This window comes from Procambarus clarkii, chromosome 87, assembly GCF_040958095.1.
Source record: "Procambarus clarkii isolate CNS0578487 chromosome 87, FALCON_Pclarkii_2.0, whole genome shotgun sequence".
Taxonomy (NCBI): Eukaryota; Metazoa; Arthropoda; class Malacostraca; order Decapoda; family Cambaridae; genus Procambarus; species Procambarus clarkii.
Window position 1 is genome coordinate 3228695 of NC_091236.1, and position 144179 is coordinate 3372873.

Below are 144179 nucleotides of genomic sequence, written 5' to 3' on the forward strand. Positions count from 1 at the left end.
CAATCTATACTCTTGCTCCCTCCGTTCCTGAAGTGTCACTCCTCCAGTTGGTGACGTGGCTCGTACCACCTTGCCAGTCACTTGCCTCATTGTATCTCCACCTCGCATAGTACCGGGTGTGATGGGTGTTCCTTGAACACCTACAAGAAATCCTCTCTCCGTGGCTACGAGTGTACTCCCACGGCTCGTTACCACTGTAAGATTCAGTGCATGCAGCGCCTCCACCGCGTCGTGCACTCCGAGATAGTCTTGCATTTCCATTGCGTCCTACAGGTACTCCATGTTTCCTCCCATGATCTCCTCTTCGCCAATCTTCTCTCTTCTCGGTTCCTCTTCTCCCGTAGGTGCGTTGTCTCCTCACAGTGGCACTTGTAACCTGTACTCCATCCAGCAGCTCCCTCTCTTCCACACTAGGCTTTTGCGATGGCCCAATGCCCCTCTGGTTAGGCTGGCGCCTACCCTGGGTGTACCTATTCCCTGCTTTCTTCGTATTGCCTTTCCTATACCACTCGCTCCTTCGTTCCCGACGAACATCTTCACTCCTCCATGAGATTTTCTTCCCTGCAGACGTCTTCTTCGGTTCGTGGTTGGGCTCTTCCACCTCCCTGCGGCTCACCTCACTACGGTGGTTCGTCTTGCACCTACCACTATTCATCTGGCCGGCATAGGGTGCCTTGCGTCGTGGCTCCTCCACTCTGCCCCTCACTGCCGTTCGCTCATCCACTGAGCTTACTTTATTCACGTTTCTGTATGGAGGGAGTGCGGTCTGCAGCCTCTTCACCGCCCCAGGCGTTTGTACAGCTGCTCCTCGCCACTCCTCCACACGCATCATCAGGCTTAGTCGGAGGTCCCCGTCGGGGTTTTCCACAACCTCCGACGACCTCTCTGCACTCTCGCCCTCGTTGTCGTCGTCTCTGGCGACGTTTTCCCTGGCGAAGTCGGCTTCCTCACGACCATCTGGAACGACCGATACCTCACCTGGCAGGGTTGTACCGCTGCTTGCAACATAGGCACTCCTGGCCCAATCGGGTTGTATCCTGCCTCCTCCGAGGTCGTTACCCAGCACCATCTGTACATGCTCTAGGGGTAACTTAGGGGCTACAGCTACTATAGCTTTCTCGACTCCGCAGTCGGCAATCAGCTGTACTTCGTGAAGTGGCAACCTGTATTCCTCCCCCACACTGCGTATCCTCACCACTCCCACAGGTGAATCATTAAATTCCTTGGGGAGAATACTCCTGGTCACCATACTTATGTCAGCACCCGTATCTCGAAGCACGGCAACCTCCACTGGGTCTGACTTTCCAAACTTCACGTTGGCCCCGAAAACGAAGGGATGTTCACCCAACTTCATTTCCCAACCATTCACGTTGGATCCACCATAATATGGAGTGTGAACAAACACTCTCTCCTCTTCCAACATTAATCCTACATTCCTTTGGTGCTCCTCACACTCGCGGGCATAATGTCCTCTCACGCCACAGTTGTAGCATCGGCTGCCTCCCCTGGGCGGCCACTCGCTAGTCACTCTGGCGGTACCACTTGCAGACGTCCCCTGGGTCCTCCATGGACTCCCTGTAGTCGTATCCGGGACTGCAGCACTTGCTCCCGAGTTAGGTCCACTGCTCACAGCTTGGGGCTTCCTCCCCGCGTCTCTTGAGCTCTTGAACCACGTTACTTCATCGGGCACACTACTCTTGGGAGAGTCCCCACCCGTCCTCGCTCCTCCTGAACTCCTAAGGTCCCCTCCCGACCTGGGGTAAGGCGAGTGTCTGGGCGGCCCCTCCCTCCTGATATGTAGTGCCTCCTCCAGCATGTCGGCTCGGTCCGCTGCAGCCTTCAGGTCCTTAATACCTGCTTCTCTCACCCTTACTCGCAACTCAGGATGGAGCACCGACATGAACTTCTCCATCACTATCAGTCGTTTGATATCATCCACCGACTCCGCTTCCTCCGCCTTCAACCATCGTAGGAATTTCCGTTCCATATCCCTGGCGGTCTCGGCGTAAGTCTTTTCCGACGCTCTTGTACACTCTCTGAACCGCTTCCGGTACATCTCCGGAGTCAGCCGGAATGAGTGGAGAACCGCATTCTTAATCGCGTCATAACTAGTACACTCCTCTAGGTCCAGCATGTTATAGGCTTCCCGGGCCTCACCAGTCAACCTGCCCTGGACCAGAGCAGCCCAATCATCTTCCGGCCACTCCTTCAGAGTTGCTATCCGTTCAAAGTGTTCGAAGAACGCCTCAGCTTCTTGTGGTTCGAACGTAGGTAAGTCACGTTCCCTTACCCTGAGGTCATCCCGCCGTGCAGGTAGTGAGGGCAGACCACGTTCAACGCGACGCAATTCGACTTCTTTCTTTGCCCTTATCTCCTCCAGTCGCAGTTGTCTCTCTCCTTCTTCCCGCTGCAGCCGAGCTTCTCGCTCCTCTCGCTGCAGCTCAGCCGCACGTTCCTCTCGCTGCAGCTCAGCCGCACGTTCCTCTCGCTGCAGCTCAGCCGCACGTTCCTCTCGCTGCAGCTCAGCCGCACGTTCCTCTCGCTGCAGCTCAGCCGCACGTTCCTCTCGCTGCATTTGCGCTTCTCTCTCCTCTCGTCGCAGCTGGGCTTCCAGTTGCATCTTCATTATTTCCAGCTGCAGGCTCCTCTTACTACAGCTGGACCTTCCACTGCTCCCATGTTCACTGTGAATTCTCTCCACACTGGTAGGCGCTTGGGGAGGCCCTAGTCGGGACGGTTCACCTTGCGACGGCTCTCCTCGGGACAGCTCCTCTTGAGATGGCTCCTCTCCCGTCGCTTCCTCTCGGGCTGTGAGCTGTGCCATGATCTCTATCCTTCGCTCCGCTACCTTAGTCGTCCTCAACCTGATCCCAAAGTGGTTTGCCACTTGTTGGAGCTGGGCCTTGGTACACTCGTCCAAAATTCTCTCGTCCCTTGTGTCAATAAATTTCTTTACTTTGTCTTCCTCCATCTCTATATCATCAAGCATACACGACAGCACAGACAAGTTAGTAGGCACTAATTTCACCGTTTCAGTCCCTTAGCCGGTTGAGTAACAGTACCACCGAATTCACTGGCCACACTGTATTAGTACCCTGGCAACACTTGTCTTGCAATTCGGTCCACACTGTAGCTTGATCCACGCTTCCTGGCGAAGTTCCCAGTTCTTGGCTACTGGGGTTCGAATCCTGGCAAGGTCGCCAGTTCTCTTGTCACGTGGGGGTGGGCGGTCCGGGGCTCTGCTAACACTTAACTGCTAGGGGCTCAAAAGGCCCAAATACTCAGCCCCTCCGACTCCCGGGATTCACCGGAGTCTCCTTGGTCACACAAGATAGGACCAACAATGCCCACCTCCGCAGGTCTTTGCTTCCACCACAAAGGGGTGCCACTGATTCACCCTGGAAGCCCTTCAGTCAGACACGGGGAAACTGCTGTTAACAGTTCCGGCCTAGACCCGTGGGGGAGTGAAGGAAGACTCAGGCTTACCTATAACCATAACCTCCCTGAGTCTTGCCTGCCAGACAAAAAGGTTGCAGGAACTCCTTTCCCGCCTGTCTTCTCTATCTTCCTCTTAGCAAGGTCGCCAGCTGGGTTATTGTATCTGCATCCCAGCAATGCAGTTCAGTGGGTGTATTATATATTATTTGTAGCCAGAAATGTATGCTCATAGAGAAATATCACAAATGGAGGCACACTCAAACACAGTAATAAAATGTGTGGATTTACTGATGCAAATTACATGAACACACACACACAATCACAAGTAATACATGAATATGGAATATGGATAATGAGTCTGGAGATCGTCAGCCTCTTCTTCCACGACCATCCAACGCTCCTTCTACTGGGCAGGAAGACAGGAGTCTCACACTCTCACAGGAGGGCCTCTTCACCACGTCGGCACCTCTTCTTCACTGTCCTGCCATCCATACAAACTGTCCTCTCTGACAGTCCTGGACACAAGCTGCCTTGCAGCCTACTCTACTATTAAAGTAATAAAGTCTTGCTGCCACATACACGAGTAAATATTGTGGCCTAACTAGCCTACTCATACAAGGGGTAATGGGAGGGAAAAATGATCTACCTTACACTCCTGGCTCACGACGCCTGTCCCTCGATGGTGTGAGGTTCCCACGCTTCCTTGGGTCGATCCTCGACGATCCAGGGCGTTCCACAGGTCCTCAGGTGTCGTGAAGCCTTCGCGTCGTCGCCGTTCCAATCCCTGAGATTCAGCTGCCCCAATCCTGGTTCATCGATGGGCGCTGAGCTAATCACTATTTTTCCCCACACTCGCCTCTCCCACAGGGCGTCGCTCCTTATCCTAGGCACGGTGTCGTCCTTCCAAGATTCTCAGTGGATGTGACCCCAGTCACAGCTAGCTTGCTCGCCCACCTTCCAGACCTCAACGTCCAGCCAGCGGCGCCGCCCAGCGTCGTCGCCGACTATTTTCCAAGTTTGGGCCCTTCTCTGCTCACTGAACTTGGTTCCTCTTTTGCTTCCCAGAAGCGCAGGGTCTCCAATAACTGTGGTAGGCTGCGCAGGCCAGCTCAATCCACTGAACAAGGCTTGCAGAGCCTCCAATCTTTGAGAGCAGACCGAGGCGCGTCCTGTCGCTTCCACGGTCAGTACAACTCTGACGTTGGCGCCGCCCGGGGCACTCGGTGACGTCATGGCGGGCCCTGATTTGTCGCCCGCGACCTACGTCGGCCAATCCGCGATCGGCTTGTCTCCCTTCCAAAAGGTCATATCTGCCGTAGGGGATACTGTTTCATTTTATAACAGGGCGCCAATTTTCCTTTATTTACAACTTATAATATAACCTCCTTCCATTAAATGGCAGCCGGTCTGGTCGCCACATATATCATTAGACTCCCTGAACCTCAGAGAATCAGTAGGGAGAGCTGATATGACTCTTTAAGCCGGCAAACGAAAGAAATAGGAGAGGGCACCGTAACAATATCAATATATTTGCGTGATATATTAGAAATAAGTGCAGGATAAGTGAACCATTTTGTGATGCATGTAACACAGTGTCTACGGACAGTACGCATGTTCTACTGCCATAATATGGTGTACATGATCACCATACATCGGTTCGGCACGTAAAATGTAACAAAATGTATTTGGAACTGAGCGCAAAAAATGTGCAAAAATATATTCGCAGCAACTCGCGCGCCCAGCCCCGGGTGCCCCACCGGCCCCAGGAGCATACTGCTCTGGCGCACGAGGAATTATGACGTCACGCCCCACCTTTCGGACCCCATAGCAGCCAAAGTAAGTACAATTTCGAACTTCCGTTGCTATACCCATATACAGGGAGGGGTTTTTGACACTTTCCGAAGAAAAATAATTTTTTCCCAAGGTTTCATTTCCTGCGCACTGGGGGGATGTCATATTTATAGGCCGCGCAGTTAAAGGGTTAAGAGTAACGAGTGTCGTAAGGTGTTCTTCAATCTTATTATTATAACATATCAAAATCACTGTTACTGTGTTTCATACTTTGTAACGTAACCTGACCAACATGCTACTGCGCGTTTTACACCTCGTAACGTAACGTGACCAACGTGCTATCATCATTCTTTCCCCAAATAACTTCTTTTTAACAGTAACGAGCGCTGTAAGCCAGTCTTCAGTCTTATTCTACATATATATATTACTGCGAGTCTGTTTTAGCCCCTTGTAACATGCACAATGTATCGTAATGCACAAATCAGCATTCTGTCATCCAAATAAATATCATTTTGAAATGTAAAGTGTGTATACCTAACGTAACGTAACCAACATGCAAACATCGTTCACTCATTCTTCTACTGTGTGACTGTTTTAGACCTTGTAAGACACAATGTAATTTCACGTGACGTGGAAAATCATAGACTTGATATTATATTTTTAATTAGCTTGTTCATTATCACTGAATACAGCCCGGTTATCTCAATGCTAGCGTGTTTTTTCAACTCGTAACGTAAAGTGACCAATATGTAAACACCGACCGTTCGTTCTATCACTGTGTGTGACTGGAGTTGACTGCTAGCGGCCGTGGAGTGAGGACGTTTACCGACCCTCCGTGGCTGTTGGAGTTGTTTGCTGTTTTGGTCACCAGGTGGTGTGGGCGTCCCTGCCCTACCAGTTTTGTTGCCTGCCTGGCTGCGTTGACGTGGCAGTTCTGGCATGGGGGCCATCTTCCTCCTGTTCAGCGTGTGAACTCCGTGGGCCTGGAGTTCACTTGTAAAGCTGGTTATCCGACCATCAAGATGGTGATGTGTGACATGCTTCGTGTCCTGGTGGAAGCTGTTTACGGTGTGGAGCTAGTTACGGCCCATCGGGTTGTTATTAAGTTCGTGGGGGAGGACGAGTACCGGGACTTCCTCCGTCGGTACGGGGGGGCGTACGTTGCAGTTGCCAGACGATGCCGGCTCTGTGGCGATTTCGGACCACAGTGGTGCCCTGACTTATGTCAGTATCCATGGTGCGCCCCTGGAATTCCCTGATGACCTCCTCCGGCGTTACTTCGGGGGGTTTGGTACTGTTGTCAGTGTGCGGGTGAACACGCTCTCCTCGGGGCGGTATGCTGGGAGGCGTACAAACATTCGCACATTGGGGATGCGCCTGCGGTCGGATATACCTTCTTCTGTCCAGCTTATGGGATACTACGTCCAGGTGTATTGTGCCCGGCAGCCTTGTACCTGTTTCCGGTGTGGCCTGTTGGGGCATCAGGCTGCCGGGTGCTCTGAGGCCCCTGCTGCTCCTGTCAACTTGTTCCGCGACGAGGATTTCCCGCTGCTCCCTCTGGAGGCAGTCTCCAGTGATGTTGATGAGGTAGTGCGCGTCCCGCTTGCTGCTGCAGCTTCCCCGGCAGCGCCTGCCATTCCTCCGGTTGTTGCCGTCCCTCCTCCGGGCTCTTGAGGTACCGTCGGTTGGTCTGCCTGATCCTGTCGCTGTTCCAGCTGCTCCCGTGGGCCTTCCTGGAGCCCCCTGTGTGACGTCGCTGTCTACTCCCTCGTCTTCTGATGCTGCGCCTGGCCCTGTGTCTGTGACTCGGGTCCCGGATGTGCTTGGTGCTGGGGTGGCTGCGGACCCTCCTGCTGTGTGTGGCCCGGTTCCCCCTGTGGTAGAGGCTGCTGCCGTTCTGGCGTCGGTTCCTTCAGCTCGTGGTACCCGTGTTTCTGGGTCACTTACCGGCTCTGACGATATCCGGCCGGTGCCCAAACGTTCCCAGCGTTCGTCCTCTTCCTGGGCCGACGTTCGTGACTTCAGTGACTGCGGGGCTTCGGGTATTGACAGTGTGGATACGGATGCGTCGATGTCTCCGCGGTTCGTGGTGGCGGAGGTCCATGTGCCTGCCGGTGCTGGTGCCTGTGTCTCGGACTTGCCTTCGGTTCTTTCTCCGCCGGGGGTCTCTCCACAGTGGGGGGTGGTGGCTTCCCCGGCCAGGAATGGTGTGGACTCTGGTGCTGGGCGTGGCCTGGTGGTGACGTTACGGAAGGATGCGCGCCGTCTAGGTTCCCTGCTGTCTGGTGGTGTGCCCGGGGCCGTGGGTACCCCTGTGGTGCGGGTGCGCGTTGGGGCCCTGGGGGATTTGTTGCCGGCGTCTGTGATGCCGTTGGGTACCGTACCACAGGTACGGTCGAAGATTGCTGAGTTACTGCTGTCTGACGGACCGGAGTGCTTTCATGGTGGGCAAGTTCCCTTTCTGTGGGGGCGGGTAGCGACTTCTCGCCTCCTGAGTACTACCATCTGGGTCCCCAGTTTGCAGGTGTTTGTTGCCCCGGTTCCGGATGTTATGGCGTCCCCGGTGGATAGACGGGACCCTTTGCAATGGGTGTTCTGGGAGGCGTTTAATGTGCGGTTCCCGCGGGCCAAGTTCCCGGGCAAGTATGTGCTCCGATTTCCTGTGTATTTGCCCTATGGCATGCTGTGTGCCCTTCTGGCTGTTTGTTTGCCCTGTTCTATTATGCGCTTCTGCCTCTCCCTTTGTGCGTAGCTTTGCCATGTGGCACATTAGTTTCTAGTGCTTGGCGTCTCTCGTTTCGCGTTTTGGCTTGGCATTTCGCCTTTCCTGGGTTTGCGATTCACCCTTCACGGGTATGCCGGGGCGCATCCGATCCCACGATCGTCGTCGCCCCTAACTCAACAACAACAACAACTGTGTGTGACTGTTTTAGACCTTGTAAGTCACAGTGTAATGATGTAACGTAACATGAAAAATCATAGACTTGATATTATATTTTAAAATTGGCTTGTTCATTATCTCTAAGTTCAAGCCATTTATCGGGTTTTATTTCAAGGCTCGCTCTAACATCCAACATAGTTGAAGCAGGTATTTACACCCCTTGTTTTCATATCTGCCAACCCAGCTGATGCATTAGTGAAATAGACGGTTTCAATTTTGCTAGAATAAACACGTCAAGTCCGTATATGTTCTCTCTTCGACAGTCATGCAGTTTCCTTGACTCCGATGATGATGGGGTAAGACAACCTTGAGGCATTTAGCACCGTGTGTGTGACATTTGGCTCGTTAGCCTTCGACGTCATGGCTTTACCGTCACCGCCTAATCAGCGGTTGTCTCTCCTAGCACCCCCCCCCCCCTCACGTGTTAACAGTGAGGAGAAAGCAAAGCTTAACATAGATATTGTATCTAGTTATAAAAAGAATTTGAATAAAAGGAGTCATATTCCATGAAATACTTACATCCGCCATTATCTATGAGCAGTAAGAGGAGGTCCTGTTCACCACATATAAAATTCTGTGCATTACACAGCAATGTAAAACATAACAAAGTTAAAATGTAACAATACGCTGTTAGATAGATAGATAGTCCAAACATGTAACAAGGATTTTAAACTATTACTAGTTTTTTTCTTCTAGCAAATAAGGTATCTTTAAGCTGCTCATCACTTCAAACACTTGTTCTGTTTCATAATGTTGCTAACTTTTACCAAACAATCACCCAACATCACTCTTTCACATTCCTTAACTAAATTATTCCTTAATCAGGTGAACATAGTTCATTATTTCTGGATCACCACCGTTTATACAAACAGATCAGACATTCATTCAGTCCCACCGTAATGATTGTAGATTTAGTTTTTCACATTTCAATGAACAATGACCTATGAACTCACAGGGTAAATTGAAAGTTCATTGTAGTTCATTGTAGCATCCCAGACATTCAGTAGAACTTCTGGTTGCAATTCTTTTACCATGTCGTATCTCAGTCGGTCAAGGCAGCGTCTGAGAGGCTCTCGGACGTAGGTTCGAACCCTTGTCACGGCCCTTGTGGATTTGTTCATTTGATGCATCATGCTACTGTGATTTCTGTGTGTAATGAAGTAAAAACGAGGAGGTAGAACGGCCTATTGACTCACCTCGAGAGCAGTGGGGAATTATGTAAAATCCTGGTTTGTGTCTCGGAGAGGCTGCAGGATCTAAGTAAGTTCAGTAGAACTTCTGGTTGCTATTCTTTTTACCATGTCGTAGCTCAGTTGATTAAGGCAGCGTTTGGGATGCTCTCGGACGTAAGTTCAAACCCTTGTCTCGGTCCTTGTGGATTTGTTCAGTATTAGCAAGAATTCGTCTTGGATACAAATACCCATGGAGATTTCGCAATTAGAATATTGTATAGAATATTAAACTCCAAATAGTTTGAGTTAGGAAAACACTATTCGCTAAATATTGACACTGTTCTTATTAAAAGATTACCCAGCTTTGCAGCCGCATGATAACGCAAGTTTAGGGGGTTGGCATATGATAGTCTTCTTGTTTGATGTACTGTTCATTTGAGACAGTTAAGAAAGTTTCAGCTGTGTCTGGGTGCAAGTATAGGATGAACAACCCAGCAGTTTTTCTTCCAATATGGGGGGTATTGTACAAGCTGTTATGGCGGTATGTCCACTCACAGAATGAGTGGCGCTGCCAAATAAACTCGCCCTTCAGGGAATAGAAAAACTAATTTTAGTAATAGAAAAACTAATTTTAGTTCCATTTTTCCATAAAGGGTTTTTGAAAATACAGAGTTGCATAGGGTTATTATATAGTTGATAATTATATTTTATTACTAGCTGTACCCGGCCACGCGTTGCTGTGGATCAGCCACGCATTTGTGTTACTGAGTCACAGCAACCTTCCCCTGTCCCCTAGTCCTCCCCATCGTTCCCCCCCCTTCCCCATCCTCAAGTCCTTCACACCGTTCCCCACCCCACTGTCCCCTCATCCTCCCCACATTTCTCCACTCCACCGTCCTCTCGTCCTCCCCACCCTCTCCCACTCCCCCCCCCCCCCCCCCGTCCCTTCGTCCTTCCTACTATTCGCCCCTCCCCACCATCTCCCACTCCCTTATTCCCTTCTCCTCCCCACCATTCTCCATTCCCCCATCCCCTCATCCCCACTATCCTCAACTCCCCCGTCCCCTCGTCCCCACCATTCCCCACTCCCTCATCCAATGCATTCCCAAATGATCTGATGTTCCCATCAGAAAATTGGGAACATCAAATGATCAAATGGTCCCATCAAATCATTTGATGTATATGATCAAATGTATATAAACATTAGAAGAACAGTTAAAAAACAAAATGAAAAACAATTAAAAAATAACAAAATAAATTATACTCATGAAATGAACAGTATGGTAAAGAACACAGCTCAATTCCAATGCAATGTCACATAAAATAATTCAATCAAAATGAAAATAAATCGAAATCATGAAAATTCCTTTTATCAGTGCAAATAGAAACACTGAAATGGAATCGTTACATATTTAGTATAGCATGTGTTGCTCGTGTGTGCAACAGATGGCTCTATTTTTCAAAGAAAAACGTTTTTGCCAGTCACAGGTGTGGCATCATTACTTTACTCATGAAATGAACGGTGTGGTAAACAACACAGCTCAATTCCATTGCAACGTCACACAAAATAATTACACCAAAATGAAAATAAATCAAATTCTATGAAAATTTATTTTATCAATACAATCAAAAACATTGAAATAGAATCGTAACATACTTAGTATAGCATGTGTTACTCTTAAGTGCAACAGATGGTGCTGTTTCTTACACATGTATATGATCAAATGTTTCTGATCAGCGATGATCAAATATGATCAGCGTTTCTTTCTTACGCCCTTAAAGAGCGAATGTTTTTACCTGTCACAGGTGTGGCATACATACTTATGAAATGAGCAGTATGGTAAACAAAACAGCTCAATTCCAACACAATGTCACACAAAATAAGTAAATAAAAATAAATCAAAATCTATGAGAATTTAATCTATCAATGCAATCGGAAACATTCAAATGGAATCGTAATGTATTTAGTATAGCGTGTGTTGCTATTACATGAAACAGATGGCGCTGTTTTTCCAAACGAAGCATGTTTTTACCTGTCACAGGTGTGGCATCGATATAGTAAGTATATAAAAACATGCGCGTATTCAAATGGAACCTTGTGTCAAAATTTCAAAGCAACTGTAGGAGAACTAAAGAACTGTAGGAGATTACAGCGTGTGTAACTCATTCGTTCAACAGATGGCATTGTTTTTCAAAAAAACATGTTTTTTCCTGTCATAGCTGAGGCATGTATACAGTTGATATATAAAAACACGTGCCTATTTCAATGCAATGTTGTATCAAAATTTCAAAGCCATCGGTAAAGAGGTTTCAAAGATTTCCCTCACATGAAAAACTCAGTTTTAAAAAAAAAAAACATGTTTTTTTCTCCCCATCATGACGTGACATCTATATAGTATGTATATAAAAACCCGCTCGGATGCGAATGGAACGTTTTGTGAAAATGTCAAAGCAATCGGTGGAGAACTTTTGGAGATTAGCGATTTTGAACAAACGAACATTTCCATTTTTATTTATATAGATTTATTGATAACTACATATAGAATTAAATGTATGGTAGGGATGGGGTTCACATATTAAGGGCTGGGATTGTTGCTTTTGCTTCTTTGTAAGAATCCGAAGTTGTCAGAGTTTGTGCTGGACGACCGAGGAAAGTATTTACAGAAATAAGGCAATGGAAGAAGGGTGGCAGGGAGAAAGTTATATATATGAAATTTATTCCAGGTGACTGAATAATAAATATTTTAAGTATAAAAGAGAAATCTATTTGGGATCTTAAGACGTGCCAAGTTGCTGGTGATGATACAGACAGACAAGGCCACGAACATTACACCCTAAAGGTACAATGCACAAGCTTGACAAGTATTAAAACTAAAGCAGTACTACACCACCACCAGTGTCACCACCGCCCTCTGCTACCACCAGTGTCACCACCGCCCTCTGCTACCACCAGTGTCACCACCGCCCTCTGCTACCACCAGTGTCACCACCGCCCTCTGCTACCACCAGTGTCACCACCGCCCTCTGCTACCACCAGTGTCACCACCGCCCTCTGCTACCACCAGTGTCACCACCGCCCTCTGCTACCACCAGTGTCACCACCGCCCTCTGCTACCACCAGAGACCCACCTGAAGGGTATAGCCAGGAAGGCAGTGATAAAGCCGCTGTAGAGGGAGCCCACCACCAGGGCCACCATCATCACCGACCCACTCATGGTCCGTCCCCCTGGACTTCCAGGCCAACGTCTTGAACCTGTCACACAGACAACGTCATTATTACCCTCCTGCTCGACCACAGTCCGTCCCCCTGGACTTCCAGGCCACCGACTGAATAATATGAACGAACACGGATGAATAAGCTAGTATAATCACAGATGAGTATGAACACAAATGAATAAGCCAGTCAATCCACCTTGTGGGTGTGGCTGGCCTCCAACTCATGTACTGGAGTACCAGGTTATTAGTGTTAATTCTTGTTCCTCTTCTGTTCCTGTCAAAGGGCACTCACAAATAACAGCAGTAATCCTATATATATGACAGCTGTATCAGAGGAAATATTGCCAAATTAAATAGAGATGAGAATAGTGCTCACCATGGGTTGGTCGCTGCCTGGTGTGCTAAGCGGTTCGCCCTATATATACCTAACATAACTGTCCAGGAATGTAAAGATAATAAACTGGCTTCGGTAATACACTTCCCTCATAGTAGACATAGTTGCGTGTCATAACAGAAGCACTTTACTTCTGTAACACGGCTGTCCAAGGGAGAATTTATAGGATCTGTTCTGCTCCTCCTCCACTGACTCCCTGGCTCTCTTGTCCAGATGTCAAGAAGTGGTAGAACAGTCACATTTATTAAATTTTGGTAGTAATAATTAAGTTGATTCAAGTGAAATGTTTTTATGATGTTAACAGTTCAAAGATTGCTATATTAAGAATAATTCCCATCAGAATTAACTGGTAAAATTAATAGCAACGTGGCAATGATATTCCGTTTTCTATTGATGGAAAATTCTACTACTGTCTTCAATAAGAGAATTTATTTATACAACCCACCAGTAATATTATCTGCTTATTGTATTGAATATTAGTAAATGGTGTCGGGCTTTCCGACACCATGATTCCAACAAGCAAGACTCTCCAACAAAAAGTGAAATAAACACTTCCGGCACTGAATGCTGGATATTAGGACGAGCAACTGCTCCATTTGAGTCAGAAGAAGTAGCAACACTGTTAGACATTCTCACTAAAGTGGAATTTACTTTGGAACGTAGATTATAATTAGGCACATACTAGGCATAAAAAATAGAATGCACAAAAATAACACAACACTCAAAATATCAAATTAGGCTTGAGCAGGTAAATGGCAAAAATAAATATTTAAAATGTAGTTAGGTCAAACAAAATAATAGGAAAACAAGCAAAATGTAAATTAAATTAGCAATCTGGTATGAAATTGGAGTAATGTAATAAATTGAACCAGTCTAAACAACAAATTAGATTATAAACTAGAAGGTGTAATTGCATTTTTCCAACAAAAATAATTCAACGAGAGTATTCAACACTCAACATGTGACAACAGTAAGATGCAGAAATCATCTATTGATGATTTCTGTGTTGCTTGTTAAGATTTCTCTGGTGATGGTCTTGGTGAGAGAAGAGATTATATGTTCCTTGATGGAGTCCTGTTGTTTGTGCATTGATAATCACCTAAAAAGAGACTATGTTATCATGCCTATATACTGAGTTGTTTAAGGCTTACAGTCCCCAAGTGGGCATAGGCGACGTTGGTTTCCTTCAAGGCGTTCTGTTTGGTGTCTGGGGAGTTTTCCATGAGTAGGTTGGCCGTTTTTTTTGTTTTTATAGTAAATTGTCAATTGTGTTTTATGATTTTTGTCTGTAGGGATAACGTTCCTATCTTTCATATCTAATAATAATGATTAATAATATCTTTCAGGACACTTTCCTCCATTTTATGAGCCGTTGAAAAGAAGTTCCTGTAAAACAGTCTAATAGGGGGTACAAGTGTTGTGTTAGTTGACTCTTCAGAGGTTGCATCTCGTTTCACCTTTCTTTTTATGACGTCTTCAACATAACCGTTAGAGAAGCCATTGTTGACTAAAACCTGCCTTACCCTTCAGAGTTCTTAATCGACTTGCTTCCATCCCGAGTTGTGAAAGAGAGCCTGGTCGACGTAAGCTTAGACAACACTCCTCTTGTACCTGTCTGGGCAGTCACTATTGGCATTGAGGCACATTCCTATGTTTGTTTCCTTAGTGTAGACTGCAGTGTGGAAGCCTCCATTCTTTTTCATGACTGTTATATCTAGAAAGGGCAGTTTCCCATCATTTTCCATCTCGTAAAAGAAACTTAACACAGAACTCTGCTCGAAGGCCTCCTTCAGCTGCTGCAGACACCTAACATCAGGTATCTGCATAAAAATGTCGTCCACATACCGGCAGTATATGGCGGGTTTCAAGTCCATGTCAACTAAGACCCTCTGCTCTATGGTACCCATGTAGAAGTTCGCAAACAGGACACCTAGGGAAGAATCCATGGCGACTCCATCTACTTGCTTATACATGTGCCCATCTGGACTCAAGAAGGGTGCCTCTTTAGTGCTGGCTTGGAGTAGCTTTCTTAGTATGTTTTCTGGAATGTCAAGTGGAGTACAAGCCAGATCACGACACATTGTCTATTATCATCCCGATTGTTTTATCCACTGGTACGTTGGTAAACAGCGACTATACATCCAAAGAGGCTCTTATCCCTGCGGCCCATGCTCCCCGCAGTAAGTCAACGAATTCCTTTGGAGACTTCAGGCTGAAAGCACAAGGTACATAAGGAGTCAGCAAGCAGTTGAGTCGCTTAGCCAGTCTGTATATGGGTGTGGGTATCTGGCTGATGATTAGCTGAAGTGGGTTTCCAGGCTTGTGGGTCTTGACATTCCTATACGCATAATCAGGTTTGTATTCCCAAATAACCTTTGGCAGGTGGAGTCCGGATTTCTTGACGTTCACAGTTTCGCTCAATCTGTTTACCTTCGTTTTCAATTCGGCTGTAGTGTCCTTCGTTACCCGTTGGAAATTAGTTTGGTCGGAGAGTATGAGGTTCATTTTTGCCAGATATTCGTTTTTTTCAGAATAACGTATATTGGCAACTAGTCACCTTTCCTGATGATTATATCTCCTTATTCTCACGAAGGTTCTTAGCTGCCGCTTTGAGCTCAGGGTATAATATGGTGTTTCTGTAGTTACCTCGAAACTTTCCTCCTTCTGCAATAAGTTCTACTTGCAAGGTGTCTTTAGTGGTAACCTTCTTTTGCGTCTCGAGGTCGAATATGTCGTCCTATAGGATCTCCATCTCCACTTTCCGGGCCATCTCACTTGGGTTGGACATAACTTGACAGTTTATACCCAGATTTAAGAGAGTGATTTGGTCCTCTGTGAGGTTGATTCCAGCAAGGTTTAAAAAGCCATCTCTGGGTCGTGGAATCGTCATAGGTCCTCCAAATAATGTTGTCGGTTCCTTGATGATTATGGTTTCGGTGCTGTGTTGATGTCGATCTGTAAGGATGTCGAGGTGTTGGTCGATTCGAGTACGGAGGTTTTCGTCGATGTTGGTGTTTCTCCATTGGTATGTAGCATGAATTAGTTGCGCTTTAACCCAGCAGCAAGAAACCAAGCCTTCACGATAAAATATCGCCAAGATTTGATTCGAAATCAGATACACGAGGCAGAAAATGAGATCAACGATTGCAAAGCGCAACTACACTCTCTCTCTCTCTCTCTCTCTCTCTCTCTCTCTCTCTCTCTCTCTCTCTCTCTCTCTCTCTCTCTCTCTCTCTCTCTCTCTCTCTCTCTCTCTCGCTCTCTCTCTGTTATATTGATGTGGTATTTCTGTGTTTTGGTAGTTTACTTCTTAAAACTTATAAGTTTATATTTCTACATCTTCCTAACACCAATCCCCCCAAAAAACTTACCTTGGTACATAAATATTTTAAATACTGACGTGCAGTATGGGAGGGCACCGTAGCTGTCCTGGCGGCTAAACATCCACTTCTCAAGCGTGACCAGGCCGCCCACCACCGCACCTGCGCCCACCACCACGCCCACCAGGCACGCCCACACCTGCAGGCATTGTAGCCATACTCATATATGCATAAAGTGTTACCAATGGAAATGTATCTCCACAATGATATCACAACATCGCAATATTCTATTTGGAACTATTATTGCAAAGTGGGGGATCTATGTCTCATCTCTGGACTCCCTAGACACACACACTACTCACTAGACCATGATGGGCTTACGAGCACCGCAACCAGATATGTCGTACATCTGTGTGATGCTGAATGTGATAAAATGAGTTACATTAATTATTATAACATGAACCATCTATATATTTCCTGCGTTTTTCTTCATTTGATAACGAAGCTAAAAATAATCTTCCCAGAGTTCATTTACAATTATTATTGGGCCTGGTGCGTGCCACTGTAGGACTTTTTTGCTCAAACACTTTTCAGCATGTTCAGAGGCAAAGCAAAAGTGAATACAAATTGACACACACTTGACAACATATATTTCTATGTAGGATGAGGAGAGATGATACGGAACGTAGTTGAAAAGACTGGGTAGTCCTGCCCTACTGACTCATTGGTCAGCTGGTGCAATAGGCGTGGTGTAAACTGGCACAGTTTGTAGATGGTAGGATGGTCTGCAGATGGTAGGATGGTCTGTAGATGGTAGGATGGTCTGTAGATGGTAGGATGGTCTGCAGATGGTAGGATGGTCTGCAGATGGTAGGATGGTCTGTAGATGGTAGGATGGTCTGTAGATGGTAGGATGGTCTGTAGATGGTAGGATGGTCTGTAGATGGTAGGATGGTCTGCAGATGGTAGGATGGTCTGCAGATGGTAGGATGGTCTGTAGATGGTAGGATGGTCTGTAGATGGTAGGATGGTCTGCAGATGGTAGGATGGTCTGTAGATGGTAGGATGGTCTGTAGATGGTAGGATGGTCTGTAGATGGTAGGATGGTCTGTAGATGGTAGGATGGTCTGCAGATGGTAGGATGGTCTGTAGATGGTAGGATGGTCTGTAGATGGTAGGATGGTCTGTAGATGGTAGGATGGTCTGTAGATGGTAGGATGGTCTGCAGATGGTAGGATGGTCTGTAGATGGTAGGATGGTCTGTAGATGGTAGGATGGTCTGCAGATGGTAGGATGGTCTGTAGATGGTAGGATGGTCTGCAGATGGTAGGATGGTCTGTAGATGGTAGGATGGTCTGTAGATGGTAGGATGGTCTGCAGATGGTAGGATGGTCTGTAGATGGTAGGATGGTCTGCAGATGGTAGGATGGTCTGTAGATGGTAGGATGGTCTGTATATGGTAGGATGGTCTGCAGATGGTAGGATGGTCTGTAGATGGTAGGATGGTCTGTAGATGGTAGGATGGTCTGTAGATGGTAGGATGGTCTGCAGATGGTAGGATGGTCTGTAGATGGTAGGATGGTCTGTAGATGGTAGGATGGTCTGCAGATGGTAGGATGGTCTGCAGATGGTAGGATGGTCTGTAGATGGTAGGATGGTCTGCAGATGGTAGGATGGTCTGTAGATGGTAGGATGGTCTGTAGATGGTAGGATGGTCTGTAGATGGTAGGATGGTCTGTAGATGGTAGGATGGTCTGCAGATGGTAGGATGGTCTGTAGATGGTAGGATGGTCTGTAGATGGTAGGATGGTCTGCAGATGGTAGGATGGTCTGTAGATGGTAGGATGGTCTGTAGATGGTAGGATGTACCTGACTAAGAGCTAACTTAGATGAGTGTTTAATGTGTAGTGCTTCGGTTATGTCTAAACTCGTATCGTGGTTGTATCTGTCGATTATTTCTTTGTTGACGGTCAGGGTATCTTTGTTGCCGGTCTGGGTATCTTTGGTGCCGGTCTGGGTATCTTTGGTGACGGTCAGGGTATCTTTGGTGACGGTCTGGGTATCTTTGGTGACGGTCAGGGTATCTTTGGTGACGGTCAGGGTATCTTTGGTGACGGTCTGGGTATCTTTGGTGACGGTCAGGGTATCTTTGGTGACGGTCAGGGTATCTTTGGTGACGGTCAGGGTATCTTTGGTGACGGTCAGGGTATCTTTGGTGACGGTCTGGGTATCTTTGGTGACGGTCTGGGTATCTTTGGTGACGGTCAGGGTATCTTTGGTGACGGTCAGGGTATCTTTGGTGACGGTCAGGGTTTCTTTGGTGACGGTCTGGGTATCTTTGGTGACGGTCTGGGTATCTTTGGTGACGGTCAGGGTATCTTTGGTGACGGTCAGGTTATCTTTGGTGACGGTCTGGGTATCTTTGGTGACGGTCAGGGTATCTTTGGTGACGGTCAGGGTATCTTTGGTGACGGTCAGGGTATCTTTGGTGACGGTCTGGTTGTGTGTGGAAAGTGATCTCTGATAGAGTCTTGCTGTTTGTGCATTGCGAAAGGTCTTGAAGTAAGCAATGTCGTTCTGACACGTTCTGACAATGTCGTCTGATACGTTCTGACACCGGTGACGCACGTCATCCATGAATGAACGGTAAAGAGAGAAGAAGGTCATCTGGCTGAGATGACCTCGCACACAATGACGTCACTTTACATGACCCTCGGAAGTCTCCACTGACAGTGACCCCTAACATAATTTTTTAATATAAAATATCCTCAAACATGGAAATTTATGACTGGTAAAACAATAATTATATTTTTTGATTGGAAAAATTAGATTTTAGAAATATTTGATTCCACAATTTGTCTGTTAACATACTCACTAGACAGCAAAAATTCTTAACAATTGTCAGAATTATAACTATTGCCGGTGTCGTGGATATAGAGACAAACAGCACTATTCCCCACCCTAAAGTCTCACTTATGGTTCAAGAAGTGTTGTGTAAAACATCCAACACTTTGAAGAAAAATAATACTGTAAATCTACCAGCAAGAACATACAGATTAACGTTGCTCACAAAGAGTGAACACAGGTCTTACCCTTGGTGAACACAGGTCTCACCCTTGGTGAACACAGGTCTCACCCCTGGTGAACACAGGTCTCACCCTTGGTGAACACAGGTCTCAACCCTGGTGAACACAGGTCTCACCCCTGGTGAACACAGGTCTCACCCTTGGTGAACACAGGTCTCACCCTTGGTGAACACAGGTCTCAACCCTGGTGAACACAGGTCTCACCCTTGGTGAACACAGGTCTCACCCCTGGTGAACACAGGTCTCACCCCTGGTGAACACAGGTCTCACCCTTGGTGAACACAGGTCTCACCCTTGGTGAACACAGGTCTCACCCATAGTGAACACAGGTCTCACCCTTAGTGAACACAGGTCTCACCCTTAGTGAACACAGGTCTCACCCTTGGTGAACACAGGTCTCACCCATAGTGAACACAGGTCTCACCCTTGGTGAACACAGGTCTCACCCTTGGTGAACACAGGTCTCACCCCTGGTGAACACAGGTCTCACCCTTAGTGAACACAGGTCTCACCCTTAGTGAACACAGGTCTCACCCTTGGTGAACACAGGTCTCACCCTTAGTGAACACAGGTCTCACCCTTGGTGAACACAGGTCTCACCCTTAGTGAACACAGGTCTCACCCTTGGTGAACACAGGTCTCACCCCTGGTGAACACAGGTCTCAGCCTTGGTGAACACAGGTCTCACCCTTGGTGAACACAGGTCTCACCCTTAGTGAACACAGGTCTCAGCCTTGGTGAACACAGGTCTCACCCCTGGTGAACACAGGTCTCAGCCTTGGTGAACACAGGTCTCACCCCTGGTGAACACAGGTCTCACCCCTGGTGAACACAGGACTCACCCTTGGTGAACACAGGTCTCACCCTGGTGAACACAGGTCTCAACCCTTGGTGAACACAGGTCTCACCCTGGTGAACACAGGTCTCAACCCTGGTGAACACAGGTCTCACCCTTGGTGAACACAGGTCTCACCCCTGGTGAACACAGGTCTCACCCTTGGTGAACACAGGTCTCAACCCTTGGTGAACACAGGTCTCACCCTGGTGAACACAGGTCTCAGCCTTGGTGAACACAGGTCTCAACCCTTGGTGAACACAGGTCTCACCCTGGTGAACACAGGTCTCACCCTTGGTGAACACAGGTCTCAACCCTTGGTGAACACAGGTCTCACCCTGGTGAACACAGGTCTCACCCTGGTGAACACAGGTCTCAACCCTGGTGAACACAGGTCTCACCCTTGGTGAACACAGGTCTCACCCCTGGTGAACACAGGTCTCAGCCTTGGTGAACACAGGTCTCACCCTTGGTGAACACAGGTCTCAACCCTGGTGAACACAGGTCTCAACCCTGGTGAACACAGGTCTCACCCATAGTGAACACAGGTCTCACCCTTGGTGAACACAGGTCTCACCCTTGGTGAACACAGGTCTCACCCCTGGTGAACACAGGTCTCACCCTTAGTGAACACAGGTCTCACCCTTGGTGAACACAGGTCTCACCCCTGGTGAACACAGGTCTCACCCTTGGTGAACACAGGTCTCACCCCTGGTGAACACAGGTCTCACCCTTAGTGAACACAGGTCTCACCCTTGGTGAACACAGGTCTCACCCCTGGTGAACACAGGTCTCACCCTTAGTGAACACAGGTCTCACCCTTAGTGAACACAGGTCTCACCCTTAGTGAACACAGGTCTCACCCCTGGTGAACACAGGTCTCACCCTTAGTGAACACAGGTCTCACCCTTGGTGAACACAGGTCTCACCCCTGGTGAACACAGGTCTCAGCCTTGGTGAACACAGGTCTCACCCCTGGTGAACACAGGTCTCAGCCTTGGTGAACACAGGTCTCACCCTTGGTGAACACAGGTCTCAGCCTTGGTGAACACAGGTCTCACCCCTGGTGAACACAGGTCTCACCCTTAGTGAACACAGGTCTCAGCCTTGGTGAACACAGGTCTCACCCCTGGTGAACACAGGTCTCACCCTGGTGAACACAGGTCTCACCCTTGGTGAACACAGGTCTCACCCCTGGTGAACACAGGTCTCACCCCTGGTGAACACAGGTCTCACCCCTGGTGAACACAGGTCTCACCCTGGTGAACACAGGTCTCACCCCTGGTGAACACAGGTCTCACCCTTAGTGAACACAGGTCTCACCCCTGGTGAACACAGGTCTCACCCTTAGTGAACACAGGTCTCACCCTTGGTGAACACAGGTCTCACCCTTAGTGAACACAGGTCTCACCCTTAGTGAACACAGGTCTCACCCTTAGTGAACACAGGTCTCACCCCTGGTGAACACAGGTCTCACCCTTAGTGAACACAGGTCTCACCCCTGGTGAACACAGGTCTCACCCTTAGTGAACACAGGTCTCACCCTTGGTGAACACAGGTCTCACCCTTAGTGAACACAGGTCTCACCCTTAGTGAACACAGGTCTCACCCTTAGTGAACACAGGTCTCACCCCTGGTGAACACAGGTCTCACCCTTAGTGAACACAGGTCTCACCCTTGGTGAACACAGGTCTCACCCTTAGTGAACACAGGTCTCACCCTTAGTGAACACAGGTCTCACCCTGGTGAACACAGGTCTCAACCCTGGTGAACACAGGTCTCACCCTTAGTGAACACAGGTCTCACCCTTGGTGAACACAGGTCTCACCCTTAGTGAACACAGGTCTCACCCTTAGTGAACACAGGTCTCACCCTTAGTGAACACAGGTCTCACCCCTGGTGAACACAGGTCTCACCCTTAGTGAACACAGGTCTCACCCTTGGTGAACACAGGTCTCACCCTTGTGAACACAGGTCTCACCCTTAGGTGAACACAGGTCTCACCCTGGTGAACACAGGTCTCACCCTGGTGAACACAGGTCTCACCCTTGGTGAACACAGGTCTCACCCTTAGGTGAACACAGGTCTCACCCTTGGTGAACACAGGTCTCACCCTTAGTGAACACAGGTCTCACCCTGGTGAACACAGGTCTCACCCTTGGTGAACACAGGTCTCACCCCTGGTGAACACAGGTCTCACCCTTGGTGAACACAGGTCTCACCCCTTGGTGAACACAGGTCTCACCCTTGGTGAACACAGGTCTCACCCTGGTGAACACAGGTCTCCACCCTTGGTGAACACAGGTCTCACCCTGGTGAACACAGGTCTCACCCCTTGGTGAACACAGGTCTCACCCTTGGTGAACACAGGTCTCACCCCTGGTGAACACAGGTCTCACCCTTAGTGAACACAGGTCTCACCCTTGGTGAACACAGGTCTCACCCCTGGTGAACACAGGTCTCACCCTTGGTGAACACAGGTCTCACCCCTGGTGAACACAGGTCTCACCCTTAGTGAACACAGGTCTCACCCTTGGTGAACACAGGTCTCACCCCTGGTGAACACAGGTCTCACCCTTAGTGAACACAGGTCTCACCCTTAGTGAACACAGGTCTCACCCCTGGTGAACACAGGTCTCACCCTTAGTGAACACAGGTCTCACCCTTGGTGAACACAGGTCTCACCCTGGTGAACACAGGTCTCAGCCTTGGTGAACACAGGTCTCACCCCTGGTGAACACAGGTCTCAGCCTTGGTGAACACAGGTCTCACCCTTGGTGAACACAGGTCTCAGCCTTGGTGAACACAGGTCTCACCCCTGGTGAACACAGGTCTCACCCTTAGTGAACACAGGTCTCACCCTTAGTGAACACAGGTCTCACCCCTGGTGAACACAGGTCTCACCCTTAGTGAACACAGGTCTCACCCTTGGTGAACACAGGTCTCACCCCTGGTGAACACAGGTCTCAGCCTTGGTGAACACAGGTCTCACCCCTGGTGAACACAGGTCTCAGCCTTGGTGAACACAGGTCTCACCCTTGGTGAACACAGGTCTCAGCCTTGGTGAACACAGGTCTCACCCCTGGTGAACACAGGTCTCACCCTTAGTGAACACAGGTCTCAGCCTTGGTGAACACAGGTCTCACCCCTGGTGAACACAGGTCTCACCCTGGTGAACACAGGTCTCACCCTTGGTGAACACAGGTCTCACCCCTGGTGAACACAGGTCTCACCCCTGGTGAACACAGGTCTCACCCCTGGTGAACACAGGTCTCACCCTGGTGAACACAGGTCTCACCCCTGGTGAACACAGGTCTCACCCTTAGTGAACACAGGTCTCACCCCTGGTGAACACAGGTCTCACCCTTAGTGAACACAGGTCTCACCCTTGGTGAACACAGGTCTCACCCTTAGTGAACACAGGTCTCACCCTTAGTGAACACAGGTCTCACCCTTAGTGAACACAGGTCTCACCCCTGGTGAACACAGGTCTCACCCTTAGTGAACACAGGTCTCACCCCTGGTGAACACAGGTCTCACCCTTAGTGAACACAGGTCTCACCCTTGGTGAACACAGGTCTCACCCTTAGTGAACACAGGTCTCACCCTTAGTGAACACAGGTCTCACCCTTAGTGAACACAGGTCTCACCCCTGGTGAACACAGGTCTCACCCTTAGTGAACACAGGTCTCACCCTTGGTGAACACAGGTCTCACCCTTAGTGAACACAGGTCTCACCCTTAGTGAACACAGGTCTCACCCTGGTGAACACAGGTCTCAACCCTGGTGAACACAGGTCTCACCCTTAGTGAACACAGGTCTCACCCTTGGTGAACACAGGTCTCACCCTTAGTGAACACAGGTCTCACCCTTAGTGAACACAGGTCTCACCCTTAGTGAACACAGGTCTCACCCCTGGTGAACACAGGTCTCACCCTTAGTGAACACAGGTCTCACCCTTGGTGAACACAGGTCTCACCCTTAGTGAACACAGGTCTCACCCTTAGTGAACACAGGTCTCACCCTGGTGAACACAGGTCTCACCCTGGTGAACACAGGTCTCAACCCTGGTGAACACAGGTCTCACCCTTGGTGAACACAGGTCTCACCCCTGGTGAACACAGGTCTCAGCCTTGGTGAACACAGGTCTCACCCTTGGTGAACACAGGTCTCAACCCTGGTGAACACAGGTCTCAACCCTGGTGAACACAGGTCTCACCCATAGTGAACACAGGTCTCACCCTTGGTGAACACAGGTCTCACCCTTGGTGAACACAGGTCTCACCCCTGGTGAACACAGGTCTCACCCTTAGTGAACACAGGTCTCACCCTTGGTGAACACAGGTCTCACCCCTGGTGAACACAGGTCTCACCCTTGGTGAACACAGGTCTCACCCCTGGTGAACACAGGTCTCACCCTTAGTGAACACAGGTCTCACCCTTGGTGAACACAGGTCTCACCCCTGGTGAACACAGGTCTCACCCTTAGTGAACACAGGTCTCACCCTTAGTGAACACAGGTCTCACCCCTGGTGAACACAGGTCTCACCCTTAGTGAACACAGGTCTCACCCTTGGTGAACACAGGTCTCAACCCTGGTGAACACAGGTCTCAGCCTTGGTGAACACAGGTCTCACCCCTGGTGAACACAGGTCTCAGCCTTGGTGAACACAGGTCTCACCCTTGGTGAACACAGGTCTCAGCCTTGGTGAACACAGGTCTCACCCCTGGTGAACACAGGTCTCACCCTTAGTGAACACAGGTCTCAGCCTTGGTGAACACAGGTCTCACCCCTGGTGAACACAGGTCTCACCCTGGTGAACACAGGTCTCACCCTTGGTGAACACAGGTCTCACCCCTGGTGAACACAGGTCTCACCCCTGGTGAACACAGGTCTCACCCCTGGTGAACACAGGTCTCACCCTGGTGAACACAGGTCTCACCCCTGGTGAACACAGGTCTCACCCTTAGTGAACACAGGTCTCACCCCTGGTGAACACAGGTCTCACCCTTAGTGAACACAGGTCTCACCCTTGGTGAACACAGGTCTCACCCTTAGTGAACACAGGTCTCACCCTTAGTGAACACAGGTCTCACCCTTAGTGAACACAGGTCTCACCCCTGGTGAACACAGGTCTCACCCTTAGTGAACACAGGTCTCACCCCTGGTGAACACAGGTCTCACCCTTAGTGAACACAGGTCTCACCCTTGGTGAACACAGGTCTCACCCTTAGTGAACACAGGTCTCACCCTTAGTGAACACAGGTCTCACCCTTAGTGAACACAGGTCTCACCCCTGGTGAACACAGGTCTCACCCTTAGTGAACACAGGTCTCACCCTTGGTGAACACAGGTCTCACCCTTAGTGAACACAGGTCTCACCCTTAGTGAACACAGGTCTCACCCTGGTGAACACAGGTCTCAACCCTGGTGAACACAGGTCTCACCCTTAGTGAACACAGGTCTCACCCTTGGTGAACACAGGTCTCACCCTTAGTGAACACAGGTCTCACCCTTAGTGAACACAGGTCTCACCCTTAGTGAACACAGGTCTCACCCCTGGTGAACACAGGTCTCACCCTTAGTGAACACAGGTCTCACCCTTGGTGAACACAGGTCTCACCCCTGGTGAACACAGGTCTCAGCCTTGGTGAACACAGGTCTCACCCTTGGTGAACACAGGTCTCACCCTTAGTGAACACAGGTCTCAGCCTTGGTGAACACAGGTCTCACCCCTGGTGAACACAGGTCTCAGCCTTGGTGAACACAGGTCTCACCCCTGGTGAACACAGGTCTCACCCCTGGTGAACACAGGACTCACCCTTGGTGAACACAGGTCTCACCCTGGTGAACACAGGTCTCAACCCTTGGTGAACACAGGTCTCACCCTGGTGAACACAGGTCTCAACCCTGGTGAACACAGGTCTCACCCTTGGTGAACACAGGTCTCACCCCTGGTGAACACAGGTCTCACCCTTGGTGAACACAGGTCTCAACCCTTGGTGAACACAGGTCTCACCCTGGTGAACACAGGTCTCACCCTTGGTGAACACAGGTCTCAACCCTTGGTGAACACAGGTCTCACCCTGGTGAACACAGGTCTCACCCTTGGTGAACACAGGTCTCAACCCTTGGTGAACACAGGTCTCACCCTGGTGAACACAGGTCTCACCCTGGTGAACACAGGTCTCAACCCTGGTGAACACAGGTCTCACCCTTGGTGAACACAGGTCTCACCCCTGGTGAACACAGGTCTCAGCCTTGGTGAACACAGGTCTCACCCTTGGTGAACACAGGTCTCAACCCTGGTGAACACAGGTCTCAACCCTGGTGAACACAGGTCTCACCCATAGTGAACACAGGTCTCACCCTTGGTGAACACAGGTCTCACCCTTGGTGAACACAGGTCTCACCCCTGGTGAACACAGGTCTCACCCTTAGTGAACACAGGTCTCACCCTTGGTGAACACAGGTCTCACCCCTGGTGAACACAGGTCTCACCCTTGATGAACACAGGTCTCACCCCTGGTGAACACAGGTCTCACCCTTAGTGAACACAGGTCTCACCCTTGGTGAACACAGGTCTCACCCCTGGTGAACACAGGTCTCACCCTTAGTGAACACAGGTCTCACCCTTAGTGAACACAGGTCTCACCCTTAGTGAACACAGGTCTCACCCCTGGTGAACACAGGTCTCACCCTTAGTGAACACAGGTCTCACCCTTGGTGAACACAGGTCTCACCCCTGGTGAACACAGGTCTCAGCCTTGGTGAACACAGGTCTCACCCCTGGTGAACACAGGTCTCAGCCTTGGTGAACACAGGTCTCACCCTTGGTGAACACAGGTCTCAGCCTTGGTGAACACAGGTCTCACCCCTGGTGAACACAGGTCTCACCCTTAGTGAACACAGGTCTCAGCCTTGGTGAACACAGGTCTCACCCCTGGTGAACACAGGTCTCACCCTGGTGAACACAGGTCTCACCCTTGGTGAACACAGGTCTCACCCCTGGTGAACACAGGTCTCACCCCTGGTGAACACAGGTCTCACCCCTGGTGAACACAGGTCTCACCCTGGTGAACACAGGTCTCACCCTGGTGAACACAGGTCTCACCCCTGGTGAACACAGGTCTCACCCTTAGTGAACACAGGTCTCACCCCTGGTGAACACAGGTCTCACCCTTAGTGAACACAGGTCTCACCCTTGGTGAACACAGGTCTCACCCTTAGTGAACACAGGTCTCACCCTTAGTGAACACAGGTCTCACCCTTAGTGAACACAGGTCTCACCCCTGGTGAACACAGGTCTCACCCTTAGTGAACACAGGTCTCACCCCTGGTGAACACAGGTCTCACCCTTAGTGAACACAGGTCTCACCCTTGGTGAACACAGGTCTCACCCTTAGTGAACACAGGTCTCACCCTTAGTGAACACAGGTCTCACCCTTAGTGAACACAGGTCTCACCCCTGGTGAACACAGGTCTCACCCTTAGTGAACACAGGTCTCACCCTTGGTGAACACAGGTCTCACCCTTGGTGAACACAGGTCTCACCCTTAGTGAACACAGGTCTCACCCTTAGTGAACACAGGTCTCACCCTGGTGAACACAGGTCTCAACCCTGGTGAACACAGGTCTCACCCTTAGTGAACACAGGTCTCACCCTTGGTGAACACAGGTCTCACCCTTAGTGAACACAGGTCTCACCCTTAGTGAACACAGGTCTCACCCTTAGTGAACACAGGTCTCACCCCTGGTGAACACAGGTCTCACCCTTAGTGAACACAGGTCTCACCCCTGGTGAACACAGGTCTCACCCTTAGTGAACACAGGTCTCACCCTTAGTGAACACAGGTCTCACCCATAGTGAACACAGGTCTCACCCCTGGTGAACACAGGTCTCAGCCTTGGTGAACACAGGTCTCACCCATAGTGAACACAGGTCTCACCCCTGGTGAACACAGGTCTCACCCCTGGTGAACACAGGTCTCACCCCTGGTGAACACAGGTCTCACCCCTGGTGAACACAGGTCTCACCCTGGTGAACACAGGTCTCACCCCTGGTGAACACAGGTCTCACCCTGGTGAACACAGGTCTCAACCCTGGTGAACACAGGTCTCACCCTTGGTGAACACAGGTCTCACCCCTGGTGAACACAGGTCTCAGCCTTGGTGAACACAGGTCTCACCCTTGGTGAACACAGGTCTCAACCCTGGTGAACACAGGTCTCACCCATAGTGAACACAGGTCTCACCCTTGGTGAACACAGGTCTCACCCCTGGTGAACACAGGTCTCACCCTTAGTGAACACAGGTCTCACCCTTGGTGAACACAGGTCTCACCCTTAGTGAACACAGGTCTCACCCTTGGTGAACACAGGTCTCACCCCTGGTGAACACAGGTCTCACCCTTAGTGAACACAGGTCTCACCCCTGGTGAACACAGGTCTCAACCCTGGTGAACACAGGTCTCACCCTTAGTGAACACAGGTCTCACCCTTAGTGAACACAGGTCTCAGCCTTGGTGAACACAGGTCTCAGCCTTGGTGAACACAGGTCTCACCCATAGTGAACACAGGTCTCACCCCTGGTGAACACAGGTCTCACCCTTAGTGAACACAGGTCTCACCCCTGGTGACCACAGGTGTGAGATTATACTTTACTCCACGTCGCTATGGGGAATTTACTGTTAAGTGCCTTTGTAACGGAGGCCAGCCTTTAACCTCACTTACTGGTTAAATGCTGGTCGCTATTAAGTCAAACTACAGACCAGAGTTCTGTTGTGTAACCTTCAGATCAACTCCTCGAGATCTGAAACGTTCGATCGTTTAGATATTACGGCTCGAGGATACTGCACCTTTCGATGCTACACTGCAAGCTCTGACTTACGCCGCCACCACCTGCTCTTTTCTATCCCCTGAGTAATTCCCCCACTTGACGGTGAAGAAGGATACCGTCAATTAGGAATAAACCCCGAAAATGAATCCCCAGTTCTCAGAGAAGGAGGGATAAGATTTACGTTAAGTGTGGAATTAAGTAAAAGTACAAAGGGATTATCTGAGGTATTACATAACTGCTTGCAGGCTTGCGGAGGGTGGTAGTTCCAGACATAGGGCTTGAGCCCATCAACAGAAAGTATAATAACAGTTGGGGGGAAATTCCACTAAACACCATAAAATCTAAATAAAATTTATTCAACAAAGATTATCAAATAAAATCAAAGTTAATACACCCTATCTGAACACTTCCTAACTGAATATTTTCCTAACTGAGGCAATTCGTAATTGACTACAACAAATAATGTGGATTCTACACTGTAATAACACAGACAGAACAATTACCTTAAATACCACAGCTAGACCAGTTGTTCAGCCATGCCCCTGGAGAGAGACATGTTGACCTCCAGGATGTCTCAACCTACACTGACTATCCTCTCTGTCAATAGACAGAGAAGCTAGCTAATATCACTCCGCCATGCTTCCCTGGCTATTAATTGCCAAGCGGGGTTAATTGTATCAAACTAATCTTTTATACTGGTCGCCCAGATGGTGTAATTCCTATTGAAACTGATGGTAATTCTACAGGCATCTTGGAAAAGGCTATTTCCAATTACAATAAGAGAAGTGACGTGACTTTATACGTCATGAATTAATAATACGAGAGGTTGCGGTAGGTCGGGCGCCTAACCTTGACCCCTGGTAAGTCAGATACGTCGCCCGGCGAGCTAGTTCCCTCTCAAACTGATGTCACTTTCCCTGTGACAGTATACGACCCTAGATCATCATTCTACAATCATCTTAACCTAACATACATACTTAAACCAGATTGGTTATTACTGCAAATTACTGTTTTATTTAAATATTCATCACTTGTTGAATTAATACAAGAGAGATATAATATTCATTTTGTATTCTAAACTTGCTAATCCCTTAATCTCTGGGGAGATGACCTTTGCTAGTGTTTCAGGTAGAAACTGTCTTCCCACTACAACTTTGTAAAACCACGGGCTACAATTTAACCCCTCTGAACTGAGATCTTTAATTTCTTAAACCAAGTTTATCTTGTTATACCTTAGCCCTAAACTGGTAAGCTAGATGCGTAATTCTACTTCCGTGTTGACCGCAAACACACTCAGGTCCCCATGCAGGGAACCCTGATGCGAAATTGGCAATCCGAAAGGTGAGAGGCGAGAGCAACCGCCGAAGATCCAGTAGTACAGGATAAGGATGAAGACCAAGGTGGTCTCCACCTCCACAATACACTACAAGACCTCTCACTGGGTCGTTCTCTCTGCAACTAGTTTGGATTCTCACACTGAATACACAGGTGATTCAGTGATCCAGAATTCAGTGATCGGAGTTAGGGGCTGGAACCTGAACTAGGTCAAGTGCCTCCTTGGGACTGCGAGCGTATGCACTCTCAGCGCCAAAACTTATCCTTGCTTGAATTGGTCAACTCCGTTATTGGGTACCCGAAGTTAATCGAGTTGGGTATCAAAGCACTCGTTACATCGAGGAGAGTCTCAAGGTGTCACTGAATGTGACCTACGACGTCTGGATGTACTGCATTGGATAATGCAGGACTTAGCTACGAGGGGTGGCATCCCACCCAACCAGTGGGGCAATTTTACCTACAACATGTGGTGGGGTGGAGAAAAACAGCCTTTCCCTCGTCAAACCGTTGGCCTTATGTACATAAATCCCCCCTAACCCCATCAGATACAGTGGAGGATTGTTCTGAAAGCGAGTAGTACCAGAAGAGACGCCAAGAGGGTAAACAGGTGCCGCGACCAATACGGAGATAGCATGGAAAGGCGGGAAATAGGCAGGCCTTCGGATTGGTCAGGATGGAATAACGGAGTCCACGCGCTGGCCTGGGGGGGGGGGGACTGCCATTCCGCAACCCGTTCTCGCACTTTTTTACAGTCAATATTGACTTATTAAATAAGTGCATATGTAACATACTAATTTATTGTGAATATTTTAGTTTACCTTGAAAAGCTTCATAGAAAACACCGACCTTACCTAACCTTCTTAATATGTTAAGATAAGCATTTTATTGCTTCGTAATTACAATTATTACTTAACCTATACCTATAATAGGTTAAGTAATAATTGTAATTACGAAACAATAAGATGCTTATCTTTTTTTTCATTCTGAGAGGAGCACTAGAGGGTGAAGGGAATGATCTCTTTAGCGCCGAGATCCAGCAAACAACAAACAAAAATACAAATATTTATTCAGGTAAAGTACATACATGTTCTTTGCAGTCTCCGTGGTGTAGTGGTAAGACACTCGCCTGGCGTTCCGCGAGCGCTATGTCATGGGTTCGTATCCTGGCCGGGGAGGATTTACTGGGCACAATTCCTTAACTGTAGCCTCTGTTTAACGCAACAGTAAAATGTGTACTTGGATGAAAAAACGATTCTTCGCGGCAGGGATCGTATTCCAGGGACCATAGGATTAAGGACTTGCCCGAAACGCTACGCGTACTAGTGGCTGTACAAGAATGTAACAACTCTTGTATATATCTCAAAAAAAAAAAAAAAAAAAAAAAAAAAACATACAAGGTGAAATACAAAAGTTGATGGATTTATAGATTGGGCTAATACATACCATGCCTAAAGTCACCTTTACGCTAAGCGTTTCGGGCAGCCTTTTGTCCTGCTGTTCCTAAGTGTCATTACAACCCGGACACCAGTAACTAATCCAGCTACCGGATCACTGGATAATTGCAGGTGGTCTGAGGGTGAAAGTTCCATCAGCAAGAAGAAACTAACGACCCTACGACAGATTTGAAGACGCCAGAGTCCACGTTTGTCGCCTGAGAGACTAGTAGTGTCAAGATCGCTTAGTAGAGGACCACGTGCAACATTCAGGAAAGAATTGTTGACTCAACAGCTTGTGGAAAGACTGTATCGCGTGTGCTAATGTTCAAAGCCAAATATTGCGAGACTCTGCCATTGAGAGTCTGATTGGAATCGATTGTCCAGTCATCTGTGGAACAGTCAAGTGTGGAATATCCCCAAAAGTGTGTATTGCTTTGGCGATCGGTAAATTGTGTTATTTCGCGGGCGTGTGTAGTGAGGAAGTGTAGGCATCATCCCTCACTACGCCTGAGCGGGCGTGTGTAGTGAGGAAGTGTAGGCATCATCCCTCACTACGCCTGAGCGGGCGTGTGTAGTGAGGAAGTGTAGGCATCATCCCTCACTACGCCTGAGCGGGCGTGTGTAGTGAGGAAGTGTAGGCATCATCCCTCACTACGCCTGAGCGGGCGTGTGTAGTGAGGAAGTGTAGGCATCATCCCTCACTACGCCTGAGCGGGCGTGTGTAGTGAGGGAGTGTAGGCATCATCCCTCACTACGCCTGAGCGGGCGTGTGTAGTGAGGGAGTGTAGGCATCATCCCTCACTACGCCTGAGCGGGCGTGTGTAGTGAGGGAGTGTAGGCATCATCCCTCACTACGCCTGAGCGGGCGTGTGTAGTGAGGGAGTGTAGGCATCATCCCTCACTACGCCTGAGCGGGCGTGTGTAGTGAGGGAGTGTAGGCATCATCCCTCACTACGCCTGAGCGGGCGTGTGTAGTGAGGGAGTGTAGGCATCATCCCTCACTACGCCTGAGCGGGCGTGTGTAGTGAGGGAGTGTAGGCATCATCCCTCACTACGCCTGAGCGGGCGTGTGTAGTGAGGGAGTGTAGGCATCATCCCTCACTACGCCTGAGCGGGCGTGTGTAGTGAGGGAGTGTAGGCATCATCCCTCACTACGCCTGAGCGGGCGTGTGTAGTGAGGGAGTGTAGGCATCATCCCTCACTACGCCTGAGCGGGCGTGTGTAGTGAGGGAGTGTAGGCATCATCCCTCACTACGCCTGAGCGGGCGTGTGTAGTGAGGGAGTGTAGGCATCATCCCTCACTACGCCTGAGCGGGCGTGTGTAGTGAGGGAGTGTAGGCATCATCCCTCACTACGCCTGAGCGGGCGTGTGTAGTGAGGGAGTGTAGGCATCATCCCTCACTACGCCTGAGCGGGCGTGTGTAGTGAGGGAGTGTAGGCATCATCCCTCACTACGCCTGAGCGGGCGTGTGTAGTGAGGGAGTGTAGGCATCATCCCTCACTACGCCTGAGCGGGCGTGTGTAGTGAGGGAGTGTAGGCATCATCCCTCACTACGCCTGAGCGGGCGTGTGTAGTGAGGGAGTGTAGGCATCATCCCTCACTACGCCTGAGCGGGCGTGTGTAGTGAGGGAGTGTAGGCATCATCCCTCACTACGCCTGAGCGGGCGTGTGTAGTGAGGGAGTGTAGGCATCATCCCTCACTACGCCTGAGCGGGCGTGTGTAGTGAGGGAGTGTAGGCATCATCCCTCACTACGCCTGAGCGGGCGTGTGTAGTGAGGGAGTGTAGGCATCATCCCTCACTACGCCTGAGCGGGCGTGTGTAGTGAGGGAGTGTAGGCATCATCCCTCACTACGCCTGAGCGGGCGTGTGTAGTGAGGGAGTGTAGGCATCATCCCTCACTACGCCTGAGCGGGCGTGTGTAGTGAGGGAGTGTAGGCATCATCCCTCACTACGCCTGAGCGGGCGTGTGTAGTGAGGGAGTGTAGGCATCATCCCTCACTACGCCTGAGCGGGCGTGTGTAGTGAGGGAGTGTAGGCATCATCCCTCACTACGCCTGAGCGGGCGTGTGTAGTGAGGGAGTGTAGGCATCATCCCTCACTACGCCTGAGCGGGCGTGTGTAGTGAGGGAGTGTAGGCATCATCCCTCACTACGCCTGAGCGGGCGTGTGTAGTGAGGGAGTGTAGGCATCATCCCTCACTACGCCTGAGCGGGCGTGTGTAGTGAGGGAGTGTAGGCATCATCCCTCACTACGCCTGAGCGGGCGTGTGTAGTGAGGGAGTGTAGGCATCATCCCTCACTACGCCTGAGCGGGCGTGTGTAGTGAGGGAGTGTAGGCATCATCCCTCACTACGCCTGAGCGGGCGTGTGTAGTGAGGGAGTGTAGGCATCATCCCTCACTACGCCTGAGCGGGCGTGTGTAGTGAGGGAGTGTAGGCATCATCCCTCACTACGCCTGAGCGGGCGTGTGTAGTGAGGGAGTGTAGGCATCATCCCTCACTACGCCTGAGGCTGAGTGCATGTACTCATCTATTTGTACTCACCTATTTGTGCTTGTGGGGGTAAAGCTCTGGCTCTTTGGTCCCGTTTCTCAACTGTCAATCAACAGGTGTACAGGTTCCTGAGCCTACTGGGCTCTATCATATCTACACTTGAAACTGTGTATGGAGTCAGCCTCCACCACATCATTGTCTAATGCATTCCATTTGTCAACCACTCTAACATTAAAATAATTCTTTCTAATATATCTGAGGTAAATTTGGGCACTCAATTTCCACCTGTGTCCCCTTGTGTGTGTGCCCCTTGTGGTAAATAGTCTGTCTTTATCTACCATTTCAATTCCTCGGAGAATCTTGTATGTGGTGATCATGTTCCCCTAACTCTTCTGTCTTACAGTGACGTGAGGTTTAATTCCCGTAGGCTCTCCTCGTAGCTCATACCTCTCAGCTCGGGTACTAGTCTGGTGGCAAACCTTTGAACCTTTTCCAGTTTAGGCTTATGCTTCACTAGATATGGACTCCATGCTGGGGCTGCATACTCCAGGATAGGCCTGACATACGTGGTATACAAAGTTCTGAATGATTCCTTACACAAGTGTCTAAATGCCGTTCTTATGTTAGCCAACCTGGCATATGCCGCTGATGTTATCCTCTTGATATGGGCTTCAGGTCTGGCGTGATATCAACCCCCAGGTCTTTCTCTCTCTCTGACTCCTGAAGAATTTCATCTCCCAAATGATACCTTGTATCTGGCCTCCTGCTCCCTACACCTATCTTCATTACATTACATTTGCTTGGGTTAAATTCTAACAACCATTTGTTCGACCATTCCTTCAGCTTGTCTAGGTCTTCTTGAAGCCTCAAGCTGTCATCCTCTGTCTTAATCCTTCTCATTATTTTGGCGTCGTCAGCAAACATTGAGAGGAATGAGTTTATAGTCTTCGGCAGATCGTTTATGTATATCACATACAGGATAGGTCCAAGTACAGAGCCCTGTGGGACTCCACTGGTGACTTCGTGCCAATCTGAGGTCTCATCCCTCATTGTAACTCTTTGCTTCCTATTACTTAGGTACTCCCTTATCCACTGGATCACTTTACCAGTTACTCCTGCCTGTTTCTCCAGCTTATGTACCAGCCTCTTATGGGGTACTGTGTCAAAGGCTTTCCGACAGTCCAAGAAAATGCAGTTCGCCCATCTTCTCTTTCTTGCTTAATCTTTGTCACCTGATCATAGAATTCTATTAAGCCTGTTAGGCAAAATTTACCCTCCCTGAACCCATGTTTATGGGTTGTCACGAAGTCCCTTCTCTCCAGATGTGATACAAGATTTTTATCTAGTAAAAACCGTTTAGGAGAAACATAGAAGACACACACACACACACACAGTGTGTGTGTGTGTGTGTGTGTAGTTGTTGCTGATTTAGGGGCGACGAAGATTGTGTGACCGGATGTGCTCCGGCGTAACCGTGAAGTGTTAATCGCGAAGCCCGGAAAGGTGAAACCCCAAGCCTAATCGCGAAACTAGTGACGCCAATCACTGGAAACTAATATGCCTCGCGGCAAAGAAGCGAACACAGGATGATGATTGGGGAACCCCAGGAGTCCCTCAGGGAAGCAAGCACCGGCCCCGCCCCCCCCCCCCTCACAGAGAACACTGGGTAGTAAAACCAAGAACTCGGCCCCCCAACTAAAACGCAAAAGTCATCCAGTGTCCCCTGGCAGAGCACAAACCGGTCGCCCACCACGGATGAGGGCACACCTGGAGCCCACCAAAACCCGCCAACCCCCGGTACCTCTCGGCCAAGCCGGCGCCGGCACTCCGCCGGGAACACCAGCCAGAACACGTAAAAAAAATCTATTAACAACCCCGTGACCCAAGGCAATATGTGCGTTAGACGTCGTACAACCAAATAGTTGAAGAGGGATGTCAAACGGCAGTATCAAATTTAAAACGCGAAAACAGAACGTGATCCGGAGGCTCCCAGGCGGATCATGTGACCAGACGTTTGCTCGTCGTCAAGGTTGTACCAGTAGTCGTGTGTGTGTGTACGTGTGTACTCACCTATTTGTTCTTGCAGGGGTTAAGCTCTGGCTTTTTGGTCAAAGACGTGTGTGTACTCAACTAATTGTGCTTGCGGGGGTTGAGCTTTGGCTCTTTGGTCCCGCCTCTCAACTGTCAATCAACTGGTGAACAGATTCCGTAGCCTACTGGGCTCTATCATATCTACATTTGAAACTGTGTATGGAATCAGCCTCCACCACATCACTTTCTAATGCATTCCATTTATTAACTACTCTTACACTAAAAAAATTCTTTCTAACGTCTCTATGGCTCATCTGGGTACTAAGTTTCCACCTGTGTCCCCTTGTTCGTGTCCCACCCGTGCTGAAGAGTTTGTCTTTGTCCACCCGCCTTTCATCTCAAGAAGAACCCTGTCAATTCCCCTGAGAATTTTATAGGTGGTTATCATATCTCCCCTTACTCTTCTGTTTTCCAGGGATGTGAGGTTCAGCTCCTTTAGCTTTTCCTCGTAGCTCATTCCTCTCAGTTCCGGGACGAGCCTGGTGGCATACCGCTGGATCTTCTCTAAGTTTGTCGTGTGTTTACCTAGGTATGGACTCCAGGCTGGAGCTGCATACTCCAGGATTGGTCTGACATAAGTGGTATACAGGGTTCTGAACGATTCCTTACACAAGTTTATAAAGGCAGTTCTTATGTTGGCCAGTCTAGCATATGCAGCTGGTGATATCCTTTTGATGTGGGCCTCCGGGGACAGGTTCGGTGTGATATCAACCCCCAGATCCTTCTCTCTATTTGACTCTTGCAGGATTTCACCTCTCAGATGATACCTTGTGTTCAGCCTCCTGCTCCCTTCGCCTAATTTCATTACCTTACACTTTCCTGAGTTAAACTTTAGCAGCCATTTTCTAGACCATTCCTCCAGTTTGTCCAGGTCATCCTGTAGTCTCTGTCTATCTTCATCCGTCTTGATTCTTCTCATAATTATTGCATCATCAGCAAACATTGAGAGGAACGAGTCTATACCCTCCGGAAGATCGTTCACATATATTAGAAACAGGATGGGTCCAGATACTAAGCCCTGTGGGACTCCGCTGGTGACATCTCGCAACTCTGATGTCTCCCCCCCTCACCGTTACTCGCTGTTTCATGTTGCTTAAGTACTCCCTTATCCATTGGAGCACCTTCCCTTTTACTCCTGCCTGATGCTACAACTTTTTTAACAGCCTTTTATGGGGTACTGTGTCAAAGGCTTTTTGGCAGTCCAGGAAAATGCAGTCGGCCCACCCTTCTCTTTCCTGCCTAATTTTTGTTGCCTGGTCATAGAATTCTATTAGACCTGTGAGGCACGATTTACCATCCCTGAACCCACGTTGGTGGTGTGTTACAAAGTTATTTCCTTCCAGATGCTCTACGAGCCTTTTCCTCACGATCTTCTCTATCACCTTGCATGGTATACAACTTAGGGAAACTGGCCTGTAGGTCAGAGCCTCTTGTCTGTCACCCTTCTTGTATATTGGGACTACATTAGCTGTCTTTCAACTTCCTGGTAAGTCTCCTGTTTCCAGTGACCTGTTATACACCATAGAGAGTGGCATACTTAGTGCTTCTGTACCTTCCTTTAGTATTCATGGTGAGATTCTGTCAGGCCCAACAGCCTTGTCACATCCAGCTCCAGCAGACACCTTTTGACCTCATCACTGGTGAGGTCAAATTCCTCCAAGGTTGCTTGGTTTTCCTCCTCCTCATTTAGTGCAGGGGCTTCTCCTTGTTCTATTGTGAAGACCTCCTGGATTCTCGTGTTGAGTTCTTCTGTGTGTGTGTGTGTGTGTGTACTCACCTAATTGTGCTTGCGGGGGTTGAGCTCTTTGGTCCCGCCTCTGAACCGTCAATCAACATGTGTGTGTGCGTGTGTGTGCGCGTGTGTGTGTGTGTGTATGTTTGTGTGTGTGTGTGTGTGTGTGTGTGTGTGTGTGTGCGTGTGTGTGAACTCACCTGTTTGTGCCTGCAGGATCGAGCATTGACTCTTGGATCCCGCCATTCGAGCAATAGGTTGTTTACAGCAATGACTCCGTTCCTATTTCCCTATCATACCTAGTTTTAAAATTATGAATATAATTTGCTTCCACCATCTGCTCCTTAAGTGCATTCCATTTTTCCACTACTCTCACGCTAAAAGAAAACTTCCTAACATCTCTGTGACTCATCTGAGTTTCCAGCTTCCATCCATGTCCCCTCGTTCTGTTACTATTCCATGTGAACATTTCGTCTATGTCCACTCTGTCAATCCCCATGAGTATTTTATATGTTCCTATCATATCCCCCCTCTCCGTTCTTTTTTCTAGTGTCGTAAGGCTCAGTTCCTTCGGGCGCTCTTCATACCCCATCCCTCGTAACGCTGGGACGAGTCTCGTTGCAAACTTCTGAACCTTTTCCACTTTCCTTATGTGTTTCTTCAGGTAGAGAATCCACGAAGGGGCGACACACTCTAAGACTGGCCTCACGTAGGCAGTGTAAAGCGCCCTAAATGCCTCCTTACTTAGGTTCCTGAATGATGTTCTAACTTTTGCCGGTGTAGAGTACGCTGCTGTCGTTATTTTATTTATATGTGCCTCAGGAGTTAGATTAGGTGTTACGTGCACGCCCAGGTCTCTTTCTCGCGTCGTCACAGGCAGGCAGTTCCCCTTCATTGTGTACTGTCCCTTTGGTCTCCTATTACCTAGTCCTATTTCCATAACTTTACATTTTCTCATGCTGAACTATTGAACTATTGTGTATACTACTAACTATACTCTAGTATCCATTTCCCTGACCATCTCTGCAACCTGTTCAAGTCCTTTTGGAGGATCCTACAATCCTCATCTGTCATAACTCTTCTCATCAGCTTTGCGTCATCTGCAAACATCGACATGTAGGACTCTACTCCTGTAAACATGTCGTTAACGTATATTAAAAATAGAATTGGTCCCAGCAAATATCCTTGTGGTACTCCACTCGTTACTGTTCACCAATCCGACTTCTCGCCCCTTACCGTAACCCTCTGGCTCCTTCTTGTTAGGTAGTTCCTTACACAAGCTAGGGCCTTTCTTCTCTCTCCCGCCTGCCTCTCAAGTTTGAATAGCAGTCTCATGTGCAGTACTGTATCAAAGGATTTTTGGCAGTCCAGAAATATGCAGTCTGCTCAACCTTCTCTGTCCTGCCTTATCCTCGTTATTTTATCATAGAATTCTAAAAGGTTTGTTAGGCAAGATTTCCCTTTCTGGAACCCATGTTGATGATTGTTTACAAACCTAATGTTCTCCAGATGTGCAACCAGTCTTAGCCTAATTATTCTTTCAGGTATTTTACAGGGGATGCTTGTCAGTGATACAAGTCTATAGTTAATTGCCTCCGCCCTTTCACCTTTCTTGAAAATCGGTACAGCATTTCCCCTCTTCCAGCTATTGGACAATTCTTCCGACATAAGTGATTCATTGATTCAGCTGCTCAGGCTCGGTTGTGAACACTCCATGGAAACTGGCATTAGTGTCTCGCAGATTTCCTTGACACTTTCTGTATATGCCCCCTCTGTTTCCCCTTAGTTTTGTCACTTGGTCGTTCACTGACATTTTTCTTCTTATATGGCTGTGTAGTAATTTAGATTGCATTTTCACTTTGATCGCAATATCGTTCTCATAATTTGTTTCCGATGTTCTTCTTGTGTTAATGTAATCATTCCTAGCTCTGTTGCATCTGATCTTGTTGTCCTCTGTCCTTCATCTTCTGTACTTCCTCCACTCCTTCCTGCTTCTCAGTTGTGCTTCCTGACACTATTAAACCATGGGTTATTATATTCCCTCTTACGTGTGTACTCACCTAATTGTACTTACTTAATTGTGTTTGCGAGGGGTTGAGCTCTGGCTCTTTGGTCCCGCCTCTCAACCGTCAATCAATAGGTGTACAGGTTCCTGAGCCTATTGGTCTCTATCATATCTACACTTGAACTGTGTATGGAATCAGCCTCCAACACATCACTTCCTAGTGCATTCCATTTGTCAACCACTCTGATACTAAAAAAGTTCTTTCTAATATCTCTGTGGCTCATTTGGGCACTTAGTTTCAACTTGTGTCCCCTAGTGCGTGTGCCCCTTGTGGTAAATAGCCTGTCTTTATCTACCCTGTCGATTCCCTTGAGAATCTTGAATGTGGTGATCATGTCCTCCCCTAACTCTTCTGTCTTCCAGCGACGTGAGGTTTAATTCCCGTAGTCTCTCCTCGTAGCTCAGACCTCTCAGCTCGGATACTAGTCTGGTGGCAAACCTTTGAACCTTTTCCAGTTTAGACTTTTGCTTGACTAGATATGGACTCCATGCTGGAGCCGCATACTCCAGGATTGGTCTGACATATGTGGTATATATGTTCTGAAAGATTCCTTACACAAGTTTCTAAAGGCCGTTCTTATGTTAGCCAACCTGGCATATGCCGCTGATGTTATCCTCTTGATATGAGTTTCAGGAAACAGGTCTGGCGTGATATCAACCCCCAAATCTTTCTCTCTCTCTGACTCCTGAAGTATTTTATCTCCCAAAGGATACCTTGTATCTGGTCTCCTGCTTCCTACCCCTATCTTCATTACATTACATTTGCTTGGGGTAAACTCTAACAACCATTACTCACACAACCATTGTGTGTGTGTGTGTGTGTGTGTGTGTGTGTGTGTGTGTGTGTGTGTGTGTGTGTGTGTGTGTGACGTCTAACGAACAGAAAACGGGACATAATAACGAGGGGTACTCCGACATACTAGTTGAGTGATCAAGGGGGAGGGGGTAATTATAACTAAAGTAAATATAATGTGAGAGTTTAGTGCATTTAAGTTTGAGCTGTGAGGGTCGAGTCTGATTGCTCGATCAAGCTCGCTATTAGTGCATCACTTAACACCTGGATTTATCACCTGATAGGTGGAGGTTGAACTTTATCTCACATTGACATTCATTGCACTGTAACTCCTCAGCCTACCTGCTACGTCGATCATCATTGACGTAGCATCAATCTCCAGCAGCAGCAGCAGCAGTGTGTACGGACGTGTCACGATGCGAAACTTAATGTAAATTCTAAATATCCAGGTTTATTGTATTGTGTACAATCATGTTGGTGGTACAGTAAACCACTCAGTCTCGGACTTATCAGAGTGCTCGCAACGAGACCTCTGTGTCAGAGTCCAGAGAGAGTGTGGGGGTGTTAATCTGTCTGCTGAAAGCTTTTAACCTTGATCTGTTACTAGTGAGAGTGACAGGTGACGTGTTGTGTGTCTGTATAAGTGAATTATAACACATTGAGAATAAGCTGTTAACATGTTTTCAGTGTATTGTAGGTGTTTGATCAGTAGATGTCTGTGTGATACAGTGCTCTATCTCACTCCAGAGGAGCAGTAAGAGGAAGTCATTGATTGTTGATTGTTACTCTTTGGATTTTTTCATTTGTGTGTTAATTGTGTTGTGGTATAGAGTGATACCCTTGTTAAATGTTTGTCTGGTGATACGAGTAAATTAATCCTTTAGATTAATTATTTAAAGTCATCTAATATATTTAGTGACGTCAATAACAGTCTCCGTGGTGTAGTGGTAAGACACTCGCCTGGCGTTCCGCGAGCGCTTTGTCATGGCTTCGTATCCTGGCCGGGGAGGATTTACTGGGCGCAAATCCTTAACTGTAGCCTCTGTTTAACTCAACAGTAAAATGTGTACTTGGATGAAAAAACAATTCTTCGCGGCAGGGGATCGTATTCCAGGGACCATAGGATTAAGGACTTGCCCGAAACGCTACGCGTACTAGTGGCTGTACAAGAATGTAACAACTCTTGTATATATCTCAAAAAAATAAATAATAATATAATTAGTAAAGTCATTATTGTCATTGATCGTTATGTGTCGGCTTGATAGTGTATTGAGTTGATAATTGATTGTTTCATCTGTTGATTGTCATGTAACAGTGATTAACATAATTGTTGGTGATTAATTAACGTAAATTAGTTGAGTAATTAATTGTTGATTATCTTTAAGTGCCGTCCAAGTGACGTGCGGTAATGTAATTGACTGAATGTCTAGGAGACACTGATTGTTATAGCAACTGTTGTTGCGGTGATTGTCGTAGTAACTTTGTTGTGTTCCACTTCATGTGTTCATGTCATGGTTTGGTGTTTGACGTGACAAGAGTGTACACGAAGTGTTTCAGGTTAGTTCATTGTTGTTGATGACCTGTCCAGTGGGTCGAGGTCTTGTGTCTCTATACACCTGTCAGGTGGTTGGTCAGGAGACCTACTACAATAAGTGGTGTTTGAAAGATTTGAAGTGACACGAATTAACGTAAAGTGTGGGGCTGTGTAATATAAACGTAAGTGTGTTGAATAAATTATTATTTTGTATACACAGGCCTTTTATGTCATTCCTCATTCTGCAGTACTGCATCATTCACTACCTTACCAATTGTCCTTGTGAGATTACACTTTTCTCAGTCTGGCTGTGGAGCATATTTTCACCGTTAAGTTACTTAGCCCCATGTTGGGCGCCAGATGTGAGATTATGGTGTCCTTCGGGCTGTGGGGAATTACTTTAACTGTTAATTGCCTTATCCCCTGGTTGTTAAGCCGGTTGTGAGATTCTACTTCCGGGTTGACTGTACCCACACACCCAGGCTCCATGCAGGGACGCCAGATGTGGAATGAGCAATCCGAAAGGAGAGAGCAGCGAGAGCAACGGCCAAAGATCCAGTAGCACAGGAGAAGGATGAAGATCAAAGTGGTTTTCACCTCCACAATGCATTACAAGACCTTCTCTCATTAGGTCGTTCTCTCTGCAACTCGCTTGCAGCATATATAGCCGGTAGAGGATGATTTTTTTGTATTGGTGATTGAGGCTAGGGGCTGGAAACCCGCTCAAGTGTCACTTAAGGACATATGGTAAGTCAGGTAATGACTGGGGCAGTACTGAAGAATGAGGAATGATATAAAAGACCTGCGAAAACAAAATAACAATTTATTCAACAAACTTACGTTGTAATCACAGCGCCACACTTTACGTTAATTCATGTCACTTCAAATCTTCCAAACATCACTTATTGCAAAAGGTGTTATACACCACTAACACTGTGTATACTGGCCACTAACACTGTGTATACTGGCCACTAATACTGTGTATACTGGTCACTAATACTGTGTATACTGGTCACTAACACTGTATACTGGTCACTAACACTGTATACTGGTCACTAACACTGTGTATACTGGTCACTAACACTGTGTATACTGGTCACTAACACTGTGTATACTGGTCACTAATACTGTGTATACTGGTCACTAACACTGTGTATACTGGTCACTAATACTGTGTATACTGGTCACTAACACTGTATACTGGCCACTAACACTGTATACTGGTCACTAACACTGTGTACTGGTCACTAACACTGTGTATACTGGCCACTAACACTGTGTATACTGGTCACTAACACTGTGTATACTGGTCACTAACACTGTGTATACTGGCCACTAACACTGTGTATACTGGTCACTAATACTGTGTATACTGGTCACTAATACTGTGTATACTGGTCACTAACACTGTGTATACTGGCCACTAATACTGTGTATACTGGTCACTAACACTGTGTATACTGGCCACTAACACTGTGTATACTGGTCACTAATACTGTGTATACTGGTCACTAACACTGTGTATACTGGTCACTAACACTGTGTATACTGGCCACTAATACTGTGTATACTGGCCACTAACACTGTGTATACTGGCCACTAACACTGTGTATACTGGCCACTAACACTGTGTATACTGGCCACTAACACTGTGTATACTGGCCACTAACACTGTGTATACTGGCCACTAACACTGTGTATACTGGTCACTAACACTGTGTATACTGGTCACTAACACTGTGTATACTGGCCACTAACACTGTGTATACTGGCCACTAACACTGTGTATACTGGCCACTAACACTGTGTATACTGGCCACTAACACTGTGTATACTGGTCACTAATACTGTGTATACTGGTCACTAATACTGTGTATACTGGTCACTAATACTGTGTATACTGGTCACTAATACTGTGTATACTGGTCACTAATACTGTGTATACTGGCCACTAACACTGTGTATACTGGTCACTAATACTGTGTATACTGGTCACTAACACTGTATACTGGCCACTAACACTGTGTATACTGGTCACTAATACTGTGTATACTGGTCACTAACACTGTGTATACTGGTCACTAATACTGTGTATACTGGTCACTAATACTGTGTATACTGGTCACTAACACTGTGTATACTGGTCACTAACACTGTGTATACTGGTCACTAACACTGTGTATACTGGTCACTAATACTGTGTATACTGGTCACTAATACTGTGTATACTGGCCACTAACACTGTGTATACTGGTCACTAATACTGTGTATACTGGTCACTAATACTGTGTATACTGGCCACTAACACTGTGTATACTGGTCACTAACACTGTGTATACTGGCCACTAACACTGTGTATACTGGCCACTAATACTGTATACTGGTCACTAATACTGTGTATACTGGTCACTAACACTGTATACTGGTCACTAACACTGTGTATACTGGTCACTAACACTGTGTATACTGGTCACTAACACTGTGTATACTGGTCACTAATACTGTGTATACTGGTCACTAATACTGTGTATACTGGTCACTAATACTGTGTATACTGGTCACTAATACTGTGTATACTGGTCACTAATACTGTGTATACTGGTCACTAACACTGTGTATACTGGTCACTAATACTGTGTATACTGGTCACTAATACTGTGTATACTGGTCACTAACACTGTGTATACAAGCCACTAACACTGTGTATACTGGCCACTAACACTGTGTATACTGGCCACTAACACTGTGTATACTGGCCACTAACACTGTGTATACTGGCCACTAACACTGTGTATACTGGCCACTAACACTGTGTATACTGGTCACTAACACTGTGTATACTGGTCACTAATACTGTGTATACTGGTCACTAATACTGTGTATACTGGTCACTAATACTGTGTATACTGGCCACTAACACTGTGTATACTGGCCACTAACACTGTGTATACTGGTCACTAACACTGTGTATACTGGCCACTAACACTGTGTATACTGGCCACTAACAAGGACAGTACAAGCCACTAACAAGGACAGTACAAACTACTAACAAGGACAGTATAAGCCACTAACAAGGACAGTACAAGCCACTAACAAGGACAGTACAAGCCACTAACAAGGACAGTATAAGCCACTAACAAGGACAGTACAAGCCACTAACAAGGACAGTATAAGCCACTAACAAGGACAGTACAAGCCACTAACAAGGACAGTATAAGCCACTAACAAGGACAGTACAAACTACTAACAAGGACAGTACAAGCCACTAACAAGGACAGTTGAGGCCATTAACAAGGACAGTACAAGCCACTAACAAGGACAGTACAAGCCACTAACAAGGACAGTACAAACTACTAACAAGGATAGAATAAGCTTCTAAGAAGGACAGTTGAGGCCATGAACAAGGATAGAATAAGCCACTAAGAAGGACAGTTGAGGCCATGAACAAGGATAGAATAAGCCACTAAGAAGGACAGTTGAGGCCATGAACAAGCATAGAATAAGCCACTAAGAAGGACAGTTGAGGCCATGAACAAGAACAGTACAAGCCACTAACAATGCAACAAGGGGGGGGGGACAACATCAGTAACTAATAGCAATAAACGTACTGTGAGGGAGAAGATGTTGAGGAGGAGGAAGGGCTTGATGATGAGCGCCGGCGCCTCACACAGGATGAGAACATTGTCCTGGCTGAAGGGTTCCCCGAAGTCCACCACCTCGGCTCGGTCGGTGTCCGGGCTGAAGTCCAGCGGAGCCACGTCTGCCTCCTGCAGGTGCCAGGCAACGGCTAGAGCACTACGAGGAGCGGCGTGAGGACGCTAAGTGGCTTAAGTCTGCCTCCTGCAGGTGCCAGGCATTAGCTACAGCACTACGAGGAGCGGCGTGAGGACACTAAGTGGCTTAAGTCTGCCTCCTGCAGGTGCCAGGCATTAGCTACAGCACTATGAGGAGCGGCGTGAGGACGCTAAGTGGCTTAAGTCTGCCTCCTGCAGGTGCCAGGTATTAGCTACAGCACTACGAGGAGCGGCGTGAGGACGCTAAGTGGCTTAAGTCTGCCTCCTGCAGGTGCCAGGCATTAGCTACAGCACTACGAGGAGCGGCGTGAGGACGCTAAGTGGCTTAAGTCTGCCTCCTGCAGGTGCCAGGCATTAGCTACAGCACTACGAGGAGCGGCGTGAGGACGCTAAGTGGCTTAAGTCTGCCTCCTGCAGGAGCCAGGCAACAGCTACAGCACTACGAGGAACGGCGTGAGGACGCTAAGTGGCTTAAGTCTGCCTCCTGCAGGTGCCAGGCATTAGCTACAGCACTACGAGGAGCGGCGTGAGGACGCTAAGTGGCTTAAGTCTGCCTCCTGCAGGTGCCAGGCATTAGCTACAGCACTACGAGGAGCGGCGTGAGGACGCTAAGTGGCTTAAGTCTGCCTCCTGCAGGTGCCAGGCATTAGCTACAGCACTATGAGGAGCGGCGTGAGGACGCTAAGTGGCTTAAGTCTGCCTCCTGCAGGTGCCAGGCATTAGCTACAGCACAATGAGGAGCGGCGTGAGGACGCTAAGTGGCTTAAGTCTGCCTCCTGCAGGTGCCAGGCATTAGCTACAGCACTACGAGGAGCGGCGTGAGGACACTAAGTGGCTTAAGTCTGCCTCCTGCAGGTGCCAGGCATTAGCTACAGCACTACGAGGAGCGGCGTGAGGACGCTAAGTGGCTTAAGTCTGCCTCCTGCAGGTGCCAGGCATTAGCTACAGCACTACGAGGAGCGGCGTGAGGACACTAAGTGGCTTAAGTCTGCCTCCTGCAGGTGCCAGGCAACGGCTACAGCACTACGAGGAGCGGCGTGAGGACACTTTAAGTGACTTAAGGCGACGTTGTCTCCAATGTTCAGTGTGGCCGGCAGGACACTTTAAGCGACTAACTGTGCTGCTCTATACTCGGGGTATTAGGCCCCTGGAGGACACACCCACTTTATATATTCCAGAACATTTTTAATGCATCTTGAATATATAAAGTTTGTTCTTTGCTCCTGACAGTTAAAAGTATTAACAAGTTTTTTGTTATATTTTTAACTCCTGGTACCTTCTGGCACCTTATGGTACCTTTTAACACATCTTGGCACCTTATGGCACCTTTTAACACATCTTGGCACCTCCTGGCACCTTTTGGCACCTTTTAACACATCTTGGCACCTCCTGGCACCTTATGGCACCTTTTAACATTCTAGCATCTACTGGCATCTTTTCAACACATCCTAGTACCTATTGCCACCTTATGGCACCTTTTAACACATCCTAGCCACTACTGACAACTTATAACACTTTTTAACACATCCTAGCACTTCCTGGCACCTATTAATACGTCCTAGCACCACGTGGCACCTTATTGTACCTTTTGACACATCCTAGCACGTACTGGCATTTTATGGCACCTTTTAATAGATCCTAGCACATACTGGCACTTTATGGCACCTTTTAATAGATCCTAGCACATACTGGCACTTTATGGCACCTTTAAACACATTCTGGCACTTACTGGCACCTTCTGGCACATTTTGACACATTCTAGCCCCAACTGACACCTTTTGTCAGATCCTTGCACCTACCGGCACCTTATGGCACCTTGTAACACATCCTACCATCTACTGGCACCTCATAAAATCTTTTAACACATCCTGGCACCACCTGGCACCTTATGGAACATTTTAACATATCTTGGCATGTTATGGCACATTATGACACCTTTTTAACACATCCTGGCACATTGTAACACATTTTAGCAACTCCTGGCACTTTGTGGAACCTTTAAACGCATCCTGATACATAATGATATCTCCTGGCACCTCCTGACACATCGTGACACACTCTGGCATCTCCTGACACTTTTTGACTCTTCCTGACATATCCTGACACCTCCTAACACACCCTGGCACCTTCTGACATATCCTGACACCTCCTGGCACCTGACACATCCTACCACTTTCTGACACCAGACACATCATAGCACCTGACACATCCTGACACATCCTGGCACCTGACACATCCTGACACCTGACACATCCTGACACCTGACACATCCTGGCACCTGACACATCCTGACACCTGACACATCCTGGCACCTGACACATCCTGGCACCTGACACATCCTGACACATACTGGCACCTGACACATCCTGGCACCTGACACATCCTGACACATACTGGCACCTGACACATCCTGGCACCTGACACATCCTGACACATCCTGGCACCTGACACATACTGGCACCTGACACATGCTGGCACCTGACACATCCTAGCACCTGACACATCCTGGCACCTGACACATCCTGGCACCTGACACATCCTGACACATCCTAGCACCTGATATATCCTGGCACCTGACACATCCTGGCACCTGATATATCCTGGCACCTGACACATCCTGGCACCTGATATATCCTGGCACCTGACATATCCTGATACATCCTGGCACCTGACACATCCTGACACATCCTGGCACCTGACACATACTGGCACCTGACACATCCTGGCACCTGATATATCCTGACACCTGACACATCCTGGCACCTGACACATCCTGACACATCCTGGCACCTGACACATCCTGACACATCCTGGCACCTGACACATACTGGCACCTGACACATCCTGGCACCTGATATATCCTGGCACCTGATATATCCTGGCACCTGACACATCCTGGCACCTGATATATCCTGGCACCTGACACATCCTGGCACCTGACACATCCTGGCACCTGATATATCCTGGCACCTGACATATCCTGATACATCCTGGCACCTGACACATCCTGACACATCCTGGCACCTGACACATCCTGGCACCCGACACATCCTGGCACCTGACACACCCTGATACATCCTGGCACCTGACACATCCTGATACATCCTGGCACCTGACACATCCTGGCACCTGACACATCCTGGCACCTGACACATCCTGGCACCTGACACATCCTGACACCTGACACATCCTGGCACCTGACACATCCTGGCACCCGACACATCCTGGCACCTGACACATCCTGGCACCTGACACATCCTGGCACCTGACACATCCTGGCACCCGACACATCCTGGCACCTGACACATCCTGGCACCTGACACATCCTGGCACCTGACACATCCTGGCACCTGACACATCCTGGCACCTGACACATCCTGGCACCTGATATATCCTGGCACCGGTCACATCCTGGAACCTGACACATCCTGGCACCTGACACATCCTGGCACCTGACACATCCTGGCACCTGACTCATCCTGGCACCTGATATATCCTGGCACCTGACACATCCTGGCACCTGACACATCCTGGCACCTGACACATCCTGGCACCTGACACATCCTGGCACCTGATATATCCTGGCACCTGACACATCCTGGCACCTGACATCCTGACACCTGACACATCCTGGCACCCGACACATCCTGGCACCTGACACATCCTGGCACCTGACACATCCTGGCACCCGACACATCCTGGCACCTGACACATCCTGGCACCTGACAAATCCTGATACATCCTGGCACCTGACACATCCTGGCACCTGACACATCCTGACACCGGTCACATCCTGACACCTGACAAATCCTGATATATCCTGGCACCTGATATATCCTGGCACCTGACACATCCTGGCACCTGATGCATCCTGACACCTGACACATCCTGGCACCTGATATATCCTGGGACCTGACACATCCTGGCACCTGATATATCCTGACACCTGACACATCCTGATACATCCTGGCACCTGACACATGATACATCCTGGCACCTGACACATCCTGGCACCTGACACATCCTGGCACCTGACACATCCTGATACATCCTGGCACCTGACACATTATACATCCTGGGACCTGACACATGATACATCCTGGCACCTGACACATCCTGGCACCTGACACATCCTGATACATCCTGGCACCTGACACATCCTGGCACATGATACATCCTGACACCTGACACATCCTGATACATCCTGGGACCTGACACATGATACATCCTGGCACCTGACACATCCTGGCACCTGACACATCCTGGCACCTGACACATCCTGGCACCTGACACATCCTGGCACCTGACACATCCTGGCACCTGACACATCCTAGCACCTGATGCATCCTGGCACCTGACACATCCTGGCACCTGACGCATCCTGGCACCTGACACATCCTGGCACCTGACACATCCTGGCACCTGACACATCCTGGCACCTGACACATCCTAGCACCTGATGCATCCTGGCACCTGACACATCCTGATACATCCTGGCACCTGACACATCCTAGCACCTGACACATGATACATCCTGGCACCTGACACATCCTGGCACCTGACACATCCTGGCACCTGACACATCCTAGCACCTGATGCATCCTGGCACCTGACACATCCTGATACATCCTGGCACCTGACACATCCTGGCACCTGACACATCCTAGCACCTGATACATCCTGGCACCTGACACATGATACATCCTGGCACCTGACACATCCTGGCACCTGACACATCCTGGCACCTGACACATCCTGGCACCTGACACATCCTGGCACCTGACACATCCTAGCACCTGATGCATCCTGGCACCTGACACATCCTGGCACCTGATGCATCCTGGCACCTGACACATCCTGGCACCTGACACATCCTGGCACCTGACACATCCTGGCACCTGACACATCCTAGCACCTGATGCATCCTGGCACCTGACACATCCTGATACATCCTGGCACCTGACACATCCTGGCACCTGACACATCCTAGCACCTGATACATCCTGGCACCTGACACATCCTGATACATCCTGGCACCTGACACATCCTGGCACATGATACATCCTGGAACCTGACACATCCTGATACATCCTGGCACGTGACACATCCTGACACATGATACATCCTGGCACCTGACACATCCTGGCACCTGACACATCCTAGCACCTGACACATCCTGGCACCTGACACATCCTAGCACCTGATGCATCTTGGCACCTGACACATCCTGGCACCTGACACATCCTAGCACCTGATGCATCCTGGCACCTGACACATCCTGGCACCTGACACATCCTAGCACCTGATGCATCCTGGCACCTGACACATCCTGGCACATGATACATCCTGGCACCTGACACATCTTGGCACATGATACATCCTGGAACCTGACACCTGACACATCCTTTCACCTGACACCTCCTGACACAGGCCACATCCTGACACATCCTACCACTTTCTGACACCTGACATTCTTCAGAAACTAAGGGGTTAGGAAATCCGTTTTCTATTTTAAGTTATAGTGCGAGTCTGTGATGGTACACTGCAATAAAAGCTTCAAATGAATAACAATGATTTTCATCATGTAAAATTCGGAGGCTTAGGCAATTATTCCAACCATCCTCATGGTCCAACCGGTCATCCTAATAGTACGTTGCATTTTAGTGTATACTCATCCTACGGCCAAAAATTTTCGTACTACAATGGCAGTGGCCTGCAAAATTGATATACTGTCCCGATTTCTGTTTATGGTCCTCTGGTAGGTTAGGATAAGTGCACTTCAGGACGACAGTTTCTTGACACTGGGAAGGCTCAGGAGGACGGGCTGCTACCGACCCCAAAGATGCATTCGTCAGTTTTTACATGAAGTGTAACCACAAGGGATATTTTCTTAAATGTATATTAATATTGTCGTATATTATAATTTTGTGCATAGTTAGGCCTAGAACAGGTTAGGTTAGGGTTTTGGTTCTGTTGGTAAATATTAGTATTTGCAATCCGTGGGTGAAGTATTTAGACAAGCGTGGTGCAGGTCAAGCTGTAAGCTTAATACTGACTTGCCTGTATGTGAACAAGTCAGTAGTGGTCTTGTTCAGCCGGAAACAAACTGACGCCGTGAATATTAATTACGTACAGCAATAACCAGTTGTTGGCAAATATCATTAATATTATTAGGGTGTAAATGGTGGTGAGCGGGTCTCGAACCCCGTCACTCTCTGCTCGCTCCTTCCTCGTATTTATTGTGCTAGGAAATTATATTTACTAATATTACTAACTAGTAGCGTAGTAACGCCAAAACCTTCCTACTATACATGGCCGCTGTTGCATCAGTCGTCTAGCTCCCATGAGAGTAAACTCTTTATTCAAATCGAATTAAACTCAGTCTAACCATTGATTAATTTGCTAGGTAACTTAGATTGGAAATTGATTTCATTCGTTAAAATAAATTATTCCTCCATATCTAGGTGGAATTTTCCACAGTCACGATTAGCTGATTCGGGTTGATTATAAGTCACAAACTGTATATTATATTCCCATATGTGTTTTTGTCTAAAGACACTTCGGTTCAATAATATAAACAGCGGAAAATCGTCTGCCGATGTCTGAAGGGACGTTATTAAGATGTAAAATAACATCGGTAACATCTTATTAGACAATAAGACGTTGTAGTTGTAGAGTATCGTGACTTGTATGTCGAGATTATGCATTGAGAGGAAGGTAGAGGGCGCACGAGACACTTGCTCTCCTAGAACCATAACATCAACACCCCCGGGAAACTCGCCACTTAGCATTGTGTTAATTTGGGAACATCCGTTCAATTACGAATCCCAAACGCTACTGCCTGCTTCATCCAACATTGGGGACAACACGTCCGGTCGGATAAGTAATAATCGAATAGTTTTTATGACCATAATAGTTAGAGATTGTCGGCTGTTAGGACATATGAACATCAAATAACCAGAGTGAGTTCAATTCCTTAAATTAGTTAATCCCTTCCATGGAGATTAACTGAGATGATTATAATTCAATAGAAATAACATTGTATGTTCTTCACAGCGTGGAGGTATGTCTACGAGAGGTGGTCATCTCAAATTGTGAATCACGTGTCCACAATGCCATCACATTGAGACTTGAATTAACTTATTTCGAGAGGCTGTCAGATGCACTTCTCATTACCTACTAGACAGCTAAGATGATAAACTCTTTATTATGATATTGTAGTTAGTTTACTTATTCCATAACCATTCTTTATTTATAAGATTTTATTATTAAAAAAGGCTCCACTCGTAACAGGTTTAAGGCCGTGATGTGGGTAGTGTCTCAGCCCGTGGTAGACTGGGGTACTCCCAGGGTGATCAGTGGCGCCATGGTACAGGGGGGGGGGGCAAAGACCCTTGGGGCCAATTATAACAATACTTAGGGAGGTAAACAACAGAGACCATGACTTCCCACTCCCCCCCCCCCTTTCTCTTCCATTCCCCGTTCTCTCTCTCTCTCATCTCTCTTAACCCATCCTCTCAATCTTCTCATCTCCGCCTCTGTAACTTTTTCCCCTCTCCCGTTCTCTCCACCTTTCTCCACCCACTTTGCCCTAACATCCCTTTATCCTGCTTTAACACTTCTCTTCCAGTCACAACCAATATTCCCTCTTCTCTTCCTACTCCTTTACCATCTGTGTCTCCCTATCCCCTCCCCCCTACCTTTCATAAAGCACTCAGGAGAGTGCGAAAGACTTGGTGTAAATTCCTAACATAAATTTCAAATATATACAAGTGTGGGTTTTTATCCTATTTTATTATGTCTGTTAGAAGACGTTACCGTTACTAATAATTATTAATAATATAATTATTATTATAATTATTATTATTATTATTATTATTATTATTATTATTATTATGGGCTTATTATTAAAAACGATAATCACATTTTATACTCGCTAGCGATAGACATGTATTTTACCTTCCGATGATTTCAGACAAATAAAACTTGTTCAAGTTTTTTAGCTGTAATCACCAGCAAAAATTATTTTAAGCAATAAATTTTAAAAACAAAACAAAAATAGAAATCGATCCGAAAAAAGAACCACCGTCTCGGCATTCTCTCTTGCCTGTAAAACCACCGCCTATAAAGTCCTCGCCTGTAAAACCACCGCCTATAAAGTCCTCACCTGTAAAGCCACTGCTTGTAAAGCCTACGCCTGAAAAGCCACCGGCAGAATGAACACTAGTACCAGGTAAATGCTGGCTCTTCCATTACTTCGGTATAAGCTTTTTTTTGTAAACAAAAAACTTTAAAATTCATTAAGAGGCAAAGAATATGCGAAACGTTGACCAGACCACACACCAGAAGGTGAAGGGACGACGACGTTTCGACTCTTTCTCAAGCCATTCTCGACTTGAGAATGGTCCAGGACGGACCGAAACGTTGTCATCCCTTCACCTTCTAGTGTGTGGTTTGGTCAACATACTTTAGCCACGTTTTTGTGACTCATCGCCTGGATATACGAAACCATTTATCAATAATTTTGTTATGTACCTATTATATAACTATTATTTACACAAGACTTTATAATGTATAAGACTATAAAGAAGCAATATATTATAAGAAAATACTTGTGATTCGTTAATGTGCGTTTTAATGGCCTCTAAACAGGTAATACACCACATGCGTCTTAAATATTTCACTATTATTTCCTTAGAAATTTTATGCATTGAAGAAATAGTGATAAGTTCTGAATAGAAAGTTTAACAGAACACTAGTCCAGAATAAATAAAATACCAATTTGTCTAGAATAGTTAATAGAAGACCAACTTGTTGGGAATAGACAATAGAAGACCAACTTGTCTAGAGAGGACGCCGATCATGCCATTCCAGGAGCCGTTAGTTGTGATGGAGCCAAAGCCGTCGACTTGATGGATGACCTCAGAGAAGTTGAGGTGTTTCTGGAGGAGGCGGAGAAGCTCGGCAGCGTAGCCCCGGGCCTCCTGGAGCCGCTTCACCTCCCCGTCGAAGTCAAACACTGTCGCTTTCTTAAGTAACAAGAAGAGAAGTGTAAGCCGGGCTTACCTTTACCAAAGAAATAATGCTAAGAATATATACACATATATATCTATTCTTCACTGTCGATGGTAATTAAAAAATCAATTCCCCAAAATTCATTTTTATTTCTAGTCTGACGCGACACTTGAACGCGTTTCGTAATAACTTATTACATTTTCAAAGACTTTAATTTACACACACACAGCTATAACCTGCAAACAGTAAACAGAGTTTAAACAGCTTTCATTTTATACCTGCATTTGGGTGAGGTGATATGTTACAACAGTTTTGGATGAGGTGAAAACAAACTTTCAACACAAGACAGAACACGAAACAATGGGTATAATATTGGGTAAGTTAAAGGGAAGAATGGAAGTAACTGCAAAGGGCCTATTGGCCCATATTACTTGATGCTTCTATATTGGTGCGGAGTCTTGAAGTGGGTAGGATATAGTTGTGCATTAATTGGCTGTTGATTGCTGGTGTTGACTTCTTAATGTGTAGTGCCTCGCAGATATCAAGCTGCCTGCTATCGCTGTATCTATCGATGATTTCCGTGTTTTTTGTTAAGACTTCTCTGGTGATGGTCTGGTTGTGGGAAGAGATTATATGTTCCTTCATAGAGCCCTGTTGCTTATGCATCGTTAATCGCCTGGAAACAGATGTTGTTGTCTTGCCTATATACTGAGTTCATTGAGGCTTACAGTCCCCAAGTGGGCATTTGAAGGCATAGACGACATTGGTCTCTTTTAAATCAAAGCGTTCTGCTCTGTGTCTGGAGAGTTTCTCATGAGTAGGCTGGTCGTTTTCTTGGTTTTAAAGTAAATCGTCAATTGTATCTACTGATTTTTGTCTGTAGGGATAACGTTTCTATTAACAATATCTTTCAGCACCCTTTCCTCCATTTTATGAGCTGTGGAAAAGAAGTTCCTGTAAAATAGTCTAATAGTGGGTACAGTTGTTGTGTTAGTTGTCTCTTCAGAGGTTGCATGGCGTTTCACCTTCCTTCTTATGATGTCTTCAACGAAACCATTGGAGAAGCCGTTGTTGACTAGGACCTGCCTTACCCTACAGAGTTCTTCATCGACTTGCTTCCATCCTGAGCTGTGGCTGAGAGCACGGTCGACATATGCGTTAACAACACTCCTCTTCTACCTGTCTGGGCAGTCACTGTTGGCATTGTGGCACATTCCTATGTTTGTTTCCTTAGTGTAGACCTGCAGTGTGGAAGCCTCCATTCCTTTCCGTGACTGTTACATCTAGAAAGGGCAGCTTCCCATCCTTCTCCATCTCGTAAGTGAAACTTAACACAAAATTCTGCCTGAATGCCTCATTCAGCTGCTGCAGACGTCTGACATCAGGTACCTGCATAAAAATGTCGTCAACATATTTGCAGTATATGGTGGGTTTCAGGTCCATGTCAACTAAGACCCTCTGCTCTATTGTACCCATGTACGCAAAGAGAACACCTAGGGGAGAACCCATGGCGAACCTATCTACTTGCTTATGCATGTGCCCTGTCCGGAGATAGAATTTTCCTGCTCCCTTGTACACTGAAATGGATGTACATGTGCAGTGTGCACAGGTGCGTGTGCACCTGAGATTCACTTTACGAAATACAACTTCTACACAGTTGTGTTGGGTGTCGTTGGACAGACAACCCTTGACAAGTGCTCGTCATTGATCTCATTCTGATCGCTGTATCAGGTCTGGGGAGTAAGTCACAGTAGGGAGTAGATTTCTGCGTATTTGTGTACCAGTTCAAAGTGTTGAGGGATGTTTGGGTGGTCAACGGTTGTGAGCTGATCCCCATCACATGTCACCCTCGTGAGAGGGGGTAGCGTCGTCAAGGAAGGAGCGCCATTGGCCAGAGCTCCTGGGCCTCGGGAATGTTACGCGGTGATTGGTAAAGAGGCTGCAAATGCAAATTTGCAATAAATGCAAATTTGCAAATTTGAAAATGCAAATTTGCAAATTTAATTGTGTCTGCAGGATCGAACATTGACTCCTGGATCCCGGTTAAGTATGTGTGTGTGTGGATGTATGTAACCGGCCGGTGAGAATGTAAGAACACTGTTTCTGTTTTGGGTATAAAACTCTGAAGCTGGTTTCGCACCCAGTGTTCCGCCTAGCCTTTGGTAACCTGGTGAAATGATGGGAATTGGAGACGTGTGAGTTACCCTGTTTGACGTCATCAAGTTGTGGGTTGAGCCCAACTGTGAGGATTGACGTGTGAGAGGTCACAATCAGTCACATTCAGTTGTGAGGATATTATAATTTTACTGCGTCTTCAAGAGTGGAGAAAAGGGATTTTAATTGTTCCATTTCTCTATATTGTGCCGTGTATGTAATTCAATTTCAGAGAATTCCTGTTCCAGCAGTGAAGTAGTAACGGGAGTTTTCCCTCTTGGTAATTTGATAATTTATATTATATTTTGCCTGCGCTTTATTATACTGTTGTGTTGTATTAAAGCTGTGAATTATTAGAGGTATAATTTACTTTTGGGAAAGTCTTTTGCAAGTGTTGCCGTGAATGGCAAAGGTGTACCGTGTTGTACCGTGTTGTACCATGTGTGAACTGTAGACAAGTTGTGTCCTTGGTGAAATGCGTTGTGTACTGTGAAGGATTCTGTGAGAATTAAAGTCATTTCTTTTCTTTTTTATTTATAAAACAAATACATGACAAGGAAAGCATTACAACATTAAGGCACCGAAGCACCAAAAGAAAAACCCGTACACCAGCACACACCACCCAGCAACATAACACCAATGTACATGCAAGCAACACAGAACAAGTACAGTACAAATGTCACACCAAAAGCTGAACATATTTGAACACAATAAAAAAACAGTGGACAATGTTCATAGAGCAAACGTAAATGAGAACCCATGAAACAAGCAAAATTCATTAGAAAACACAATAAGAAACTGCACAACCCAGACGGGGCGGGCCGAGTCACATACATTAAAAACCCCACAATGGCGCAAAATAAACATTCAGAAGCAAAAGCACAAAATAATAAAAAATTTAATACACACACACAACCCACGAAACACCCGGCACACACGGAACAGAAACACGCGATTGTTCGACCGGAACACACAGAAACCGGGAAACAAACAGCAACCACAGGCCAGACACACGGGAAAAAATACCGGAACATGTAGGACCCGGCAAAAAAAAACACCACGCACACCAGAAGTACACACACACACACACACAGAACACCATTAGAAACACAACATAGAAGATAACAGTCTAACACACACGGAAAACACATTACAGTATGAACAAAACAAACAATTTACACAAAGGCCTAAACTAGGCAAACAAAACAACTACATAGCAGACAATACAAAAAGTTATAAACGTTCCGGGAGCATATAATGCAAGCACAAAACTACGCATATTTATCGGGAAACTCCCTCTTCGGAAACCGCAAGCAGTATGCCTCCCAAACGAGCTTGACATCATCAGACACCGGTCTACCAGGCAACGCACAAGGCTGAGGCATCAGCTCCGGCACTCCATAAACAAAACACTTCACCCTCGGTACCCAAATAGTATAGGGGCACCACAGCACCGGATACACCCGGCTATTCATAGTAAGTTCCAAAGCCTGCGACGCATCGAGCGGGACCCCATTGGCGAGTACCACAGGGAAGGGTGCGGCACGAGGGGTTCGAGCACCAGGGGACGGACAAGGGTAGCCACAGAGGTCCGTACTGATAGTCACACGGTTCTTCATTCCAGGGAAAACCAGAGGGAACGCACACCTGCCAGGGCCCCTACCACCGGACACAGGATCAGAGGCCTCCCGGCGCACAGTTTTCAAGAGGCCCACCACGAGGTCACGATCACTAGGGGCAACCTCCCAAGGAGGGGAGGCACCAGCAGCAGGGGCCGTAAGGCGCCACAGGAGGCCGCACAGGCCCCTCCATCACATCATCATCCACAACTTCACACTCTCCAGGCTACCCACGAGGGGGCGACACACTCCTAGCCCTTCCGGAACGTTTGGACAGAGGCCTCTGATCATCCGAACTGTCGCCCAGAGCAGGAGACATCCCAGTAGAGCCCACGGCCGGCCGCAAGTCACCGGGCAACACACGATCCGAAAAAACATCAGCCTCACCCACAGGGGGTACAGGTCCACACCCTCCAGGTGACACAGGAGCTGGAAACGGGGCCGGCGGAGGCAACGGAGCAGATGGAGGCGAGGAATCCGACGGCGGGGGTGGTTCGGCACCCCACACCACCCTGACACCCTCACCACCAACCGCACTTACTGGAGCGGCACCCAACACCGCTGCCGTCCTCTCACAAGAGGTATCATCCACAACCGAGACATCCTCACGCTCGGGCAAGGGAGGAAAATATGCTTCATGAAATACATTTACCCGATCATACATCCGAGTGTCGCAGGCAGCAGCCAAATGTCCAACGTGGCCACATTTAAAACACGTCCGAGTCTGCCCACGGTAGGAGAAGCAGACCGTAAAGCTAGCAAGCGCGAGAGAAGGCACAATCCCATGAAGAACCATCTTAGCCGTTCGGTAACCATTACCGAGTCCCTTGACGTCCCCGATTGTGAATCTACACGCACGAATAGAGTCCACACGCCCATACCTGGCAAGAGCCCGACGGAGAAGATCCTCAGACATTTCAAACGGCGCATTCTTAATAGACACGTATGTGTACTCCACACTCAAATTCGTCACAGTCACAGAGCCAAGACCGTTGCTCAGCCCCACCACCTTGTCCTCATACTGGTCGAGAAACCTCCAGAACAAGCCACTCCCGACGAACTTCACAACTACTCTGTCGTCACGAACAACCTGTGGACCGACGAGATCTTCCACTTACACACCCATAACTGCAAACAGTGTTGCTGACGACGCCAATATCCACCCGACAGGTAAATGTCAGACCAGCCGAGTCCTTCCTCCTTAGTGGCGGCACGTAATGCCGTAAGTCCCCATACTGAGACTGAAAAACAGTCACCCCGCAGTGGCAAACAACCACCCGTCAGGGCAACAAACAATCGCCCAATCAGAATTAAAGTCATTTAACGTCACTCGGGGACACGATTACTTAACGAGGTCATTGTTGATTTGTTGAACAGCATTGTGATTAATGTAGATCCGTGTAATTGGAACAGTCACAGTGAGTTCACGCAGTGGAGGACTTGTCAATAGGAGACTAACGTAGTGTTAACGAATTAACGAGCTGTCGTTAGTTAAGTGATTGATTAACGTAAGGAACTGATCGTCTTGTCATGCTCGGAGTCAATTGCGCTGTCATTAAGCTGTCGTAATTCGTTGGACTGATCCGACCTGTCTGCGCGCAGGGGGATTAAGCACTCGTAGTTAATTAAGGAAAATTAGTACCCCCCCACTTAGTGAATTCACACGGTGTTGATATTGTTGTTTACACAGGGTGTCTTGTAGCCTTGTGTGGTAAAGTATTAAGGTAATCTTGTCTTAAGACTGGAAGAGACATGTCAGTTGGAGGACAGTAGGCTTTGTCAATACTCGTCTGAATTAATAGGCTGTTACTTTCAGTAATTAATTGCGGATTACTCACCGAATGTTTGACGCTTCAAGTACGATGTAATTATTTGATTTACGAGTTATTGTTGCCATTTAAGTATCGTTGAGACACGAGTGTTAACGTAAATTGAATCATTGCTAACCGCTGTAGACGGTCGATTAACGTAATTGTTAAATTCAATTAGTGTAACTTATATTGTTGTTGTCCTGAGAGTTTAGTATTAACGTAGGATTTATTTATAGGGGGGTAATCATTGTTGGATCACCCGCCTTGTTACTTGGCACCTCCTTGGTAGAGCAGCGAGCACCAGTCAAGTTTTGTGATTATAGTATTTGTTCACCGTGAACCCGTGACAATATTGATTGCAAGCTTGTGTCACCAGTGGGCACCACTTTGTTCAGTTTTTTTTTTAGTTTTTTTATTTATTTTTACATGCAAGCATGCTTATAAGTACAATAAAAGTAAACAATAACATAGAACAGAGCCAAAATAACAAAGCACAAACGTGCAAAAACATAAAGGAACAAATGTACTAAACACAAAAACGCCGACCGGAAGGGCCGACCACAAAACAATAATAATTACAAACAAACCACAACAAGCAAGTTAAAACACAGTGGAATACAATGCAGAAATAACACACCAAAACATGAAATATTCAGAACAAGGCTACCAGCACCTCAAACCCACACGGAGAGGCACCAACACAAAACGAAAATAATTATAATAATAATAATAATAATAATAATAATAATAATAATAATAATAATAACAATAATTAATAAAAATAACAACTACAAAGGAACAAATATACAACAAACAAAGAAAAGCACAATGGCAAAACTCGACAAAAAGCATAACCCCAGACCGGGTCACGCCAACAGCCTGAAGGGCACTCAACACGACACAAACAAGCGCACAAGCAGCAACATAAAAAAACAGAACCACAAAGCACAACATAAGCACACGACATCCACAACCAGACACACACCAATCAAACCCTGGACCGCACAGGAACCGGACACACACATAAGCCACACAAACCCATAACCACAAACCTGGAGCACGCAGGAACCGGGAAACAAACCTGCCCCACCCCACACACACAGACACACAACCGACCCGCACCCCACAACCATGCACCACAATACACAAAGGAATCATGAGCGAGGAATACATATCTCAGAGACAGGAAGATATTTATCAGGGAACGAATCCCAAGGATACCAACGCTTATAGGCCTCCCAAATCAAATACTCCAAGTCGGTGGGGGGACGATCCCCCTGCCGTCGTGGGCCCAGCATAAACTCGGGAACCTCCAGATCAGGTGGAAACGGCCACTCCTGAAGGTCACCGACGCAAGTCGCTAAACGAGGATGGGGAGCACAAACCACGTCCTTCGAGGTAGCAGATGACACCGATGAAGCGTACGAGGCTGTCGGGACGGCCGCGCCGCCGTACGCGCAGGAGCAGGGGACAAGCAACGAGATGGTAACGTCCCAACCGAGACCGCAGGAGACACTGAAGAGATGGCCGGAGACGGAAGAGGCGTCGAGACCGCAGTCGATGAAACAGGGACCGAGGAAGGGGTTACAGAACCCCCAGAGCGAGCAGTCTTTTTCAACGCCATCACCAGGCCACCCTGCTCACCGCGAACCTCAGCAGGGGGAACCACCCCCCACGAAGAACCGGAGCCATCCGATGCAGGCGACGCACCCGAAGCAGGAACCGCAGACACCAAATCTGAAGTGGAGGCCGAAACACCGGCACTGGCACCCTCAGGCAAATGCACCTCCGCCACCACCATAGTCTGCAACGCAACCGGAGCCACCCCTCCGTCGCCGGCAGATCCACAAGCGTCGAAATTGCCAACGTCAGCCCAAGCAGAAGACGAAAGCCGGGAACGCTTAGGCTCTGGCCGCACATCATCAGACCCGGAGGCCGACTCAGAGACACGCGCAACACAAGCTGGGCGAACCGACGCACGTCGCAGAACGGCAGCATCCTCAACCACATGGGGCACCAGGCCAGGCACAGGAGGAAGCGCCGGATCCACCCCATCACCCAGCAAAGCCGAAACAGCCGGCAAGGGCGCAGGGACAGGGTCAGACGCAGCAGAGGACGAACTGGAAGACGGGAGAATCGAGCAGCAGGCAGTCTGAAGAACCCCAGGGACACTAGTCGGAGCAGGACGATCACCCTGCGACGCCACAGCATCATGAGGAGAGGCGACAACAACAGGGGGCGCACCAGGCGGCGCAACAGGCGACACAGGGGGCACATCCGCGGCTGAAGAGACGTCCACATCCACTGAATCCTCCTCCACAGGAAGCGGTGGAAAATCCTCCTCACTGAAGAGGTTCACGGGTGCAACGGCAGGCGCAGAACAGTCAGCAGCCTGATGGCCCAAGAGGCCACAACGATAACACGTCCGAGGCTGGCGGGCGTAAAACACCCGAACGTTGTAGCCCATAAGCCACACAGAGGACGGAATATCTTCCCGGAGCCTCATGCCCAGAGTGCGTATGTTAGTCCTCACACCCTTAAGTGGACTGGAAGACACCACGTTCACCCGCACACTAACCACTGCGCCATACCGGCCGAAGTACCGCCGTAGCAGACTCTCTGGAAACTCCAACGGAGCCCCATGGAGCCCCATGCACACTAACGTACGTGAGGACACCACTCCGATCAGATAGTGACACAGTGCCCGCACCATCCGGCAGGGGCAATGTCCGCCCCTCGTAACGACGGAGAAAGTCGCGATATGCCAATTCCTCGGTAAACTTCAATATCGCTCGACGAGCTGTCACCAGCTTGACACCATAAATGTTGATCACAGGGACATGAAGCAACTCACTCACCAGCGCTTGCTCTGGGTACCCAGCCCGGCCGGAAAATTCGAGGCCCACAGACTGAGCCCGCAGTATAGGGGGGAGGGGGACCCCCATCGCGAACTCCACGTCAGCACAGGCAGGCAGAGACACACCCGCCCTCAACTGGCCAAATTGGTAAACAACACCAACAGCCGGAGCGCCGATTCAACACGTCCGTCTCCTACCGAAGCGAGGGCTAGACTCATCACTTTGTTCAGTTAGTGTCATTAGTCAGTCAGCGACGACAGGAAGGATCCCGTGGATCCACCAGTTGTATAGCTGTTCTAATGTGCCACTGGGGTGACAGTAAAGTAATGTAAACACTTTGTTGTAGTAGTTCTAATTTTGTTTGAATGAATTGTTACGTTTTTCTAGAAACGGTCGTTTACTTCAATCCCGCAATACTATTGTCCCACTTTTCATATTCTGCAACGCTTTGCCTGCTTATGTGTCAATTAAGTCTGTATCTAAAGTTAGAGTCCAATACACAGCGCCACACTTCAAATAAGATGAAGTGAGATCTCATCGGCTACCCTTTATTAGTTTTTACTAGAAGGAGCCAACGACCTAAGTGGACAAGTTTCACCTATGTGGTGACCCATGGTGGTTTGCTCCCACTTTCCTATGATCCTAGGCTTTAAGTTAAACATTTCCCACTGGCAGTTCTTGCTGTTTGAAGTCTGCCTCTCTTGCGAGGTAGTTATGATTAACATAACATCAATAGGAATTAATTCTTTTGATACAGTCAAAGAAATAAAAAATATCATGTGCCCATCGGGACTCAAGAAGGGTGCCTCTTTAGTGCAGGCTAGAAGTAGCTTTCTTAGTATGTTTTCTGGTATGTCAAGAGGAGTACAAGCCGTATCACGATACACTGGCCATTATCATCCTGATACCTTGAGGTTACCTTGAGGTGCTTCCGGGGCTTAGCGTCCCCGCAGCCTGGTCGTCGACCAGGCCTCCTGGTTGCCGGACTGATCAACCAGGCTGTTAGACGCGGCTGCTCGCAGCCTGACGTATGAGTCACAGCCTGGTTGATCAGGTATCCTTTGGAGGTGCTTATCCAGTTCTCTCTTGAACACTGTGAGGGGTCGGCCAGTTATGCCCCTTATGTGTAGTGGAAGCGTGTTGAACAGTCCCATGGCCTCTGATGTTGATAGAGTTCTCTCTCAGAGTACCTGTTACACCTCTGCTTTTCAACGGGGGTATTCTGCACATCCTGCCATGTCTTCTGTTCTCATGTGATGTTATTTCTGTGTGCAGGTTTGGGACCAGCCCCTCTAATATTTTCCACGTGAAAATTATTATGTACCTCTCCCGCCTGCGCTCAAGGGAGTACAGTTTTAGTTTCTTTAGTCGGTCCCAATAGTTTAGATGTTTTACTGAGTGGATTCTAGCAGTAAAGGATCTCTGCATGCTCTCCAGGTCAGCAATTTCTCCAGCTTTGAAAGGGGCTGTCATTGTGCAGCAGTACTCCACTCTAGAGAGCACAAGCGTTTTGAAAAGTATCATCATCGGTATAGCATCTCTAGTGTGAAAGTTCTTGTTATCCAACCTGTCATTTTTCTTGCATTTGTGACGGCTACTTTATTGTGTTCTTTAAAGGTAAGGTCTTCCGACATGAGTACACCCAGATCCTTTACATTGCCTTTTCGTTCTATGTTATGATTTGCCTGAGTTTTGTACGTGGTTTCCGTTTTTATATTTTCCCTTTTTCCATAGCGCATGAGCTGGAACTTATCTTCGTTAAAGACCATATTATTTTCTGTAGCCCATAGAAAGACCTGATCTACATCTGACTGGAGGTTTGCCGTGTCCTCTATGTTGCCTACTCTCATGAAGATCCTAGTGTCATCTGCAAATGATGATATAGTGCTATAGGTTGTGTTCTTGTCTATGTCCGATATGAGGATGAGAAAAAGTACTGGAGCAAGCACAGTACCCTGAGGGACTGAGCTCTTCACGGTTGATGGGCTGGATTTTATTTTGTTGACTATTACACATTGGGTTCTGTTGGTCAGGAAATTGTAGATCCATCTGCCTATTTTTCCGGTAATTCCTTTTGAACGCATTTTATGTGCAATAACACCATGGTCACATTTATCAAAAGCTTTGGCGAAATCTGTGTAAATTACATCAGCGTTTTGTTTGTCTTCCATAGCATCTAATGCCAAATCATAGTGGTCCAGTAACTGCGACAGGCAAGAGCGCCCTGTTCTGAAACCATGTTGTCCGGGGTTATGAAGATGCTGTGATTCCATGTATTTTGTGATCTTACTTCTTAGCACTCTCTCAAAATTTTTTATGATGTGCGATGTTAGTGCTATCGGTCTGTAATTTTTTGCCTCTGCCTTATTTCCTCCTTTATGAAGTGGTGCTATCTCTGCTGTTTTTAGTATATCAGGAATAACGCTAGTATCTAGGCTTTGTCTCCACAGAATGTGGAGGGCCTGAGATAGTGTTTTTTACAGTTCTCGATGAATATGGAGTTCCAAGAATCTGGGCCTGGTGCAGAGTGCATAGGCATACTGTTTATGGCTTCTTCAAAATCCAGTGGGGATAGGGTGACGTCTGATATATGATTTGATGTTGGTATCATATCCATGAAAAATTAATTTGGGTTATCAATCTTTAGTGTGTTTAATGGCTCGCTGAAAAGAGAGTCGTACTGCTTCCTCAGTAGCTCGCTCATTTCTTTGTTGTCATCGGTGAAAGTTCCATCTCCCTTTCGCAGGGGCCCGATACTAGATGCGGGTTTTTTATCTTGATTTTGCATAGGAGAAAAAATATTTCAGATTTCTCTCTATTTCACTGATGGCCTTTTGCTCTCTTTGTCTCTCCTGGGTTTTGTATGATTCTTGTAGCTTGAGTTCAATTGTTTCTATTTCTCTACCAAACCTTCTTCGCCGTTCTTGAGATAGGGTGCGACTCTCAAGTTGTTCCACGATTCGTTTTCTTCGCCTATATAGGGAACGACGTTCCCGTTCCAATCTGCATCTCTTTCTCTTTTTTCTTAGGGGTATGCGGTTTGAACATATTTCTAGTGCTACTGAGCTTATTTTTTCCAGGCACTGGTTCAGGTTTGCATTTTCTAGCTGTTCTTCCCAGTTTATTTCTGTGAAGTCCTGGTTTATTTGCTCCCAGTTTATCCGTTTATTATTGAAGTTGAATTTGCTGAAATCTCCTCCACCGGGAATCTGGACTGGTTTTGAAGGTCTACTCCCCATGGTTGTCATAACTTCAATTAAGTTGTGATCTGAGTAACAGGTATTTGTAATCATTATGTTCCTGATCAATTCATCATTATTTGTGAAAATGAGGTCCAGCGTGTTCTCCTTCCTAGTTGGTTCTATTTGCTGGTTTAAGGCAAACCTGTCGCACATCCGTAGCAGGGCATTTGCATGTGCCTGTTCATTTAAGCTACTTCCTGGTATTCTTTCTGATATTACTGTATTAGCCAGGTGCTTCCATTTCAGGTGCCGTAGGTTGAAGTCCCCAAGCAGGATGATGTTCGGAGCTGGATTTGTGAGGTTTTCCAAGCAGTGTTCTATTTTCATTAGTTGGTCTTTAAACTGCTGAGGGTTTGCCTCCGGTGACTTATATACAAGGACAATAACTACATTTAGAATCTCTATTTTGATTATCAGCACTTCCACCATATCATTTGTGGTGTTTAGCAGCTCATTACAGCTGAGTGTGTCTTTGATGTAGAGGCTGACCCCACCCTGAAGCCGGTGTTTCCTATCACATCTGAAAAGATTGTACTCTGAGATCCATATTTCACCATCATGGTAGTCCTTTGTGTGGGTTTCTGTTAGGGCTGCAAACACTGCATTTGCCTCATGAAGGAGACCATCTATAAAGTGAACTTTGTTGAATTTGCGTGTTTTTATACCCTGGATGTTGACAAATATAAATGATGTTATCGTGTTAGTGGAAGTGCTGGAAGCCTTACTTGGTGTTAATATCTGAGGCTCTGGTAAGAAGGCTACTGTGTTTGCGTCCAGGGTGTGTTGTTTTGGAAGTGATTCGTCCAGTTTTGGTAGTAGGACGGGTGTTGTGTGGTGTAGTACCTGTGTGCTTGTTGATAATTTGTATTCCAGTCTTGTGGGTATCTCCCTTCCCCTCTGTAATCCTGTAGTGGTTCCATCTGACTGTTCCTCTCTCTTATATTTACTACTCTGTTTCTGCCTTCCTCTAAAAAATTTCTAGTAGTGTCATATTGATCTTCCCGTCTATAACGCTGTGTACCTCTCACGTGGAATTCCGGACACCATTCTTCACCTTATCACCTCATTCTTTGGGGCACACGTGAGGAACACAAATGTGAACAAGCCTGAATGGTCCCCAGGACTATATGCGACTGAAAACTCACACCCCAGAAGTGACTCAAACCCATACTGCCAGGAGCAACGCAACTGGTATTTACAGGACGCCTTAATCCACTTGACCATCACGACTGTAGGGATGGGCCCAGATGGGCACCCTTCTTGAGCCCAGATGGGCACATGTATGCCCATCTGCATACATGTGCCCATGTATGCAGATGGGCCTGAATGCATACCATTCAGGCTTGTTCGCATTTGTGTTCCTCACGTGTGCCCCAAAGAATGAGGTGATTTGATAAAATACAATGCCCAAGATTACCATTAGAGTGCCGGAGGGTTGATGGGCAAATAGCCTCGGCTACCATTAGCATTTGTCCGGTCGTGATGGTGGAGTGGATAAGGTGCCTTGTACACTGGTTGCATAGTGCTCCTGGCAGTATGGGTTCGAGTCACTTTTGGGGTGTGAGTTTTCAGTTATATATATATATATATATATATATATATATATATATATATATATATATATATATATATATATATATATATATATATATATATATATATATATATATATATATGACCGCATATTCTGTATTTACTATCTGCTGATTTAGGGCTTCTATCCCTCTTAACTATTTTTCTAGCATCAGGGCTTAGCTGAAAGAGGAGTTCTCCATAACTCATGTTCGTTATTTTAAGGTGAAGAAAAAAGTGAATTACTATAGAATGTATTACACTTATTTATACAATTTGCACAACGTTTCGAACCTCCATGGTTCATTCTCAAGTGAAAAGAAACTACAGAACTCGTTAAATTTATACCAGTACGGGGTCAGGTGATTCAACAAGTAGAATAAAGGAAAAGGCAAGGGGATAAATAGGGGATAAATGGGGATAAATAGGGGATGAAGCACATGCAAAGATTAATCAGGTGTAATAGGCCTGTTACGTTGAGCAGTGTCTTCTGTGTTGGCATCGTTATATTCCGGTCTTGTCCTTACTCTCATGGTGGGTAGAGTAAATAGTTCTGTGATTTGGGTGTTCATGGTAGTTTTTTTTTTTTTGGAGATATATACAAGAGTTGTTACATTCTTGTACAGCCACTAGTACGCGTAGCGTTTCGGGCAGGTCCCTGGAATACGATCCCCGCCGCGAAGAATCGTTGTTACAACCAAGTACTCATTTTACTGTTGAGTTACACAGAGGCTACAGTTAAGGATTTGCGCCCAGTAAATCCTCCCCGGCCAGGATACGAACCCATGACAAAGCGCTCGCAGAATGCCAGGTGAGTGTCTTACCACTACACCACGGAGACTGGTGTTTGGAGGTTGTTCCATTCTTATGGGAATTGCTTCAAGAATTTGTAATCTTGTTACATCTTAGGTTTTGTCTATTATACAGGTATTTTTGTTCAACATTTCGCTTGTTAGGGTGATGTCATGGGCTTGTCATGTGATTCCTGGAGGCACCGGATTGAAGATGACAGGTCAAACGCCTTGTCAGCTTGGTCGACGTCATACCTATGTTCTTAGATTGAAGATTACATCCTTCGTGGGGGCAAGTGTACATGTATACAACGCTTGACTGCTGTAGAGGGTTCTCCGTCGGCTTCGGCCTGTTTTTAATAAGGAGGTCAGTCGTCTTCTTTGGTTTATAGAATATGATCAGGTCTATGTTTTGGTCAGGAATAGTGCTTTTTACTCCTTTACGAACTATTTCCTTCATTATTATTTCTTCCTTTTTTATGTTCACTATGCATAGTTGATTTGTAATATAATTTTATTGGAGGTGTATTTTTTTATTATTATTGTCTTGGGAAAGCGCCAAGCCATTACGACTTTATAGCACTTGGAAGGGGTCAGGATAAGGATTTGGGGATGGGACGGGGGAAAAGGAATGGTACCTGGACGGTCGGGGATTGAACGCCTATTGGAAGTGTAGTGGTTTCTGTACTAGGACGGGCCAGGATTTTCACACAATCCCTCTATGCACTCTGGATCTGTCATGCGTTAAAATCCTGGTCAGGCTTCACTAGAAGCTTCAGGAAATCCTCCATTAATCTATCAAACTATCTATCCATCCCTCTATCTAGTATCTGTCTCTATACATCCAGGGTGAATGTTCCATCTTCACCCTGTGCCTAACATTACCTCTGGTCCCCACAGACGCCTCCAGCTTCATCCTGTACCTAACATTACCTCTGGTCCCCACAGACGCCTCCAGCTTCACTATGTACCTAACATTACCTCTGGTCCCACAGACGCCTCCAGCTTCATCCTGTACCTAACATTACCTCTGGTCCCCACAGACGCCTCCAGCTTCACTATGTACCTAACATTACCTCTGGTCCCACAGACGCCTCCAGCTTCATCCTGTACCTAACATTACCTCTGGTCCCACAGACGCCTCCAGCTTCATCCTGTACCTAACATTACCTCAGGTCCACAGACGCCTCCAGCTTCACCCTGTACCTAACATTACCTCTGGTCCCACAGACGCCACCAGCTTCATCCGGTACCTAACATTACCTCTGGTCCCCACAGACGCCTCCAGCTTCACTATGTACCTAACATTACTTCTCGCCCCCACAGACGCCTCCAGCTTCACTATGCACCTAACATTACTTCTCGCCCCCACAGACGCCTCCAGCTTCATCCTGTACCTAACATTACCTCAGGTCCACAGACGCCTCCTGCTTCACTATGTACCTAACATTACCTCTGGCCCCCACAGACGCCTCCAGCTTCATCCTGTACCTAACATTACCTCTGGTCCCAACAGACGCCTCCAGCTTCATCCTGTACCTAACATTACCTCTGGTCCCCACAGACGCCTCCAGCTTCATCCTGTACCTAACATTACCTCTGGTCCCCACAGACGCCTCCAGATTCACTATGCACCTAACATTACCTCTGGCCCCCACAGACGTCTCCAGCTTCATCCTGTACCTAACATTACCTCAGGTCCACAGACGCCTCCAGCTTCACCCTGTACCTAACATTACCTAAAGTCCACAGACGCCTCCAGCTTCACCCTGTACCTAACATTACCTCAGGTCCACAGACGCCTCCAGCTTCATCCTGTACCTAACATTACCTCAGGTCCACAGACGCCCCCAGCTTCACCCTGTACCTAACATTACCTCAAGTCCACAGACGCCTCCAGCTTCACCCTGTACCTAACATTACCTCAGGTCCACAGACGCCTCCAGCTTCACCCTGTACCTAACATTACATCAGGTACACAGACGCCTCCACCTTCATCCTGTACCTAACATTACCTCAGGTCCACAGACGCCTCCAGCTTCACCCTGTACCTTACATTACCTCTGGTCCCACAGACGCCACCAGCTTCATCCGGTACCTAACATTACCTCTGGTCCCCACAGACGCCTCCAGCTTCACTATGTACCTAACATTACTTCTCGCCCCCACAGACGCCTCTAGCTTCACTATGCACCTAACATTACTTCTCGCCCCCACAGACGCCTCCAGCTTCATCCTGTACCTAACATTACCTCAGGTCCACAGACGCCTCCAGCTTCACTATGTACCTAACATTACCTCTGGCCCCCACAGACGCCTCCAGCTTCATCCTGTACCTAACATTACCTCTGGTCCCAACAGACGCCTCCAGCTTCATCCTGTACCTAACATTACCTCTGGTCCCCACAGACGCCTCCAGCTTCATCCCGTACCTAACATTACCTCTGGTCCCCACAGACGCCTCCAGCTTCACTATGCACCTAACATTACCTCTGGCCCCCACAGACGCCTCCAGCTTCATCCTGTACCTAACATTACCTCTGGCCCCCACAGACGCCTCCAGCTTCATCCTGTACCTAACATTACCTCAGGTCCACAGACGCCTCCAGCTTCACCCTGTACCTAACATTACCTAAAGTCCACAGACGCCTCCAGCTTCACCCTGTACCTAACATTACCTCAGGTCCACAGACGCCTCCAGCTTCATCCTGTACCTAACATTACCTCAGGTCCACAGACGCCCCCAGCTTCACCCTGTACCTAACATTACCTCAAGTCCACAGACGCCTCCAGCTTCACCCTGTACCTAACATTACCTCAGGTCCACAGACGCCTCCAGCTTCACCCTGTACCTAACATTACCTCAGGTCCACAGACGCCTCCAGCTTCACCCTGTACCTAACATTACCTCAAGTCCACAGACGCCCCCAGCTTCACCCTGTACCTAACATTACCTCAAGTCCACAGACGCCCCCAGCTTCACCCCGTACCTAACATTACCTCAGGTCAACAGACGCCTCCAGCTTCACCCTGTACCTAACATTACCTCTGGTCCCCACAGACGCCTCCAGCTTCACCCTGTTCCTAACATTACCTCAGGTCCACAGACGCCTCCAGCTTCACCCTGTTCCTAACATTACCTCAGGTCCACAGACGCCTCCAGCTTCACCCTGTACCAAACATTACCTCAGGTCCACAGACGCCTCCAGCTTCACCCTGTACCTAACATTACCTCAGGTCCACAGACGCCTCCAGCTTCACTATGTACCTAACATTACCTCAGGTCCACAGACGCCTCCAGCTTCACCCTGTACCTAACATTACCTCAGGTCCACAGACGCCTCCAGCTTCATCCTGTACCTAACATTACCTCAGGTCCACAGACGCCTCCAGCTTCACCCTGTACCTAACATTACCTCTGGTCCCACAGACGCCACCAGCTTCATCCGGTACCTAACATTACCTCTGGTCCCCACAGACGCCTCCAGCTTCATTATGTACCTAACATTACTTCTCGCCCTCACAGACGCCTCCAGCTTCACTATGCACCTAACATTACTTCTCGCCCCCACAGACGCCTCCAGCTTCATCCTGTACCTAACATTACCTCAGGTCCCCACAGACGCCTCCAGCTTCACTATGCACCTAACATTACCTCTGGTCCCACAGACGCCTCCAGCTTCACTATGTACCTAACATTACCTCAGGTCCACAGACGCCTCCAGCTTCACTATGTACCTAACATTACCTCTGGCCCCCACAGACGCCTCCAGCTTCATCCTGTACCTAACATTACCTCTGGTCCCAACAGACGCCTCCAGCTTCATCCTGTACCTAACATTACCTCTGGTCCCCACAGACGGCTCCAGCTTCATCCTGTACCTAACATTACCTCTGGTCCTCACAGACGCCTCCAGCTTCACTATGCACCTAACATTACCTCTGGCCCCCACAGACGCCTCCAGCTTCATCCTGTACCTAACATTACCTCTGGCCCCCACAGACGCCTCCAGCTTCATCCTGTACCTAACATTACCTCAGGTCCACAGACGCCTCCAGCTTCACCCTGTACCTAACATTACCTCAAGTCCACAGACGCCTCCAGCTTCACCCTGTACCTAACATTACCTCAGGTCCACAGACGCCTCCAGCTTCATCCTGTACCTAACATTACCTCAGGTCCACAGACGCCCCCAGCTTCACCCTGTACCTAACATTACCTCAAGTCCACAGACGCTTCCAGCTTCACCCTGTACCTAACATTACCTCAGGTCCACAGACGCCTCCAGCTTCACCCTGTACCTAACATTACCTCAGGTCCACAGACGCCTCCAGCTTCACCCTGTACCTAACATTACCTCAAGTCCACAGACGCCTCCAGCTTCACCCTGTACCTAACATTACCTCAAGTCCACAGACGCCCCCAGCTTCACCCTGTACCTAACATTACCTCAAGTCCACAGACGCCCCCAGCTTCACCCCGTACCTAACATTACCTCAGGTCCACAGACGCCTCCAGCTTCACCCTGTACCTAACATTACCTCTGGTCCCACAGACGCCACCAGCTTCATCCGGTACCTAACATTACCTCTGGTCCCCACAGACGCCTCCAGCTTCACTATGTACCTAACATTACTTCTCGCCCCCACAGACGCCTCCAGCTTCACTATGCACCTAACATTACTTCTCGCCCCCACAGACGCCTCCAGCTTCATCCTGTACCTAACATTACCTCAGGTCCCCACAGACGCCTCCAGCTTCACTATGCACCTAACATTACCTCTGGTCCCACAGACGCCTCCAGCTTCATCCTGTACCTAACATTACCTCAGGTCCACAGACGCCTCCAGCTTCACTATGTACCTAACATTACCTCTGGCCCCCACAGACGCCTCCAGCTTCATCCTGTACCTAACATTACCTCTGGTCCCAACAGACGCCTCCAGCTTCATCCTGTACCTAACATTACCTCTGGTCCCCACAGACGCATCCAGCTTCATCCTGTACCTAACATTACCTCTGGTCCCCACAGACGCCTCCAGCTTCACTATGCACCTAACATTACCTCTGGCCCCCACAGACGCCTCCAGCTTCATCCTGTACCTAACATTACCTCTGGCCCCCACAGACGCCTCCAGCTTCATCCTGTACCTAACATTACCTCAGGTCCACAGACGCCTCCAGCTTCACCCTGTACCTAACATTACCTCAAGTCCACAGACGCCTCCAGCTTCACCCTGTACCTAACATTACCTCAGGTCCACAGACGCCTCCAGCTTCATCCTGTACCTAACATTACCTCAGGTCCACAGACGCCCCCAGCTTCACCCTGTACCTAACATTACCTCAAGTCCACAGACGCCTCCAGCTTCACCCTGTACCTAACATTACCTCAGGTCCACAGACGCCTCCAGCTTCACCCTGTACCTAACATTACCTCAAGTCCACAGACGCCTCCAGCTTCACCCTGTACCTAACGTTACCTCAAGTCCACAGACGCCTCCAGCTTCACCCTGTACCTAACATTACCTCAAGTCCACAGACGCCCCCAGCTTCACCCTGTACCTAACATTACCTCAAGTCCACAGACGCCTCCAGCTTCACCCTGTACCTAACATTACCTCAGGTCCACAGACGCCTCCAGCTTCACCCTGTACCTAACATTACCTCTGGTCCCCACAGACGCCTCCAGCTTCACCCTGTTCCTAACATTACCTCAGGTCCACAGACGCCTCCAGCTTCACCCTGTACCTAACATTACCTCAGGTCCACAGACGCCTCCAGCTTCACCCTGTACCTAACATTACCTCAGGTCCACAGACGCCTCCAGCTTCACTATGTACCTAACATTACCTCAGGTCCACAGACGCCTCCAGCTTCACCCTGTACCTAACATTACCTCAGGTCCACAGACGCCTCCAGCTTCATCCTGTACCTAACATTACCTCAGGTCCACAGACGCCTCCAGCTTCACCCTGTACCTAACATTACCTCCGTTCCCACAGACGCCACCAGCTTCATCCGGTACCTAACATTACCTCTGGTCCCCACAGACGCCTCCAGCTTCACTATGTACCTAACATTACTTCTCGCCCCCACAGACGCCTCCAGCTTCACTATGCACCTAACATTACTTCTCGCCCCCACAGACGCCTCCAGCTTCATCCTGTACCTAACATTACCTCAGGTCCCCACAGACGCCTCCAGCTTCACTATGCACCTAACATTACCTCTGGTCCCACAGACGCCTCCAGCTTCATCCTGTACCTAACATTACCTCAGGTCCACAGACGCCTCCAGCTTCACTATGTACCTAACATTACCTCTGGCCCCCACAGACGCCTCCAGCTTCATCCTGTACCTAACATTACCTCTGGTCCCAACAGACGCCTCCAGCTTCATCCTGTACCTAACATTACCTCTGGTCCCCACAGACGCCTCCAGCTTCATCCTGTACCTAACATTACCTCTGGTCCCCACAGACGCCTCCAGCTTCACTATGCACCTAACATTACCTCTGGCCCCCACAGACGCCTCCATCTTCATCCTGTACCTAACATTACCTCAGGCCCCCACAGACGCCTCCAGCTTCACCCTGTACCTAACATTACCTCAGGTCCACAGACGCCTCCAGCTTCATCCTGTACCTAACATTACCTCAGGTCCACAGACGCCCCCAGCTTCACCCTGTACCTAACATTACCTCAAGTCCACAGACGGCTCCAGCTTCACCCTGTACCTAACATTACCTCAGGTCCACAGACGCCTCCAGCTTCACCCCTGTACCTAACATTACCTCAGGTCCACAGACGCCTCCAGCTTCACCCTGTACCTAACATTACCTCAAGTCCACAGACGCCTCCAGCTTCACCCTGTACCTAACATTACCTCAAGTCCACAGACGCCCCCAGCTTCCCCCTGTACCTAACATTACCTCAAGTCCACAGACGCCCCCAGCTTCACCCCGTACCTAACATTACCTCAGGTCCACAGACGCCTCCAGCTTCACCCTGTACCTAACATTACCTCTGGTCCCCACAGACGCCTCCAGCTTCACCCTGTTCCTAACATTACCTCAAGTCCACAGACGCCCCCAGCTTCACCCCGTACCTAACATTACCTCAGGTCCACAGACGCCTCCAGCTTCACCCTGTACCTAACATTACCTCTGGTCCCCACAGACGCCCCCAGCTTCACCCTGTACCTAACATTACCTCAGGTCCACAGACGCCTCCAGCTTCACCCTGTACCTAACATTACCTCAGGTCCACAGACGCCTCCAGCTTCACTATGTACCTAACATTACCTCAGGTCCACAGACGCCTCCAGCTTCACCCTGTACCTAACGTTACCTCAGGTCCACAGACGCCTCCAGCTTCATCCTGTACCTAACATTACCTCAGGTCCACAGACGCCTCCAGCTTCACCCTGTACCTAACATTACCTCTGGTCCCACAGACGCCACCAGCTTCATCCGGTACCTAACATTACCTCTGGTCCCCACAGACGCCTCCAGCTTCACTATGTACCTAACATTACCTCTGGTCCCACAGACGCCTCCAGCTTCATCCTGTACCTAACATTACCTCAGGTCCACAGACGCCTCCAGCTTCACTATGTACCTAACATTACCTCTGGTCCCACAGACGCCACCAGCTTCATCCGGTACCTAACATTACCTCTGGTCCCCACAGACGCCTCCAGCTTCACTATGTACCTAACATTACCTCTGGTCCCACAGACGCCTCCAGCTTCATCCTGTACCTAACATTACCTCAGGTCCCCACAGACGCCTCCAGCTTCACTATGCACCTAACATTACCTCTGGTCCCACAGACGCCTCCAGCTTCATCCTGTACCTAACATTACCTCAGGTCCACAGACGCCTCCAGCTTCACTATGTACCTAACATTACCTCTGGCCCCCACAGACGCCTCCAGCTTCATCCTGTACCTAACATTACCTCTGGTCCCAACAGACGCCTCCAGTTTCATCCTGTACCTAACATTACCTCTGGTCCCCACAGACGCATCCAGCTTCATCCTGTACCTAACATTACCTCTGGTCCCCACAGACGCCTCCAGCTTCACTATGCACCTAACATTACCTCTGGCCCCCACAGACGCCTCCAGCTTCATCCTGTACCTAACATTACCTCTGGCCCCCACAGACGCCTCCAGCTTCATCCTGTACCTAACATTACCTCAGGTCCACAGACGCCTCCAGCTTCACCCTGTACCTAACATTACCTCAAGTCCACAGACGCCTCCAGCTTCACCCTGTTACCTAACATTACCTCAGGTCCACAGACGCCTCCAGCTTCATCCTGTACCTAACATTACCTCAGGTCCACAGACGCCCCCAGCTTCACCCTGTACCTAACATTACCTCAAGTCCACAGACGCCTCCAGCTTCACCCTGTACCTAACATTACCTCAGGTCCACAGACGCCTCCAGCTTCACCCTGTACCTAACATTACCTCAAGTCCACAGACGCCTCCAGCTTCACCCTGTACCTAACATTACCTCAAGTCCACAGACGCCTCCAGCTTCACCCTGTACCTAACATTACCTCAAGTCCACAGACGCCCCCAGCTTCACCCTGTACCTAACATTACCTCAAGTCCACAGACGCCCCCAGCTTCACCCCGTACCTAACATTACCTCAGGTCCACAGACGCCTCCAGCTTCACCCTGTACCTAACATTACCTCTGGTCCCCACAGACGCCTCCAGCTTCACCCTGTTCCTAACATTACCTCAGGTCCACAGACGCCTCCAGCTTCACCCTGTACCTAACATTACCTCAGGTCCACAGACGCCTCCAGCTTCACCCTGTACCTAACATTACCTCAGGTCCACAGACGCCTCCAGCTTCATCCTGTACCTAACATTACCTCAGGTCCACAGACGCCTCCAGCTTCACCCTGTACCTAACATTACCTCCGTTCCCACAGACGCCACCAGCTTCATCCGGTACCTAACATTACCTCTGGTCCCCACAGACGCCTCCAGCTTCACTATGTACCTAACATTACTTCTCGCCCCCACAGACGCCTCCAGCTTCACTATGCACCTAACATTACTTCTCGCCCCCACAGACGCCTCCAGCTTCATCCTGTACCTAACATTACCTCAGGTCCCCACAGACGCCTCCAGCTTCACTATGCACCTAACATTACCTCTGGTCCCACAGACGCCTCCAGCTTCATCCTGTACCTAACATTACCTCAGGTCCACAGACGCCTCCAGCTTCACTATGTACCTAACATTACCTCTGGCCCCCACAGACGCCTCCAGCTTCATCCTGTACCTAACATTACCTCTGGTCCCAACAGACGCCTCCAGCTTCATCCTGTACCTAACATTACCTCTGGTCCCCACAGACGCCTCCAGCTTCATCCTGTACCTAACATTACCTCTGGTCCCCACAGACGCCTCCAGCTTCACTATGCACCTAACATTACCGCTGGCCCCCACAGACGCCTCCATCTTCATCCTGTACCTAACATTACCTCAGGCCCCCACAGACGCCTCCAGCTTCACCCTGTACCTAACATTACCTCAGGTCCACAGACGCCTCCAGCTTCATCCTGTACCTAACATTACCTCAGGTCCACAGACGCCCCCAGCTTCACCCTGTACCTAACATTACCTCAAGTCCACAGACGGCTCCAGCTTCACCCTGTACCTAACATTACCTCAGGTCCACAGACGCCTCCAGCTTCACCCCTGTACCTAACATTACCTCAGGTCCACAGACGCCTCCAGCTTCACCCTGTACCTAACATTACCTCAAGTCCACAGACGCCTCCAGCTTCACCCTGTACCTAACATTACCTCAAGTCCACAGACGCCCCCAGCTTTACCCTGTACCTAACATTACCTCAAGTCCACAGACGCCCCCAGCTTCACCCCGTACCTAACATTACCTCAGGTCCACAGACGCCTCCAGCTTCACCCTGTACCTAACATTACCTCTGGTCCCCACAGACGCCTCCAGCTTCACCCTGTTCCTAACATTACCTCAAGTCCACAGACGCCCCCAGCTTCACCCCGTACCTAACATTACCTCAGGTCCACAGACGCCTCCAGCTTCACCCTGTACCTAACATTACCTCTGGTCCCCACAGACGCCCCCAGCTTCACCCTGTACCTAACATTACCTCAGGTCCACAGACGCCTCCAGCTTCACCCTGTACCTAACATTACCTCAGGTCCACAGACGCCTCCAGCTTCACTATGTACCTAACATTACCTCAGGTCCACAGACGCCTCCAGCTTCACCCTGTACCTAACGTTACCTCAGGTCCACAGACGCCTCCAGCTTCATCCTGTACCTAACATTACCTCAGGTCCACAGACGCCTCCAGCTTATCCCTGTACCTAACATTACCTCTGGTCCCACAGACGCCACCAGCTTCATCCGGTACCTAACATTACCTCTGGTCCCCACAGACGCCTCCAGCTTCACTATGTACCTAACATTACTTCTCGCCCCCACAGACGCCTCCAGCTTCACTATGCACCTAACATTACTTCTCGCCCCCACAGACGCCTCCAGCTTCATCCTGTACCTAACATTACCTCAGGTCCCCACAGACGCCTCCAGCTTCACTATGCACCTAACATTACCTCTGGTCCCACAGACGCCTCCAGCTTCATCCTGTACCTAACATTACCTCAGGTCCACAGACGCCTCCAGCTTCACTATGTACCTAACATTACCTCTGGCCCCCACAGACGCCTCCAGCTTCATCCTGTACCTAACATTACCTCTGGTCCCAACAGACGCCTCCAGCTTCATCCTGTACCTAACATTACCTCTGGTCCCCACAGACGCCTCCAGCTTCATCCTGTACCTAACATTACCTCTGGTCCCCACAGACGCCTCCAGCTTCACTATGCACCTAACATTACCTCTGGCCCCCACAGACGCCTCCATCTTCATCCTGTACCTAACATTACCTCTGGCCCCCACAGACGCCTCCAGCTTCACCCTGTACCTAACATTACCTCAGGTCCACAGACGCCTCCAGCTTCATCCTGTACCTAACATTACCTCAGGTCCACAGACGCCCCCAGCTTCACCCTGTACCTAACATTACCTCAAGTCCACAGACGGCTCCAGCTTCACCCTGTACCTAACATTACCTCAGGTCCACAGACGCCTCCAGCTTCACCCTGTACCTAACATTACCTCAGGTCCACAGACGCCTCCAGCTTCACCCTGTACCTAACATTACCTCAAGTCCACAGACGCCTCCAGCTTCACCCTGTACCTAACATTACCTCAAGTCCACAGACGCCCCCAGCTTCACCCTGTACCTAACATTACCTCAAGTCCACAGACGCCCCCAGCTTCACCCCGTACCTAACATTACCTCAGGTCCACAGACGCCTCCAGCTTCACCCTGTACCTAACATTACCTCTGGTCCCCACAGACGCCTCCAGCTTCACCCTGTTCCTAACATTACCTCAAGTCCACAGACGCCCCCAGCTTCACCCCGTACCTAACATTACCTCAGGTCCACAGACGCCTCCAGCTTCACCCTGTACCTAACATTACCTCTGGTCCCCACAGACGCCCCCAGCTTCACCCTGTACCTAACATTACCTCAGGTCCACAGACGCCTCCAGCTTCACCCTGTACCTAACATTACCTCAGGTCCACAGACGCCTCCAGCTTCACTATGTACCTAACAATACCTCAGGTCCACAGACGCCTCCAGCTTCACCCTGTACCTAACATTACCTCAGGTCCACAGACGCCTCCAGCTTCATCCTGTACCTAACATTACCTCAGGTCCACAGACGCCTCCAGCTTCACCCTGTACCTAACATTACCTCTGGTCCCACAGACGCCACCAGCTTCATCCGGTACCTAACATTACCTCTGGTCCCCACAGACGCTTACAGCTTCACTATGTACCTAACATTACTTCTCGCCCCCACAGACGCCTCCAGCTTCACTATACACCTAACATTACTTCTCGCCCCCACAGACGCCTCCAGCTTCATCCTGTACCTAACATTACCTCAGGTCCCGACAGACGCCTCCAGCTTCACTATGCACCTAACATTACCTCTGGTCCCACAGACGCCTCCAGCTTCATCCTGTACCTAACAATACCTCAGGTCCACAGACGCCTCCAGCTGCACCCTGTACCTAACATTACCTCTGGCCACCACAGACGCCTCCAGCTTCATCCTGTACCTAACATTACCTCTGGTCCCAACAGACGCCTCCAGCTTCATCCTGTACCTAACATTACCTCTGGTCCCCACAGACGCCTCCAGCTTCATCCTGTACCTAACATTACCTTTGGTCCCCACAGACGCCTCCAGCTTCACTATGCACCTAACATTACCTCTGGCCCCCACAGACGCCTCCAGCTTCATCCTGTACCTAACATTACCTCTGGCCCCCACAGACGCCTCCAGCTTCATCCTGTACCTAACATTACCTCAGGTCCACAGACGCCCCCAGCTTCACCCTGTACCTAACATTACCTCAAGTCCACAGACGCCTCCAGCTTCACCCTGTACCTAACATTACCTCAGGTCCACAGACGCCTCCAGCTTCACCCTGTACCTAACATTACCTCAGGTCCACAGACGCCTCCAGCTTCACCCTGTACCTAACATTACCTCAAGTCCACAGACGCCTCCAGCTTCACCCTGTACCTAACATTACCTCAAGTCCACAGACGCTCCCAGCTTCACCCTGTACCTAACATTACCTCAAGTCCACAGACGCCCCCAGCTTCACCCCGTACCTAACATTACCTCAGGTCCACAGACGCCTCCAGCTTCATCCTGTACCTAACATTACCTCAGGTCCACAGACGCCCCCAGCTTCACCCTGTACCTAACATTACCTCAGGTCCACAGACGCCTCCAGCTTCACCCTGTACCTAACATTACCTCAAGTCCACAGACGCCTCCAGCTTCACCCTGTACCTAACATTACCTCAGGTCCACAGACGCCTCCAGCTTCACCCTGTACCTAACATTACCTCAAGTCCACAGACGCCTCCAGCTTCACCCTGTACCTAACATTACCTCAAGTCCACAGACGCTCCCAGCTTCACCCTGTACCTAACATTACCTCAAGTCCACAGACGCCCCCAGCTTCACCCTGTACCTAACATTACCTCAGGTCCACAGACGCCTCCAGCTTCACCCTGTACCTAACATTACCTCAGGTCCACAGACGCCTCCAGCTTCACTATGTACCTAACATTACCTCAGGTCCACAGACGCCTCCAGCTTCACCCTGTACCTAACATTACCTCAGGTCCACAGACGCCTCCAGCTTCATCCTGTACCTAACATTACCTCAGGTCCACAGACGCCTCCAGCTTCACCCTGTACCTAACATTACCTCTGGTCCCACAGACGCCACCAGCTTCATCCGGTACCTAACATTACCTCTGGTCCCCACAGACGCCTCCAGCTTCATCCGGTACCTAACATTACCTCTGGTCCCCACAGACGCTTACAGCTTCACTATGTACCTAACATTACTTCTCGCCCCTACAGACGCCTCCAGCTTCACTATACACCTAACATTACTTCTCGCCCCCACAGACGCCTCCAGCTTCATCCTGTACCTAACATTACCTCAGGTCCACAGACGCCTCCAGCTTCACTATGTACCTAACATTACCTCTGGCCCCCACAGACGCCTCCAGCTTCACTATGCACCTAACATTACCTCTGGTCCCACAGACGCCTCCAGCTTCATCCTGTACCTAACAATACCTCAGGTCCACAGACGCCTCCAGCTTCACTATGTACCTAACATTACCTCTGGCCCCCACAGACGCCTCCAGCTTCATCCTGTACCTAACATTACCTCTGGTCCCAACAGACGCCTCCAGCTTCATCCTGTACCTAACATTACCTCTGGTCCCCACAGACGCCTCCAGCTTCATCCTGTACCTAACATTACCTTTGGTCCCCACAGACACCTCCAGCTTCACTATACACCTAACATTACCTCTGGCCCCCACAGACGCCTCCAGCTTCATCCTGTACCTAACATTACCTCTGGCCCCCACAGACGCCTCCAGCTTCATCCTGTACCTAACATTACCTCTGGCCCCCACAGACGCCTCCAGCTTCATCCTGTACCTAACATTACCTCAGGTCCACAGACGCCTCCAGCTTCACCCTGTACCTAACATTACCTCAAGTCCACAGACGCCTCCAGATTCACCCTGCACCTAACATTACCTCAGGTCCACAGACGCCTCCAGCTTCACCCTGTACCTAACATTACCTCAGGTCCACAGACGCCTCCAGCTTCACCCTGTACCTAACATTACCTCTGGTCCCCACAGACGCCTGCAGCTTCACCATATACCTAACATTACCTCAGGTCCACAGACGACCCCAGCTTCACCCTGTACCTAACATTACCTCTGGTCCCCACAGACGCCTCCAGCTTCACCCTGTACCTAACATTACCTCAGGTCCACAGACGCCTCCAGCTTCACCCCGTACCTAACATTACCTCAGGTCCACAGACGCCTCCAGCTTCACCCCGTACCTAACATTACCTCAGTTCCACAGACGCCTCCAGCTTCACCCTGTACCTAACATTACCTCAGGTCCACAGACGCCTCCAGCTGCACCCTGTACCTAACATTACCTCTGGCCCCCACAGACGCCTCCAGCTGCACCCTGTACCTAACAGGAATGTTGTCAGGTGCTAAACACATTATAAACATTCGCAGCTGCTACACGAAGAATGGCTCAGAGGTCGACCGGTTAAGAACGAGTTACTGATAATAAGAGCTCACAGCATGGCGGTCTGCATCACAATGTTGGGGTATTACTTTCATATTGTATTAAACTGAACAAATTTAATTATAATTTATATTTTTAGGCAGATGTATTGAACTGCTCCGAAGCTCCTGGACGCATTTGATATTTAAAGATTAAAACTGATGCATTAGTGCATTACAATAATTGTATAAATTGACATAATGGTCAATATATAGAGGGAGTAGGAGCGTGGGACACAGACCCTGTTAACGGCGAGTCTGACGGGTCTCTGGTGCAGGTTGAAGGAGACTGGGGGCCACAGTGGCCTCCACACCGTCAGCTCCTCCTGCAGCCACCAGGCCGCTGCCTCCAGCCTCCACGACCCGTCTCCCGGCGCTGTCACGCCCCCTACCATCACCCTCCTGCAGGAAACAGTAAACATTACCACGCTGATGTACACTGGTCCCCTGGAGGAGCACCTGGTGTACATTGGACCCCTGGAGGAGCACCTGGTGTACATTGGACCCCTGGAGGAGCACCTGGTGTACATTGGTCCCCTGGAGGAGCACCTGGTGTACATTGGACCCTTGGAGGAGCACCTGGTGTACATTGGACCCCTGGAGGAGCACCTGGTGTACATTGGACCCCTGGAGGAGCACCTGGTGTACACTGGTCCCCTGGAGAGGAACCTGATGTACACCAACCTCCTAGAGGGGAACCTGATGTACACCAACCTCCTGGAGGGGCACCTGATGTACACCAACCTCCTGGAGGGGCACCTGATGTACACCAACCTCCTGGAGGAGCACCTGATGTACACCAACCTCCTGGAGGAGCACCTGATGTACACCAACCTCCTGGAGGAGCACCTGATGTACACCAACCTCCTAGAGGAGCACCTGATGTACACCAATCTCCTGGAGGAGCACCTGATGTACACCAATCTCCTGGAGGAGCACCTGGTGTACACCAACCTCCTGGAGGAGCACCTGATGTACACCAACCTCCTGGAGGAGCACCTGATGTACACCAACCTCCTGGAGGAGCACCTGATGTACACCAACCTCCTGGAGGAGCACCTGATGTACACCAACCTCCTGGAGGAGCACCTGATGTACACCAACCTCCTGGAGGAGCACCTGATGTACACCAACCTCCTGGAGGAGCACCTGATGTACACCAACCTCCTGGAGGAGCACCTGATGTACACCAACCTCCTGGAGGAGCACCTGATGTACATCAACCTCCTAGAGGAGCACCTGATGTACATCAACCTCCTGGAGGAGCACCTGATGTACACCAACCTCCTGGAGGAGCACCTGATGTACACCAACCTCCTGGAGGAGCACCTGATGTACACCAACCTCCTGGAGGAGCACCTGGTGTACACCAACCTCCTGGAGGAGCACCTGATGTACACCAACCTCCTGGAGGAGCACCTGATGTACACCAACCTCCTGGAGGAGCACCTGATGTACACCAAACTCCTGGAGGAGCACCTGATGTACACCAACCTCCTGGAGGAGCACCTGATGTACACCAACCTCCTGGAGGAGCACCTGATGTACACCAACCTCCTGGAGGAGCACCTGATGTACATACATATATCAGAACATATATAATACTAATATAACAAACAGTTTAGTCATCTTTCATGTGAGAATTACAAGTGGTCATGTTTATTTAATATTCCTAACATTATGAATACAAATAATAATTTAAAAAAGGCTCGGCCACATATATAGACAAAACGTGAAAACTCACTGAGAAATTTTTGGATGTTGCTGCCCAGCCTTCCCTGAATGGGTAGCTGATGAATCACTATCATGAGTAAATGTTGTTGCGGGTGAGAGTATTGAGTCAGCCAGCAAGACGCCTCTGACCCCCTCCCGTATCACGTCTGACATGACCTGGAGGGCGTGAGTGAAGATTACGGCCGGGGGCGCCGCCGGGGACGCCGCCGGGGACGCCGCCGAGGACGCCGCCGGGGGCGCCGCCGGGGACGGTGTCGGTGTGGAAGCTTTTCTGATCATCTGGTGAGTCCTCCTCAACACCCATACCCAATGTGTCTTCTGAAAATGTAGTACATGATTAAAAAAAATGGATATTGTTCGATCAGTCGTTTTTTTTAGACATGTGCTGTGATGGACCTATTGCTGATTTGGGTGAGCAGTGGACTGTTTAACAATTGCATTTGTTTATAATCACTCAAAACTCAGAGGACCCAGCAGCACTATGGACAACTGTACAGGACCCAGCAGCACTCTGGACAACTGTACAGGACCCAGCAGCACTCTGGACAACTGTACAGGACCCAGCAGCACTATGGACAACTGTACAGGACCCAGCAGCACTATGGACAACTGCATACGACCCAGCAGCACTCTGGACAACTGTACAGGATCCAGCAGCACTATGGACAACTGCATACGACCCAGCAGTACTCTAGACAACTGTACAGGACCCAGCAGCACTCTGGACAACTGTACAGGACCCAGCAGCACTCTGGACAACTGTACAAGATCCAGCAGCACTCTGGACAACTGTAGAGGACCCAGCAGCACTCTGGACAACTGTACAAGATCCAGCAGCACTCTGGACAACTGTACAAGATCCAGCAGCACTCTGGACAACTGTACAAGATCCAGTAGCACTCTGGACAACTGTACAGGACCCAGCAGCACTCTGGACAACTGTAGAGGACCCAGCAGCACTCTGGACAACTGTACAGGACCCAGCAGCACTCTGGACAACTGTATAGGACCCAGCAGCACTCTGGACAACTGTACAGGACCCAGCAGCACTCTGGACAACTGTAGAGGACCCAGCAGCACTCTGGACAACTGTACAGGACCCAACAGCACTCTGGACAACTGTACAGGACCCAGCAGCACTCTGGACAACTGTACAGGACCCAGCAGCACTCTGGACAACTGTACAGGAACCAGCATCACTCTGGACAACGTGTATGGCAACTCTTAACTCACCAAGGGCATCACTAACAATGTAATGCAAACAGCAACTTACTTTATATATCGAGAATATTTAATTTATCAGTAATAACTGGACAGCATAAATCAAGGTTTGTAGTTTATGAAAATAAAGCCTTAGCTGGCAGGAAGCGTAGGGAAGCCTCGCACACGTGTCACAATATGGCCTCTCCAGCGTCCTCCCCGGGGTCACAATATGGCCTCTCCAGCGTCCTCCCCGGGGGTCACAATATGGCCTCTCCAGCGTCCTCCCCGGGGGTCACAATATGGCCTCCCCAGCGTCCTCCCCGGGGTCACAATATGGCCTCTCCAGCGTCCTCCCCGGGGGTCACAATATGGCCTCCCCAGCGTCCTCCCCGGGGGTCACAATATGGCCTCCCCAGCGTCCTCCCCGGGGGTCACAATATGGCCTCCCCAGCGTCCTCCCCGGGGGTCACAATATGGCCTCCCCAGCGTCCTCCCCGGGGGTCACAATACGGCCTCTCCAGCGTCCTCCCCGGGGTCACAATATGGCCTCCCCAGCGTCCTCCCCGGGGGTCACAATATGGCCTCTCCAGCGTCCTCCCCGGGGGTCACAATACGGCCTCTCCAGCGTCCTCCCCGGGGGTCAAAATATGGCCTCCCCAGCGTCCTCCCCGGGGGTCACAATACGGCCTCTCCAGCGTCCTCCCCGGGGGTCACAATATGGCCTCCCCAGCGTCCTCCCCGGGGGTCACAATATGGCCTCTCCAGCGTCCTCCCCGGGGGTCACAATATGGCCTCCCCAGCGTCCTCCCCGGGGGTCACAATATGGCCTCCCCAGCGTCCTCCCCGGGGGTCACAATACGGCCTCTCCAGCGTCCTCCCCGGGGGTCACAATATGGCCTCCCCAGCGTCCTCCCCGGGGGTCACAATATGGCCTCTCCAGCGTCCTCCCCGGGGGTCACAATATGGCCTCTCCAGCGTCCTCCCCGGGGGTCACAATATGGCCTCTCCAGCGTCCTCCCCGGGGGTCACAATATGGCCTCCCCAGCGTCCTCCCCGGGGGTCACAATATGGCCTCTCCAGCGTCCTCCCCGGGGTCACAATATGGCCTCTCCAGCGTCCTCCCCGGGGGTCACAATATGGCCTCCCTAGCGTCCTCCCCGGGGTCACAATATGGCCTCTCCAGCGTCCTCCCCGGGGGTCACAATATGACCTCTCCAGCGTCCTCCCCGGGGGTCACAATATGGCCTCCCCAGCGTCCTCCCCGGGGGTCACAATATGGCCTCTCCAGCGTCCTCCCCGGGGGTCACAATATGGCCTCTCCAGCGTCCTCCCCGGGGGTCACAATATGGCCTCTCCAGCGTCCTCCCCGGGGGTCACAATATGGCCTCTCCAGCGTCCTCCCCGGGGGTCACAATATGGCCTCTCCAGCGTCCTCCCCGGGGGTCACAATATGGCCTCTCCAGCGTCCTCCCCGGGGGTCACAATATGGCCTCTCCAGCGTCCTCCCCGGGGGTCACAATATGGCCTCTCCAGCGTCCTCCCCGGGGGTCACAATATGGCCTCTCCAGCGTCCTCCCCGGGGGTCACAATATGGCCTCTCCAGCGTCCTCCCCGGGGGTCACAATATGGCCTCTCCAGCGTCCTCCCCGGGGGTCACAATATGGCCTCTCCAGCGTCCTCCCCGGGGGTCACAATATGGCCTCTCCAGCGTCCTCCCCGGGGGTCACAATATGGCCTCTCCAGCGTCCTCCCCGGGGGTCACAATATGGCCTCTCCAGCGTCCTCCCCGGGGGTCACAATATGGCCTCTCCAGCGTCCTCCCCGGGGGTCACAATATGGCCTCTCCAGCGTCCTCCCCGGGGGTCACAATATGGCCTCTCCAGCGTCCTCCCCGGGGGTCACAATATGGCCTCTCCAGCGTCCTCCCCGGGGGTCACAATATGGCCTCTCCAGCGTCCTCCCCGGGGTCACAATATGGCCTCTCCAGCGTCCTCCCCGGGGTCACAATATGGCCTCTCCAGCGTCCTCCCCGGGGGTCACAATATGGCCTCTCCAGCGTCCTCCCCGGGGGTCACAATATGGCCTCTCCAGCGTCCTCCCCGGGGGTCACAATATGGCCTCTCCAGCGTCCTCCCCGGGGTCACAATATGGCCTCTCCAGCGTCCTCCCCGGGGTCACAATATGGCCTCTCCAGCGTCCTCCCCGGGGGTCACAATATGGCCTCTCCAGCGTCCTCCCCGGGGGTCACAATATGGCCTCTCCAGCGTCCTCCCCGGGGGTCACAATATGGCTCTCCAGCGTCCTCCCCGGGGGTCACAATATGGCTCTCCAGCGTCCTCCCCGGGGGTCACAATATGGCCTCTCCAGCGTCCTCCCCGGGGGTCACAATATGGCTCTCCAGCGTCCTCCCCGGGGGTCACAATATGGCTCTCCAGCGTCCTCCCCGGGGGTCACAATATGGCCTCTCCAGCGTCCTCCCCGGGGGTCACAATATGGCCTCTCCAGCGTCCTCCCCGGGGGTCACAATATGGCCTCTCCAGCGTCCTCCCCGGGGGTAACAATATGGCCTCCCCAGCGTCCTCCCCGGGGTCACAATATGGCCTCTCCAGCGTCCTCCCCGGGGTCACAATATGGCCTCTCCAGCGTCCTCCCCGGGGGTCACAATATGGCCTCCCCAGCGTCCTCCCCGGGGGTCACAATATGGCCTCTCCAGCGTCCTCCCCGGGGTCACAATATGGCCTCTCCAGCGTCCTCCCCGGGGTCACAATATGGCCTCTCCAGCGTCCTCCCCGGGGTCACAATATGGCCTCTCCAGCGTCCTCCCCGGGGGTCAACCCGGGTTAACAAACTCCTCTGGCCACCAGATTTATTATTAGACTGACAAGAATCAACCTATGATTAATGACTGTTCCACATTAACAGTTGAGATTAGATTTAATTCTTGTTATTATCTTACTTGGTATCGCATTAATAATAATAATAATAATTCAGATATCAGATTTTCCAAGTAATAACTTACTTGGTAATAATACCTTATAGTGTTATTAAAGTGATAGCAATTATTACAATGGTAAAGTTGTATGTATTAGTTCCATATATTGGGGGAATGGGTGGCACTGAATACAGTGCGAGTTTAAAGCACAAGGTAGGAAACTATGAAGATTAAGATCGGTCAAGTGTCATGTATGTCTTGTTTTCATTCTTGGTAACCACGCCCAGCCATCCCTTATCCTAACACCTATATACTCCTAAATTTGGCCAAAAAACAGAGCAAGACGGTGGCTATGGATTTCACTTTTCACATAACTGAAGTGTGGGGCTGGATCGGCCGATTCTAAGGTCTTGCTGAAGATTTAAGTCAGTGAGAAGGAGCGTGTCAGGCAGTAATGACGGCGTGAGGAAGAAGCCCCCAGCGCCGTCACTCTCACAACAGCAGTAATGACGGCGTGAGGAAGAAGCCCCCAGCGCCGTCACTCTCACAACAGAGACTATTATAATTAGTGATTATTAGAGACGTCATAATTTTATTACTTAGTAATTTGTAAACAAGTCAACACTAGTTCCGAATAGTTCTTAAAGAATTTTTTTTTATTATTATTATTTTCTACCACAGACGTGGCCACACATTTACAATGCTAACCAGCATATATACATTTTCGTCTGTCCTCCATGGACAGGGTTAGAGATGTGTTAAACATATAGTTCAAGGGTTTATTGAACAATCAACCACAGAAGGTGATTCGGTGCTTTTAAAATGCTAAGCTAACCAACATACGTAAATACATAGATACACAGATTTACGTATGCCCTACATAAAGTGTTCGATGTGTCCTTAAAGAACTAATGTTATGTTCGTTAAAGCATAATTTTAAACTAGTATGAAAGTAATGTTGACTGTTGATTTGATTATAATGATAAGTGAAATAATGGATAGGAAAGCATTGCCTTGGTAGGCACACTATACAGTTAGGATTTATGTATTAATTATTAATTCATCTAGAAACAGAGGTTTTACTTCCAATAAAAGTTATTTGGTAATATTTAGTATTTGCTACCACAGCAATAATTATTTCCCAAAGAAATTCCGGAGGAGAGAACAGGAGTCGGAGACAATTGCTCAGGACTGGCTGAGCATTATTCTTCCTAAGAGTTCAAGACAAAGGGGAACTTTAGCTTTAAGTTGCACTTTCGTGCGGCTTTGCGGACTGGACGGATGTCCCGTATTGAAGTTGTTGGGTTTTGAGGTCTCTCTGAGCTTACCTTCCCTACGGACTCTATGTGCATTAATTTTTCTAGCGATTTGAGAGTAGTGGTGTCCTTGTGTGGTAGTAGTGGTCCTGAGAATACTTTCACTATTCTCAGGATTACCTGGCTGTCCTCTTGAAAAGAAGCAACATACGCTATACATTACTCTGATTGTGGCCGTCGCTGCCAAACAAGAACAATGTCGCCAGATTGTAAATTTATTCCATTATAGGGGTAAGTTAGACTCATAATGGTGCTCACACAAGGATGTCAAATACTACCTGCCTAAAATATCATCCCAGTGACTGATAACTTCGCGATATATGTTTACCTCTGAACAAAGTCGGTCTCGCTGATGCAGGAAGGCTCTCTCTGTGTTCCTGGTCTACGAAGGATGGGGCGGGTGTCAGAGGTCCCCCTATACATCAGGTGAGCAGGACTAATGGCTTCCTGCTGTAAAATGTCCTCCAAGAGATCAGTCAGTGGTTTGTTATTGACTCTGTCTTCTATCTCTGTGATTTGGAGATTTTGGAGAACTAATTTCTGCCAAAGTAGCATTTTACACGAACAGCGTTTCGCTCCCCACCATTCATTCATAACACCCTTTGTGCCAAGGTGTTCTAGGTGGTATCTATTTCCAGTGGCACTGCCTCTGTGTTTGTCTCTCTCCCATTCAATCTCTCCGTCTCTCTCTTCCCCTTCCCCCCCTTCTCTATCTCTCTCTCTCTCCACTTCTATCTATATCGTTCTGCATATCTATCTGCATTGCTCTTCATCTCTTTCTATCTTAGAAAATATAACTTAATAGTTTTGATTTCAAATTTAATAGTCACCCCATTACCTTACAGCTTCGGGACGTTGATAAAGCCGACTGGATTGATGCGACGATCAGGAGAGGTGGCAGTGTTGAATTTACGTGATTATGTTAGTATTACTGAAGTTTGAATATATCTAAACATTTCTTTTTTTCAGAAATCAATGAATATTTTTGAATATCACTTGATGAAAAATATATTTTGCATATTTTGTTTCAAATAATATTGTTACCCTTCTGCTATTTATTTATCTATGGAAAGATATGTATCTGATTTTAGTTAGTGATGCTATAGGAGGCAGCCCGTCCTCATAAGCAAAGGCTAAGATCCACTCCAAGCACTTGCCAAAACTTCTGTTTATGAATGAAAACCGGTTAACACACGACTCACAACTGATGACATTCGAACGTTTCTCAAACAAGTGCTTCATTGACGAGTTTTCTTTGATCCACAATGCTGTTACTGCTTCTCCCACGTACTACAAACACAAATAATCGCCAACAGAATCTAAACACCTAACCTAACCTAACCAATGCCTAAATATGTACAGAATGCTAATGTATAATAATATTTATTTATATTTGAGAAAATTCCTGTTTTGAATGAACAACATTTTAAAAATTATGAATGGGTCTTAGGGGTTGACTGCTAGATGGAATGAACTAGGTCTGAGGATGGATTGTACGAGGAGTGGTTCTTGAGATTATCTTGAGATAATTTCGGGGCTTTAGTGTCCCCGCGGCCCGGTCTTCGACAGGCCTCCACCCCCAGGAAGCAGCCCGTGACAGCTGACTAACACCCAGGTACCTATTTACTGCTAGGTAACAGGGGCATAGGGTGAAAGAAACTCTGCCCAATGTTTCTCGCCGGCGCCTGGGATCGAACCCAGGACCACAGGATCACAAGTCCCGCGTGCTGTCCGCTCGGCCGACCGGCTCCGTGGTGGTGACTATATGTAAATTTCATGTTTAATCGGAATATGGCCTAAGTATAAATATCAGAAATATTCTGTTAATTTTCCTGACGTTAGTGAATAACGTTACATATTATTAAAATATATAAAATTGTATTTAAAAGTTTTTCAAAATATTTACATAGCTAGCAGGCAGTGCCAAAAATTATGGCAGGAGTCTGAATGTGACCCTGGCAGTCTGTTCCCTTTTTAAATTCTTTCATTCCGACATGCCTATGACCATACTGAACCCCAAACCATTCCTTCTGCCAGTTTGTGTGAGCCTAGCCCCAAGCATCTGGTCTCCAACTTTGAACAGACAGATAGGTAGACATCTTCTCTTTAACCATAGATATATGTATACAATAGGAGAGAATGTCTTTCTGTTTGTTAAAAGTTGGAGACCACATGGTTGGGGCTAGGCTTACCCAAATTGCCAGAGGGAATGGTCCCAGTCTACGTTCGAGGTCTGGGATCCTGAACATGGGCTGGTAGGGGTCGCCAGAATTTAAAAGAGAACAAACAGCATGTCAAGGTCACATTCTAACCCCCACGACGATTTTTGGCTCTACCTGCCAGCTACACAGCTAAATATTTTCAAACCCAGCTTTTCCAGAGATTTTTTTTAAAGTAATATGCTTCATTATTCAGTGAATTCTGAAAAATTAGCAGAAATTTCCTGCTGTTAATAATTTGCCCGTATTCGCATTAAATAGTCGATTCTTCCAGAGCTTCAAATCCTTGGCCGTGTATCAGAGTTAGGGGTAATTATTCTGTTTTGTAAGTATTGCTCACCAGTGAGCTCCACTCAATGGCGACCACGAGAACATAAGACAATTGTAAGTTGTTATAAGTCTCGGTTTTTGACAGACAATCCAAAACCGAGACAGTGATAAGGAGAAACACAATGACAGAGACAGACAGCGGCAGAGAAGCTGAAACAGTGGATATTTGGATTATAGATAGAGGTATAGAGAGATAGATGGATACATACAGATGGATATATGCATGTATTGACTGGTAAGTGGATAAATAGATGGGTTGATAAATGGGTGAACATATAGATGGATTACATAGATGGATGGATATATAAATAGACAGAAAAATGAGTGAATAGATAGAAGGACAGATAGACAGTTTCGGGTAACGACGCATAACCCCCATATCCTGAGATTCCTTGAAATGATTTCGGGGCTTAACGTCCCCGCGGCCCGGTCCTCGACCAGGCCTCCTTTTCGTTAGACACCCCCAGGAAGTAGCCCGTAGCAACTGCTGTCTAACTCCCAGGTACCTATTTACTGCTAGGTAACAGGAGCATCAGGGTGAAAGAAACTCTGCCTATTTGTTTCCGCCTCCACCAGGGATCGAACCCGGAACCTCAGGACTACGAATCCGAAGCGCTGTCTACTCAGCTGTCACGCCCCCCCCCCATAGTGTATATATATTTCCTGTAGAGTGTAAAACTCATTATGTCTGTCTTTTTTATGGAACAAAATATATTCTGTGAGCGTAAGTACTGAGACACAGCCTTACCATGGCGCTGATCCTCCCAGAAGTGTAGAAGCCATTTACCTAGAAGTACAAGAACTGGCATAAGTTGTTAGTACATGGAGGAAATGTGGTTTTCATATTTACTTTGTGCATGACAAGTGTCAGCATCAAGATCTAAGTATAACAACTGGCAATAGTTTCAGAGCGTCATGGGACAAAGAGCACTGGGATGAAGGGACCCCGCCAGCGTAGCTCTCCTCCTGTAACTAGTAGTACGCATCCATTAGTCATAGGAGAACCATGGAGTTGCACTTTCTAATGGGCTCTCCAGGGCGCTCTCCATTAATTTAACTACACTTGAGTAATTACACACACTGGATGGGGAACCCGGATCCTACTTCCCCTCTCTCTTTCGTGCCTCTTCCCACTCTTTCCCCCTTTTCCTTCCCTCTCCTCCCTACTCTTTTTCTCCGTCTCTGTCTCAGTCTGTGTATCTCCGTCTTCTCTCGCTTTGCCTCTGTCTGTGACTCTCTCTCAGAGTAAGCATCAAAACTATTGAAAAACGTTCTCGATCTTTTGTTTTATTTATATATACAAGAGTTCTTACATTCTTGTACAGCCACTAGCACGCATAGCGTTTCGGGCAGGACTTTAAACCTAATTTTTCCTGGAATACGACCCGACAAATCGTTTAACAACCAGGTACCCCATTCACTGCTGGGGGAACAGAGGCTACAGTTAAGGATCGGCGTCCAGTCAATCCTCCCCGGCCAGGATATGAACCCAGGCCAAACCTCTCACGTAGCGCCGGACGTGTGCTTTACCACTACGCCACGGGGATCTCATTTCAAACTTCATTAAAATCACAAGTTGGAGGAGTCTCGATAGATATCAATAATTATTAGAGCATGGGGTTAGGATCGCTCCTCCTAGAGGAACACTCCCAACTGTTAATCAGGAGTCCAGACTAAAAGCCTAATTGACCGAGTAACCTATGACACAGCGTTAATGATTACCACACGGAACTCGAAACAACCAGCTTGGCCTCTGTCATGTCTGACACAGTGGCTGGGCTCTGATAATTCTAATGGAGTGAGCTCGTGACATATCCACTACTTCCACACACACACACACACACACACACACATATATATATATATATATATATATATATATATATATATATATATATATATATATATATATATATATATATATATATATATATATATATATGTCGTACCTAATAGCCAGAACGCACTACTCAGCCTACTATTCAAGGCCCGATTTGCCTAATAAGCCAAGTTTTCATGAATTAATGTTTTTTCGTCTACCTAACCTACCTAACCTAACCTAACCTAGCTTTTTTTGGCTACCTAACCTAACCTTACCTATAAATATAGGTTAGGTTAGGTTAAGTAGGGATGGTTAGGTTCGGTCATATATCTACGTTAATTTTAACTCCAATAAAAAAAATTGACCTCATACATAGAGAAAAGGGTTGCTTTATCATTTCATAAGAAAAAAAATAGAAAAAATATATTAATTCAGGAAAACTTGGCTTATTAGGCAAATCGGGCCTTGAATAGTAGGCTGAGAAGTGCGTTCTGGCTATTAGGTACGACATATATATATATATATATATATATATATATATATGTCGTACCTAGTAGCCAGAACGCACTTCTCAGCCTACTATCCACCACATCACTTCCTAATGCATTCCATTTGTCAACCACTCTGACACTAAAAAAGTTCTTTCTAATATCTCTGTGGCTCATTTGGGCACTCAGTTTCCACCTGTGTCCCCTTGTGTGTGTGCCCCTTGTGTTAAATAGCCTGTCTTTATCTACTCTGTCAATTCCCTTGAGTATCTTGAATGTGGTGATCATGTCCCCCCTAACTCTTCTGTCTTCCAGCGAAGTGAGGTTTAATTCCCGTAGTCTCTCCTCGTAGCTCATACCTCTCAGCTCGGGTACTAGTCTGGTGGCAAACCTTTGAACCTTTTCCAGTTTAGTCTTATCATTGACTAGATATGGACTCCATGCTGAGGCTGCATACTCCAGGATTGGCCTGACATATGTGATATACAAAGTTCTGAATTATTCTTTACGCAAGTTTCTGAATGACGTTCTTATGTTGGCCAGCCTGGCATATGCTGCTGATGTTATCCTCTTGATATGGGCTGCAGGAGACAGGTCTGGCGTGATATCAACCCCCAAGTCTTTTTCTTTCTCTGACTCTTGAAGAATTTCCTCTCCCAGATGATACCTTGTATCTGGCCTCCTGCTCCCTACACCTATCTTCATTACATTACATTTGGTTGGGTTAAACTCTAACAATCATTTGTTCAACCATTCCTTCAGCTTGTCTAGGTCTTCTTCAAGCCTCAAGCAGTCCTCTTCTGTCTGAATCCTTCTAATAATTTTGGCATCGTCTGCAAACATTGAGAGAAATGAATCTATTCCCTCCGGGAGATCATTTACATATATCAGAAACAAGATAGGACCGAGTACAGAGCCCTGTGGGACTCCACTGGTGACGTCACGCCAATCGGAGGTCTCACCCCTCACCGTAACTCTCTGCTTCCTATTGTTTAGGTACTCCCTTATCCACTGGAGCACCTTACCAGCTACACCTGCCTGTCTCTCCAGCTTATGTACCAGCCTCTTGTGCGGAACTGTGTCAAAGGCTTTCCGACAGTCCAAGAAAATGCAATCCGTCCAACCCTCTCTTTCTTGCTTAATCTTTGTCACCTGGTCGTAGAATTCTATTTAGCCAGTCAGGCAAGATTTACCCTCCCTGAACCCATGTTGGTGATTTGTCACGAAGTCCCTTCTCTCCAGATGTTATACCAGGTTTTTTCTCACGATCTTCTCCATCACCTTGCATGGTATTCAAATCAAGGACACTGGCCTGTAGTTCAGTGCCTCTTGCCTGTCGCCCTTTTTGTATATTGGGACCACATTCGCCTTCTTCCATATTTCTGGTAGGACTCCCGTCTCCAGTGGCCTACTATACACTATGGAGAGTGGCAAGCAAAGTGCCTCTGCACACTCTTTCAGTACCCATGGCGAGATCCGTCTGAACCAACAGCCTTTCTAACATCCAGATCCAGCAGGTGTCTCTTGACCTCCTCTCTCGTAATTTCGAACCCTTTGAAGGCCGCCTGGTTTACTTCCCTTTCTCCTAGTATAGTGACATCACCTTGTTCTATTGTGAAGACCTCCTGGAACCTCTTGTTGAGTTCTTCACAAACCTCTTTGTCATTCTCTGTATACCTGTCCTTGCCTGTTCTAAGTTTCAAAACCTGTTCTTTCACTGTTGCTTTTCCTTCTGATGTGACTGTGGAGTAGCTTTGGTTCCGTCTTGGCTTTGTTTGCTATATCATTTTCATAACTTTTCTCTGCTTCTCTTCTCACCCTGACATACTCATTCCTAGGTTCTCTGGTATCTCTCTCTCTCTCTGCTTTCTGGTGTTCTGTTATTCCTGGAAGTTCCTCCACGCCCTTTTGTTCAGTTTCTTTGTTTCCATACATGCCCTATTATACCATGGATTCTTCTTTTGCTTCTCGGATTTTTCCTTTTGGCTGGGGCTGTACATGCTTACTGCCTCCTGACACTTGTGGGTGACATAGTCCATCATATCCTGTACAGACTTAGCTCTGAGGTACTGTGTCCCAAGGTATTTCCCTCAGGAAACTTCTCATCTCATAATTTCCCCTTCGGTATGCCAGCCTTTTGTTTCCTAGTTCTTCTTGGGGGGAGATAATTCCTAGCTCTACCAGGTACTCAAAATTCAATACACTGTGATCACTCATTCCCAAGGGTGCTTTCCATCTTGACTTCCCTTACTCATTTAGGGTAAATATCAAATCAAGCATTGCTGGTTCATCGTCTCCTCTCATTCTTGTTGGTTCCTTGATGTGCTGGTTTAGAAAGTTTCTTGTTGCCACATCCAGCAGCTTAGCTCTCCATGTTTCTGGTCCTCCATGCGGGTCTCTGTTCTCCCAATCTATCTTCCCATGGTTGAAGTCTCTCATTATTAGTAGTCCAGATCCATTCCTGCTAGCAACAGAAGCTGCTTTCTCTATTATGTTAATGGTGGCCATGTTGTTTCTATCATATTCCTGTCTGGGTCTTCTGTCATTTGGTGGTGGATTATATATGACTGCGGACTATAATTTTTTCCCTCCAGTTGTTATGGTACCTGTTATGTAGTCACTGAAACCTTCACATCTCTGAACAACCATCTCCTCAAAATCCCAACCTTTTCTTACCAGCAGCAGCTACACCACCACCACCTCTTCCTTCTCTCTCTTTCCTCATAACATAATAGTCCTGTGGGAATGCTGCATTTGTTATGGTTTTCGTTACCTTTGCTTCTGTGAGAGCTATTATGTCTGGGTTGTCCTCTAGTACCCATTCTCCAAGTTCATTTGCTTTATTTGTAATTCCATCTGTGTTAGTGTACATTGCCTTGAGACTCACGTCTGTCCCTTCTCAAATCGCCTCTTTGGTGAGTGTTCTGCTGGTGGGGGAAGCTGTTCCATGGGTGTGAGGATTTGTGAGGTGGATAACAGGGATCGCAGAGGATACTGGGATGAGGGGTTACCTTGAGGTGCTTCCGGGGCTCAGCGTCCCCGCGGCCCAGGTCGTCGACCAGGCCTTCCTCCTGGGGGTGTGGGGGGGGGGGTCAAGTGAAGAGGGAGGGACAGGGAGGGTATGGGGTGAAAGGGGAGGGAGGACAGGAAGGAAAGGGGGGGAGGGGGGACTCGGCGGGAGGAGGGGTGGGGTAGAAGGGTGGGGATTGGGTGTGGGGGAGGGAGATTTGGCTGAGTATTTGAGTGGGGCAGGGAGGGTTTGGAGTAGGGGGGTTTTCTATGCAGAGGAGGGTGGTGGGGTTGCCCTTCCCAATGGCATTACTGGGTAGCTGGTTGTGGGTTTCCCCCTCGCCTTTGGGGATTTTTGTTGGGAGCTGTGATTTCCTGGTTTTCCCCTCTCACCCTGCACTTCTTCCTTGCTTCTGCCGCCATGGTGTGTGTGTGTGTGTGTGTATTCACCTAGTTGTGCTTGCGGGGGTTGAGCTCTGCTTTTTCGCCTCGCCTCTCAACTGTCAATCAACTGTTTCTACTACTACTACTAATTCCCCCCCCCCCCCCATACCACACCCACACACACACCCCAGGAAGCAACCCGTAACAGCTGACTAACTCCCAGGTAGCTATTTACTGCTAGGTAACAGGGGAATGTGGTGAAAGAAACTGTGCCCATCGTTTCTCTCCGGCGCCCGGGATCGAACCCGGGACCACAGGATCACGTGCACAGTGTGCTGTCCGCTCGGCCACCGGCTCCCTCCCTATATGTATGTGTGTGTGTGTGTGTGTGTGTGTACTCACCTAGTACTCACCTAGTTGTGCTTGCGAGGGGTTGAGCTCTGGCTCTTTGGTCCCGCCTCGCAACCGTCAATCAACAGGTGTAGAGGTTCTTGAGCCCATTGGGCTCTATCATATCTACACTTGAAACTGTGTATGGAGTCAGCCTCCACCACATTACTTCCTAATGCATTCCATTTGTCAACCACTTCTGACACTAAAAAAGTTCTTTCTAATATATCTGTGGATCATTTGGGCACTCAGTTTCCACCTGTGTCCTTTTGTGAGTGTGCCCCTTGTGTTAAATAGCCTGTCTTTAAATAGCCCTGTCGATTCCCTTGAGAATCTTGAATGTGGTGATCATGTCCCCCCTAATTCTTCTGTCTTCCAACGAAGTGAGGTTTAATTCCCGTAGTCTCTCCTCGTAGCTCATACCTCTCAGCTCGGGTACTAGTCTGGTGGCAAACATTATCTCTCTACTTTGAAACCTTTGAACCTTTTCCAGTTTAGTCTTATCATTGACTAGATATGGACTCCATGCTGGAGCCGCATACTCCAGGAATAGGTCTGACATATGTGGCATATAATGTTCTGAAAGATTCCTTACACAAGTTTCTAAAGGCCGTTCTTATGTTAGGTGCCATATGTTCTTATGTTGGCAGCATATACCAACCTGGCATATGCTGCTGATGTTACCCTCTTGATATGAGCTTCAGGGGACAGGTCTGGCGTGATGTCAACCCCTAGGTCTTTCTCTCTGACTCTTGAAGTATTTCATCTGCCAAATGATACCTTGTATCTGGTCTCCTGCTTCCTACCCTTAACTTCATTACATCACATTTGGTTGGGTTAAACTCTAACAGCCATTTGTTCGACCATTCCTGCAGCTTGTCCAGGTCTTCTTGAAGCCTCAAGCTGTCCTCCTCTGTTTTAATCCTTCTCATAATTTTGGCGTCGTCAGCAAACATTGAGAGGAATGATCACCCTCTGGGAGATCATTTACGTATATCAGAAACAGGATAGGTCCGAGTACAGAGCCCTGTGGGACTCCACTGGTGACTTCACGCCATTCTAAGGTCTAACCCCTCACGGTAACTCTCTGCTTCCTATTGCTTAGGTACTCCCTTATCCACTATGGAGCGCCCTACTAGTTACTCCTGCCTGTTTCTCCAGCTTATGCATGAACCTTTTATTGGGTACAGTGTCAAAGGCTTTCGACAGTCCAAATGTTGTAATCCACAAGTTAGTAGGGATTATTAGCTAGAGGATCATTACTACAACACTTAACGAATGATGATTGGAAGTACATGTTAAGTAGACAGACTATGGATCACATGCATAAATAAAATTAAAAATATCTAAGAAAGGTCAATGGATTAAGATCGCAGCTGCTTAGCCAAATTAATAATTCCTGGAAAGAGGACTCAGGCTTCTAGGAACAAGGTTACCGTTCTAGGGATAAGGTTAATCGGATTATACCTTCCTTGAGAGGCGGGGTGAAATGTTTGATGCCATGGCTGACTGGAGACAGTCTTGTTGTGCGAGTGGAACTGACAAGTCCTCCGAGGTCTCTGTTTGTGTCAGCAGCGAAGTGTAGCAGACAGCTATGCGAGAGCCTGATGTGATCTTAGTGACCAAGTTAAGTCTGCAGTATGTGAGTATTGAATGAAAGACTAACCGGGTGTGGAGCGTTGTAGTAATCATTCCGTATTAGGGACTTAGGCGGAAGTTACCAGTGCAAGTGGTGGCCGCGGAGGTCAAGTGGTCTATGGGTATTGGAAGTGTATTTACCTAATAGAGTATGTTAATATGTTATTATTTGTCAGAGTCTATTCCTTGTAATTAAATGACAAAACCCGACGGCCTTTAAATACCTTCCATATGTTCACTCATTGTGTTCCAGTACAAACCTAGTGGTACGCCTCAAGGGTCTGGTGTGTGTAGGAGTACACGGTGGTAGTAACGGTTGCTGAGGCAAGGTGTTATGTGTTGTGTAATCGCTGTGTTCGGAATGAACCGGGGTTCAGCGTCACGACACAAAAAAAATGCAGTCCGCCCATCCTTCTCTTTCTTGCTTAGTCTCTGTCACCTGATCATAGAATTCTATCAAGCCTGTTAGGCAAGATTTACCCTCCTTGAACCCATGTTGATGGGTTGTCACGAAGTCTCTTCTCTCCAGATGTGTTACTAGGTTTTTTTCTCACAATCTTCTCCATCACCTTGCATGGTATACAAGTTAAGGACACTGACCTGTAGTTCAGTGCCTCCTGTCTGTCACCCTTTTTGTATATTGGTACTACATTAGCAGTCTTCCATATTTCTGGTAGGTCTCCCGTTTCCAGTGACCTACTATACACTATGGAGAGTGGCAAGCAAAGTGCTCCTGCACACTCTTTCAATACCCATGGTGAGATTCCGTTCGGCCCAACAGCTTTTCTCACATCCAGCTCCAATAGGTGCTTCTTAACCTCATCTCTTGTAATTTTGAACCTTTCCAAGGTCACCTGGTTTGCTGCCACCTCTCCTAGCGCCGTGACTTCTCCCTGTTCTTTTGTAAAGACCTCCTGGAACCTTTTGTTGAGTTCTTCACACACCTCTCTGTCATTCTCTATGTACCTGTCCTCGCCCACCCTAAGTTTCATCACCTGTTCCTTCACTGTAGTCTTCCTCCTGATGTGACTGTGTAGTAGCTTTGGTTCGGTCTTGGCTTTATTAGCTATATCATTTTCATACCCTTTCTCAGCTGCTCTTCTCACACTGAACATATTCGTTCCTGGCTCTCTGGTATCTCTCTCTACTTTCTGGTGTTCTGTTATTACGGAAGTTCCTCCATGCTCTTTTGTTCAGCTCCTTTGCTTTCATACATTCCCTATTAAACCACGGATTCTTTTGCTTCTCTGTTTTTTTCCTGTCAGGCTGGGACAAACCTGCTTACAGCCTCCTGACAGTTTTGGGTGACATAGTCCATCGTGTCTTGTACGGACTTGGTTCTGAGTTCTGTGTCCCAATGTATATCCCTTAGGAATTTATTCATCTCCTCATAGTTTACCTTTCGGTATGCCAGCCCTTTGTTTCCCAGTTCTTTTTGGGGGTGATAATTCCTAGCTCAACCAGGTACTCTAAGCTCAATACACTATGATCACTCATTCCCAAGGGGGCTTCAAACTTATCTTCCCATATATCCGGCTAATTTAGGGTCGATATTTACCAGGGTAAATATCAGATCAAGCAAGGCTGGTTCATCCCCTCCTCTCGTTCTAGTCGGTCCCTTGACGTGTTGACTTAGAAAGTTTCTTGTTGCCACATCCAACAGCTTAGCTCTCCATGTGTCTGATCCTTCATGTGGGTCTTTGTTCCCCCAATCTATCTTCCCATAGCTGAAGTCTCCCATGATTAGTAGTCTGGATCCATTCCTGCTAGCCACAGAAGCTGCTCTCTCTATTATATTGATGATGGCCAAGTTGTTTCTATCATAGTCTTGTCTGGGTCTTCTGTCGTTCGGTGGGGGGTTATATATGACTACTACTATAATTTTCTGTCCTCCAGTTGCTATGGTGCCTGATATGTAGTCACTGAAACCTTCACAGTTCTGAATTAAGATCTCTTCAAAACTCCAACCTTCTCTTATTAGCAAAACTACACCACCTCCTCCTCTCCCTTCTCTCTCTTTTCTCACTTTATAGTAGTCCTGTGGAAACACTGCGTTTGTTATGGTTTTCGTTAGCTTTGTTTCTGTGAGTGATATTATGTCTGGGTTAGCTGTGTGTGTAGGTGAGGGTGTGTGTGGGTGTAAATCACGAAAATTAACACATGATGAAAAATGTGGCAGAGCAAACCACGAAGGAAGAAATGAATGTTGTTGTTTTAGATTTAGCTACTCAGAACGAACTGTCCATGCAGCACGGGCTATGGTGAGCCCGTAATTGAGTTCGGTTATTTGCGATAACCGTGTTACTGTAATATTTAGGTCAAAGTTTTATATGGAGGTGGGGATTCCTCCTTTTTCTCTGTTTCTTTTTTCGCTGCTATTTTAGTGCACTGGTTTTAGTCTTGTTTTAATAACATTATCTTGGTGGCAGATGTAAGATGCAGAATGCTTCACTAGTGAGTCCCATTCCTCAATGGCTTTTCTAAGTCATTGTAGTGGCTGTGGAATGTGCATCTAATGCAGCTGCTGTCGTTGGATTAATGTTTACTTGATGTGTAGGGCTTCAGTAGCTTCACATTCCAGTAAGTAGTGCAATAGTGGCGCCTCTGCTTCTGTTCCACATGATATGACACTCTTTAACTATTGGATTTATTACCTCCCAGCAGCACTTGTAATCAAGTCTGAGTCTGTGTATGGCTACTGCAATGTCTCTGGATATCTTTTTATCAGGCTTGAAAGCGTAGTACCCAGTGGCTTGTTTGTACTATATCGCAGTGGATCTTCCTTCCGCTACTTTGGTTCTGTGGCAACTTTTGATAGTTGGGCGTATTTTCTTCTTGGAAGAAAATGAATTGAATTGAAAATTAAAGAAGAATTGAAACAGAAATTTCCTTAAGTACTTTCGTATTTAATAATACATCTTCAGAATGATGGATTTACATATTGATAGATTTGGACATATATAAGCAGGAGAGAGAGGTGAAGTGAAGTAAGGTACAATGACAAATATATGAATGGGATTTGGTGGATATACATAGGAACTGCATCATATGGGCCACTAGGCGCATACGTGGTTAATAATAATAGCATTAGATAGTGGATATTAATAAGTATTAGTGAGCCAAATGTGTATCAATGATCCTACTCAAATCGCCCTTTAACTGATCAATCAAAAATGGATCTAAATTATACAAACCACTGCTAATGTTCAAATTACATGATTTTGTAATCTGTATTAAAGCAGATTCAATTATGTTCCTATTGAAAGTAATTTACAATTCGTTATTGAAGAAGCCATCACCCAATTAATTTGGTGGAAATTTTCTGACAAATGAACAAACAAAGCATTAGATAATTGGTCGTGTCTTACAGAGTATTTATGTTGTGAAATTCTACATTTCAAATCTTTAGATGTTTGCCCAATCATAAAACCTATTACAGTCTTTACAAGGTATTTTATAAATGACACAATTATCACTACGAGGGCTGTTTTTAACTAATAATTTACCAACAGTATTTTCGTAATTAAATAATACATGTATATCAAAACGTTTCTAGGCCTTGACAATATTTTCAAACCCAGAAAAATATGGTAAATATAACACATTCTTTGTGAGAATTTTCTCACTGCATATATTATTATAATATGTACGATGTGCTTTTCTACGGCAAACGTCCAAAATACTCAGTGGATAACAAAGTTTGAGACCAATAGAATCCATATTCTTAAACTCTTCATCTAATATTCTGGACTAACAACCCGAGGAGCTCTTAGGTACATAGAGGAAAAATTTATTGTTTCACATTGTATCTATGCGCTGAGAAATAATGAACATAAGATAAATTATTAATAGGCTTTCTGTAAATATTAAACTTTAGTGAAAAATCTTTTCTATGAATAAGTATATCTAAGAATGGCAAACATTTATCAATTTCAGTCTCCATAGTTAAATTACAGAGGTGACTTGATCGTTAAGTCTAACTACAAATTCGTCTTTATCTGTAGGCTATATACACAAAATATCATCAATTGTTTAGATATGTTGATGATATTTTGTGCACATAGCCTACAGATGTAAATACAGACAAAATTGTAGCTAAACTTAATGATCAAGTCACCTCTATAAAATTTACAATGGAGACTGAAATTGATGTTTGCCATTCTTAAATATACTGGTACCTTAACCACAAGATTCATCAGTCATCATCATCATCATCAAGATTCAATCATCATCAGATTTAAAAAATACAGAAGTTAAATTAAAATAAGCAGCAGAGCAAAGGACTCATACTGGACATAAATACCCATTAATATATATGATGTATAAAGTGACGCTAATTGGAAAAAAAACTGTGAACCTTACATGAAGTGATCAAAGTTACACGTGATTATCATCACGACAATACCCAAAGCTAATGCAAAATTATATAATCACTACACACTTACAGAAAATTTATACAAACCACAAACAAATTTAAAACAATTATAGATTAACTGTTAAAAGCTTGCAAGAAACGCAAACATATTGCATAAAACTGAACACCAGAAAATTTTACTCTATGTCTCAATTAAACAAATACAACAATACGAAATAACATCACTTGAAATGAGTATCAAAGACACAATTCAGGGGAGACTAAAGCAAATAATAAGGAAATTAACATGGACTATAAATTAAAACAAAAGGCCCACTGTGAATTATACAGTGTTCAATTGAACAGTCGAAACATTAATATTTAGCAGAGACCGCAGCTCCCTGATATTCTCCATTATTCTGAAATCCGACTGGCCATTCATGCAAGTATCTAAAATTGTAAATTCGGATTCCAGCAGAGAATGATTCAACTCATTACAATGATTTCTAATCTCAGAGAATGCTGGTTTGGATATTGGTAATCCGGTCATACATGACACTCCCCGGTGCTCCAGTATCCTAATCTTAAAGTTCCCAATGGAACTTCCAACCCAGCAAACACAAAACACTTTTTGACTTTTTAATTGGTCGCGAAAAGGTGACACTATAACTATTTATTTAAAGTCGTCTTTTTAACGTACAAAATACGTTAATTTCAGTCACTCAAATCGTAGAGTGTTGTTGCAAACGTTCAACTGACTTTTTCAAACTTTTCTAATTTAAATTAAGTACTAGTACTTCATGTGTGTGTGTGGGTGGTCGTGTGTTAATTGGTTAGTGTGTGTGTGTATTTGTGCATGTGTGTGTGTTAGTGCATGTGTGTGTGTGTGTGTGTGTGTGTGTGTGTGTGTGTATGTGTGTGTGTGTGTGTGTGTGTGTGTGTGTGTGTGTGGTCTCTGTTTCGTCTGTGTGATTAGTCTCTTTGTGTGTGTGATAGTCTGTGTGTGCGTGTGATTATTGCGTGTGTGTGTGTGTGTGTGTGTGTGATCTGTATTTCGTCTGTGTGTGTGTGTGTGTACTCACCTATTTGTGCTTGCGGGGGTTGAGCTTTGGCTCTTTGGTCCCGCCTCTCAACTGTCAATCAACAGGTGTACAGGTTCCTGAGCCTACTGGGCTCTATCATATCTACATTTGAAACTGTGTATGGAGTCAGCCTCCAGCACATCACTGCCTAATGCATTCCATCCGTTAACTACTCTGACACTGAAAAAGGTGTGTGTGTGTGTGTGTGTGTGTGTTGTGTGTGTGTGTGTACTCACCTATTTGAACTCACCTATTTGTGTCTGCAGGATCGACCATTGACTCTTGGATCCCACCTTTCGAGCATCGGTTGTTTACAGCAATGACTACGGTCCTATTTCCCTATCATACCTAGTTTTAAAATTATGAATAATATTTGCTTCTACCAACTGCTCCTTAAGTGCATTCCATTTTTCCACTACTCTCACGCTAAAAGAAAACTTCTTAACATCCCTGTGACTCATCTGAATTTCCAGCTACCATCCATGTCCCCTCGTTCTGTTACTATTCTGTGTGAACATTTCGTCTATGTCCACTCTGTCAATCCCCCTTAGTATTTTATAAGTTCCTATCATGTCCCCCCCCCCCCCTCTCTCTTCTTCTGTCTAGTGCCGTAAGGCACAGTTCCTTCAGGTGCTCCTCATATTCCATCCCTCGTAACTCTAGGACAAGTCTTGTTGCAAACCTCTGAACCTTTCCCAGTTTCCTTATATGCTTCTTCAGATGGGGACTCCATGATGAGGCGGCATACTCTAAGACTGGCCTCACGTAGGCAGTGTAAAGCGCCCTAAATGCCTCCTTACTTAGGTTTCTGAATGATGTTCTAACTTTTGCCAGTGTTGAGTACGCTGCTGTCGTTATCTTATTTATAAATAATAATATATAAATAAATAAATAAATGTTTAGGTAAGGTACATACATAAAGAGATTTTACAAAGTTTGTTGGGTTAATAGATAGAGCTAGTACATACAATGCCTAAAGCCACTATTACGCAAAGCGTTTCGGTTTATATGTGCCTCAGGAGATAAATTAGGTGATACGTCCACACCCAGGTCTCTTTCTCACGTCATCACAGGTAGGTAGTTCCCCTTCATTGTGCACTGTCCCTTTGGTCTGCTATCACCTAGTCCCATTTCCATAACTTTACATTTGCTCGTGTTGAACTCCAGTAGCCATTTCTCTGACCATCTCTGCAACCTGTTCAGGTCCTCTTGGAGGATCCTGCAATCCTCATTTGTCACAACTCTCTTCATCAACTTTGCATCATCCGCGAACATCGACATGTAGGACTCTACTCCTGTAAACATGTCGTTAACGTATATTAGAAATAGAAATGGTTCCAGCACCGATCTTTGAGGTACTCCACTCGTTACTATTCGCCAGTCCGACTTCTCGCCCCTTACTGTAACTCTTTGGCTCCTTCCTGTTAGGTAGTTTCTTATTCATGCTAGGGCCTTTCCTCCCACCTCCTCCTGCCTATCGAGTTTGAACAGCAGTCTCATGTGCGGTACTGTATCAAAGGATTTTTGGCAGTCCAGAAATATACAGTCTGTCCAACCATCTCTGTCCCTGTCTTATCCTCGTTATTTTATCATAGAATTCCAAAAGGTATGTTAGGCACGATTTCCCTTTCCAGAACTCATGTTGATGTTTGTTCACAAACCTAACGTTCTCCAGGTGTGTAACCAGTCGTAGCCTAATTATTCTTTCAAGTATTTTACAGGGGATGCTTGTCACAGATACAGGTCTGTAGTTAAGTGCCTCCTCCTTATCACCTTTCTTGAAAATCGGTACGACATTTACCTTCTTACAGCAACTGGGCAATTCTCCTGTTCATAAGTGACTCATTAAAGATCATTGCCAGAGGCACGCTGATGGCCTGCGCTGCCTCTTTTAGTATCCACGGTGATACTTTGTCTGGTCCAACTGCTTTAGTTGCATCCAGTGTTGTCAACTGTTTCATTACCTCCCCTGCTGTCACCTCTATATCTGATCGTCTTTCATCTAGGGCAATCTCTTCTAACAGTGGGAGCTGCTCAGGCTCGGTAGTGAACACTCCATGGAAACTGGCATTCAGTGCCTCGCAGATTTCCTTATCACTTTCAGTATATGCCTCCTCTGTTTTCCTTAGTCTTGTCACTTGGTCGTTCACCGACATTTTTCTTCTTATATGGCTGTGTAGTAATTTAGGTTGCTTTTACGCTTTCATCGCAATATCGTTCTCATAGTTCCTTTCCGATGTTGGTCTGATGTTAATGTAAACATTCCTAGCTCAGTTGCATCTGATCCTGTTGTCCTCTGTCCTTTGTCTTCTGTACTTCCTCCACTCCCGCCTGCTGGCCATTTTTGCTTCCTGACACTGTCTATTAAACCATGGGTTATTATATTCCCTCTTATTTTTCCCTTTACTGTTGGAATAAATCTCTCTTCGGCCTCCTGGCATTTCCGTATGACTAGGTCCTTCATATCTTGGACTGTTTTTCCTCTAATTTCTTCCTCCCACTGCACTTCACCCAGATAGTCCCTTATCCTCCTGTAGTCCCCTTTCCTTTAGTCAACTCTCCTTTCCCAGACCTCTTGTCCCATGGTCACAAGTTTGAATTCCATCATGTAGTCAAAGACTAGGACACAATGTTCGCTGGCCCCTAGAGGTATTACATGCTCCAAATTCTCGATGTCTTCTACGTTCTGGGTGAAAATCAGGTCTAATAGGCTCGGTGCATCTCCTCTTTCCCTTGAGTCTTCCTTCACATGTTTTGTTAGGAAATTCTGTGTCTATAACATCTACTAACTTTGCTCCCCATGTTTCATCCCCGCCATGGGGATTCCTTGATTCCCCATTTATCTCTCCATGATTTAATTCCCCAATGACCAGCAGCTTCGCTCTCATTCTGTGAGCTAATGCTGCTGCCTTCTGCAGTTCATCTATGCAGTCCTTGATGTTGTCATCATACTCCTGCCTGGGTCTTCTACTGTTTGGTGGGGGATTGTAGATTACCATGATCACAATCTTCCTCCCATCTGCTGTCAGAGTTCCATGTATGAATCATGTGCTCTCATAGGTAACCCAATTTCCCAGGTCTTACATATCAACTTTATTAGGAAATGGCCAACTTACATTTCCGCTTTATTAGGAGTGCCACTCCTCCTCCCTGTCTCTGTGTCCTCTCTTTTCTGACCCTGGTAACCCTCTGGAAAGATTGCATCCGAGATCATGTCATTTATTTTAGTTTCCACTATTGCAACTATGTCAGGATCTGCCTCACTTACTCTTTCTTTTATCTCTTCTGCTTTATTAGATACCCCATCAGCATTAGTGTACCAAACCTTGAGATTCTTCATGGAAACTCTGGTACCAGAGTTCGCCCTTTCTCTGGGGGTCTGGGGGGATCTGAAGGGGGGGTGAATGGGGGGGGGTGAATGGGGGCTGGGGGGATCCGGGGGGTGTCTGGGGGAATAAGGGGGATGTCTGGGGGTGAATGGGGTCTGGAGGGGGTGAATGGGGTCCAGAGGGGGTGAATGGGGGCTGGGCATTTAGGAAGGTAGGTAGGAAGGTTTGGGGTAGGGCCTGGGTAGGTAGGTTTGGAGTAGGAAGGGCATACTGGGTCTGAAGATTAGGGAGGGTCTGAGAGGCATTGAGAGGTTGAGAGGTAGCGTATGGTTGGGAGTCAGATAGAGGCTGAGAGGTTTGTGTGTGTGCGCGCATGTGCGTGCATGTGTGTGTGTACTAACCTAGTTGTGCTTGCGGGGGTTGAGCTCTGGCTCTTTGGTCCAACCTCTCAACTGGCAATCAACTGGTGTACAGGTTCCAGAGTCTACTGGTCTCTATCATATCTACACTTGAAACTGTGTATGGAGTCAACCTCCATTTTATGGAGACAGAACTCTTGTATATATAAATAAAACAAAAGATCAAGGACATTTTTTCAGCAGTTTTGATGCTTACACTAAGAGAGAGCCATAGAAGCAAAGGGAGAGGAGGCGGAGATACACAGACTGAAACAGAAATGGAGAAAAAGAATAGGGAGGAGAGGGGAAGAGAAGGAAGGAAACGGGAGAAGAGTGAGGAAGAGGCAAGAAAGGAAGAGGGGGAAGCGGGACCCGGGTGCCCCATCATATTGCTTTTTTTTTTAAGTAAAACTAACAAAGCAAAGCATTTAAGCTAAATAGACCAAATATTCCTAAACATTGTCAAAGTTAAATCATATCTGACTGATATTAAATAAAAACATACACTATTCCTACAATATGTCGACATCGTGATATTTACATCAGTTCCCAAAACATTACTTGAGCCATAGTGCTGGAGAGCCAGTGCAGGTCCCCCACCAAAATATGTTGGGAGGCTTGGTTGTAGGAGACGTGTTCCAGGAGGCGCCACCACTCCTCCTCCTCCAGCACCGTCACTCCAACACCTCCCTCCCACAGCCTCGCCACTAGGCACCACTCTGAGGAATAACAAGACATTAGTAACCTACTAAATGCTCTAACTTTATTTGGCAGTCAACAGTGAGCTTTTAACGCAACGGATAATAGAAAAAAGAAAGAATACATACAATGAGAGAAAATGGGTTAGAGTAGATAAAGTAGGTGATAGGTAGACAGAAAGGGTAGAAGAGGTAGAAGTAGAAAGGAAGTGCTAGTAGGAGGAAAAGAAGGGGAAGGTAAAGGGCTGCCACCATCCATTCAAACCTTATTTATAAGACAAGGAATGGAACTTGTCTGTCCATCAATATTAACTGATGGTATCACGCAACAACTGTAAGCATGTTAATCATTATAGTCATGCATTTTTAAGTCATAATCTTTAGCAAGTAAACTTCAGAGTGTTCTCCACTCTAACTTTCACTGTATCATAAGGCAAGACATGAGTCCAAGAGAATACGGATCAGAATTAAAGACAATTTAAAAATAGGTTAAGCTATAAATTTATTACATATATTTAACGATAATTATTCCCTTGACTTTTATCATATCAACATTAGTTCAAAATTAGAGTCACCACACAAGAATTGAGAGCAACACGGCTGACTGCCCTGAAAATTACACAACATATCACTCTGGGAAACACCAAATACATAAACTTTACCATTCAACTCACCAAAGTCTTTGAGTATAAGAGGGTTAGCAAGGAGAGGGTGTTACAGCTGAGAGTCAAAGTCCCCCACTGGCTTGAAGCAAGCCCTGGTAGACCTAGCCTGGGCTGGGTCTAGCCTCTAGTCTAGTGAGGCTTCCCTCTCTCTCTCTCTCTCTCTCTCTCTCTCTCAAATGTACAGTTCCTCGGGTACTTAAGGGGAAACCGAGAGCAAGACTCCGCCTACCAGGAAATTGCCTCTGGCTATCTTCCTTCCACACCTTGATAATGTAATGGGTGGACAGCGGTGACATAGGCTGGCATGTGAGTATATGGGATGCTTATATTTAGTTACTTTTGCTAGGTTGAATTTGGCTAAATTTGAGTAGAATAAGTATAATTTTTGATAGATTTAGATGAATTTAGATTGTAATAGGATGCATTTTTGATAGGATATAGTAATTTGCTTACGTTATCATAGAAATTACTGACTTCACCTAACCCCACCTGCCCAAACATAACTACGGCTAGAACCACTAAGTCTGTTAGATGGTTTGTCTAAATAAATATCGGTGGCATGAAAGGAGAGGTTGTAACAAGGGGGTATTAATATGATATTAAACATAATGGACATATGCCAGATGAATAGTTTAGCATTATTAATGTTGAAACATTTATGGAAAATGTATGGTGTTTTTTTGTATATTGACCTCATAGGATGTCAGACGTACCATTCTTATATGTGAAACTCTGACTTTTTTGGGAAAAGTTTTGGTTAAACTCAAAATATTCAACTGATAACCTAAACATACCTAGAAAAATATTATGTAAATCGTGTATTGATTGTCCAAGTTGGGTGTGATTGTATTTGCACAAATAGCACAATGGTTATAATTGTGTACGTTATGTAATAATTGTATAAGTTTTGAAAGTGTATTTGTGGGAATTGCGTAGTTGTGTATTTAATGTATATGTGCTAGATGTGTATTGTTCGCATTTATGCAAATTGTGTATTGAATATATTTGGGCAAGTTGTGTATTAATTGTGTAAATGGTATAATTGCATTGTGTGAATTATGTATTTGTGCTAGTTGTGTATTTTAGGTATTAGGGGTAGTTATGTACTGTATGTATTTGTATTTGATTACATTTGTGCAAGTTGTGTAATAATTATGAAAGATGAGTAATAATTGTGCAAGTTGTGCATTAATTGTACATGTTGGGTAATTGTATATGGATGAATAGTGTAACTGCGCCTATTGTATATTGATTGTAATTGTGCATTTGTGCAAGTTGTCCAGTTATGTAGCAAGTTTGGGTGTATCAATTGTGCAAAGATGTATATTAATCACACAAGATGTGTATTAATTGTCCATGTTTTTTTTTAATAATTTTTGTGCGAATAGTGTATTTATGTAGGTTATGTTTTTAATTGTTGAAGTGGAACTGATGCAACTGTATTTTTATGCAAATTGTGTATTTGCGTAAGTTCTGTATATGTTATCTGTAAAATAGACCTTCATGAGCAAGTGTGAAAGTGTATTTGGTTTATGTGACATTGTGTGGGTATTTTGTGAAAATTATGTTTGTGAAATTGTGTAATTTAAGTGAAAGCTCATTTTGATTATCTAAATGTAGAAACAATTTGCTATTTGTGCAAATACCATACTTTGTGTAAATATTATAATTTGAGTGTAAATGCAATATTTGTGTAAATGGAATATTTTTGTGTGCAACTGACATATTTTGTCTATAAATGATATATTTAGTGTGTGAATGGCATATTTTGAGTGTAAATGTTATATTTTATGTGTAATTAATATATTTTGTGCATAAATGGCATATTTGGCATGTAAATTTATTTTCTGTGTAAATTAGACATTTGTGCACAAATGCTATATCGAGTGTAAATGTGTAGGTGTTTTATACTGTATCTTTTTTATTTTGTTTATTTTAGTGTAAATACAAGTGTTGCATTTTGTGTTAAATATATTTTAGTGCGCCTTATCACAAACTCAACTTTTATTATTAATCACTAATATATTACAATGTGACACAAACACTCTGGTTTATTCATATGAAAACTATGTAGGTGGGTATTTATCCACGTAATTATAATATTTTACGAGGGGGCCTCGTAGCCTGGTGGATAGCGCGCAGGACTCGTAATTCTGTGGCGCGGGTTCGACTCCCGCACGAGGCAGAAACAAATGGGCAAAGTTTCTTTCACCCTGAATGCCCCTGTTACCTAGCAGTAAATAGGTACCTGGGAGTTAGTCAGCTGTCACGGGCTGCTTCCTGGGGGTGGAGGCCTGGTCGAGGACCGGGCCGCGGGGACACTAAAAAGCCCCGAAATCATCTCAAGATAACCTCAAGATTTGGTGCGTTTGAACATAATAGGGTATTTAATAATATTTTGGACTTGCATTAATAATATGGTTACCTTGCTGATTGGTATGCATTAATAGGAATTAACAGTACAAAAATTTAAAATTACTTGGGGTGAATGAGCTGTGGGGTTACTGAAATCTTGTTCTTAGCACATTTCAGGGATTAATATGGTATAAATTACATCTGATTAATGGGGGAGCTATGGTGGCAAAACAGGATATTCTCTATGCATGTATGGGTTGTGGAGCATGCGTAGGTAGGTATGTATGTACGTGTGACTTTTTTTTAGAAACAAGTTGGCTGATTTGCATAGCAAGTTTAGGATTTTTGAGGCTGGGGAATGATTAACCTATGAATATATTGGCTAAGATCCAGCTGAGTTGCCAGATGGATGAATTGCCGTGGGACATTTGGCCAGCTATTTGATGGATGTTAGGACACTTTACTAATCTATGAACACAGGCGCTAATCCGCAGATCTGCCAGATGTATGGTAACTACCTGTGAATTATAGTACAATATCTAGCTACAGCATTTCATAATTGCTGTTGTGTATAAAACTAGAATGTAAGCTATTTATTATACAATATTATTGTAAACCAATATTGGAAGTGGGGTTCCCCTTGATTGTTTCAAGCATAGGTTGGACATATATATGAATGAGATTGGGTGGATATATAAAAGAGCTGCCTCGTATGGGCTAATAAGTCTTCTGCAGTTACCTTCATTCTTCAACCGGCTCTTGCACAAGACAGCACATATATATAACTTATGGCTTATAGTCACTATTTCACTTATAAATAAGTACATATGTGACATTCCAAGCCATATTTTTTTTCAAGGCACTAACTTTTTCTCTCGGTTTTATTAAACAATAGAAATTTTATACAAAATTTGACAATATCCTGAGTTACTTTACAATTTATTTAAATATTTTCGTTTTGTTTTATTATTTTTATAAAGCTGTAATATTAATTTAGATATAGGTTCAGTACTAATTGTAATATCTTAACATACTAAGGTTTGGTTAGGTTGTGGTTTTCTATTCAGCATTTCAAGTTAAACTCAAATATTCACAATAAATTAGTATGTCACATATGCATTTATTCATAAACAAGATATTGACTATAAGTAAGTGCGAGAAGGGTTGCATTCTTATGTTCAGCTCACTTGCTATGCTGCCAGATGTACGATTCTGCTTAAATTGCGATACTACATTTGGATAGCTCTTTTAGTTTTGAACACTGCATAATGAAGAGTTGTAGATAGTTAGCATATGATGCTCAGTAGCTAGATGTATGATATCCATCTGTGGGATATAGTGTACAATACATCTACAGTGATAAATAATCGCTGTTGCTGTCTGGGAATTACCCTGATTTGATATGGTAAAGGAGTTGGTCTCCCTCACAAATTACTAAGCACTTGGATTGCTTTGACCGACATCTAAAATATTACGCTCGTCCCCATTGCATTTTTTTTTAGACTAGAACGTAAACTTTTATTACCAATAAAAATAATAAAAACGTATAAAATGTATATTCTTAAGCCTGTGATGCTTAGGTTAGGTGGGGGATGGATACTCTAGCAATTTTTTGAATAACAACATTTAATATACACTACATAAATAAGTAGGATGCTAAGGCCTCATTGCACATCTTGTGACGTCACTCACAGTTGAAAAGTCAGGTCGCCGTGAGTCTGTCACTCATCTTTGTTATTGTGAGGCCATATTAATCCCTCACTGAACCCAATTTTGTGAAGTCATTTTCCGCTAAAACAATGAATCTTATTACTACAGAAATATTTGCTTTTTGTTTGTTTATTATAGGTTAGGTTAGATTGGTTCGGTAGGGTCGATGAATTGAATAACAAAAAAATACGGACAATTATGCAATGAGCAAAAATACGAATGGCTACAAGGCATCATGGCATAGCCAGTGTTGACACTTACTGAGAACAGTTGAGCTATTAAGAGATTAAGGGAATGTGCTAATGAAAGGTAAGTACCTTCCTTAGAACCACTTATGCCTTCATGGTACTTATCATTCTATCTCAGAGGACATTGGGTCCATTTTCTTAATATCTTCTCGTGCAGCACCCTTTCTCTCATAACCACAATATCCGAGGACTCACCCATACCCACGGCAGGACGTGGAGGTATGAAGCTTCCTAAAACACTTAATTCTCAGCTAAAAACATCACAACAATTTGTTCTGAAGTCTTGAGAATCGCAGAAGCTGTCCACTATCCCTCACTCGCAATCGGAGAGTTAAAAAAAAAAAACATCAACCAAAGGACCTCTGTCGAGGTCTTCCCTATGTCAGCCCTCCATCAGATCAAATGCTGATCCCATCCTATTACAGCTTTGTCAACCTGAAGACTGGAGGGTAGAGACGTTTGATGCATTACCAATGGTCCTTCCCCCCCCCCCTTAGAATCACTACCACATCCGGTGGCACCCCCCTCTTCCTCCAGGAGTCACTCCCTCCAACACCTGTCACGCATCCATCATCTGTCAATTCCTTAAGTCAATCCCTTCGTTCCCAGTGTCAACATTAAACTTAACTAAACAGGGAAACAAAGAGATGAGCAAAATTATTATACACATCCCATCTTTCTAATGTCTTTATGGGTCATTGGAGGACTCAATTTCCAACTCAGGGAGTACGACTTTGCAGTAAATTTTGGTTTTCCATCCCATTTACTGATATGACATGGGGGGGGGGGGTCCGGGTAAATTTTACCACTTACTGATTTCGAGTTAAAGGTTTCTTATGGAGGAAATTCACAGTCCCACTTACTGATATGATGTCAGGGTTTCCAGGTAAATTTAGCCAAGTACCGATTTGGAGTTAAAGGTTTCTTATGGGAAAAATTCAAAATTTTTCACAGTTCAGTTTTATGAAAATATTTCAGAGTTCATATAATCATAGAAGTTTATCAAAGAGTTTAAAACCGAAATTATTCAAAAAGACCATTTTCAGAGAACATTGTCATAGAATTTGTGTTAGAAGGAAAATAGACTTCTCAGCAGTAAGTTTTAGTTTTTATAACCATTTACTGCTTTTTTTTATCAGTAAAAGACTTAAATTATTCAGAGACCATTTGGAGACCGAAATTGACCGGAATTTGACAGACCATTTTAGACCAAAATATTGTCGAGTTCACTTTAAGACCGAAAATATTCAGAGTCCACTCTGAGACCAAAATTAATCAGAGTCAAGTTGTACCCGAAATTTGTCAGAGACCAGTTTGAGCCTGAAAAAATTCAGAGTCCAGTTTGAGGCCAAAATTCGTCAGAATCTATTTTAAGACAAATTTGACAGAGTCCGTTTGAAGACCGAAATTAATCAGTCCAGTTGTAGGCCAAAATTCGTCAGGGTCCAATTGTAGACCAAAATTCGTCAGAGTCTACTTTGAGACCAAAATGTATCAGAGCTTTAATCTTCCCCGAGTTCTTACGAGTTCATATGGATATAATTAATGAGCAGATATTTTTTAAAAAGTTCATCAGATATTAGCTCTGTAGTTTCGTTACTAATAGCCCAATTTTAGCCCAATTTTAAGCAATTATATTCCAGATGTAGTAAATCAAGTCAGTAAGCAAGTTCTAGCTCCTGTCCCAGCCTTAACCCTCTCGCGTATGTTCGTTAATACCTTATCAATTACCCTGTAATTTAACACCGCTATATTAACACCGCTGTATGTAGTAAAATAGATCCAAACAATTACTGAGCTCAAGCTCCCGTCCCCCGTCTTGATTCTCTCGTATCTTCGTTATTAGCCGATAAATTTCCTTGAAATTTAAATCAGCCATACTTCTGATTAAGTAAAGAAAACGTAATTACCGACCTCTAGCTTCCGTTTTTCGCCTTAGTTCATTTGTGCAACTTATTTAGTACCAGCCCAAGTTCCATGAAATATAAAAGCCATTATATTTCTATCATAGTTAAATAAAGAAAAAATTATCCAAGTTTCAGCTCTTGTCCTCCGCCTTTCTTTACTGTTACAATTCTGTCAATACCGATAAATTCCCCTGAGATTTAAAAACCAACTGCATTTCAGACCCCCTGTAAAATATATCAAAATCAAATTACCGAGTTTCAACTCCCATCCTGTCACCACTAAAATATTCGTCAATCAACTGAAAATAGTCATGTTCATCATCTTCTCTTGTCGTTTTGTAACTAAAGACGTTTGTAACGCTTCTTGCCCGAAACACTATGTGTGCTAGTGGCTTTACAAGAACGTAAAATCATTAACATTGCTATGTACTCTCTTAACCTCCAATGTACCTTCTTGTATATACATAAATAAATAAATACAATTATTTGTCAATCAACTGAAAATAGCCATGTTCATCATGTTTTCTTGTTTCTTAACTAAAATATTCGTCAATCATCTGAAAATAGTCATGTTCATCATGTTTTTTTCTCTTAACTAAAATTATTCTTCCCCTCAACTAAAAACAGTCAAATGTAACTTCTTTCGGCACTTTCGTAATAAACAGTATACTTCTTGGAGTAAGAAAAATAGTCAAAGACACTCTTCGAGACCTTAAGGACACACTAAAAGACGTCTATATACTTCTCATGTCCTCAGAAGTTGTTCTCAGAGTCATCAAAATTTATTCCCAGAGACATCAAAAGTTAATCACAGTCATCAAAGTTATTCTCTAAGTTACATTAGATCATCAACGTTATTCTCCAAGACATCAATGTTGTTCTCAAAGACATCTTCAGGCATTAAATAACACTCCAAAATGTAACTAGCTTATCTTTTCATATCAAACTTACACTTCTGTTAACATATATTTTCTTAGTCACTTTATCTTAAAACTGTTCTCTGAACAACAATACATAACCTTTCCCTCACAGTGTTCAAGAAAGAACTGGATAAGCACCTCCAAAGGATACCTGATCAACCAGGCTGTGACTCATACGTCAGGCTGGGAGCAGCCGCGTCCAACAGCCTGGTTGATCAGTCCAGCAACCAGGAGGCCTGGTCGACGACCGGGCGCGGGGACGCAAAGCCCCGGAAGCACCTCAAGGTAAGGTTCCTAACCTATCCTATGCTAACGTAACCTAACCTTACTTGCCTGAGCTAACCTATCCTAATGTAACTTACCTAATCAAACTTACATACCCTAACCTAACTTAACTTACATAGCCTAACCTTACTAACTTAACTTACACAATCTATCCTAACATATCTAAATTTAACTTACCTAACCAAATCTGTCCTAACCTTACTAACTTAACGTAACTTACCTAACCTAACCTAATCAAACTTACCTAACCTATCTAAACTTAACTTACATAACCTACCCTAACCTAACCTATCTAAACTTATATAACCAAACCTAACTTAACTTATCCTAACCTTACTAACCTAACATAACTTACCTAACATGACTTACATAACTTAACCTAACTTACCTAACCAAACTTAACTTGCATTACCTAACCTAACTAACATAACCTAACCTAATGTAACTTACCTAACCTAACCTAATGTAACTTACCTAACCTAACTTAACTTACATAACCTAACCTAACCTATCTAATCATTCTAACTTAATTACATAACCTAACTTATCTAGTCCAACTTGCCTATTCTTCCCTATCTGAGCTAACTTACCCATCCTGACCTAACCACCATACAACCACCTAACTTACATAATATAACACCTTATCTACCCTAACCTACATAACCTCCTCCACCTAATGTAACTTTACTATCCTAATTCACCTGTAGTAACATCAAGTGATCATTTATGCATTTCAAGCGTTATTTGGTAGAGATGGGATGATTTAAGCATTTCAAAGGCTTTGTTATATATATATATATATATATATATATATATATATATATATATATATATATATATATATATATATATATATATATATATATATGTATTTGTTTATTTCAAAGCAATAATTTCTCAAATAGATATTTCTGCATTTCAAGGGTTATTTGTTAAACACAGGGTATTTCAAACATTTCAAATAAATATTTGATAGAAATGTCAGTTTATGCACTTTGTATCATTTTTTACTTAAAGCTCATCATGTTGCTTATAAGTTGTATTTATTATGTTTGATATAAAAATTCTTATTCTTCACCCTATAAGCTAACCTATTTTTGATCTTAGTGTATGCATTGTGCTGGAAATAATTTGTTCTTATAATTTGTCCTTTAACCTAACCTTTCAGATATAGTTTACTTGTTTATAGTGTTTGGACATATATGATGAATATATTATCCTTATACTAATCTTTTAGATATAGTTTTTGTTTATCCTCTTTGTATATTTTTACTCAAATCCACCTTCCCACTTAACCTTCCTTCCCACTTAACCTTCCTTCCCACTTAACCTTCCTTCCCTCCCTTCCTCTCTCTCCTTCCCCTTCTATCCCCCTTCCTCCCCCTCTCCCTCCCCTGCTCCCCCTCTCATGCTCTCGCTCCCTTGCACTCTTGCTTTTTCTTTTCTCAATCTCAATTCTTAGTAGATCTGACTCTTTACTATTGTACTTATATTATTATTACTAAGATAAATGACCTTATATGTGAAAACAAAGTAAAAGAAGGAAGGAAGATTAAGTGGGAAGATTAAGTGGGAAGGTGGATTTGGCTAAAAATATACAAAGAGGATAAACAAAAGCTATATCTAAAAGTTAGTTTAAGGATAATATATTCAACAAAAACGTTGGGGAACGCCGTGTAAGGGGTGGGGGTAGAGTGCGTTGGGGGACGCCGTGTGTGGTGTAAGGGCGTTGGGGACATAGGGTGTGTTGTTGAGGGCGTTGGCGACGCTGAGTGTTGGGGACGTCGTGTGGTGTTAAGGACGCCATGTGTGTTGTTGAGGGCGTTGGAGATGCCATGTGTTGAGGGCGTTGGGGATGCCATGTGTTGAGGGCGTTGGGGATGCCGTGTGTTGAGGGCGTTGGGGATGCCGTGTGTTGAGGGCGTTGGGGATGCCGTGTGTGATGGTTAGGGCGTTGAGGAAGTCGTGTGATGTTAAGAGTGTTGGAGATGTGATGTGATGAGGGCGTTGGGGATATCGAGTGTGATGTTGAGGGCGATGGGGAAGTTGTGTGGTGTTTAGGGCGTTGGAGACGCCGTGTGTGGGTTTGAGGGCGTTGGAGACGCCGTGTGTGGGTTTGAGGGCGTTGGAGACACTGTGTGGTGTTGAGGGCGTTGGAGACGCCGTGTGTGGGTTTGAGGGCGTTGGAGACACTGTGTGGTGTTTAGGGCGTTGGAGACGCCGTGTGTGGGTTTGAGGGCGTTGGAGACACTGTGTGGGTTTGAGGGCGTTGGCGATGCCGTATGTAGGGTTAAGGGCGTTACCCTGGAAACACAAACCGAAACGGTCTCTATTTTCCGCTTGTTACAACTTGTAATAAAGTTGTTACATCTTGGCTTAACGTGTTTATGACGTATTAGAACATTGTTACAAATTGCTATATTGTTATAACTGGTTAGGAGGTGTTAAAACTTGTTCGAACGGTGTACCAACGTCGTAGTTTCGGTGTGTGTTTGGCGGGTAGAGACTCAGTGTGTGGGTTTAAGGGCGTTGGAGAAGCCGTGTGTGGGGTTGAGGGCGTTGAAGAGGTAGTGTGTGGTGTTGAGGGTGTCATGACCTCATGCTTCACAGCATCGCTGAAAAATAGCCTGGCCAAAGTTTCGATATGTGTAAAGTAAGCAACAAAGAACTTAATCACAGCTTCTGAAATCATCAAAAGGCATTAAACTGCACACCCTCGGGACGAGCTGACACCAGGCTATATACTGGCGCAGTATACCAAGTAACTAACCCAAGTAACAGGATGGTGGTGTGTTACATGAGTAAGTAGTGGGTGAAGAAACCATAACATCAAAAGTACAATAACAATTAACTTAAGGTCTTCAGGTACCCGCCTAAATATGGATGGATATCTACAATCACAAACCACCTTGCATAAATGATGTACATCATTAGACGTTATCAAACAAGTTCAACAGCATACTTGGATATATACAGTAGTAGTCAATAAACAGACAAAATGCTACTCAAGTCAAGAACTGGACGTCGCATGTCCAACCATCTGAGAAATCAAGAGAGAAGTGACTTGCCAAGGGCCTGGCCGGCAGAGAACAACATTGTTATCAACTTGGCAAGTCATCTGACTCTCCTTAAATATTCATAAGCTCAAAACCAAACATGAACTTCTAAATCATTCAATACCTAATTGGGTATTACAATATGCAATCTTACAAGAGAATACATAATAAAGAATTATGTACATGAGAATATATCATGATATATACAAAATCACACAAAGAATTAATTTCTACTAGACATGATAATACTGGCTGGAGACAGTTCGCCATGGGTGTTAGGGTGGGGGTTGGAGGATATCCAGCAGTTACCGGTCGACCGTTACACCTACGTTATTTAAGACTTAGATCACAGTATACCTGCTAGTCATACCTCAGTTTTATAAAAATGCACATTCTACATCATAATACATACACTCTACATCATAATACACCTAGCATGTTCTATACAGCATTCCATAGCATAGACTATGTAATAGCAGTTGCTTGATATACGACAATCGGCTTCCGCTATGAACTAAAACTATTTCCAAAATGAGATTATAGATACAATAAAATTGGTGATACTAGGCTAATCAACCTAGATATAACTATACAGTTTGAACGAATCATACACCAGCCACAACATGATCATATTGGTGTATGTGTGGTCATAACAGAGGGCGTTCGAGATGCATTGTGGGGTGTTGAGTGTGTTGGGGACGCCGCGTATTGAGGGCGTTGGAGACGCATTGTGTGATGTTACGGTCGTTGGTCACACCGTGTGTTGTGTTGAGGCCGTTGGGGACGCTGTGAGTTGTGTTGAGGGCGTTAGGGATGCCGTGTGTTGTGATGAGGGCGTTGGGGACGCCAGTTGAATTTTGAGGGCGTTGGTGACGCTGTGTGTTGTGTTGAGGGCGTTGGGGACGCCGTGTATTGTGTTGAGGCCGTTGGGGATGACATGTGTGGTATTAAGGATGTTGGAGACGTCATGTGTTTTGTTTAGGGCGTTGGTGACATCGTGTGTTGTGTTGAGGGCGTTAGACGTCGTGTGTCGGGTTGAGGACGTTAGACGCCGTGTGTGGTGTTGAGGGCGTTGGAGACATCATGTCTTTTGCTGAGGGTGTTAGGGAACGCCGTGTGTGGTGTTGAGGGCCTTGGGGACGCTGTGTGTTTTGTTGAAGGCGTTGGGGACGTCGTGTGGTGTTGAGGGCGTTGGGGACCCCGTATTTTGTGTTGAAGGCGTTGGAGAAGCAGTGTGTGGTGTTGAGGGCCTTTGGGACGCCGTTTGTTAAGGGCGTTGGAGACGTCGTGTAGTGTTGAGGGTGTTGGGGAAGCCGTTTGTGGTGTTGAGGGCATTGGGGATGCCGTGTGATGGTTAGGGCGTTGAGGAAGTCGTGTTGCGTTGAAGGCATTGGGGACGCCGTGTGTTGTGTTGAGGGCGTTGGGAAAGTTGTGTGGTGTTGAGAGCATTGCGGATACTGTGAGTCGTGTTGAGAGCGTTGGGGACGTCGTGTGAAGTTAAGGGTGTTTCGGACGCCGTGTGAGGTGCTGAGGGTGTTGGTGACACCGTGTTTTGAGGGCGTTTGCGACTTTGTGTGTGGCGTTGAGGACGCCGTGTATGGTGATGAGGGCGTTCGTGACGCCGTGTGTGGTTTGAGAGCGTTGGGGATGCAGTGTGTGGTGTTCAAGGCGTTGGGTGATGCCGTGTGTGGGGTTGGGGACGCCGTGTGTGGGGTAGAGGGCGTTGGGTGATGTACGTGTGTGGTGTTAAGGGCGTTAGGGACGCTGTGTGTGGTGTTGGAAACGCCATGTTTGGTGTTCAGAGCGTTCGAGACGTCGTGTGGTGTTGAGGGCGTTCTAGACTCCATGTGTTTTGAGGGCGTTAGTGACGCCGTGTGTGGTGTTGAGGGCGTTGGCGAAGACGTATGTAGCGTTGAGGGCGTTGGGGACCCCTTGTGTGGTGTTGAGAGCATTGGGGATGCCGTGTATGATGGTTAGGGCGTCGGGGACGTCATATGTGGAGGGCATTGGGGACATTGTCTGGTGTTAAGGTGTTGGGGACGCCATGTGTTGTGTTGAGGGCGTTGGGAGTAGACTTTTTCGTTATATGTTCAGAGCAGGGCGCTTATTAGGAGACAATTTGAATATCAGCACATGATCGCGAATGCACTAGTAGGGAGTACGTCTTAGCAGTAAATTTTGGTTTTCCATCCCATTTACTGATATGACGTTGGGGGGGGGGGGGGGTCCAGGGTAAATTTTGCAGCTTACTGATATGACGTGGGGGGGGGGGTTCCAAGTAAATTTTGCCAGTGTATGCTGTGCTGCCAGGGGTTCCAGGTACATTTTATCACTTACTGATTTGAAGTTAAAGGTTTCTTATGGAGGAAATTCACAGTCCTACTTACTGATGTGACGTCAGGGTTTCCAGATTAATTTAGCCAAGTACCGATTTGGAGTTAAAGGTTTCTTATAGGAGAAATTCAAAATTTTTCAATGTTCAGTTTTATGAAAATATTTCAGAGTTCATATAATCATAGAAGTTTATCAAAGAGTTTAAAATCGAAATTATTAAAAAAAGACAATTTCCAGAGAATATTGTCATAGAAGTTGTGTTAAGGAAAATAGACTTCTTAGCAGTAAGTTTTAGTTTTTATAACCATTTACTGCTTTTTTATCAGTAAAAGACTTAAATCATTCAGAAACCATTTGAAGACAGAATTTGAGAGAGACCATTTTTGACCGAAAATATTCAGAGTCCACTTTGAGACCCGAAATTAATCAGAGTCCAGTTCTAGACCGAAATTTGTCAGAGACCAGTTAGAGCCTGAAAATGTTCATAGTTCAGATTGAGACCAAAATTTGCCAGTGTCCATTTTAATACAAATTTGACAGTCCGTTTGATGACCGAAATTAATCAGAGTCGTGGTGGAGGGGGAGGAGGGGAAGACGTAACATGCGTGCTCCATTAAAATTGTGACATTAACTGGGATTTCTTAGGACTACAGCCATGGATTACTGATTACAGACATAACAAAGTGCATAGTGACCCGCTGGAAAATTTAAAACAGTCATTAATAATGGAACTTTGTGTTAAATAGAGAATAAACAGGAGACCACGTGTGAGCCAGTGAATGAGGCTTTGTGTACATGCGTGTATTAGGAAAAAAAATAGTGAACGGTGATTCGTGGAACAGTGAAGTGGAACGGGTATCACAACAACATATAAGTTGGAAGTGAAGGAGAACCGTGCATAGAATATTATAAATATAGAATACTAGAAATATAGGATAGTGGCAAGAGGCGGCATCAGTGGTTACAAATCGAGTAACTGGAAACTGGTGACATCAACCTGGGACAACAAGAGGTCACCTGTAACGACCGCGGACCAGCTTCGCTACCCTACGATAAGTACCTGCCATAAAGTTTGAACAAAATAACATACATAATATTTCAAATATACGGTATACATATAATATTATAAATATTAAATATATAAATATATACATATAATTTTATAAAGAGTTAAAAGGACTGACATCAACAAGTGATCCATACAGTGAACCACAAATACAACACAATATATCAGACAATGGAGAGGTGTGACGAGTGTTGGGGAGTACAGTACTGGGAAAACGTAATGTAGGCGTCAAGTGTTGCATCTGTGACATAAGATTTCACCTGGGCTGTACAGAATTATCTCCATGATGCATAAAAAGGCAAGGAATTTACTGGGTTTGCAAAGATGACAGATTAATGTTAGAGAACATAACTAAACTGATGAAAAACATTCCCGAGTCACAGAGATTATCATTCACAGACAAGCTACCAGTGATATATGCGAACTGGGAAAAGACAACATTGGATAACGACCAAAACTCAGGAACAGATAGTTTAGAGAACCGCAGCAGTAGTGTGGAGGAAGAGAGTATTGTGGTACAAAGTAACAGCAATATTGCAGAGCCAGATAATATAAACAATGAGAGCAACAGTGAGACAGAGTGCATAAATGAAGGAATTGGGACGAAAGACGGAGTTGGCTCCAATAAAGAGGTAGATAAGACAGGCACAGGTATAAATACCTTGAAAAACGCAAAACCGGAACATATTTGCAAATTCTACGCTAAAGGAATATGCAAATATGGAAAATTAGGAGCAAAATGCAATTTTCTGCATCCTCGAAAATGCAGGAACATGTTGGAGAGGGGTACATGCCGTTTTGGAACAGGGTGTAGATACTTCCACCCTAAATTATGTCAATTTTCAATTAGGGACAAAAAATGCTACAATCTTCAGTGTCCGGAATTCCACGTGAGAGGTACACAGCGTTATAGACGGGAAGATCAATATGACACTACTAGAAATTTTTTAGAGGAAGGCAGAAACTGAGTAGTAAATATAAGAGAGAGGAACAGTCAGATGGAACCACTACAGGATTACAGAGGGGAACGGAGATACCCACAAGACTGGAATTCAAATTATCAACAAGCACACAGGTACTACACCAGACAACACCCGTCCTACTACCAAAACTGGACGAATCACTTCCAAAACAACACACCCTGGACGCAAACACAGTGGCCTCCTTACCAGAGCCTCAGATATTAACACCAAGTAAGGCTTCCAGCACTTCCACTAACACGATAACATCATTTATATTTGCCAACATCCAGGATATAAAAACACGCAAATCCATCAAAGTTCACTTTATAGATGGTCTCCTTCATGAGGCAAATGCAGTGTTTGCAGCCCTAACAGAAACCCACACAAAGAACTACCAAGATGGTGAAATATGGATCTCAGAGTACAATCTTTTCAGATGTGATAGGAAACACCGGCTTCAGGGTGGGGTCAGCCTCTACATCAAAGACACACTCATCTGTACTGAGCTGCTAAACACCTCAAATGATATGGTGGAAGTGCTGATAATCAAAATAGAGATTCTAAATGTAGTTATTGTCCTTGTATATAAGTCACTGGAGGCAAACCCTCAGCAGTTTAAAGACCAACTAATGAAAATAGAACTCTGCTTGGAAAACCTCACAAATCCAGCTCCGAACATCATCCTGCTTGGGGACTTCAACCTACGGCACCTGGCTAATACAGTAATATCAGAAAGAATACCAGGAAGTAGCCTAAATGAACAGGCACATGCAAATGACCTGCTATAGATGAGCGACAAGTTTGCCTTAAACCAGCAAATAGTAGAACCAATTAGGAAAGAGAACACGCTGGACCTCATTTTCACTAATAATGATGAATTGATCAGGAACATAATGATTACAAATACCTGTTACTCAGATCACAACTTAATTGAAGTTATGACAACCATGGGGAATAGACCTTCAAAATCAGTCCAGATTCCCGGTGGAGGAGATTTCAGCAAATTCAACTTCAATAATAAACAGATAAACTGGGAGCAAATAAACCAGGACTTCACAGAAATAAACTGGGAAGAACAGCTAGAAAATGCAAACCTGAACCAGTGCCTGGAAAAAATAAGCTCAGTAGCACTAGAAATATGTTCAAACTGCATACCCCTAAGAAAAAAAGAGGAAGAGATGCAGATCTCAATGCATCTCAATGAAGAGATGCAACGGGAACGTTGTTCCCTATATAGGCAAAGAAAACGAATCGCGGAACAACTTGAGAGTCGCACCCTATCTCAAGAACGGCGAAGAATATTAGGTAGAGAAATAGAAACAATTGAACTCAAGCTACAAGAATCATACAAAACCCAGGAGAGGTAAAGAGAGCAAAAGGCCATCAGTGAAATAGAGAGAAATCTGAAATATTTTTTCTCCTATGCAAAATCAAGATCAAAAACCACATCTAGTATCGGGCCCCTGCGAAAGGGAGATGGAACTTTCACCGATGACTACAAAGAAATGAGCGAGCTACTGAGGAAGCAGTACGACTCTCTTTTCAGCGAGCCATTAAACGCACTGAAGATTGATAACCCAAATGAATTTTTCATGGATATGATACCAACATCAAATCATATATCAGACGTCACCCTATCCCCACTGGATTTTGAAGAAGCCATAAACAGTATGCCTATGCACTCTGCACCAGGCCCAGATTCTTGGAACTCCATATTCATCGAGAACTGTAAAAAACCACTATCGCAGGCCCTCCACATTCTGTGGAGACAAAGGCTAGATACTGGCGTTATTCCTGACATACTAAAAACAGCAGAGATAGCACCATTTCATAAAGGAGGAAATAAGGCAGAGGCAAAAAATTACAGACCGATAGCACTAACATCGCACATCATACAAAAATTTGAGAGAGTGCTAACAAGTAAGATCACAAAATACATGGAATCACAGCATCTCCATAACCCCGGACAACATGGTTTTAGAAAAGGGCGCTCTTGCCTGTCGCAGTTACTGGACCACTATGATATGGCATTAGATGCTATGGAAGACAAACAAAACGCTGATGTAATTTACACAGATTTCGCAAAAGCTTTTGATAAATATGACCATGGTGTGCAATGGTGTTATTGCACATAAAATGCGTTCAAAAGGAATTACCGGAAAAATAGGCAGATGGATCTACAATTTCCTGACCAACAGAACCCAATGTGTAATAGTCAACAAAATAAAATCCAGCCCATCAACTGTGAAGAGCTCAGTCCCCCAGGGTACTGTGCTTGCTCCAGTACTTTTTCTCATCCTCATATCGGACATAGACAAGAACACAACCTATAGCACTGTATCATCCTTTGCAGATGACACTAGGATCTTCATGAGAGTAGGCAACATAGAGGACACGGCAAACCTCCAGTCAGATGTAGATCAGGTCTTTCTATGGGCTACAGAAAATAATATGGTGTTTAACGAAGATAAGTTCCAGCTCATGCGCTATGGAAAAAGGGAAAATATAAAAACGGAAACCACGTACAAAACTCAGGCAAATCATTACATAGAACGAAAAGGCAATGTAAAGGATCTGGGTGTACTCATGTCGGAAGACCTTACCTTTAAAGAACACAATAAAGTAGCCGTCACAACTGCAAGAAAAATGACAGGTTGGATAACAAGAACTTTTCAAACTAGAGATGCTATACCGATGATACTTTTCAAAACACTTGTGCTCTCTAAGAGTGGAGTACTGCTGCACAATGACAGCCCCTTTCAAAGCTGGAGAAATTGCTGACCTGGAGAGCGTGCAGAGATCCTTTACTGCTAGAATCCACTCAGTAAAACATCTAAACTATTGGGACCGACTAAAGAGCCTAAATCTGTACTCCCTTGAGTGCAGGCGGGAGAGATACATAATAATTTACACGTGGAAAATATTAGAGGAGCTGGTCCCAAACCTGCACACAGAAATAACATCACATGAGACCAGAAGACATGGCAGGATGTGCAGAATACCCCCGTTGAAAGGCAGAGGTGCAACAGGTACTCTGAGAGAGAACTCTATCAATATCTCAGGCCCGAGACTGTTCAACACGCTTCCGCTACACATAAGGGGCATAACTGGCAATCCCCTCACAGTGTTCAAGAGAGAACTGGATAAGCACCTCCAAAGGATACCTGATCAACCAGGCTGTGACTCATACGTCAGGCTGCGAGCAGCCGCGTCCAACAGCCTGGTTGATCAGTCCAGCAACCAGGAGGCCTGGTCGACGACCAGGCCGAGGGGACGCTAAGCCCCAGAAGCACCTCAAGGTAACCTCAAGGTAAGGTAGGAGTCCAGTTGTAGACCAAAATTCTCGTAGTCCACTTTGAGACCAAAATGTATCAAAGCTTTAATCCTCCCCGAGTTCTTAAGAGTTCATATGGATATAATTAATGAGCAGATATTTTTTAAAAAAGTTCATCAGATATTAGCTCTGTAGTTTCGTTACTAATCGCCCAATTTTTAGCCCAATTTTAGCAATCATATTCCAGATGTAGTAATTGAAATCAAGCCAGTAAGCAAGTTCTAGCTCTGGTCCCCACCTTAACCCTCTCCTGTATGTTCGTTAATACTCGATCAATTTCCCCTGAAATTTAACACCGCTATATTTCGTATGTAGTAAAATAGAACCAAACAATTACCGAGCTCCAGCTTCCGTTCCCCCATTTTGGGTCTCTCTCTCTCTCTCGTATCTTCATTACTAGCCGATAAATTTCCTTGAAATTTAAATCAGCCATACTTCCAACTTATTAAGTAAAGAAAACGTAATTACCGACCTCTTGCTTCCGTTTTTCGTCTTAGTTTATTTGTGCAACTTCTTTAGTACCAGCCAAAGTTCCATGAAATTTAAACCCATTTCATTTCTATCATACCTTACCTTGAGGTGCTTCCGGGGCTTAGCGTCCCCGCGGCCCGGTCGTCGACCAGGCCTCCTGGTTGCCGGACTGATCAACCAGGCTGTTGGACGCGGCTGCTCGGCATACCTTGAGGTTACCTTGAGGTGCTTCCGGGGCTTAGCGTCCCCGCGGCCCGGTCGTCGACCAGGCCTCCTGGTTGCCGGACTGATCAACCAGGCTGTTGGACGCGGCTGCTCGGCATACCTTGAGGTTACCTTGAGGTGCTTCCGGGGCTTAGCGTCCCCGCGGCCCGGTCGTCGACCAGGCCTCCTGGTTGCCGGACTGATCAACCAAGCTGTTGGACGCGGCTGCTCGCAGCCTGACGTACGAGTCACAGCCTGGTTGATCAGGTATCCTTTGGAGGTGCTTATCCATAGTTAAATAAATGAAAAATATCCAAATTTCAGCTCTTGTCCTCCGCCTTTCTTTACTGTTACAATTCTGTCAATACCCGATTAATTCTTCTGAGATTTAAAAACCAACTGCATTTCAGACTTGTGTAAAATATATCAAAATCAAATAACCGAGCTCCAACTCTCGTCCTCTACTTTAGTTCATCAAACTTAATTATTTCAGATCAAGACCTACTCCAACCTATTACGTTTATCAAATTAAACATATCCACTCCTTCAATATGCTTTGTTTACTCAGCTATGTAAATAATGATTCACACATTACTAATAATAATCTCATGGTCATATCGCACCTTACCTCTTCCTCCCAACTTCCTCCTTATCTTCCTCCAACACCCTTAACCCAAATCCCCTGCACCCATTTGCTCACTTATCTCCTTCTTCCCCCTAGGTCCCCCCTCCCCCTTACCCCCATATCTCCCCCCCCCTCCACACCTTTCTCCTTCCATACCTTCCCATCTCCTCCATTCCCCGTCCTCATCTTTTTTCATTTCCATCAACCCCAATCTTCCCCCTCACCCCGTACTCCTGCTCATCTTACCTATTCCCCAACTTCACCCAAACCTCCCTCCCTCCCCATAATTGAAAGAAATGCAGCTTTTATACTCATTATTCAAGTTCACTTCATGTTCTGCAAATGTTCATTGCATGTTCTCTTTACAACTTTTATACTCACAATTCATGTTTCTGCACGTTCAAATAATATTTTTCACCTGTTTCTCCATGTTCTTTGTCATATTCACCATCTTCTTAGGATACTCTTCACAAGCTCATTCTTCATATTCCCTGTTCTCTTACATGTTTTCTGTGTTCTTTGTCATATTCCCCGCATGTTCACTGTGTTCATCACCTTCTCTTACATGAATTCTGTGTTCTTTGTCATGTTCTCAATGTTCTTAGCAATATCTTTCCCAAGTTCATCACTTTCCCTTACATGTTTTCTATGTTCTTTGTCATATTCTCAATACTTTCAGAATGTTCATCACAACACTGTTCATAACTAACTTTATGCATCGTCAGTCAACTTACAAATAGCCAAGTTCATAATTTTTTAATTAAAATGTTCGTCAATCAACTGAAAATAGTCATGTTCATGAATTTTTCTTGTCGTTTTGTAACTAAAGACGTTTGTAACGTTTCTTGCCCGAAACGCTATGTGTGCTAGTAGTTTTACAAGAATGTAAAATCATCATCATTGCTATGTACTCTCTTAACCCCCAATGTAACTTCTTGTATAAAAATAAATAAATAAAATTATTCGCCAATCAACTGAAAATAACCATGTTCATCATGTTTTCTTGTCGTTTCTTAACTAAAATATTTAGTCAATCAACTGAAAATAGTCATGTTCATCATGTTTTTTTGTCTTAACTAAAATTATTCTTCCCCTCAACTAAAAATGGTCAAATGAAACTTCTTTCAGCACTTTCGTAACTAACAGTATACTTCTTGGAGTAAGAAAAATAGTCAAAGACAGTCTTCGAGACATCAAGGACACACTCAAAGACGGCAATAACACTCTAAAAAACACCAATAACACACCCAAAGACATCAGTAACACACTCAAAGACGTCAAAATACTACTTATGTCCTCAAACGTTATTCTCAGAGACATCAAAAGTTAATCTCAGTCATAAAAGTTATTCTCCAAGTCACCTTCATTCATCAAAGTTGCTCTCCAAGACATCTAAGGCATCTCCAGGCATTAAACAACACACCCAAATGTAACTAGCTCATCTTTTCATATCAAACTTACACTTCTGCTAAGATATATTTTCTTAGTCAATTTATCTTAAAACTCTTCTCTGAACAACGATGCATAACCTTACCTAACCTATCCTAAGCTAATCTACCCTTACTTGCCTAAGCTAACCTATCCTATGTACCTTATATAATCAAACATATCTAACCTAACCTAACTTACAAAGCCTAACATAACCTACCCTTACTAACTTACATAACCTATTCTAACATATCTAAACTTAACTTAACCTAATCAAATCTAACCTATCCTAACCTTACTAACTTAACGTAACTTACATAACCTAACTTATTCTAACCTTATTATCTTAATGTAACTTACCTAACCTAACTAAACTTACATATCCTAACCTAACTTAATGTAACTTACCTAACTTGCATAACCTAACCGAACTTTACTAACATAACCTAACTTAACTTACATAACGTAACCTATCCTAACCTTACTAAACTAAAGTAACTTACCTACCCTAACATACATAACCTAACTTAACTTACATATCCTAATCTATTCTAACCTTACTAGCTTACTGTAACTAACCTAACCTTGCTAACTTAATTGCATAACCTAACCTAACTTACCTAGTCCAACTTGTCTATTCTTCCCAATCTGAGCTAACATACTTCCTGACCTAAACACCATACAACCACCTAACTTACATAATATAACAACTTATCTACCCTAACCTACATAACCTCCTCCACCTAATGTAACTTTACTATCCTAATTCACCTGTAGTAACATCAAATGATCATTTTTGCATTTCAAGCGTTATTTGGTAGAGATGGGATGATTTAAGCATTTCAAAGGCTTTGTTATATATATATATATATATATATATATATATATATATATATATATATATATATATATATATATATATATATATATATATATATATATATGTATTTGTTTATTTCAAAGCAATAATTTCTCAAATGGATATTTATGCATTTCAAGGGTTATTTGTTAAACACAGGGTATTTCAAACATTTCAAATGAATATTTGTTAGAAATGTCAGTTTATGCACTTTTTATCTTTTTTTTTTTTACTTAAAGCTCATCAAGTTGCTCATAAGTTGTATTTATTATAGTTTGATATATATGTTCTTATTCTTCACCCTTTAACCTAATATCTTTTTGATCTTAGTGTATGCATTGTGCTGGATATAATTTGTTCAAATAATTTTGCCTTTAACCTAACCTTTCAGATATAGTTTATTTTAGTGTTTGGACATATTTGATGAATTTATTAACCTTAACCTAACCTTTTAGATACAGTTTTTGCTTGTCGTCTTTGTATATTTTTACTCAAATCCACCTTCCCACTTAACCTTCCTTCCCTCCCTTCCTTTCCCTCCCTCCCTCCCTTCCTCTTACTCCCTCCCTCCCCTCTCTCTCTCCCTTCCTCCCTCCTGCCTCCCCTCTCTCTACCTCTCATCCTCACTCTCCTTCCCATGCTCTCGCTCCCTTGCTCATTCTTTTCTCAATCTCAATTCTTAGTTGATCTGACTCTTTACTACTGTACTTATATTATTATTAATAAGATAAATGGACTTATATGTGAAAACAAAGTAAAAGAAGGAAGGAAGATTAAGTGGGAAGTTTAAGTGGAAAGGTTAAGTGGGAAGTTAAGTGGGAAGGTGGATTTGGCTAAAAATATACAAAGAGGATAAACAAAACCTATATCTAAAAGGTTAGGTTAAGGATAATATATTCATCAAAAACGTTGGGGGGACGCTGTGTGGGGGGGGGTGCATTGGGCGATGCAGTTGTTGGTGTAGAGGGCGTTGGGGACATCGTGTGTGTTGAGGGCGTTCGACACGTCGTGTGGTGTTGAGAATGCCGTGTGTGGTGATGAGGACGCCGTGTGTGGTGCTGAGGCCGTTGGAGACGCCATGTCTTTTGCTGAGAGGTTAGGGACGCCGTGCGTGGTGTTGACGGCCTTGGGGACGCCGTTTGTTGAGGGCATTGGAGACGTCAGTGTAGTGTTGAGGGTATTGGGGACGTCGTGTGTGGTGCTGAGGGCGTTGGAGATGCCATGTGTTTTGCTGAGGCTGTTTGCTGAGGGTTCGGACGCCATGTATGGTGTTGAGGGCCTTGGGGACGTCCATGTGTGTTGTCGAAGGCATTAGAGACGTCGTGTGGAGTTAAGGTCGTTGGGGAAGCCGTGTGAAGGTGTTGAGGGCGTTGGTGACGCCGTGTGTTAAAGGCGTTGGGGACGCCGTGTTTTGAGGGCGTTGGAGACGCTGTGTGAGGTGTTGAGGGCGTTGGAGACGCTGTGTGTGAGGTTGAGGGCGTTGAAGACCACAGTTTACCGAGGCATATAAAAAAGGTTACCGTAATATAATAAGAAACTAGTGTTCTCTAAAATTGATACTCTAATTACAACAAAGAACTTAATCACAGCTTCTGAAATCATCAAAAGGCATTAAACTGCACACCCTCGGGACGAGCTGACACCAGGCTATATACTGGCGCAGTATACCAAGTAACTAACCCAAGTAACAGGATGGTGGTGTCACACATGAATAAGTAGTGGGTGAAGAAACCATAACATCAAAAGTACAATAACAATTACCTGAAGGTCTTCAGGTACCCTCCTAAATATTGATGGATATCTACAATCACAAACCACCTTGCATAAATGATGTAACATCGTTAGTCTGCATATCAAACAAGTGCAACAGCATACTTGGATATATACAGTAGTAGGCTATAAACAGACAAAATGCTACTCAAGTCAAGAACTGGACGTCGCACTGTCCTACCATCTGAGAAATCAAGAGGGTAGTGACTTGCTAAGGGCCTGGCCGGCAGAGAACAACATTGTTATCAACTTGGCAAGTTATCTGACTCTCCTCCTTAAATATTCATAAGCTCAAATAAAAACATTATCTTTAATGTTGAATTACTAAATCATGCAATACCTAATTGGGTATTATAATATACAATCTTACAGGAGAATACATATAAAAGAATCAATGTACAAGAGAATATATCATGATATATAGAAAATCACACAAAGAAGTAATTTCTACTAGACATGATAATACTGGCTGGAGACAGTTCGCCATGGGTGTTAGGGTGGGGGTTGGTTAAGGGAGGATATCCAGCAGTTACCTGGTCGACCGTTATTCTTACGTTATTTAAGAATTAGATCACAGTATACCTGTTAGTCATACCTCAGTTTTATATAAATGCACATTCTACATCATAATACATACACTCTACATCATAATACATCCTAGCATGTTCTATATTGCCATTCCATAGCATAGACGTATAATGGCAGTTGCATGATATACTGACAATAAGCTTCTGCAATGAACTCAAGGTATTTCAAAAATGAGATTATAGATACAATAATATTGGTAATAATAGGCTAATCAACCTAGCTATAACTATACAGTTTGAACGAATCATACACTAGCCACAGTATGATCATACTGGTGTATGTGTGGTCATAACAGAGGGCGTTCGAGACGTTCCCAACACCGCCAAAACCATTGTGGCGGTGTTGGGGACGCGGTGTGTTGAGGGCGTTGGGGACGCCGTGTGTTGAAGGCGTTGGGGACGCTGTGTGTTGAGGGCGTTGGGAGTGCCGTGAGTTGTGTTGAGGGCGTTGGAGACGCATGTCTTTTGCTGAAGGTTTTGGGGACACCGTGCGAGGTATTGAGGGCCTTGGGGACGCCGTGAGTGTTGTTGAAGGCGTTGGATACGCCGTTTGTTGAAGGCGTTGGAGACGTCGTTTGTTGAAGGCGTTGGAGACATCGTGTAGTGTTGGGGGATGCAGTGTGTGATGTTGAGGGGGTAGGGAACGTCGTGTGGTGTTGAGGCCGTTGGGGATGCAGTGTATTATGTTGCAGGCGTTGAAGATAGCGTGTGTTGTGTTGGGGACGCCATGTGTGTTGATGAGGGCGTTGGGGACGTCATGTGGTGTTGAGGGCTTTGGGGACGCCGTGTGCGGTGTTGAGGACGTTGGAACGCTGTGTGTTGAGGGTGTTATGGTGTGTTGAGGGCTTTGGGGACGCCGTGTGTGGTGTTGAGGACGTTGGAACGCTGTGTGTTGAGGGTGTTATGGTGTGTTGAGGGCATTGTGGATGCCGTGTGTGGTGTTGAGGGCGTTAGAGACGCTGTATGTTATGTTGGGGACGCCATGAATTATGTTGTGGACGTTGGGAACGCTGTTTGTTGTGTTGAGGGCGTTGGGGACCCCGTGTGTTGTGTTGAGGGCGTTAGAGATGCTGTGTGTTGTGTTGAGGACGTTGGAGGATGCCGTGTGTGATGTTGAGGGCGTTGGGGACGCCGTGTGTGGTGTTGAGGGCGTTGGGGACGCCGTGTTGTGTTGAGGGCGTTGGGGACGCCGTGTGTTGTGTTGAGGGCGTTGGAGTTGCTGTGTGTGATGTTGAGGGCGTTGGGGACGCCGTGTGTTGTGTTGAGGGCGTTGGGGACGCCGTGTGTGGTGTTGAGGGCGTTGGGGACGCCGTGTGTGGTGTTGAGGGCGTTTGGGACGCCGTGTGTAGTGTTGAGGGCATTTGGGACGCCGTGTGAGGTGTTGAGGGCGTTGGGGACGCCCTGTGTGGTGTTGAGGGCGTTGGGGACGCCGTGTATGGTGTTGAGGGCGTTGGGGACGCCGTGTGTTGTGTTGAGGGCGTTGGGGACGCCGTGTGTGGTGTTGAGGGCGTTGGGGACGCCGTGTGTTGTGTTGAGGGCGTTGGGGACGCCGTGTGTTGTGTTGAGGGCGTTGGAGTTGCTGTGTGTGATGTTGAGGGCGTTGGGGACGCCGTGTGTTGTGTTGAGGGCGTTGGGGACGCCGTGTGTGGTGTTGAGGGCGTTGGGGACGCCGTGTGTGGTGTTGATGGCGTTTGGGACGCCGTGTGTAGTGTTGAGGGCATTTGGGACGCCGTGTGAGGTGTTGAGGGCGTTGGGGACGCCCTGTGTGGTGTTGAGGGCGTTGGGGACGCCGTGTGTGGTGTTGAGGGCGTTGGGGACGCCGTATGTGGTGTTGAGGGCGTTTGGGACGCCGTGTGTGGTGTTGAGGGCGTTTGGGACGCCGTGTGAGGTGTTGAGGGCGTTTGGGACGCTGTATGTGGTGTTGAGGGCGTTTGGGACGCCGTGTGAGGTGTTGAGGGCGTTGGGGACGCCGTGTGTGGTGTTGAGGGCATATAGGGGACGGCGTGTGTGGTGTTGAGGGCGTTGGAGACGCCGTGTGTGGCGTTGATGGCGTTGGAGACGCCGTGTGTGGTGTTGATGGCGTTGGAGACGCCGTGTGTGGCGTTGATGGCGTTGGAGACGCCGTGTGTGGCGTTGATGGCGTTGGAGACGCCGTGTGTGGTGTTGATGGCGTTGGAGACGCCGTGTGTGGCGTTGATGGCGTTGGAGACGCCGTGTGTGGCGTTGATGGCGTTGGAGACGCCGTGTGTGGCGTTGATGGCGTTGGAGACGCCGTGTGTGGCGTTGATGGCGTTGGAGACGCCGTGTGTGGTGTTGATGGCGTTGGAGACGCCGTGTGTGGCGTTGATGGCGTTGGAGACGCCGTGTGTGGCGTTGATGGCGTTGGAGACGCCGTGTGTGGTGTTGATGGCGTTGGAGACGCCGTGTGTGGCGTTGATGGCGTTGGAGTCGCCGTGTGTGGCGTTGATGGCGTTGGAGACGCCGTGTGTGGCGTTGATGGCGCTGGAGACGCCGTGTGTTGCGTTGAGGGCGTAGGGAAACAAAGATGAGAAAGGGAGGAAATTCGGAGAGAAGGGAATTGGGGAGACTGACTCGGTTAATCCCCCTTCTCCTATTATTGTCGTGATCACTAAAACCCGGTTCATTCCAAACAGCGATTACACAACCATAACTCCTTGCCTCAGAAACAGTTGCTACCACCGTGTAATTCTCCACAGCAGAAACTTGAGGCGTACTACTAGGTTTGTACAGGAACTCAATAAAAAAAATACAGAAGGTGATTAAAGGCACTCGGGTTTTCCAATTTAGTTGCAGAAATGTACTTTGATATTAATTAACACATTAACCTACTTTCTCTGGGTAAATCAGCTACACATACAAATAACTCCACAGTACCTTCCTGGTCACCACCTGAACATGTAACCTCCGCCTAAGTCCTTAATACTGAGTCCTCTCTACAACACTATACACCCGGTTAGTCTTCCAAACAATACTCACGTACGGCAGACTTGACTTGGTCAACAAGATCACATCGGTTCTCTACATATTGGTCGGTTTCACTTCGTTGCTGCCACAGACGGAGATAAGGAGGACTTGCCAGAACTACTTCTTCCACGAGACTGCCTCCAGCCGAGCTTCAAACATTACACCCCACATCGCATGGAGCGTATAATCCGATTAACCGTAACTCTCCTTGTTCCTAGACACTTGAGGTCACTCTTTGTCCTCTTGGCCCGAACATTCGTTTGGGTATTGTCTTGGGTAAGACAACTGCTGTCTTAATTCCCTTTGACCTTACCTCAATGTGTGACCAGTCGTCTGAATACTTAACTCGTTCTTCTACCCATCATATGCATCATTGCAATGATTCAATTAGCGCAAGGACCTGGAAGACGCACCCACCATATATGGACTACTCAAAATTCAAAATGACAGTTCACAATATACTTGATGAAATAATTAAAAAATAAAAACGTGACAAGAATCCCAACACCTCTACATCATATGCATTAAATCCGCATTATAGCATGTGTGACATAATCTGTAATATTTCTTAACCCATGCCCCATGATGCACATATACCTAAACTGCTGGCATATAATTACATCCATAACCATAGCAATAACATGGACCAGAATGCTGGCACTTAACAATTATCATTTGTCATAAATGTCTACACAACACATAAGTCTAAGGTGTACTTTAGTTTAGCATCTTTAGTAACAATTTCCTAAAAAAAATTACATCCTGCCCTGTACTGTCCACATAAGGGCTTACAATGATCACACACAATGTTTCACTGGCCACATCAACAAATGACCACAACACTTTTCTTCTGTCTTCGTCTCACATGGTTGCTGGGTTATAGATCCTCCATGACCCAGACAAAACCCAAGCTGTCCAGCCTGGTGAATGTTGTCAATGTCCCATCGTTGCTCTGGGCTAACATGATCCTGGTCTCCAGAGCAACGGAGATTCCAACCCCAGGGTCATGTCCTCTCGGGTCGAGCTGCCGTCTCGTTCCAGGTCACCAACCCCAAGACGCTGTGGATACATCACAGCTTCACGGTCATCCTTCCTTGTTGTGCTCATCACAGCTGTAGCACATTACTCTAGGCCCATCTGCCCAGAGTGTGTCCACCTGTACTCAAACCTTCCCGACCGCTCCACCGGCAAAATATTCCCCAGAGCCCACTGGCTCGATCCCATTAGAACATGGCACTCCCTCGGCTCCTTGCTCTCTACCCTTATATAGCCTAAGCAATTGCTGGCCCTTGTCCCTGCCTTGATGTCAGGGGGGCGAATCTCGCCTGTTGTACTGAACGGGGTGAGAATAGCTTGAGCTACCTCATCCCTTTGTGTGTATTTTACCTCAATAAACTTATTTCTATTTCAATTTCAATTTCAATCACAACGAGAACAGCGGCACAAACAATGACTATTTAAAAGGTGAAATATTTTAATTACAGGTAGAGTAAGTTATTAAGAAGAAACTATCAACAAAAGTGGCCGATTAATCAAGAAGGAAGTATTACCAAATTATTTAGGAGCAGTAAAAAAATGAAATACTATAATTATTGGTTCAGGAAAAACGAAAATAGACATGTAGGTTTAGTATAGAAAACGGCCAAACTATTTACAGATAAACTAAAGTATTTCATAAATTCAGCCTCTGAGAACATTAAAACATAATTAAAATTGTTTAAGGCGTACAAAGAACACTATTGACGTAGGAAGCACAAGACCTAAGGCCCAAGTGAAGTAGACTAGACTTTCTTGCCTGTTTTTCTCTTTCATTTTCTTTCCATTACCGGACTTGATAATGGTCCAGGACGGCCCGTAACGTCGTACCTTTATTTTATGATGCATGGTTTGGTCACCATGTCTCCAGCCACGTTACTGTGAGTCATGGTGTGCGTGTCCACGACCCGTGCCCACGACCCGTGTCCACGACCCGTGTCCACGACCCGTGTCCACGACCCGCGCCCACGACCCGTGCCCACGACCCGTGTCCACGACTCGTGCCCACGACCCGTGCCCACGACCCGTGCCCACGACCCGTGTCCACGACCGGACTGACAGACACGACGAGGAGAGCAACACAGCGCTGCATATATTAAAGCATAAAGCAACACTCATATATTAAAGCATAAAGCAACACTCATATATTAAAGCATAAAGCAACACTCATATATTAAAGCATAAAGCAACACTCATATATTAAAGCATAAAGCAACACTCATATATTAAAGCATAAAGCAACACTCATATATTAAAGCATAAAGCAACACTCATATATTAAAGCATAAAGCAACACTCATATATTAAAGCATATGCGGCCGCACTAGTCACACAATAATACTCCAGTGTTAGGAATAAACACAAAAACATCAAATGCTCGTCACGTCATATCTTGACGTAATTGGCGCACTTACATTTGTAAACTGCTAAACATTCCACCGCTACCAAAGCAATTTTGTGAACACACCTTTGTCAGGATCCTCTGAGAATGGCCTCTACTGGGGGAAGCTTGGAAGTTTTATACCTTAATTACAGTCAGCGTAAATAACGCCATTAGTCTCATTCTGGAGAGTTAGGAGACACATGTAGCCCGGGTTGCCCTGCTCTACATGTCACCTCTTGAAGCCTAGGGTATAGATGGAATAAATATTATTACCTGTGGGCCACTGTATCTCTGGTGACCTCGACGAAAACAGGAAGACGGCGGGTTATCAAATGGCTTCCCATTTATCCTGAAAAAATTTCGAGATGGATTTTGAGATTCAGCAGTCAACACAATATTTTGGCATTTACGGCTTCGGCAGGTAGGCGTTTCCATGGGTTTATAACCCTATGGGTGAAAAAAAAAAACTCTCCTGTTCTCAGCCCTGCATTGTGACTTGTTGAGCTTGAAACCGTTGCTCCTTGTTTGTGTTACATCCGACTTTTCGAAGGAGTTGTCTGGATCAACATCCCCCAAATCCTTCAGCATTTTAAAGATTTCGATGAGATCAGCCCTGTCATGTCTGGTTTGCAGTGTTGTTAGCCCTGTGGCCTTCAACCGTTCCAGGTGTGGTGTCGAAATCCTTCCGTAGTTCTGGAAGGATTTTTGTCGCCCAGTGTTGAACTATTTCCAAAGCAGATGTGTGTTTCAGAAGATGAGGTCTCCATGCTTTGATAAAATATTCCATGTGGGGGTGGACCAGAGATTTAAACAGTTCAATAATTTCCTTCTTTTCCTTCAAGTCAACGGATCGTTTGACTATTCCTAGAGTTTGGTAAAATGCTAAATGTGTATATCCTTTAAGTTGCTTTTAAAACCTAATCGGGACTTTAAATAAAGTCAGAAATTAAAGTCAGAATATTCCTTATAAGCAACAAAAAGTTCAAACTATTGATAGGAACTACTTAAGATAACTTGGAAACGAATCAGTTTACCAAATACACGCTATAATATATAATATTTTGAGGTCAAAATATAAAAAAAAAGTCCCGGACGACAGTGATTTTAAACTGAACTTTGACCTGAAAATCTAACATATTAATCTTTTATATATGAACCAGAAGGCCTAATATAATGAATTAGATATTTTCTCCTCTACTTCAATATGGAATATTCAGAATCAGAGACTTAATGTATAACAACTTAAAGAAATCCTTACAGTAAGGATTATATTAAACAGGTGTAAAGCAGTTAAAGTCAAACTAATATTAATGGCATTAAATATATATTTTGCAAGGTGATATATTATTATAAACCTAAGTGTATTTACAGATATCGGCACGATATATATCGTAATAGTAGGAGGAGGAGGAGAAAATTGATGCAGTTTACACACAGAAATCACAATAGCGTGATGCATCAAATGAACAAATCCACAAGGGCCGTGATGAGGGTTCGAACTAACGCCTGGGATGATCTCAGGCGCGCCTTAATCGACCGTGCTACGACATGGTAAAAGAACTGAAACCGGGAGTTCAACTGCCCTCACACGGATCCTGCAGCCTCTCCGAGACACAAACCAGGGTTTTACACAATTCCCCCATGCACCCGAGCTCGGTCAATAAGCTGTTCTACCTCTTCGCCTTTACTTAATTACACCTGCAATTCTTGCAATTCTTATATCATGTTGCGCAGTCGGTTAAGGCGCGTCTGGGACCATCCTGGGCGTAAGTTCGAACCCTCATCATGGCGCTTGTGGATTTGTTCATATTGATGCATCACGCCTATTGTGATTTCTGTGTAACAATGAATTATGGGTGACGAGGTAGAACAGCGTATTGACATAAGTTGTAGCTGTTACACTAGATTTCGCTAGTTAAATTATAGAGCATTAATAGGTAGGTTAGGTTTATGAAGGAGTGAAATCAATTTGTCTTCAAATACAGGAGTTAAGACATTTTGAGGCTCACAGAGTTGGTACTTACTGTGGGATAATATAATGTTAGTGTATTGTAAAGCTTGAATGTTAGTTATGCTAAGAACTGATTAGTGGCAAGTTAATATTGTATTGGAGGATAAGTAAATGTTACTGTTCGATCAGTTAATCATTCAGGCATCAACCGCATGGTGAAGACAGCCGTCTTCTCTAACTTACGATGGCACTGATCGGTCTTAGCTGTGTGGTTCTCTCTCTTTTAACTCCTTCTTTCCAGTCTCTTTTCTCCTTAATCTTTGTGATGTCAGTTTAAGTACTTTACCATTATTGTAACGGACCACTAGTTGTTCTAATTGTAAATTGTGTGTCCTAGTCCATTATTTTGTGTTCCTAGTGTGAAGTTCTTTGAGTCTGACTAGTGAACACGTGTTGCGTGTTATATGAGGTTCATTTAAGTGGAGTGTGCTGTCCCTTAAGTGAAGTACACCTTACCTATAGTTTGCTGTAACTCTCGTCTCCTGTCT

At 46.2% G+C, this 144179-nt stretch overlaps 4 protein-coding genes across 4 annotated transcripts; 2 read left to right on the forward strand and 2 right to left on the reverse strand.

The window, feature by feature from the left end:
• Positions 1-48472: 48472 nt before the first annotated feature.
• LOC123746942 (latent-transforming growth factor beta-binding protein 4-like) lies at positions 48473-49648 on the reverse strand. The gene has a single exon (XM_045728842.2). The coding sequence runs from the start codon at positions 49646-49648 to the stop codon at positions 48473-48475; it is 1176 nt and encodes a 391-aa protein (XP_045584798.2).
• A 62-nt stretch (positions 49649-49710) lies between these two features.
• Positions 49711-51447, reverse strand: LOC138358868 (latent-transforming growth factor beta-binding protein 4-like). Its single transcript, XM_069317218.1, has one exon. The coding sequence runs from the start codon at positions 51445-51447 to the stop codon at positions 49711-49713; it is 1737 nt and encodes a 578-aa protein (XP_069173319.1).
• Positions 51448-63630: 12183 nt separating this feature from the next.
• LOC138358869 (uncharacterized) lies at positions 63631-87126 on the forward strand. Its single transcript, XM_069317219.1, has 3 exons — positions 63631-63680; positions 84443-85738; positions 86364-87126. The coding sequence occupies exons 1-3, from the start codon at positions 63631-63633 to the stop codon at positions 87124-87126; spliced, it is 2109 nt and encodes a 702-aa protein (XP_069173320.1).
• A 274-nt stretch (positions 87127-87400) lies between these two features.
• On the forward strand, positions 87401-89659 carry LOC123746944 (uncharacterized). The gene has a single exon (XM_045728844.2). It carries the CDS (start codon positions 87401-87403, stop codon positions 89657-89659), a length of 2259 nt encoding a protein of 752 aa, XP_045584800.2.
• The last annotated feature ends 54520 nt before the right edge of the window (positions 89660-144179 follow it).

Coding starts and splice junctions, on each gene's coding strand:
- LOC123746942 (XM_045728842.2), bottom strand. CDS start 49,648: ATGTGTCAGGTGCCAGGATGTGTCAGGTGCCAGGATGTGTCAGGTGCC.
- LOC138358868 (XM_069317218.1), bottom strand. CDS start 51,447: ATGTGTCAGGTGCCAGGATGTATCATGTGTCAGGATGTGTCACGTGCC.
- LOC138358869 (XM_069317219.1), top strand. CDS start 63,631: ATGTCCGCCCCTCGTAACGACGGAGAAAGTCGCGATATGCCAATTCCT. Junction 63,681..84,442: donor CGCGATATGCCAATTCCTCG/GTAAACTTCAAT, acceptor TCTCTGGTGCAG/GTTGAAGGAGACTGGGGGCC. Junction 85,739..86,363: donor CTCCTGGAGGAGCACCTGAT/GTACATACATAT, acceptor CTCAAAACTCAG/AGGACCCAGCAGCACTATGG.
- LOC123746944 (XM_045728844.2), top strand. CDS start 87,401: ATGGCCTCCCCAGCGTCCTCCCCGGGGTCACAATATGGCCTCTCCAGC.